The 101,942-nt window shown below is 42.9% G+C and overlaps 7 protein-coding genes across 12 annotated transcripts; 6 read left to right on the plus strand and 1 right to left on the minus strand.

Annotated features, from left to right (window-relative positions):
* Window positions 1-1,488: 1,488 nt before the first annotated feature.
* Window positions 1,489-6,759, minus strand: crabp2b (cellular retinoic acid binding protein 2, b). The gene is made up of 4 exons (XM_030121204.1): window positions 6,571-6,759; window positions 3,394-3,572; window positions 2,970-3,086; window positions 1,489-1,780 (listed from the first exon to the last, which is right to left on the minus strand). The coding sequence occupies exons 1-4, from the start codon at window positions 6,650-6,652 to the stop codon at window positions 1,730-1,732; spliced, it is 429 nt and encodes a 142-aa protein (XP_029977064.1). The 5' UTR covers window positions 6,653-6,759; the 3' UTR covers window positions 1,489-1,729.
* A 3,110-nt stretch (window positions 6,760-9,869) lies between these two features.
* mrps21 (mitochondrial ribosomal protein S21) lies at window positions 9,870-12,198 on the plus strand. The gene is made up of 2 exons (XM_030121205.1): window positions 9,870-9,977; window positions 11,733-12,198. The coding sequence occupies exons 1-2, from the start codon at window positions 9,895-9,897 to the stop codon at window positions 11,911-11,913; spliced, it is 264 nt and encodes an 87-aa protein (XP_029977065.1). The 5' UTR covers window positions 9,870-9,894; the 3' UTR covers window positions 11,914-12,198.
* Window positions 12,199-16,141: 3,943 nt separating this feature from the next.
* On the plus strand, window positions 16,142-21,690 carry ciarta (circadian associated repressor of transcription a). Its single transcript, XM_030082203.1, has 6 exons — window positions 16,142-16,313; window positions 18,026-18,361; window positions 18,474-18,549; window positions 18,642-18,720; window positions 18,841-18,994; window positions 19,333-21,690. The coding sequence occupies exons 2-6, from the start codon at window positions 18,026-18,028 to the stop codon at window positions 19,693-19,695; spliced, it is 1,008 nt and encodes a 335-aa protein (XP_029938063.1). The 5' UTR covers window positions 16,142-16,313; the 3' UTR covers window positions 19,696-21,690.
* Window positions 21,691-22,316: 626 nt separating this feature from the next.
* On the plus strand, window positions 22,317-37,763 carry rprd2a (regulation of nuclear pre-mRNA domain containing 2a). 3 transcript variants are annotated; one of them, XR_003934020.1, is made up of 12 exons: window positions 22,317-22,762; window positions 27,632-27,761; window positions 28,368-28,519; window positions 28,670-28,722; window positions 28,840-28,966; window positions 29,055-29,230; window positions 29,338-29,680; window positions 30,595-30,795; window positions 32,551-32,736; window positions 33,197-35,153; window positions 37,466-37,558; window positions 37,726-37,763. XR_003934020.1 is itself a non-coding variant. In XM_030121072.1 (10 exons), the coding sequence occupies exons 1-10, from the start codon at window positions 22,588-22,590 to the stop codon at window positions 34,834-34,836; spliced, it is 3,183 nt and encodes a 1,060-aa protein (XP_029976932.1). In that variant the 5' UTR covers window positions 22,317-22,587; the 3' UTR covers window positions 34,837-35,853. The 3 variants fall into 3 exon arrangements, 1 of the variants encoding a protein (XP_029976932.1); XR_003934021.1 differs by having other exon boundaries at window positions 37,723-37,762; XM_030121072.1 differs by lacking the exons at window positions 37,466-37,558; window positions 37,726-37,763 and having other exon boundaries at window positions 33,197-35,853.
* Window positions 37,764-41,386: 3,623 nt separating this feature from the next.
* On the plus strand, window positions 41,387-73,711 carry celf3a (cugbp, Elav-like family member 3a). 4 transcript variants are annotated; one of them, XR_003933880.1, is made up of 15 exons: window positions 41,387-41,997; window positions 42,875-43,027; window positions 45,107-45,189; window positions 57,739-57,787; window positions 60,328-60,456; window positions 63,130-63,209; window positions 64,886-65,029; window positions 66,884-67,028; window positions 67,951-68,100; window positions 68,333-68,392; window positions 68,978-69,082; window positions 69,408-69,551; window positions 69,659-69,791; window positions 70,286-70,370; window positions 72,980-73,711. XR_003933880.1 is itself a non-coding variant. In XM_030119992.1 (15 exons), exons 3-14 carry the CDS (start codon window positions 42,883-42,885, stop codon window positions 69,784-69,786), a joined length of 1,362 nt encoding a protein of 453 aa, XP_029975852.1. In that variant the 5' UTR covers window positions 41,388-41,622; window positions 41,828-41,997; window positions 42,875-42,882; the 3' UTR covers window positions 69,787-69,791; window positions 72,980-73,711. The 4 variants fall into 4 exon arrangements, 3 of the variants coding, with proteins under 3 accessions (XP_029975852.1, XP_029975851.1, XP_029975853.1); XM_030119992.1 differs by lacking the exon at window positions 70,286-70,370 and having other exon boundaries at window positions 41,388-41,622; window positions 41,828-41,997; XM_030119991.1 differs by lacking the exon at window positions 70,286-70,370 and having other exon boundaries at window positions 41,388-41,997.
* Window positions 73,712-75,059: 1,348 nt separating this feature from the next.
* cers2a (ceramide synthase 2a) lies at window positions 75,060-89,444 on the plus strand. Its single transcript, XM_030119994.1, has 11 exons — window positions 75,060-75,466; window positions 80,809-80,982; window positions 81,108-81,225; window positions 81,950-82,068; window positions 82,936-82,993; window positions 83,501-83,551; window positions 84,875-84,967; window positions 85,620-85,748; window positions 85,988-86,094; window positions 87,249-87,402; window positions 87,500-89,444. The coding sequence occupies exons 2-11, from the start codon at window positions 80,810-80,812 to the stop codon at window positions 87,644-87,646; spliced, it is 1,149 nt and encodes a 382-aa protein (XP_029975854.1). The 5' UTR covers window positions 75,060-75,466; window position 80,809; the 3' UTR covers window positions 87,647-89,444.
* A 5,627-nt stretch (window positions 89,445-95,071) lies between these two features.
* Window positions 95,072-99,801, plus strand: LOC115409542 (histone-lysine N-methyltransferase SETDB1-B-like). Its single transcript, XM_030120778.1, has 8 exons — window positions 95,072-95,129; window positions 96,198-96,272; window positions 96,489-96,902; window positions 97,003-97,176; window positions 97,335-97,536; window positions 97,800-97,873; window positions 98,464-98,654; window positions 98,789-99,801. Exons 1-8 carry the CDS (start codon window positions 95,090-95,092, stop codon window positions 98,897-98,899), a joined length of 1,281 nt encoding a protein of 426 aa, XP_029976638.1. The 5' UTR covers window positions 95,072-95,089; the 3' UTR covers window positions 98,900-99,801.
* The last annotated feature ends 2,141 nt before the right edge of the window (window positions 99,802-101,942 follow it).

Raw genomic sequence — 101,942 nt, forward strand, 5'->3', positions numbered from 1 at the left:
AATTCAGTGAGTGGAAAAATAAATAAATACAATATTTAAAAGCCTGAGCTGTAAGTATTTTATAATTACCCTGAACTACTGTTCCTGTTGTTCACTGACACATACCAGCTCAGTAAAGTGAAAACACTTCTCCAAATTTTATATGAATCTTCTTAACAACTTTTTTGTGTTATCAAAAATAGGGAGGCTACTTTGTTTACATGAAATCAGGAATTATTGGTTCAAGTTCATTCAATATTTTTTTTTTTTATTTTGTTTATTTTATTCTATGTGAGACATAATTCCCTGAAGTGCAGGTTTTGCATTTTCAGTTGGTGTCTGAAGGTCAATGGTCCCAGTGGAGTCCCACACTTAATCTGGGCTTAGAGGTCAGAGAAGCGAGCTTATGGTTGGACGTCTGCAGGTTCAAATCCAACTGCCGCCTGGCTACTGCTGTGAGTCTCTGAGTTACACGCGTTAACCCTGCACTGTGGCCTTTTTTGTTCTTCCGCGTAATTGCATTTAAAATGCCATGGATGGTTCCATACTACGCTTTTTACACTTTCTGCTGTAAACACACACTTACTCAATCAGGTTTTGTGAGAACGTTCATGCTGATGGAGGCTTCGTCCTCCCGCTGCCTGCTCAGCATTTATGTATAGAGCCTATAGGAAACACTTCAGAGGGGCGAAAGCCTGGAAAAATCATCACTGCTGCAGCAGAACTGGGCTCAGGAAGTGCCTGAGAGACCCTCAGGGTGCATTTTTCACAGCAAGGTGAGGTTTGAACTCTAGCTGCTGAGTTTTTAGTGGAGTATTGGAAGGAATTTGGAGACTGGATCCTCGTAAAACTATCATGTTCTGCAAATGGTGTTTTCTCTTCGCTTTTGAAGGTTATTTGTATGTTTTTATTTGCATCTGATATGTTGGAAAAAGAGTTTTGAGAGGAAACAGCTGGAAATCTCCCTGCGCAGCCTGACCCGAGGCTATTTAACGCTTTGTATGTGTATGTAAAATGAGAGAGGGGGAGTGCAGGGGACTTTTTCATCCAGCACAAACGAAGTAGGTTCAGCAAGTGAAGGCGAGCATAGGAAGTGTAACCTCTCCTGATGCGATGAAATAATGTTCTCATGGCCGCTCTCCCTTTCCCTGGCTCTTTTTCCTCTCCACTCCCTGTTTCCCCTTGGCCTTTGCCAAGTGTCTCTCCATGCAGGGCTTTTTTTTTTTTCTTTTTTTTTTTAAATGTAAATCGTCTTTGGGAGTTTTCAAACTAATTGAGCCCATTCTGTCATGAGCAGTGACGGCAGGGAGCACGCAGAGGACAAGGAATGTGGAAAGATGGAGGGGAAAAAAAGGGTGGGGGATAATGGAGAGAGTACGAATGGCAGACAGCGATGTAAAGTGATACGCAAGCAAACGACAGGGGAATGGGCGGTTCAGGGAGGACGCAGCATCGGCATCCAGAGCTGGAGGAGAAATAATCAACAAGTCAATTTGTATAAAACAGTTTATTAACATATCGAAAAAAGGGTTTAGATACGGCGTGTTTAAAAAAAAGAAGGATGGTGTGACCTTTCAGAAGTGCATAAAGTGTTGTTTTTTGTCCTCGTACAAAGAGAGCTGCAGCAACGACTACAGTCTTTTTTGACAGTTTGAGAAAGACCTAGCCGGCAGTGAGGAGGAAGTGAAACGAAGCTGGTAAACGTGCATAAAAACAGACGGATTGCATGACGGCAGTGAGAAAGATTTCCTCATTCCCTCTCATACACTCTGGTGCAGACGACCTCCCCAGCAGTCATTGTCTGAAAGACATGAGCAACAGAACAGGAGCAACTTGTGACTTTAAGCTGTGAAACATTCTGTGAAGAGTAAAATATGATGAGCAAGTCATACATCGACTCCCTTGCAGCATCTCTTATCAAGTCCATCTACAACTTTACATTTTCTATGGATAACAAACATCATGTCACAGCTTTTCTCTGATTATCCTCCAACCAAAGGCTAATAAGATACACTGCATTCACACAGCTGAGAACTGGAATAATCACCAGTTGGGAAGGTTTTATTTAACAGTTTACTAAATAACAGCAATAAAAAACAAGCAACATGGCCTCCTCCAGCAGTGCGACTGTGAGTCAAACCCATCATCGCACACATTAAGTCAGAGGGGGGAGAAAGTTAAACTCAGGGGGGGGGGGGTTTATTTAATCAAAAGAAGTGTTGCTGAAAAGTGAAACATTTATTGAAGCAGCGAGAGGGAATGTTGTAATTTATACCCTATCGGTGTGAGTAACAGCAATTATTTGTGGGCAATTAGTAGGTTTGTTAAATGTCAACAGAACTGCCACCATGTAACATCAGACCTGCTTCTGGGATCTCGTCCAAATCGCTCACCGTCCAGATGGAATGCCTCCAGTTTAAATGCATTAGGAGATGTTATTCTCACTGGGAATTGGGACGTTTCCCACCTCTGAGTTCTTATAACTATTGACTGCACAGGTATTATCATTATACTTGAATGGCAAATGCTGTGCAAACACATTCATCAAGAAGCAAATTTGATGCCACTGAACAGAGCAGCAGTAGTGAATTGAAATGGTCGGTGCAGTTAAAGTGAAAGGGACCATTCTGTTTGTACTCAGTGAAAAAAACTCAATCAAAACGCAAGTAAATGACAGAGAATGTGTTGTGTCACATCAACAACACTCATATGTCATGTTTCTGGAGGTTTTCATGGGCCTTTTACTTGCTTTCATGCGAGGTGGGAGTTTTCCCAAGCGGTAACTACTCTCCAAGTTCCCAGAATGCAACATAAATACGAGCTCATAAAGCTGTTCAATCTCCACTCTTGGATTTGTTTTACAACCTGCTTAAAACTGTTTTTATGGATTATAAAAGATGTGTGCTCGTTAAAGTAAAGCAGTCAGACTGGATTATTTGACCGTTTGTAACTGTTCTATGCTGTTGTGGATCGGAACTCGAAATAATCACCAGTATGAGTCTCCCATCATTTGTGAGCTCTCGGGTCCACGCCGTCTTCGGCCCGTCGCCTTTCTGTAAAGTCTGTTCGCAGCTGATCTTTCTGTCCGTTTCCCACTTCGGAAAACTCTGCAGGGATTCACATGAGAGGAGTATTAACAACTGACATCATCCAAAACATTTCGGGTGCCAGACGACTTGCAGCAGGATTTGGGTTTGGTCAGAGGTGCTCGCTGTGCCGACGGCTGAGCGTCGGAACATTTTTACGGGCTGTCAGGATCAATGTCCTTCATCACTCACACAGGACGAAGAAATGAAGAACAGATCTCTGCAGTCTCACTGAAATGACTTCCACATGTTTTCTTTGGTGTGTGTGAGCTCTGCGGCCCTCGACCAAACTCCGGCATGCATGTAGTCGACATGATGGAAGGCGCACCGTGCAGGGGCGCCCGTCCACCGTGGCCTCGTTGAAGGACTGGCCCACGGTGAAGGAGACATGGGTGGTGCGGACGCTGGTGGACGTCTTGATGGACAGGCTCTCCCCCTGCTGAGTGATTTCCACGGCCGGGCTGGAGGCCGCCGTCACCGCGATCTTCCTCAGGAACACATTCACACCTGGACGCACACGAACACAAGGTCAAGCCGGCTGCCGCGCCTTGGCGGTTTCTGTGAGCTAAATGAATATATTCACAGTTGTGCGCACCAGTGGTTTTTGAATGAGAGTTTATTCAGTTTAAAATCCAATTCCCTTCGCTCTGAGCTCAGGCTTGGATGGAAATCAGAGAAGGCGGAAAAGGTTAGGAAAATCTTCTCTTGGTTTCTGTTCAGTGTAACTACGCCATGTGATATTTGAGGCTCAGCAGCAGCATTTATGACACAGTGGCAATGAAATTCGTGTTATTTGTTTTCACCAATGTCCATGCTGGCCTACAATCCGTCTTCTCACTTTGATTCTCGTCACACAGGTCATAAATCAGCCGATGGGTTTTTCACCGCAGCTACGTTGCCACATGACAGCTTTGATCCACAAACAGTTCCAGTTTTAATTTCTTAGCTTCAAGTCTGTGCATGCTGACATTTTCTGCTATGTTACTAAAGCCACAAGAATCTGGGAATTTATGCGATTCGTCTGAAAAAAAAAAAATACCGGTAATGTAGAGCATATGATTTACACCCAACACAAAAATGCAAACAGTGTGGCTCTTTTAATCACTGGTCACTGTCAAGCTGTGGATCGCATGAAGAAAATGTTATTTTCCATTCAACTTAAAACCCTCTTGAAGCTGGGGCGATGGGGAAAAGATTTAAGCGTTGGTGTTTTTAGATTAATGGCCCCAACTTCTGGGTATTTGCTCAGAAAGGATATACTGTGTCTACATCAAATTCCACCACAGACGACATTACAGCCCTGTGAGAGTAACTGTTAGATATTTCTTCACTCTGTTCGTGATGGAATTTTCTTTACATGTGACATGCTCATGTCCAGAACTGACACACTGACGATCAGAAACAGAAGATATCCTCTCAAGGTGGAAATTTAAAGGGGCTGTATCATGCAAAATTCACTTTTTGTATGTTTTAACCTTGTTATATGGCTATGTACTCACCAAAAACACCCCCAAAGCATTTTTTTCCCTTCGTGCCTGTGTGTTTGAGCTTTCCTCGTTTTTGTGCTGCTCAGAGAGGCAGCCCCTCCCGCACCCGTGAAAACGCTCCGTTTCCCACGTTCACGTCACACGGAGAAGATGGTTCCCCTGAGCCCCCCTCCCGCAGGCCCTCGGCAATCAGCGTTGCTGCTTTTTGTAACTCCGATTACGGAAATAAACTTTGACCATCGTCTGAAAGCAACAGTCAAGCAGGAGCAAGAGTCTGAAGAGTCTGAAGGGTCTGCGCTTGGTGAGTTTCTTACAGGAAACAACGTTTTCACGTGTCTTTGTGTGTGGAGAAGCTAGAGCAAAAGAGCTAAAGCTAGCCAGCATATTTGTTTTGAAGCGCTGATTGACTGAAGTACGCTGTCAGTCAAAGTCCACAGGGGGAGAGGCGGGATTTTCAGTGAAACAGTGCGTTTTCTCTTCCGGGTTTCAGAATTAGCCTGAGAAAATCTTTTATTTCACACAAAATGACTTTTCCTTAGCGCCAAAAATAAACTATTACCATCTTAATGCCATTTCTAGGGTTTGGACTAGCTAAAAAAAAGCATGCTGCAGCCCCTTTAACTGTCCCCAGCCATTGCACAATGAAATGTCCCCCCTCGAGTAGAGTCTAGGAAAAGCTTAACATTAGCTCGGAGAAGGTAAAAGTCCCTTCCCAGTATTACAGACTGGATAAATGAGTTGAGCTAATTTAATCCTTGAGGACAGATTATGCTTAATGCAACATTAACCCTCACATTTTTCCTGATAAACTGAGTTATAACTGTGGATTATTTTATTGCAGTGATCAGGTTTCCCCTTCATGTCTTTAGTTTTTTGTTGTTTGGTGCCTCTGACATGATTTTACATATACATGCAATAAATCTTTGGTGAATTCTAAAACCCAATAAGGTGTCTGAGCACCGGTCTAGCTGATTCATATGACTTGCATCTGTCTGTGATCTTACGGGAGTTTTTCTAACCATAATCGCGTCTCTGTGCAGTTGACTGATCGACATATGGACCAGAAATGTGGGCCGTGTCAAACAAAGCCCCAGAGCCTCCTGACCTCTTGGTCCCATAGGCTTGTGTCTGGTAGGCTGATTCAATAATCCATGCATGGATTTGCAAGCAAAACAAAAAAAAAAAAAAAAAAATGCAACTGGAATTCTAACTAAAAAGCACAACCAAGGCTGAGTGAATGGATTCAATAAACATGTAAGTGCCTGTTGCAGACATGTAAAATAAACCCGAAGCGTCTGAAGGCAATTTAACTTTTGCCATTTTGAGGCAAAATGTGAGATGGATTATCTTCAGAGAGTTCAGTACACCCCACATTCAGCCCAGGCCATATTTGCTCATGGAGGCACACACACACTCACACACTCACACACACACACTGGATTGGCCCAGAGAGGCCCCCGGCAGTGGAGGAAAGCCAGTCTCAGAGCTGGCTGGCTGCTGGGGCCCATGTCAAGGCTTAGTTCCGTTTACACTGGCTCTAATTACAACCGCATGAGGAGGGCCGGCTTCAGATGAGTCTAATCTAACATTCCTCCACAGGATATTTGTCTCCAGATTTTTAATGGATGCCACTGGATGGCCCGTGCATGACCTCTCTGGCCCAACGAAAAGCCTAAAAACTGGCATCACACAGCTTAATATTATCCCAGGAACACACCAGCACTGCAGGATGAACTGAATGAACCTCAGAGGGCAACTCAGACCACCAAGGGGCAAATGGGACTTCCACACAGAAAGTGACTGACAGGTCTTCAACTACAGACCTGGGTGGTTGGTGAATACATCAGGAAAACAATACATATCTTGAATTATAACAGGGAAAGTCTGCATTTTTAATGTTTGACATACAAATTCTGCCTGCAAAGACAAGATACACACAGATTGGTCATATTTAAATGGCAGATCAAGCAATGCCACTGCAACATGCATTATGCAGTTAATATTTTTTTTATACTTACCAAGCGCTTTCAAAAGTTCCTCGAAGTTTTCCGAAGACTTCATTGTCCATTTTCCAGAGAAATCTGCGACTTTGCTCTCCATTGCGATGCGAGCGCCTGCAGAGACAGTGCGGACTGGATGGAGGACTGCGCCCGGAGAGGAGAGCTCAGGATCTGCTCGTCTGTCCCTCCTGAAAAAAGTCAACCGGTTCGCGGAGTCTTCTCCTCCTGCCTGCATCTGCGCCTCCTCCATTCATTGGCTGACAGCTCGTCTGGATCCGATGCTGGTCCGGCCCATGATGATGGCAGGGAGGGACTTTCCCTCTGCCGCTGCTGCTTCCACCCTCCACTTCTGGCAGCATGGTGAAAGATTTGGATACGAGCTGGAAAAACGCACTTCCAGTAAATCCTTTGATGCTGATGCATGGCCTGCTGCTCGCATTAGAAAAGTGCTAATTGTGTTTGTGTGTGTGTGTGTTTGTATGATGACACCAAGCTGGTCCTAATAATTTGACTAGATGTGTTAAAAAAAAAAAAAAGCATCCCTGTTGTTAAATTCAGCATTGAAGCTGTTATAAATCACACAAGAAATAACATTTCGACCCGATGCTATTCAGAAACTTGGCATGAGAGGTCAGCTCTCAAGATGAATGTGTCTGGCCTCTGGCTTGGAGGTGGGAAAGCTTCTAATGAAAGAGAGAAAAGTAAAATATGAGACATCCACTTGGAGGTGTCAGTCCAGCAAGAAGCTGGCAGGAAACAATTCTACTCCTTGGGGAAATTTTTTGATTGAGACTGGAGGCTAAGATTCAAAGCTAAACTGTCATTATTGAAAATCAAGTTTAATTTAACAGTATCACATGTGCTTGAACAAAGTGGATGTTTATCTTATGGCAATGATGTAAATGTAAAATAAAGTCATTTCTGTTTTGGTGGAGTCATTCAGCTCTGAGAGAAGGTTCCTAGTTGGGCTTAGCAGTCTCCAGTTGAGTTTGCATGTTCTCCCTATATTCCTACAGTACAATAACATGCATTTGAATCTAACAGGTCTTTTTACATTATTATTATTATTTTTTAAAGTGTCTCTCTGGTGACCTGCCAAGGATGCACCCTGCCTTCAGTCCAAATTTTCCCAGCAAAATGAATGCTGGTAGCTTCAATATGCTGCAGTTTAGTAGTAAAATTATAGTTCGAAGTTTTCAGATGACAGGCATTGCAATGACAACATTAGTAATATAGACACCTTTAGTTAAAGGGAAATTAGAATCAATGTGAAAATTAATGAAAAAAATGCATATGAAGAATTCACTAAGGACCAAATTGCCTGATTATACAACAAGGCAAATTGATATTCTTCAAATTTGGTGCAGAAATGAAAATTTTTAATTTAAAGTAATAATTAACAAAGGGCTGAAAAGGGAGCATGTGGCAAATGAGAAAAAATGAAAGTGAAGAGTTATGAAGGTGTTTCTCTGACAAACCATCGTTTTTTTTCCTTAAAAAAACTAAGTTGAATTGATAAAGAAGGTTAAAGTACAAAAAAAAGCAATATTAAAACCAATATAACAATGTAAAAACTTTTTTTCTTCTTCACTAAGAGTGAAGGGAGAAAGATACTGGTTTAAAGAGTCTCCCATTGCAAACTTTTTTTTGTGTGGTTTTCTCCCTCACAGATACTCCTCCATTCACTGCCAGGATTATTTCATCAGGTCAGGATCAGAAGGGATGCCTGTGGAAACATGATGCACCACATTCACACAACAAAAAGAGTTGTGATGTTATCTACGCAGACTGTCTAAGCATTCCTCCCTGTGGCACCGTGTGGATACACTATCCTATTGAGTTACAGTGACATGGGAATTAACCTGTTCGGCTGTTTTATGGGGAGAGAGGGGGCCCATAAAAGCACTTTTGGATGCAAATTAGGCCTACCTTCCACGGCGACATTCACCGCTGGCTGACCTCAGACTCAGAGGACAACAGCAGCTCAGGGATGAGAGGGAAAATGAGAAAGACCCTGATGAAAGAATAACAATGGACCCTGGTGTCTCTGCTGCTATGGCAACAAATGTAGCTTCATAAACTTGTATTTTCCATGAAAATCATCCTTCTACATGTAGACTACCGGTTCCCTGTTTATATGTGGAGAACAGGCTTGAGATTCACACAATAATAACAACATAATAATAAAAAGCAACATGCAAATCATTTTAAATTCACAACATTAAAGAAATATGTGTATTAAAAAAGACAATTGTAAATGAGTAAACAAACCCTGTTAATTCTTCACACTATTGATAAAGTCTGACTTCAACAGACAATGTGTTCCTATACATTTTGTCCTCTGGGTGGCGCCATTGCTTCAGAATTCAACCATCCTCCTAAACAAAGAAACGGAATAAATGCTAAATTTGACAAGTATTCAAAGCTCCTGGAAGGAGTTTGCTATCCAGAAGCATTAATTCTGTGAATATGTAAACAGTAAATGGCACATTAACAGTTTCAGCTGCAATGACTGGTAACAAAAAACTAAAAACTATGGAACAAATAGGTGGAAGAAACTTGACAGCTGAAAATCTTTTTTGTCATATTATTTTCAAAGGATTAGTAATTATCAAAGTGACATAGTGATTCTATTCTATCTACCTTTCTGTCTGTCTGTCTCTCTGTCTCTCAGTCTGTCTGTGTGTCTACTTATCTATCTATCTATCTATCTATCTATCTATCTATCTATCTATCTATCTATCTATCTATCTATTTATGTTATATTGTTCTGCATTTGTTGGATTGAAGGTGCGTTATAAAAATGATTGATTGATTGATTGATTGATTGATTGATTGATTATGTTTTATTCTATGTTTCAATTGTTTCTTTATGTTTCGTTGACTTTTATTAGCCAATTTCATAACCTAGGTTTGTCATTACTATTTCTTATTTCCCTTGCATTTAAAACCACCACTTGGCTGTTGCGAGTACAAATGCCCCCATTGTGTGGCCCACACCTTATTTTACCATTGAAAGAACAATGTCAGAGGATAAAAAGTTTTAAAAGATAGTTTGTGGAGTTCAGTTGTTCAAATAACTCAAGAAATTGGATTTGTGTGTGGCTGTTATGTTTATTTGGAAACGTGGATGTGGGCAGAATATTTGTTCAAATTTCATATAAAATGGGGTTGGTGATAGTTCTGGAAAACCACAAAAAACGTGTATGAGCTTTGAAATAATGTATTTAGGGGAACTCTCCAGAGAAGAGTCACCCCTGTGTGAGTACGTTCTCCCATGCGGAACCATTAGTAGTTCCATGTTTCCGTCCGGAAGACTTTTGGCCGGACACCCGTTTCAACATGGCGAGGCACCTCCGCTTCATCGCTCGGACGGTGATGGTTCAAGAGGGAAACGTGGATGAGGCGTACAAGACTCTGAACAGGTTTCGTTTATGTTTCCATGCCCTTAAAGTCATATCGGATTCATATTTCTTCTCGGATAATGACAGGATAACGTCAGCTGTGTTGCTGTTAGCCTTCCACTCAATGTCACAGATCTGCGCATGCGCAGTGACGCTGTCGCGTTAAGCTAAATGTAATGTTTTTGTTTTGGTTTCGTAATGTCCTGAGATGTATTAACACGTGTTTGGTGGATCATGTTGTTCTATGTTACAAATCTGAAAATATTGGAACGGCGTGTGAAGTGTTTTCTGATATACATAGACAAATGGACCTTACCTTATTTTGCAAAACAATTTACCTTTCCAACTCAGTTTGGATACATCAGCAACCACACATCTGATGAAGGTAGAGCAGGCTGAAAATGTACCTTCTACTATTGGCGTGTCATTTATGTCCACATGTTAGTTATTCAAAAATTATTGTTAGTACATTTCATAACAACAGCCTGGTGTGGTTATTATATTGCAAACTTTTATTCATGCGTAATTACAATCAATAAGTGTCTTATTTCAGCATTTGTTTTTATAAACAAACAGGATGTTCCACAATTTTTTCATGCACCGTTACCTGCCTTGAATGCCTTGAATTTCATTAAGTGAGAGTGCAATTCATGATATTATCTGTGAAAACGCAACTTCAAGGGCAATAATGATGGATTTGAATCATTATGAATGCTGCACTGTTGTTAATTTAAGATCTGATTACTCAGTGTTGTAACCCTCTGATGCATGTCTTTACACAAGCTGTTATTTCTATCAAAACATATTGACCCCTCACATAAGGAACAGGGTTAATAGAGTGTGACAATCAAATAAAGATTTAGTAGTGTGTATCAGGATGCACACTCAGATTTAATTCTCTGAGAACTACATTTTATGTTGTTTTGATCTTTTTTCGAAATAATTAAAAATGAACATTTGCCTGTTGTGAGTGTTCAATATTTTCTGGTTGCTTTCTGGTCTTTGTAGCCTGAAGCACATTTCCACTCATTTTTCGTATAACCACAAATCCACACGTGGGTCAAAACGTGACTGGAAGGATTAAAGAAGACATTTTAAAAGCATTGGTGTGTGCGTGATTGTGAAAATTACTTGTTTTATCATTCTCCCCCTTTTAACAACATTCCAAAACCTTAATCTTCAAAGTGTCTGTGACTGTGATTCACAAAATTAAATACAGTTGTCATTGTAAAACCCAGTGTTCTGGTAAGTCTGCAAGAGGCATGGACAGCATTATTAAAAGTTAAATTGCAGTTGCAGAGGCCTTGAACCATTACTTCATGCTGCTTTTTAAACTAACACAGTTGTTATCCATCTCACTAGAAATAAATAAAAAGCCTTCCCTTTGACTCCAGTGTTTGTAGATTCCAGCTGTTCAGAATATGTAAATCATACAACACAATAATTGACACAAACTTCTGTCATGGGTCTCATATTTTATTGCACGTTTGCACCTTGGACACAACCATTACGTTTCTTTGGAATGACTTAAAGCTGCATGAAATCAAATACTGCAACAAACAACCACCAGATATCAGTATTTCTGACCAACTCCAGCGCATTTAACTCTTCACTTGGCATATACATGCTTTATTGAAACACAAATACTCAGCTGAGACTGTTTGTTATGTGAAGTTGGGCTTTCTAGTAAGTTTCTGAGAATCGTGTATGTCTTTTGCTCTGTCAGTATTCCTGCGTTTTTAATTGCTGACTTTCACACTTCTCTGCATCCTCCAGGATCCTGACTCAGGATGGAATTATTGAGACAGTGAAGCGGAAACGCTACTACGAGAAGCCCTGCCGGGAGCGCCAGCGCAAGAACTTTGAGGGCTGCCGACGTATTTACCACGCGGAAATGGCCAGAAGAATTGCCTTCATTTCCAGGACCAACCGAGAGGATCCATGGGTCGGCTGCTAGAGCGGTGAAGTGGGTTGACGGAGGACCTTAAAAGTGGACTGGTTTTGGACTGGAAGACAACATAAAAGCATTTACAGAGACTGGAACAAAATGTTGACAGTGATGTTGATATTAATGGGATCACATAAGTAAGAGCAGGAAAATATTCAGTTTCTTTCATCGTTTTTTTCCACTTAATTTGGCCTGAAAATTGCAGAACTTGAAGGGGACAAATGAATTAATTCTGATTATTCATTGTGATGAAAAAATTAATAAACATTTGATTTGGATGATTCATTTTTTTTTTTTTATAAATTCATGACTTTTTGTTTTTCCCCTTATCATTTAAACCCCAAAACAAATCATTATATTCTCCAGACCCAGCTGTGTACAGCACTGAGTCATATTTTTCCAGCGTTAAGGCTGTTGAAGTAATTTAATGCAGTGTCGTTTGCTCAAGGAATCTCAGGGAGCGGGGGACATATTTATTGCAAACAGCCTCTCAGCTCAGCAGCAGCTTGCTGTAAATTAATTCAAGGTCACTGCTGCACAGCGCAGTGTTAATGTCCACCGATCGTGTCGGCTGCCTCCCGCAAGCTCTCACAAGCAGGACGCACCGGCCGGGCGCATCTGTCAGACGCTGAGCTTTTTCACCGCAGGGAGCCGTAATGAGCGCACTTGCTCTCGCCTCCCTCGCTCCACTCAGGGAAGCTGAAACATTTCCGTCTTGTCGCCGAGGTCACCAGGTCAGGTCGCCATCCTGCCGTCTGGCTTCAGGTCGTGGGTGGCTTAATAAGGACTGGAAGAGCAGCATGATGGATGACCTGTGTTTAACAATGAAACAACTTGAACACACTCTCTGATACCTGATTTAGATGGGTATTTATTCCCCAGTGCATCCTGCCAAACACATGAGATTTGTAACATTAAAAAATGTACAGTAATACAGAAGAACCACCAGAGATTGAAAGTTGCAGTTTCAGTCTTTGGGAGTTCTACAGCCATAAATTAGAATAAATCCAGGCACCCAAACATGGCTCTATAATTGAGATAGTTAGTATTCATTACGTTGGTTGCTGAAGTAAATCAAACACTGTCAGAAACTTGCAAAGTCTGTTTTAGGAAGCGTCTGCAGAAAATTGACAATGTGCTGTAATTACCCAGACAAGCAGACTCGCTGGCTTCATGCAGGTCTTTAACCCTTTCTGAGAACCTCTGAGTACATTGCACATAAATTTAACCAAGGTGTCTGCTTGGATAGCTTAGCTGAGTAGCCTGTAGTGATGTGGTGTCAATGTTCAGGGATATTGTAGAGCGTGCAAGTATTTTACTTGGCTGCTTTCCATCATAAACAACAACATCAACTGCTGCCAGGGTGAAAACTTCCAGTCAGTTGCTTTCCGTTTGCTCGGCACGTGCGCAGTTGTAACAAGTTGGCTGCTGCTTGTGATTTCTAATTCAGATGATACCAGCTTCTAATAATAACGGCCACGCCATGCAAACTGTTCCGAGTGTGGCACCACTCTGATTTTGAAATTTTCTTGAATTTTTCTCTGGTATTTACCTTTTCTTTTTCAAAGTACAGAGAAATGGAATGCCATTAACCCAAGAATTCACTCCAGGCATTTCTTCTTTAACAGATCTCTATCTGCAGTAGTTAAAAATAAAACACAAAGCATTTGCACAAATATCTCTAAACCTTTAAGTCAGTAACATGTCAGAAAGCTGAGCACATGTTGAGGAGTTGCATCACATGGATAACCAGCCAGCCGTCTACAAATGCTGCTGCCGGTAACGACGGCCACTATTTGCACAGTGTCTTTATCAGTTGATGTTCCTGAATGATGACGTTTGCATGGTTACCGTTATCTCTGCCACAATCAAAAAAAGTGTGGTGTCCCACCCTAGTCAAACTTAAGGAACATGCATAAGATTGCTTGCATAAGATGGGGGAAAAAAATGACAGAAACTGCACGTCACAAGCTAGAGATTACAGATTGGCTGATTGGCATGAGGACCCTCTGCTTGGAAAGCCCGCTCCCAGTCACTCAGCTTCCATTATGTAATTAAATCACTCTGTTTATGGTAGTGTTTTTTCAAAATGGTCTCAACTGTAATTAAATTTGACATCAGTCTAAATAGATCTTTAGTGAAAATGTCTCCTTGTTTTAGCATGTTATGCATTTCATTTGGAATTTCTATTCCTTTGCTTCTACCAATAGTTACATATCTTCTCCCTTGTCTTAAATTCATGTTAATTCGTGTGGCTGTGATCACCAGCTTTTACGCATAATCTGTTTTTGTAAGCTTATCAAGCAGCTATTACATCCTACTGCAGGTAGCATCTTATTCTGCATGTGACCACAGAGGTGATTCACTCCCCCAGCATATAGCTTATTGTGTAATTATGTAAGACTGCCTTCCAAGCCATCTCCCTCAGTGGCTGGGACTGCACATGCTCCTAATCTGCTCTGTCTTGAGTGATAGGAACGACAACAATGCAGCTAACTCATGTGATCTGTGAAAACACCTTTATTCTCTACATTTCAATCCTTTCCAAATTATTTGCTAACATCAGTTCTGTTAGATGTTTAGTTTGTAAAATGCATGAGAATATACTGTATATGCGATTATGTAATTTATTTTTAATATTCTGGCTCGTGCTTGCTGTCATGGTCTGGATAGACCATGCAAGGACGTTTCTTTTCTTTTTTCTTTCTTTTTTTAACAAGTTCAATACATGATACACCATGCCATGTGGGTTTCATAAACTGTGAGTGTGACTGCACAGAGTTGCTCTCCACTGAAGCAGAGATGACAAGTAAATAGGTTGAGAATGTGGACAGAGTTCAGCTGGTGTTGCTTCCTTTTCCGTACCAGTCCTATTGGTTGTCGCTTGTATGTATTGCTGTAACTTGTAGCAGCAGTCACGCTGTGTGGGGTGGGGAGACAGTAGCCATCAGTGAACCTCGTCACTGTATGACATAAGATCATGGATGTAAAGATACCATCAGGCATTCCTGTGATTGGCTCATTTTCATCTGGAACAGCCAAAATGACAGAATCATTGTATTTTCGTGTCAGACAGAGCCCCTTCACGCCTCCGTAGGTCCACTTTTATGTAAGCATTCACATTAAACCGAACACAAGTTCAAGGCTACATAAAATTCCTTCACAGCAAGGTTATGTTGAACTTCACATGCCACATTCTGAAAGGGATTCAATACTGTGTTTTCACTGAAATACATCCAAGAAACTGTTTTATTACATAACAGTAACATGTTCTGTGCAAAACCCCTTCCAAATTATTCATTCTACAGAAATATCCACAGTATTTAATTCTGTATGAGGCAAGTAACCATACTGGTAACTTAAACATTTATTCTTATCCGGTGGTAAAATGTTGACTTTCCAAGATATTTTTAATGTTACAAGTAAGTCACATTGAGCCGCATTTGTTGCAAATATCAAATATCATGTGGTATGATAACAAGCACTGTCAGCAGGGGAACTCACTGGAAACAATTTTTTGCAGGAATCTAATGCAATTAAAATTGTAATATTGGTTAAAAAAAATGTCATGTTTCGGGTTATGTTCAGTTTAACACTTTACAACTCATCTTTTAAAATATAGAAATGATGTCTATAGTTGCTGTTTCAAGTTAAAGTGAGAGAAATATCTTTAAGAATGCTTAAAATAACTTCCTGGGGTTGACATTCTTGTGTTCTAAGGAGTTCCACATTCAAGGTTTTTTTTTTTTTTTTTAACAATCAAACTTATTTAAAAATCAAATTATCAAATCAAGTGATGTCTGTTTGGAGGACTTGGAAACAATTTAGCATATTGTCAATAAACAACGCTGACACGTGAGAAAGGGGCTTATTAAGTTTAATAACAGTAAAGTGACCCGGGAATCCTGGCATTATATCTGTTCAGTGGGGGCCAAATGTGAAGCAGTTATCAAACCAAAATTTCAAACAGACACCAGCTGCCGCGTGCTGTTCCTCTCGTTCTCCGCTGCCACACCACCCACACGTGCTGCTGGGGAGGAGCGGGGCGGGCTCGTGGCCGGGACCAGCCAATCGGCGCGGCGAACGCTGCCTATTGGTCGAGCCTGAGAGCCAATGAGAAGCGAGAGAACCCCCCGCCGGCCAATGGCGGCGCGGCAGCGCTTCTGCACGTGTAGCGTCCGTTGGGCGGCGTGGGTGCCCTTCGTGCGTGCTGGAGCTCTCCCCATGTCAACGGAACACGAGCGAAGAGAGGAGGAGAGAGACCGGGAAGAGGAGAGTACCGTGGACAGCATGAGCCTCAGCTCCTGAACACAGACTGAGAACAGTTCCGCTACACTCATCACCCTTATCGTCCCGTACCGTCTTTACGGAGCCCCGTCCTGAGCGCGAGACCTCTCCTCTTTACTACGGTAAGAAGATTTCTTATTTGTTGTACGTATCTGACTAAATACTAACTTGTATTTTACCCAATCCGTCTTTTTTTTTAATAGAATTTTTTTTTTTTTTTTTTTTTTTTATATGCAGTTAAACTACATTCTGGTTTACAAACCTTTGCAAGCCCCAAACTAAAGGTAATTTATTTAAAAAAACCTTTCTTTACAGTTTTGCATGAAACTAAATAGTTCAAATCAGAAAAGAATTATAAGACCCTATAAAGATTAAGCAAATAGCTATACAATATGAATCCAATTATGATGATCAAGTACTGTAATTTAAATGCAATATGCAATAATCTTTACACACATCCCCTAACATTTCTCTCGAGAAACGTGCGTTCGACTTGTTATGAAAGAAGTTAGAGCAGTGGCGTCTGCAGTCTGATATTCACAGAGGAACTGCGCTTGCTTTAAGTTTTTGAGAAATGCATTCTGGACCTGGCGAAGTATTTTGGATAAGATGAGGTAACTTTCTCAGTCCAGTTTTCTTCATGGGTATCATTATGCGAATGTCTGACCCTTTATTTGAGCTGTGTTCAGTGTTACTACATCATGAGTAACATGTGTTCTAACACCTGCACACGCTGCACCAGCAGTGGCAACTGCATGCTGAAACCAGTAATGTCCACAACAATACTGTGTTGTTGCTGCTGGGGTTACTGTCTGTGATCACAGTCAACACAGCAGTACAGTCTGTCCTGAGATGACCCAACTTGTTTATGCAGGATATCACACAAACGCTGTTGGCACACTGTTATTGGCAAATACTTGATATAAGCTATTCATAGTCTATTTGCACACCACGATTAAAGTACAGAGCCCCAATCCTAACTTAAACACAACCTTAAACATACATTTAGAGGAGTGAGTCAGCATAATGTTTTCACTGTGATAGTTTCAAACTCGGTCTGCTTCGCAGAAACACATTATTTGCAAAGTGACTCCCATGTCTTGTTCAAAAGAGACTTTTGATTGTTCACAGCTTTGTGTGCCTCCGGCTGTGGAAAACTGACATCTTTTGCATGCATTATGCTGACGTGATTATCCATAGGAGCTGATGCATCGCTCATCGCCACACATAACAGCAAGAAGACAAATTCATCACTCAGTGAAACTGATGAAAGGACAATCACCATCTGCCTCTTCACTTATTTACATCATGAATGAGACTAACATTAGGAACATATTCATTGCATATTATCATTTTTTTTTTTCAAACGATACAGGTCATTTAAAGCCTGGGCTACAAAATAACATTAATACCAATTTTACATTCTCATTAAAAGTGAGGGATCAGTCATTTTCGATAACATGAATACATTATTTTCTCATTTTTAATGCCCATGTTTTTTATTTTACTACATGCAGTGGGTCTAAACAGAGAAATCAACAGACTTTATTGTGGATGATGTATTGGCAATAGATATTTTACAGAGCTGGAATACCATTGGATTGTGAATTTGTCACTTATTTTTACACTCGTTACATTTAGACTGAAAAGTTTCAAGCATTTTTGAAAATTTGTTGTCATTATGGTACATGTTGTAGAAAAAAACAATGATTTTTTTATGTATATGGAAAGTTGTTATATTTGCAGTGCCACTTACTTGTTTCAAGTCTCAGCTGGGGGGTTTGTTTAGTCCTTTATATTCTCCAATCTGATAGCTTCTCTTTTCCTCTCACAGATGAATTCTTTGGGTAGTTCCTCCAAGTGGCCGTCCTACGACTCGTTGCCCTCCACCTCCAGCTTTCTCCTGAGCGAGAGTGAGCAGACTGAGGATGAGGCCGACGTCTTTTCCGAGGGAGAAGGGGACGGCGGAATCAGAAATCCCCTCTCAGCAAAAGAAGCAATCACACTTTCGGGAAATTACCTTCATTTCCCCCCTCGACCAGATCAGCTGCACTCCGAGTCCGAACAGTGCGCTGACAAGAGCAAATGTCATGACTCGGCGTCTTCTGCCAGAGCCGCCAGCTTCAGAGCTTCATCAGCCACACCGGGAGACTTGGCCTTTGCTCAGAAAGTGAGCATACTTAAATTGACTGCTCGAAAATGTTTTTTACTAGTTATTTTTGTTATACAAATAGCAGAGTGGTGGTTATAATAAAACTTGTCTTTTTGGGATTTCTTTTCAGTGTGAAGATTTGCATCGGTTCATTCATCCTTTGCTTGAGCTTCTTCATGGACTTCAGACTGGGCGATTTGACAGAGGTATGTACTGAACAATACCTGCCATGTTTATCCTGCATATAAACTCTTGCATGTCCTTGGTATTCAAATGATGCGTTTTTATATATTCGCAGGTTTAACAAGTTTCCAACAGAGTGTTGCCATGGACAGATTACAGAGGATACTCGGAGTGCTGCAAAAGCCTGAAATGGGGTAAGACCATTAGAAATGCCTCAGCAAATATTGACGGCAGTCAACATGTTTATCGCCGGTGTGCAGTATTTACCAGAGCATTGTCATTAATACATTTTCCTCAACTTTTTCTTTGCACAGTGAGAAGTATCTTCAAAGTCTGCTGCAGATAGAAGTGCTTCTCAAAATGTGGTTTCCTCTGGTGGCTTTTAAGACTTCAGGCATTTCAAGCCAGGCCAACACTCCCGAGCTCTCAACGCACTGGTGCAAAAATCAGCTCCACATGCCAGTTAAGGTGAGCTGGATGTTATTATCGAAAGTTTGTCTGTGTTACAATCAGCCCGAGAGACAAATACCAAAAATGTTGCAACAAAATAGATTTATGTATTGGGTAGAGATGATAAATTGATTTTCACCAAAGTGCGAGCTGAAAGTGGCGCCGTTGTGGCTCCACAGCAACATTATCCTTTGTTTTGAGTTTTGGGCTTGGGGGCCTCTCTGTCTGGGGTTGGTTTTCTCTCATTGTTGCGTGGCTTTCTTATGAAAGGATTTTGAAGGTTTTCAACTTCAGTCTCTTCCTAAAAGCACATGAGTTTGATATTATTCTTATTTTCTGTTTTTCTCCCACCGCAGAAACGGAAACTGAGCTGGTCAAATCCTGACCAGGCTGGCGAAGTCCAAAGCAAAGATAGCCACAACCAGCATGGAAAACGTGGGCGCCCCCACGACGCGCCCTCACTCGACACCGCTTCCGCACGTCGACCAGGATCGCCGAAAAAATTCAAACCTCTGGAGCCAGAGGCCGCAGAACCAGGTGGGGACGCCTGCACAGCCGGAGAAGAGTTTACAGACGGAGCGGGCCGCGTCAGCGGGCCGCCGCGTTTATGCTTCACAAGGGAAAAAGATATTTCCCTGCCCTCCTCATGTGGCAGCCCAGCCACGCAGGACAACGCCGTGTCCTCAAGCGACACCGTCAGTACAACCGACTCACCTTAGCTGACCCCGCGATCACATGGAGGCGTCTCAGCATGCCAGCTAGAGTAAAGGCAGAAGCCACACTTCATTACATAACAATAAAGTTCGGCGGAGAGCCAGTCTTCATGATCGCGGGGCACATTGAAACAAAAACAGGAGGAGGAGGAACACAGAAAGACACTTATTAACCCCTAAATGTCCAGCGTTGCTTAACGACACTTAAGTTATTGCACTATATCATGTTTCTTTGTTTTTTTTATTTGTTGACTTTTTTCTAAATTGAGAAATGTTGGGGAAACTTTTACAGGTGTGTTACAGCCAAGGAGTTGATACTCTCATCTTACTTTATTTTATACATTTCTCTGTGATGACTGAAGAAAACACAGGGGGTCATTGTCGGGACAGTTCAAAACTCAAACAGCACATGAAACACTCTTACACGCAACAGACTCCAGATTACTTCCAGATGCAGACATTGTTTGATTTCGCTTTGTCATATGTCACAGTAGAGCAAGTTGTTTATGATATTTATGAGCATCGTCACATAAAACTCATAATTCTGCGAAGTACACAGATTAAAGTTCAGATTAGGGAACAAAATTGAAAGCCTTATCTGTAGTGACGGTAATACCTGCTGCACTGGGATAGTGACAAATGGTCAAAGATGCTATTTAGAAAACAAAGTATGTTTTTCCAGCTTGTGATGGAAGCATATTGTGAAGACATGTAGCCACAGCCAGAATGTGCCAAGTAATACCAGTTTGCATTATTATTATTTTTTTTACACTGCTTCTACTGCTTTCTTAATTGTGTTATACAGCACTTAACAAACACATAAATTGTCTATTCTTACGTTTCTATTTACTCTAACAATGTAGTCACACGCAAAATTGACAAATCTTCATCAGGCTGGACTGGCAAAGCATATTCTATCAATTGCAACTTCATGTTGCCAGCGACTGAACTCATCAGAAAAAAAAAAAGACTTGAAAATATTGTGTTTTACTATTTTACATTTTGTGTTTGAAGAACGAACAGGCGTTCCATATTTGAGCCTGTGTGAATTTGAACTGATGCAACAGCACTTTGGATGAAAATGAGGAAACGTTACACATCAAAAAGAGTTGCAATATAATTTATAAAAGCAGTACTTGAAAAACTGTGATTCCATCAGCAGACATGTAAGAGACAATTGCTGTGTGTTACTGGAAAAGTGTGTCATTTTCTTGTGTTTTATTTGGCACTGATGTACGGATATGGTTTCGGCGTACAAAGCATATTTATTTCTTTACCCATCTTATCTATTTCACCATCGGTTTCAAAACAGTTTGTCATTACGAGCACAAATTACAGTCTGTGTCCAGTTTGAAATTGATTTGTTTGCTGTTAGGCTGTAAAAAATGTGTAACACTCAAAGTGCTGTTCTATTAAGTAGTAAGAAGTAACACTGAGACGACAGTTTCCATTCCTGAACACTTTTTTTTTTTTTTTTAGTGCATTTGGGCATTGTACCACCACTCTTTATATTGGGTATCATTCATGTTGAATGACATTTGATCTCTGGAGGTTTTCCACCAGTCAGCCTTACTTTTTACACACAAAAGTAACCATAAGCCTGCCTGACATTCAATCTCAGAAAAAAAGAAAGTCATCAATGGTAAAACCATCAGTTTACCACCTCTGTCATTGCAAACCAAATGTGCTGCTGTGTAGATGTCGCTCGGGCTTCTTCATTTGTGATTAATGATTTATTTAAAAAAAAAAGGAAATTAAGCACAAAACACAACGGTAACCTAATGTAGATTTGGTATGTTAAATGTAGCAGCATACAGTACTTTTTGTTGTGCTAGGTTACACTTCATTTTTGAAGTTGGGAGTTTTTAAAAAAAAAATCTCTGAATTGTGTGTCCAAGTTTTGTTTTTACTATTACTTTTCTCTATTTCTTTCTTATTTAAAGAAAATGTTGATTGCTTGTTAATGCACATTTTTCTATAATAAAAAAGGATATGGTTCAACCAAGAACATCATTGTTTTCTTTTTCTAAACTATAGAATCTAGTGAAAGTTTAGATTGCAGTTCTATTACATTACATATGGCAACACAACAGCATGATAAAAAAGTGAAGGTAGCAGTTTGATCTTTGACTCGGATTTATTCCATTTGCCTTTTTTTGGACAATATACAATGTGTTGATATTCAGAGAGGTGAAGTGGTTAGCCACCATAAGGTTGTGGACAGCGGTAGTAGGGTGCTCAGAGGATTCAAACTTGCAAATTGATTATCAGAAGTGTGCTTCTTTAACCTCTAGGCCATCACTGCTCAAAACTGTCGATCGTGTTATTTTCTGGTCTTGTAAATTTACTCAGAATTCTTTATTCATCCCTGAAGAAATTGTTTTTTTTTCAGAAATATATTGGATCCTAATGAACTCCTATCGAGAACTGCCCTATTCAAAGAAACATAACTGATCGTTTTTCCTCAAAACTTGATCTACTGTCTTATTTTTTGAAGTTGGTCGTTTTTTGGCATTGCCCGTACCATCCTGCAGGGGTCGCTACCAGTTATCTCCTTCCGTGACGCTAGGAGGCGCTGTTCGCACGTCGTGTTTGCGGAAGTGCTCTTCATCACCCCGACAGGCAACGCGTAAACACACGGACAGGACGCCGCACGGCGCTACCGCGTTAGCCCCAAATGTCACATGAAGTAGATCATTTTCCGGCAAGGGATATTTTTTATAACTTAGAAAGGAGGTGCGAAAAAGGACAATGGGCATTTATTGACTTTTAACGCCACAGATGAAGCTCAACGACCGCTGACCACGAGCATGTCTGTGCTGCGTTTGGTTAGCAGGCTAAGCTAAGTGCTAACTTAGTTTGATTCGAGCGGCTGGGCGCCGCGGTGCTTGGAAAGACATGGCAGCGGGAACAGGGGCCGCTCTCGGCGGCTCTCTGGAGTCTACCTTGGACAGGAAGTTTCAGAGCGTGACCAACACGATGGACTCTATTCAGGGACTGTCAACGTGGTGCATCGATAACAAGAAGTACCACAGCCTGATCGTGCGACACTGGATGAAGTGTTTAAAGAAATGTGAGTACAACATTACTTCATCTTAAACTCGTTGTAGCTGCTGTCAGCGGTGCTGCAACTTTGTTCCAGTGTTACAGTTTATTCAGAGGTTAAAATACTGATAAGATGTTAGGATTATTACTGCTTGTACCAAGGTTAAGTTTTGTTTTTTTTCTTATCTGTCATGGAAGACCGGGAAACGCCGGACGCTTTTTCCATTCCTACCTGCTGCAGCTTTAGCCCTGTCATGTGCAAACGCAGTCGTTTTTGCGTTTTCGATTTTGAATGGTTACGCGTTTAAACCGCAGAAATACTTCCAACGGTGTCTTTAGCATGCCAGGCCACCAGGTGGCGCTGTTGTTTTTTAATAACGAAATCTCACAGACAGGTGCACAAAATAGTGCTCTATAAACATTAATAATAACAGTGTATGACTATCGTCTGGACAGATAACAAATTGAATGCTACGAGGAGTGACTCTCAATATAGTCGATGTTTATAGTTTTATAGTTTTCTGTGTGATTTCTTTATACAAACAACCAACAGCACCACCTTGTGGCCCGGCATGCTGCCTACATCATGTTCAGTGTTTCTACTGTTTCTGTCTAAATGAACATCGTTTTCAGAATGTTATAGTGTAACGTTAAAGTCACATTTCAAGCAGTTTTCTATGAAAATGAGAGGTGGTGCAATTTCATGTTTACCTACCACACACTTTCTGTAAAGCTGTATGTGTTATACTGGATGTGTTGTGGCTCCATCACTGCTCTGTCGCTGTGTTTCAACGAATAACCCCATTGTAGTTTTAATGGCTGTTTTTCCACTGGATGCAGTACAGCAGTGTTTTACTTGCAGCGTGACCCACCACAGCTGCAAACCACATGCAAGTGACATGCAGAAGGTCTATTTTCTCTGCTTGCCACAGCCCGCATACAAGGAAGTGGAGGAGGGCCGCTAAAAAATATAGTTATACAACTAAAACAGAGCCTCAGGTCCTTGTTCCACATCATTAACACATGGATCACAGTCTAAAAAATCTGTAACATCATTAAGTGTTATGTCTTCACTTCGTCTGCCAAGCACAAAAATGATAGGAAGACTTTAACAGTTCACCAGTATTTGCATTGAAATTACAGAGAATCAGCTGTTTGCTGAATGAGGACTCTGAACATCAGCTACAATACCCACAATGCATAGTGTCCATCTGCATTCTGAAGCTCAAATATAATTTCTCTGCAGTGCAGATGCATCCAATGGGTAATGGCACAAGACTGCTGTGGAGGGTGCAATAGAACAGAGCTGTTATGGGGCTGCAGCACATTTGCTGTAAAATGGGGGGTTTCATTGGCTAATTTAAACCGAAGTACAAATAAAAGTATTGATGCGTTTATCAAAGACGATTACCTCCAGTCTACATGCATGTGTCCATCTTGGCTGAAGTTTTCAGATATAATCGTTTTCTTGTTTATGTAGCTTCTTATGTGTAAACAAAAGTCCAAAATGCACCTGTTTCTGTTCCTTGCAAATATGCCTTGATTAGCTTTGGAGTTCATTACTTACTTTTTAAACAGCATTTGGTAGTTCTGTTAGTAGGAGGCAATTAGTAAATGTGTCTGCATAAAATATTGATGTTAGTTTATTACCCCAGCAAGCAACAGTCAATCAAAAATTAATCACTGTAAACAAGCGTGAATGTTAATACAGTTTGTTAGCTATTGAAAAGCAGATTAAATTGTTCTAATGGACAATCTGAGTAGTAGGGCGTTCTTCAGTGTAAGTACCTGATACAATGCTTCCAAAAAATACTATTTGATTCCAGTAATGCAAGTATTTGTGGATTATTAATAAGAAACAACTACTATAAAGTTAAATTCAGAAATGACATCTGTCCAATACTGGATTTGACTATAAGGGGGTAAAAAAGATGCCTTAAAGGGCCTTGATAATTTGCATACTATACGTTTCTTTACATGAATACGGGTTTGGTTACATTACAGAAAACACAAACCTGTCATGCAAACTAACTTGTTTCTTAATATATTTCTCACATTCCTGTGTAAGTGGCGATCATTATGAAAGCATTGCTCTTTGTGCAACTAACTTTTATGAATTCTGAATGGGAAAAAAACCTCCCAGCAGAGTTTTCTTGTGTGAACGATGCCTCAGTCTGTTGCTGACGGAGCTCCGAGGCGATGGATTGTAACAGGGTTACTTGCTGCTTTGGTTTGAAAATGTTTTTAGTCATAACTTGAAGGTGACAGCGACTGAACAAGTCGCTTTCGATTGTTCTGAACTGAGACTTGACTGACTTTAATGACCCATCTTTTTGAACAGTTTTGATTAAAATCACATTGTGGTGTATTGAGAGAGGAGTGTGTCGCCCGATTCAGACAGACAGTTCTAAAGGAAATGGTGGGAGAAAGTGTGTGTGGCGGTGTACACACACACACGCACGCGCGCGCACGCGCGCGCGCCTCTCTAATATATCTGTTGTCCAAAGTCGCTGGCTGTTAAAAGTCAAACACTGGGCAGCTGAAGAAAGGAAAAAAAACACAGCTGGCAAATAGGATATTGTTTAACGCTGTAACTGTACCTTTGACCTCTGCTCGCGCTCGGGTCTGGCTGCTGTTATTGCCTCCGCTTGGTTGAGTTTCTGGACTTCTGTACATTTTGTGGTGGATGAACAGCGAGTGAGCTATAATGACCAGATTCTGTTTGTCAGTCTTTTAACCAGTCTTCAGTTTGATCTCGTCCTCTGACCCTCTGAGGTGGGGAATGGAGACGTAGCTGTTGCTCAGAATTTATTCTATTTATTGTCTCGGCTGCTGCACAAGCTTTTATTCAACATCCAGCAGTAAGTGGCCTGTAAAGCTGAAAAAATAGATGTACATAAATGCTACTAAAAAACTCTTGTGTGTCTTGTGGCTGAAATCACAGCGGAATCATATGGTCAAACTGAGTCTATAGGAATTTCCCGTCAGCAGTTAATAAATGTATAATACTGCAGGATGTAGCAGCCTTCAATAGGAGCTGAGATTGGCGATGTAATAGAGTAGAAATGGTTTTTTAACCCCAGAGGAACATTCTTGGAAAAAATCAAGCGTCTTGAAAACTCGCAGCAGTTCTTTAAGAATATTTACTCTATTTTGATTGAATTAAATCACCATGTACTTTTGAAGTCCCTGCTGAAACGCAGCATGATGCTGCCACCGCCATGCTTCCACGAAGGCCCGATGTCGGCGGGCTGATGAATATTTATTTTCATACAGCTATTGCTGACTGTTAAGACTTGAGACATAAATCTTACCTTGAACATTCACATTGCACAGGGCCCGACTGTTTTGGGATGGAAGTATTTTGGGGAAAGCAGCGGGCGGTTGCGTGACACGACCTTGCAGATCAATCACACGTCAATTGGTTCAGCTCGCTGGAATTTCTAGGAGTATGAAGGGGTCAGACGTTTAATCATTTCCTGGACTAATGGAGCAGAAAACCGGCTTTCACATCAATCCAGGCTGGATAATAGTAACGCTGTCATGAACTTCTGTATTTAATTGAGTGCTTTGGCTTTACTTGTCATCCTAATAAAGGCGGTGGAGTTTTTCGGAATAATGACTGAGATTTGCCCTCTTTGAGCTCGTTTTGGGTTTGTTGTAACTCACGCGTTGTGTCTCTGTTGACTCAGTCTGAGTGTGTATGAAGTGTTTTTGTTATAGTGACAAGTTTGAATTCAACTCTTTATCGCCACAAAGTGTTTTTTCTCTGTTTTGCACCATCAGAAAGTTACAGCTTTTATGCTGAGAAAAAAAGACTTTGATCTTTTCCCTCGACATTTCTCACAAGTCCTTGAGAACTTGATCCTCCTCGAGTGTGAAATCAGTGAGCGGAAATTGATAAGACTCCGTTTAACCTCAGATCTGAAATACTCGAATAGATCTTTATTAGTGTGTTTAACTTAAAATAAAATATCAGGTCCATCTCTTTGTGTTTTCTCTCCTGTGTTAAACTTGTTTTGTTGTTCGTCACATTTCGGAGTCGTGTGTGTTACGTTGTTTCTAAATGATTAATATTTGAATTCTGGTTTATTTTTATTAATAAAGCAGCTAAAATGCTCAGGTCAGTTTTCCTTTTGGGTGAATGAAAGTCTTCTTGACCTGTGAAGGAGGAATTCAGTGGTTATCTCTTATGATACAAGAAATCTACCCCCGGTGTGTAAATACTGATTTTCAAAGCTCTCCGTTTATATCATGAAATAGAAAAGAGATGTAGAACGATGTCATGTTAATTTTTAGACTATTGTTTAGACTGACTTCATGCTCTCTCGCAGCGTCTTAGTCTCTGTTGTTCTCAAATAAAAGCAATTTGTTGTTTGATCAATGCTTAGGTTATTCTCTGATATTTATTTTTAATTTAGACCTGGTTTGACCTGAAGTTGAGCAAAAGGGGAAAATTTTTACTCCTGTTAAGTTTTACCATTTGCTTCCTGTGGCCTGCCGTGTCTTGTTTGGTTGTTTTATCTCTTCGGAGCTTCCTTTTTTTTTTCCTGTGCACATTGAGATCAAGATAATGATCACATCTGATCTATGGTTTTGAATGACCGCATTCAAAAAGCAGCAGTCGCGTTTATTTTATACAGAAGCTGATGCGACCTTCCTTTTCATGGAGACTTTTAAAATGTTTGATAAAATGTCATTAAAGAATTTCAGGCTCACGTCTTTAAAAAGGAGCCGTACTGATTTGACCTTCCTGCCAAAAAAAAATAAATAAACAAAAACTGAAAAATTCACTGAAGTTGGAGAAGAAAGACGAGGAACGAGCTTTGTCCTGAGCAGCAGACCAGAATTTGTCTGTCTTTCTTGGTCAAGCTGACGCTTCTGTGTTTTCCAACAGCTGATGGCGCGCACAGACTCAACCTGCTGTATCTCGCCAATGACGTCATTCAGAACTGCAAAAGGAAGAATGCCATTGTGTACCGCACGGCGTTCGCCGAGGTGCTGCCGGACGCCTTCCTGCTGGTCAAGTAAGTTGGAGAGATATAGTTGAGATTTGACCATCTTTTCTACTGAAATGCTGAATTTAACACATAAATACCATTCAGAAAGCTGCACGGATTATTTCACACAAGTCATGATTCTCAGTTCCTGCTTGCGGCGGACGGAAACATTACTGCCGCTGCTTTCTGCTTCCGCGGCAGAGGTAAAACAGAAGATATGTGGGTTGATTTCACAACGAACCCTTCTGCTCTCCTGCCCGTAATCATAAACAGCCGGATCGTAAAGGCGGTACAGCAGCGAAAGCGCCGTGATCCACAGCAAACCGTGCTTTGAACGCTGTTTTCCTTTATGTAGGTCTTACCGCTGGCTGCACTGCCCCCCCGGGGGTAACAAAGTTTACCTTTACGTCTTCGGGGTGATCTGGGAGCAGCTGCTTTAGTGTGGCCCAAGGTTCAGTTTGACTTTAACAGCCGCTCTGCACTCAGGCCAGAAAACTCAACTGCCGGCATAAAGAGACCGGGTCCGCCGGCGGTGTTCGTTCAGCAGCATCCATCTTCTGCTCTGAAACATATTTCAGGCGTCGCTCTCTGAGAGAGTAGATCTTAAATGTTCTTTTCTTTTCTTCTGTGCAGCAATGAAGGAGACCTGAAGACCATTAAATCGGTGGAGAGGATACTTTCCATCTGGGACGAGAGGGGCGTTTATTCGAGGACGCTCATCTCTGATCTCAGAAATGCTTTAGTGAAAGAGGAGTCCCCTCCAGAAACACCGGTGGAGCAGAGGAGTAAGTGTGTTAATGAATTTCTCACACAGTGAAGCTGCTCAGATTCTTGTCATGTTGGTTTGTCATCCCGAATCATAAATGCCGGCATGATGAAGACTGGTTTTAAAGTTTTTACAGTGATTTTTGATATTGACTTTCCTCTTTTTGAAGCTCCAGTTGAGTCGAAAGCCGATCTGCGGTCCAAGATAGTTGCTGAGTTTGTGGTAAGAAAGCCGAGCAGACGCAACACAAAGCCATTCCACAAGCGCAATTTTCATATTTTTGTCCTTCCTGTGAAATATTTGATTGATGGTACGGCTGACTGCTCCCCTCTGCTTCAGCCACAGGCGCTAATAGACCAACTGTCCAAGTACAAGAGATCCCTGGAGGAGGTTGACCTCCGAGAAAAGCAGCTGACGGCTATGAGAGTTGACATCTGCAGCACGGACGCCCTGAAGAAACTCAAAGGTGGCGTTTTAACTCGTCTCTCGCCGCTCTTCTCTCCAACCTCAAACAAGAGCGCTGAGCTTCATCCCGGCTTTCTCCTCCCTTTCAGACAAGGCCGGAGGAAAGAAGTTCTCCCGGGACTTTGAGGAGGGGAGCGCGCAGCTCCAGGAGTTCGTCAAGTTCTTCGACAAGCAGAGCAGAATGGGGCCCCCGCTTCAGGAGGCGCTCCGAAACGCCGATATCTTCTACGAGATGCAGTACAAGGAGGTCAAGATTGTTGCTAATGTAAGTGGCTTCAGGCTTTCCAGTCAGGTGAAGCATTGGATGCCAACTGATAGTTGGTGATAAAGTAGTCTTTTCTGAATTAGATTTGAATTCTTTCTCATCTCAAGGCGTACCAAACCTTCGCCAACCGAGTGTCCCACCTCAAACGCAAGCTGGACACCCTGAAGGCCACCCTGCCGGACCTGGACGACTCGCCCATCCCCTCGCCTTCCGCGGACGCCCCGTCCCCCACGGGCTCCGAGTCGCCGTTCCACGACATGGAGTTGGCCTCCCCCCACCCCGACCTGGACGGCTCCGCCATGGACGACGACGCCGAGCCGCCGGCCCCGAGCCCCCTCTCCTCCCCGGGGGGGTCGCCCAGGCCGGCGGAGGTCCTCGGGGAGAACGACAACCGCGAGGTGGAGGACATGGAGCTCTCAGACGAGGAGGAGAGCGCCAGCGGCATCATAGGTAGGAAGTCTGAGATTTGCTTTCATTCCTTCATGTTGTGCACAAACATCAAACCACACGACGACATTTTTCCAGCTTCACGTTCTTCTTTCCAGTAGAACTAGAACCACTCAACCCCGGGCTTACATATAAGCTTACATACACATTGCAGGTGACCTCCACCCACACACTGTCCCTGAGCACATCCATCATCCATGCCGCCGCCGCCGTAATTGCGTTGCTCCGGTAATTGAATGACCTCTCGGCACGGCCGTTCATCGTCTTGGCCGTTGGCATCCAAACCTCCGGCGTATTTACATTTAAACCTTGGCCTTTATTTATCACGTAACGCAGCTGGCGTGACCGCGAAGGCGCACGGCGTTGCTCAGCTGTACAGTTACGCAACGCGCGTTCACCGTGCGCCTGTGTTAGACGCGATCACAACAGAACCTCGACCTCCGCTGTGCTTCCTGAGTGTACGCACAGCGATAAACTGTAAATTTTTTGTTTAAAAAAAAAAAAAAAAGCATATAATATCTGTATTATCACAAAAAAAAACTGATTGAACTGTGATGGATCATGTTTCTGTGCACTGCACATCCATGATCTTTATGTTCAAAATGAATGCATTTTCAAAAAGAACAAGAAGCATTAATTATTAACTTGAATCAATAATGAATGTAGTTGGGGACATTACAACATTACAGGGAATATATAAGAGCAATTCCATCATGTGTGTGTTTTGTGATATGTCTCTAGATATTAAATGTAACTGCACTTGTGGGGGAAATAAAAGCAGTGACAAAATAACAGTATCTTCAAAACTAAAGTTAAAAAAAAAAAAAAAAAGATGAAACCTGCACTTATGTGTATCATTACGGCGACTCCATCGAGACGCCCTCTCACCGCTTCCATTGCTGTGTTTTTCTTCTCAGTCGAGGAGCAGATTGAGCCCTCGCCTCACCCAGAGGTGTCCACTCCAATTTGTGCGAAAAGTGAGCCATCAGTCGCAACGCGGCAGCCCACGGCGCAGGTCGCGCCCCCTGCAGCTGCTCGCGCAGCAGCTGCGGCGAGTGTCGACGTGGGTAAAATTGGCTCCATCCTCAGCAGCCTGAATTCAGTCATGAAGACCGCAGGTGAGAGCCGCCAGCCGTTCTGACACTGCAGCGCTCCAGTGTGACCTGTGTATAACTTCATTGTTATAAAGTGCATTTTCATCAAATTACATACATGAGAATGAACTGACTGTGAATATTGTATGTATTGTATTATAGTGTATAATTAAGGGATTTTTTTGAAAACCGATCAGTGATTTGTGACAGTTTTTCTGTGTTGTGAATGTCTGAAATATCAAGTAAGAACTGCAGTTTGGATTTCAGACCTGGTTGATTCATTGGCCAAAATGCCAAATCACTACGGGCGTGACATTGCAGTCAGCGCACGGGTCAGTCGACCCTTGTTTGTTTCGATGATTGAAACTTCAGTTTTCCACTAAAATAAAAGTATAATTCATATTCTGTGTATTTCGTGGAGGTTTTACAAGTTTTATCAAGGTGAAAGATGGGATGATTTCACATTTCTGAACCTAAAATTAACCAAGACAAGAAAAATAAAGACGTTTAGATCAACCACTTCTCTATAAGGCATGTAGTTTGGATATCTTTTACACCAGTGGTTGGAGTGCAGATATCCCAACTCCCTCTTCTTTCCCACGGATATAAACCAATTTTTGTGCAATGAAATTCACTAGGAAGTCACACAAATCTGTCTGCCATTACGTGAGATTACGTTTGTTTTATCCCCTCCTCAGTTTCTTCAACTCCTCCAAATAAATCATGAATTCATTTATCAGAGGTGTCAATTTCAAAATAATTGGAAGGTGACAAGTGACTGCAGTCGATGTGACAAAAAACAAAACAGACAAAAGCGGTACAAGATGACAAATAAATCAGTTCATTTTGTGTACTGGGATCTGGTTCAGTTGAGTCGTGAGCACGTATCTTGAGTCTTTGATCCTCACAATAGAAGCCTCCGTGTTCATATACTTGTTTATTATCATTTTTAACTGAGTAAGTTTTCCTGACGAGAGCGTAGTCAGTGGACTGGCTCGTTGTCGTGGCATTCCTGGCACCTTGTCTTGTGTTGTCGAAGACCTTTTCTAACCATTCTTGATGTATAGTGAAGTTTAAATTCATTAACCTGGGTGATTCAGGAAGCAGCCAGTCTTATAGCTGAGGTTCCACTGTTGGTACCGGCCTTGGCAGCTCCCACTTCATCTGAGTTTTGAAACCTTTATTAGATGTTTTTTCCTGTCGCTGGTGAGGTAGCTTTAATCACCGTGAGCTGAAGATCGTTCTTTTTTTTTTTTCTTCTTCTTTCCTGCAATAAAGACTAATTCAGCAAACGTGTGTCCTCTGGGCTGAGGCAGAGCAGCGTCTGGGTAATGTGGTTGATTTACCAAGTGTCGCCAGTCCCTCCTACGACAAGTTCCCGCAAAACACAGATAAAAAGCCTCATGTGCGTTTTAATTAATCACTCTCGATGTTCGCCAGAATCCAGGATGTTTTACATGACTGCCGGTAAAGTGGTGAGGATACCTGCAGACTGTTTGGGAAGAAAGAATGAGTCTGGAAATCAAAAATCCTTTCATCCATGGTTTTCCGGTTCATTTTAAAACCGAGAAATCTCGCCTCATTTAAAGATCAGCAGGCTCATCAACTAAGACACATGAGCTGAAGGTAAAAGAGGGAGCTTTAGGGTTTCTGTCCTCAAAGTTACATCTGATATAACATAAAAACAAGAAGGTAATAATGCATGTTGTTTGATTATATCTGCTCTGATACTGTGAGCCGACATACAGACTTAAGTTGGTGTCGCTCTTTGTCGCGCAGCCCCGGTGGTGGAGAATCCTCCTCCTGCAGCTACTCCCGCTAGCTCCTCGGTGAAGAACGCCTCCGCCGCCCCGGCGACGGCGCAGGACCCTGCATCGCTGGTCAGCCTCCTCTCCAAGGTGGACGTCAGTCCTGCAGACCTCCTCAGTGCTCTGTCCAAAGTCCAGGGTCACGGCAGGCTCACAGGTGAGGACGCTGGTCTATTTCGTTATCTGAAATCAAGAAAACTATAAAAAGAAACAAGGTCTCGAGTCGCCTTTACAAACTTCCACGGCAGCAGCTCGTCTCTTGCCTCTTTGACCCTGGCGATCGCGCCCACCGCCAGTCCGAGATAAGAATCAAGTTGGACAATTCAGCAAAGTCAGCCAAAAGACTAAATCAGCAGAGACAGATTTCACCCCAGCTAAATGTTAACTGCTCTCGGTCGTACCCGAGGAGGCTGTTTATGGCCGCCGACTCTCTGCCTCTGGCACCATTGAAACCATCAAAACCATCCCCTCCGCCTTTTGTAGTGGAAATCTGCAACTCGAAGGAAGACGAGGCGTCAGAACTGCATGTCGGACATGGAAAAATAAACTGTGTGTTTTTATTTTATGCTGCACATGTGGCTAAAATGCATCTGTGTGTTGTTTTTCTTGTCACCCAGGCATCTCTTCCCTCCTGGGCAGCTCAGCTGCAAATGCCTCCTCAGAATCGTCCAGTTCAGGCAAGACTTCCCCACCTCCCGCATCCACATCCGTCAAAGCGGTCCCCTCTCAGAATCCGTCTCCGTCGTCCGCGGCGCCTTTGCCTTCGTCATCCAGCTCCACTGTCAGGCACAGCACAAACGCCCCAGAACCCCCCCAGACCTCCGGCCCGGCCTCGGCCCTGGTTCAGGCCGTCCACAGAGACATGGATCTGACGGCAGAATCCCGGCCAACTCTGTCCTCCACGAGTTTAGAGTCTAAAATCCACAGCTTCCTGCAGGGCAACCCTGCTTTCAGTGCGTTTGATTTTGGCTTATCGACAAACCCGGGTCTGGGAGGGGGCCACCTCAGCCCGGCGACGGGGGCAGACACTCAGGATGGGACCCCAGTGCGAGACGAGGGGGGAGGCACGCCGACTCTCGACGAAGCGATGGATAAACCATTCGATTCCAGCATGACTCAGCCATCTGTCGGTGAAACCGCTAAACCCAACCCCAATGCAAACGTGTACCAGAACAGCACCCAGCAGAGCCTCGGCGCCCCCCAGGAGCAGCCGCTGAACGGGCAGCCGTATCAGCCCTACGCGTCCGAGCGCAGGACGGCCGCGCCGGCGGCGCACTACCAGCAGATCTCTGCGCTGACGGGGCCGGGGCCTGGAGAAAGAGCCCCAGGCAGTGCCGGTAACGCGCAGGCGGCGGAGGGCTTTCAGGGGTCCAGCGAGAGGAGCTGGTACGGTGACTCCTACCCCGAGGGGAGCTCCCAGCAACCCGGTGTCTACAACGCAACGGCGCCGGGGGGGCCGCGAGAAAATAAGACGTCAGGAATGTATCCGTACCAAACGCAGGAGCCTCCAGGCTTGGTCTCCCAGCAGGGGGCCGTCACGTCTCCCGCGCTCTTCAGCAGCAACCTCCCTCCCGTTCCACGGTTACCTCCCCCGCCCAGCGGTTTTGAACTCCCCCTCTCCTCGAACAGCTTCGGGATGAGGCCCCCGGAGCAGCAGCCGGGTCTCGGCGAGGCGGCGGGGGCCAGAGGCGGCAGCGTGATCAGCGGGATGGTGGTGCACGACCACCAGCACAAGTCTTCGTTTCGCCCCGGCGACGAGCCGCTCCGCCCGCAGCGCCCAGACGACCTGCCTTACCAGGAGGATGCTAACCGCTACCCCGACGAGCCCCGCCAGCATAACCCCTCCTTCCTCCAGGGCAACCCCTACCACCACCCCGACGATTCCCACTACAGCCCCGTCAGTCCCGCGCAGCACTTCCCCAGAGTTCGAGGGCGCCTGTCGCCCCCGCGCTCCCCCCCAGAGGACCCCTTCTACCCCCACAGCTACCAGCAGCACGGCGCGCCCTCGCCGCACTACGCTCCCAGGCGGCCGCCCCCGCCGCCCCGTCAGGACATGCGCCAGCCCGGCCTGCGGCCTCCGCACCGGCCCCCCCACAACATGCTCCCCCCGCAGCCCAGGGGGCCCCCGCGGCCGCCCTTCGCCCGGTTCCCCGGACCCGAGCCCAGGCTGAGAGGCAAGCGTCCAGGACCGCCGGGTCCCAGAGGAGGCGGGCCAATGTTCCCCCAGAAAAGACCCTTCCTCCCCCCGCGGTACTGACCGCCCAGCTCCCGAAGGAAGGGGCAGACCGCTGGCTAGTGCTGAGCTCCACACCCGGCTCTAAAATAAATTAAAAAAAACCTCCTGAAAGCTGAAAGTACGGGAGGATAAAAGTGCAGATGATGGATTAGGGCGATGAGAGATCAAGGAACTGAAGAAGTATTGACAGCAGCGGGAGAAGCTGCTCGAAGGAAACCCTAAATGTAAAGAAGAGAAAAGGCCGTTGGGAGGAGATGGAGACAAGACGGAGGCTCTGAGCGGGCTGCTGAGCTGAGCTGAGCTGAGGAGTGAAGACTGAAGATTCAAGAAATTAAGAGGTGGATATATATATATATAATTCACTCTTTGGGTTAGTTTTTTTTTATGATTATTAATTTTGGCTCCAACAAGAAGCTTTACATAAAACATGTAGTTGAGTCATTTTGCTAAAGGTCAGAGTGTGTGTGTGCACGGTCTGCGTGTGTGCATGCAGTCAAGTGTAAGTCACCCAGTTACAGGCTATTTTTTTCCCCAACATTGAATCAGATGGTGGTTATTTTTGGCTAAGACAGTAATATAAGATTGTAGTCGGGGGGCATTTTTTCCTGCTGTTATTTTGTATCGGGGCGAGCAGTTTTCACTGCTTCTCCTCAGCTCCGGCTCTCTCCCAGTAGCTCTCAGTAGTTGATGCTCTCACATTTCCGTCTCTGAAACGGCAGAATTTAACATATTCCAGGGAAATCATTATTCACTGTTCCTGCTGCGAATGTTTTATTTGTGAAGCGACGCTTTCTCCACTTTTGCGCCGGATCCCGTCAGCCGTAGTTTTACATCTCGTTAAGCTCCCAGAAGCAGAGCGCCTCTCCAGTCTGGAGGCGCAAGGGTTTTTTGTTTTTTTTTTTTGGTTTTCTTTTTTCTCCCAGCCATCCAACGCCGACGCCGACTTCTGGAGGGGATGAAGATAATCGTCTTCAGTTTTATTTACTTGTTCTGATTAATAAAAATCTGAGTTTGAAAAAAATGTGTTGTTCCTTTTTCCTGTGGTCTCTTCCACCGAAGCACCGCCGGCCTCAAGTTAGTGATCAGCAGAAAGATTAACCCAAAACCGGAAGGTAGCCAGTGGGTAGCTCCAAAAGGCATGCTCGAAAACAGCAGTCAGTAAAAACAGGATTTGGTTTCCGAATCGTTCATGGAGATTTCAGCCAGTAGCTCTAACGTTCAGAAAAGTTAACGACTCCCGGCCAAAAAAAAACAAACAAAAAACATAGGTGACATTGTTGGATTTACTGCGTGTAGATTTTGTGAATTTAACCTGAAATTATCGTAGTTGTCTAATTTTTGATAAAATGTAAAAACTTGATCACCAGTTTCAGCTTTATCCGAGGTTCAAAAGAGATGTGAACACATCTTAAAAACATTTTCAAACTGATGTTCTTCTCAAGTAAGAGGAAATACACTGGAGCATTTCAGTAGGTTTGTTTTCATTTGAACAAATCGCACGCTTTGCCGTCGTCCATTTATTACAACTTCCATTAGACTTTTTTGGAATTGATGCATTTTAAACTTTTAAGATCGTAAATAAATGCATCTCATGGAATCATGTTCGTACGGAGCTCGTGTATTTCAACATTTCATGTTCGATTCACTGATCTTCAACTTCATAGATTTTCTGAAGTCGGTCTATTTAAAAGACCCAACTGGTTCTTGCTCTGTTTACGTTGTAATCAAGTCACCTAAAATTAAATGGATCTATGTCAACAACTGTTGTTTGCTCAATACTGCAGTTTGTTTATTTTTCTGGCAATATTTATTGTTTAATTAAGTCAAGGTGGGATAGTTTAACGTTGCTCATTTTAAATTTTTTCCTCCAAACTTTTAATCTTTTAAATGGTAGTTTCGGAAATCTAGTAATTGGTAAACTAATGTGGTTAAAATGTAAACATGTTTCCAGTGGAGGGATCAAACCACCACTGTCTTTAGTGGAAAAAGGCCAAAGTGATTGAGGTCAAGCAGACTTCATGTCTGCTGATGAGATGAATAGAGGAGACTGAGCGCTAAAGTCAGCTTCAGAAACCATCATTAATGAAGTTACGCTCCGTAAACCTTCTGTTCTCGTGGTTGATTTCAATTTAAATAACTGATTTTCATCTCCACACTTGGTTGTTTCTTTTTCTGTAATGCCACTATCGATGAGGTCTCACTGATCCTCTTGGTTAGAACTTTAACAAACTATATAATATGCTTCTGGGAAACGCGCGTGGACTTTGGCGTGTGTTTAACGTTTAAAACATGTCGTAAAAAAGCGCGAATGTTGTCAGAATAGGCGTTTATGAGGATCGTTTTCGCGCGCTGACGGAAAGCAAACAAAAGCGCGCGCCTTTGGAAAGTAGTTCAGGTGATCCTTTCGTCGCCAGATGTCAGCAAATCTTTCCTCTTTCACTTCATCACTTCATCGGGCTGATGTTTTGTTAGAGGATCGTCAGTTGTAACATCAGAATGTAAAAAATCCCTACATTACTTGCTCAGGTTAACCGGCGCGTTTCTCCCCCCCGCGCGCGCGCGCGCCATCGCGTCCGGCTGAAGTTTCACCTCGATGATCAACCTGCGTCGTGTCTCATCTCCTCCCCTCCTCCTGTGTTTTTCTCGCCAGGGATCCGTGTGTCTGGTGTGATGGAAACCTGGTTCCCGGCTCCCGCTAATGGCCCTTCAGGCTCCTCTGGATGCTGCGCGCCGCAGAATCCCGGTAAGCTGCAGTTTAATACATCAGAAACTAAGTGCCACCAGCAAGAAAGCCAAACAATCAATACGAGGATGGGAAAGAATACTGTTTGAAATAGTTTTTTTTTTCCTTCCCCCCCCCCCCCCCTTCTTCTTCCTCTTCTGTGTGTGTGTGTGTGTGTGTGTGAGGAGGAAGCTCAGGAGAGCAGCAAGGTTGCACAAAGAGGCCCCTGTGAGTAAGTACAGCCAGGATTATTAATAACTTGTTAAACATATTCCCCTCCTCCTCCTCTTCACGCTGCTTTTAACTAACCTGGGTAATGCAAACGTCTCCTTTATGTATTTCCATTTCGAGCACATGGGTGTGAAATAAAATTTGATTGTTCCCATGAAAATAAAATAACAAAAAAAATGCCTTTGCTGTCTGTTTATTTTCAGTGTGTTGCAACTGACCTCATGCAGAACCCGTTTCTTTCTTTTGTTGTGGCCAGTTGTTAGTAGTAAATGATTTCTACAAACATGGTTCCTGGCACATTCACAGTTACAGAAGTTCTTAAAAGAAAAGTGTTTATCGTTGGCATATCTGTAATCTAAAAATATAATTTTCATACATTTAATCATCAGTCATTTAAAATAAGCATTTGTCTTTTTGATGCTTATGGTTTTTGCCTGTGACTTTCTCAAAATGTTTTCGCAGTTGACATGAAAGCTCGCTGTCCTTGTCATTTGGAGTAATTAAAAGTATTACAATCAATTACACATCCGATCTCTAAAATATATTGGCCTTTGTGAGAGTATATGGAATGTTTCAGATGAATATGTCATTCAGAAGGACTTCATTGTTATTTAAAGATCACCACTGCATGTTTTAAAAGGGCTGTTTTAATAGAGTATTTCTCCTTGTCATTCGGTCATGTTTTGACTTGATTATGCAGTTGTTGAAAACGTGAGAGCTCACTCAGTGTCATTTATATTTATTTAGAGCAACAGCAGCGGCTGAAGCGCCTCTACTGGCTCCATACTCCAGTGCAGCCTGTCACTGGATGTTCTCATGGTGGAGGGGGTAAATAAATAATAATAAAAAAAAAGGCATCCATTGTCAAAATGAGTGAAATCACGTTTTCATAAACAGCGTCTCTATATATCATCCATCTGCACCTGATCGACGGCAGCTGAAGCGCGCCTCTGCCACGCCTGCACTGCCGGGCTTATGGAGGGATTGAAGGGCGGAAGGCAGGCGGATAGGATTTAGCGGCTGGTGGCAGATGGTAGTCTTAACGGGCGAGGCGAGCCGGGCAGAGATGTTCTGCTGTTGGGAAATATTGAAACAAAAAAACAAAACAACCCACTAATGACACGGCCACGGAGAGACGTGCGTCCAGAGGTTGTTTTTTTTTTTTTTTTTTCTTCCCTCGGAATAAACTGTACCCAGATCGTGACTGCTTTGAAGTGCGGCCGTGTGCGCATGTCGGGTGTGTGCAGCCCTGCTGTCATGTGGCTCCATTGTTTACATGCTGCCCAGATTTCTCAGAGGGCGTGCGGGCTCCTGCTCTTTACAGCTCCACCGCACCGCTGCTAATACTAATCACGCATTTTATTCTGCACTCGGTCGGGGCGATGCCGTCTCCCTGATAAAGTGTCATGAGCGGATAGATTTCAGGACCGCGGCCAGCTCCACCGAGAGAACAAAAGGCGGATTTGCAGCGCTTGATGTCAGGGACTGACTGCATGTTGCCGTCCTCGTGAAAAAAGAAGAAACAAATAAATAAATAAAAAATCAATTCGAGCACACACCTGCTGCCATCTTCGTTTTCCTGTTTTTGCCTTCATAAATTATGAAGCATGCGCTCTGGCTCTGCCTGCTCCTTCAAAGTGCATGCTTTAGCAGGTCTTTACGTCTTGTGTGTTAGTAATGCAAAGCTCTAAACAGCACAGGTGTATATATGCTACACATTGAGCCCTTAATTAATTTCTTGGTAGGGTTTGGATCAAGGCAAGTCATTTTTTTTAACATCTTTTGGTCACCAGGCACAACCAACAGAAGGATCACAGCAGGGATTTGATGGTTACCTTGGCATTACCTCATGCAAATTTCAAATAATTGTGCAACACTTACATGGGCTTGCAACTCAAATACACATTTTCCTCTTTTAATCACTTTAAAGATAGCATGCAGGAAGTTATTACCCATGCGCTTTCATCTAAAACCACGACAGGCTGTCTTTCAGTATTAAGTTGGGCTTTTGTCTGGCAATACAAATAGCAAAAACAACATTAACTCCACCTGAATTTTTAACACAAAAAATGTGGTTGTCAGTATATACATGTGCAGCAAACTACACCACAATTTATGCAAAAATGTAGTTCTCATTGTTCTCATATGGTTCCTGGAAGGCCAGATTTCATTGCTTTGCCTAGAAACTCTTGGAAATGCATTATGGTCCTTTTTATAGCTCAGCACCACTCATGACATTACATGTAATCCATAACAATTGGTGTGTTTCCTCACTCCAGTTAAAGCTAAATGTCAGTTAAAAGAGGCTGAATCACTATTGAACGAGGAGGAAATGTGATTCTTCGGGCATTATGATGAATAAATACCACTTCTTGCTGATATGCAACTGCTGGTTGCTATGCATGTATTTGTTTTGTTTTTTTGGGGGGGGGCGGGGGGTGCTGATGTGAGTTCAACTATTTGAACGTTTTGTGCGGATTTCCATTTTACACTTTCATATTACTCATTCACTTATTTCAGTAACACCACCTTTTTTTTTCCAGGGAGACAATTTTTGAGATTTTTCCGCCATTTCAAATGTCAAAGTTAGACTTCAAAAAGTGAAATCTCCACCCAAGTGTCTTATTGTCTTTCATTTACCTGACATGTATTAGGATGTGAGTCATATTGCAGTTGATGAAATTTGAAGAACTACAAGATAACAGTGAAAGATCGCCGTGCAACAAGCTGTCGCTGGATAAAGATTTCTCTGTCGACATGTATGCATTATGTGGACTGACTCATTGACGGTTCAGGGAGAAGCTTCAGCATCTCAGGATAAATGGGTATGAATAAAATATGAATAGACCTTCATTCATCACTGACAGACAGCCAAGTCAGAAAAAAATAGCTTATGCAGGCCTTTAAGCATTAATTGCTGAGGTGCTGTAGTTAACCAAAGATAAGAAAAAAAAAACCTTTTTCTTAAGAAATTTTTGCCATATGTATTTAGAGGTGACAGGATATAGGGAAAGACTAACACGGAGATGAGTTGACATACAGCCTGATATTGTAGCTGTCTCTGAATACTTTCTGAATCCAGAGCTTACTCTTTAAAAAATAGTGGATTCTTTGAACTACACCCAGATCGAGCAGTGGATCTGAGCAGCTCACCTGACACGCCTGATACAGACAACTGGAAACGCTTCCGAGTCTGTGCCCCGATCACCTGACATGCATTTTAATGCCAGGTGGAAACGGGGCCATGATATCTCAGCTCGGGTCTCAGTGTTGTGTTTTGTTGTTGTCGTGTCCGCATTTCTTGAGAAATGTATTGAAAAAAAAAGCTATATATTTTTAAAATTTTTACAATTTGCTTGGTAGAGCTCCAACAAGTGGCGGACAGGAGTACTGACAATTCAAAACCATTGGAATAATCTGAATGGGAAGTGTTTGGGACAATGTGGGAATATATATATTTTTTTAATAAATCAATCAATAAACAGTATATCATCGGTGAGTGTGGCTTCCTGCTTTCCTCCTTCCCTTCCTGGTGTTTTTTTTTTTTTTTTTTTTTTTTCTGCGGCTGTCACAGGGATGAGACTTTGGCGACGCTCCCCGGCGGCAGACATCACGGCTCATACAGCCCAGGGGAGGGATGGAGCTGAGATGGACAGGGAGGGAGACACCGGCTTACGACGTCAAAGGAGTACAGACACACACACACACACACTCACACTCACACACGCACACACACGCAGGCAGAGGGAAGGGAAAGGAGAGGAGAGGAGAGGACAGCCAACCAGACTGCCAATTCCCTCCGGTCTACTGAAGGAAGCCTGAATATTCCTCTGTCACAACACTCTATTTAACCAGTAAGAGATTTGTTTATTTTATTTTTTTTTTATAGCAGATTTATTTGAAGAGGAGAGAGCGAGAGAGAGAAAAAAAATCGGAGCATCTGTCAGGGAAAAAAGCACGGAGGAAAAAAAAAAAAAAAACAAGAAGCAGATCTAGAGAAAAAAGCCCGCTCATGCCGAATAAAAGGACCGTCGCTGGATGAGACTTGTGTTGTTTTAGGGGGCGTGCAGGCCTGAACTTGTTACAGGAATCAAAGACAAATGAACTGACTGACTGAGCTTTAATAAGTAGAAGAAGAAGGAGAAGAAGAGAGGAAAAAAAAAAGCGAAGGGGAAGAAGAAAGGCAATCATCTGATCACGCCGATTCTCTGCCACGACCAGCACCACAGGTATTTTTCCTTTTTTCTCTTTTATTTCTGTCTCATTTCCTTCTGAAGAGGTGTGATTGTTTGTAGTTTCGTGCCGTCTTCTCCGTGCTCTCTGATTCGTGTAACATGACGTCCAGGTCGCTGTTTTGCCTTGACAAAGAGCGCAGCTGTCTCCAGCTGTGTTGACAGGCTGGCTGTCATGTTTCTGGAACATTAGGCGGCCTCCACACCGATCCGCTGTGTTTACTATCATTTACTACGGCGTCGCATGCATTTTCGTCCCCGTTTAGACGCCAGGGACGGACAGCATCGCTTATCTTCTTGTGGGCGTGACCAGGTCTACTGACTCCAAATGTCCATGTGACGCCAGAAAATGTAAAAGTTATTAGATTATTACTGCGATTTTTACTCATTATTATACTTAAATTGAATGATTTGCTCAAGAAAATTGAATATTTAGAATATTTAATGGTGTTAAAAAAAATGTGTGACTACATAACATTACATCACAAATGTCACTTGCAGCTTTCTTGTTATGTTTTTCTACAATTCTACACTTTCCAAATGTTTTAATCCATATATGCACCGGTCTATACAGTGATCTATGTTGTGTACCCACTGAGATGTGCTTCGCTGTGATGAATGTGTCACTCACCGCTGAAATTGACTGTAGTGTTTGCACGACTACATCTCTAAGGGAGCAGAAAGAATCATTTTCAGCCTCCCATTCCCACTGAACGCTCCCATCTGCACCTCCATCCCCGGCCTCCTGTTTGCACCTCCTGTGCAGTGTGAATTTAAGCCCCGCAGGCTCCTGTCTGCTCCTCCTGACCGCCTCCACTCTCTCTCTGTATATGTGTGTGTGTGTGTGTGTGTGTGTGTTATTATTCCTCTCCAGACTTCTCAATGAAGGAGCCTGACGCAATCAAGCTCTTCATCGGGCAGATACCCCGAAACCTGGAGGAGAAGGATCTGAAGCCCATCTTTGAGCAGTTTGGCAAGATCTATGAGCTGACAGTGATAAAGGACAAATACACGGGGATGCACAAAGGTAAGGGCCGGGAAATCTCAGAAAGCCCAGCATGTGGTGGGGGAGGGATGATGTTGATTTTTAATGTGTGTGTGTGATGTTGACGGGATAGAAGTGGGGACAGGAAAGCTTGTAATCCCAGCAGTTTCTCCGCCGTCTCCTCCAGCGGTTGATTGAATTTCCAGTAAATATGAGTGAGGTTAAGTAGCTTCTCATTGAGCTGATGTCACTTTGAAACATCCTTAAAGACCCCCACGGGACCAAACACCCAATGTACCCTCGACTTAAAGAGGTAATCTGATGCACGGTTGGTGGTCTGTTGGCTGGTTATAGATGGTGTCTCCCCCCCTAAGAAAATAATCCATAATGAAAGATGTTAAGAAAAGATACTGTCACGGGGCTGATCCCGCTTTACGTTTTCATTAAAGGGCACTCACTTAAAAATGTGGTGAATTAAACATTTCACTCTCGGTTGGGGGGGGGGGGGGGGGGGGGGGGGTTTAATGCACTCTACAGTAATTGGAGTCAGCTTGAACATACACAACTACATCACCTATGCAAGCATATCGATTGCAAAGTGGCATAAAACTGAACAAAACCACACATATTCGACTGTTTTGAGTTAAAATATTCACCAGAAGAGGTTCAGTCCCCTTTCCTATACATATACTGTCCTGTGCAGTGTGTTATTGACAAAGAAATCCACTATAAACAACTTATTGAGTATATCATGTGTATGTTTTTAAAACAGAAACAGCTGCTTCTGCTATCATTTAGATACATGCATCAATAAGATGCACTAATTGTGTTTTGGCTCGGTGACTCTTCGTTTGATAGGACGTTAGATTTAGATTTAGCACCCGGAGTAATTACAAGGTCAAATACGAAGGGTTTTTTTTTTTTTTTTTCCACAAACAAGCATTAGATTAAAAACCAATCAACTTTTATATACCTGAATCAGTCTTCTGTGGAAATTGCTAACTTGTACACCAGCAATGGAGGGTTTAGAAACAGCAGCAATGTTGTCGAGCAAAATGGAGAGCGAACTTAATCCACAATGCTGCGTCGTAGATTTAGAAGTTTTTCCTCAATGTTTGTGCTCGACAGACAAATTTATTCAGACTAATCCAAGTAAGCAATAACATGTTGGTCAGATTATCCAGCCTGGACTGTAATAATATTAGCAGGGATTCAGCGGCACTATTTTTACAGTTGGAATTGTTGCTCGGAGCTCTCCGTGTTTCCAAATGATCATCAACAGGAAGGTGGATGTGTGAGATCAATCTTAGAAAAGAGTATTTTGTCAGTCAATAATTGCTTTCCTGTGGCGATATCAATCAGTTTGAAAGTGTGGGTTACCACCCACCGCCACCAGCCTCCGTCACGTGGCGAAGGCGGGCCTCCCGTATTTTTGGAAGAGGCATCTCAGCAACGCTCCGGATCCCGCTTGACAGATGGACCGGAGCTGGAGAAAGTGATCTCAGCTAAACAATGATCCTTACTGTCATTTCTAATGCAAATCTGAGCGCAGCAAAACAAAGGCCTTTATAAATCCACATAAACCATCAGTCATTTGGGAGACGTATGGGCCAGGTGGTATCAGCCCGCTAACACCTATAACACCTCTTCTGCATATATTTACATATTCATGATTTGTGGTAGCCCTAAAGGTTAATGAAGGCCTTTCTCTATTATGTGGGACTGCATACATTTTGCTAGAACAGCGTGATATTAAATACTCATTCAGACTGCTCGTGTCTGTGGAGTCCGCAGATATTATGTTTTAATAATCCCATACATCATTTGAGCCACTCCACAGAAATGGCAGGTGTTCATTGTTTCCATTTTCATTTGCTTGTGATTTTCAGGCCCTGGGCCGCATTAAGGGGAAATCTAAACACAAGCAGACCCACAATTGTTGTCAGTCTGCATCATTTCGGGAGAACAGGCACACATATATCACATGGCACTTTCATAATAGGGCAGTAATGTTTCTGTCTGCAGGACCTCCGGGGGAGATGCGATAACATGACGCTGTCAAATCTGATGTTATATAAAGCATATGACCGCGGCAATAAAAATCCAAACGTTTGTCTGCAGGATGTGCCTTCCTGACATACTGTGCACGTGAGTCTGCCCTCAAAGCCCAGAACGCGCTGCACGAGCAGAAGACACTACCAGGGGTGAGTGTGTGGTCGTCCTTTTGTTTTTCCTCCTCCTTTGGTGGCTTCCATCTATATAAATATATTTATACGCACAAAAGGAACAGAGTAACTGGCAGGCGAGGCGATCTGAACACACACACACACACACACACACACACACACACACACACACAGTGACACAGGAAAATTAACCAAGTTTGACGTGCAGGGTTGACTTCCCCCTTTAGCTGATATGCACCAATAAAGGTCAGAGGCTGCTCTCCCTCTTATGTTTCATATGTGATGCATCCAGACATATACATCCACTTAAGGCATGAGTCATCTCGCTACATGTCACGGGTCGGAAGAGACAGCTATGAGGCTCGCTGCCGGAGTGACTTTGCCACTTCTTATTCTCTTTGATGTTTCCCTTCCTTTCTGTTTCCGTCTCTCTCTCTCTCTCTCTCTCTCTCTCTCTCTCTCTCTCTCTCTCTCTCTCTCTCTCTCTCTCTCTCTCTCTCTCTCTCTCTCTCTCTTTCTGTCCATCTCTCCCTCTGAATTCTAATCAAAGTTAAACCTAGCTTTATTAGCATAGCCAGGCAGCAGGTGTGCTGCCAAATGACATTTCCAGAGCTAAATATGACATGACAGCCGCGTCTCTATAATAACCAGCTATATGGGAGACAAGGCGACAAGGCAAGGAATTACTAAGACAGAGTGTGCTCCCAGACTTGCCGCTGCTTCCTCTTTTACTAACAAGGCTTTACCCCTGTTTCCTTTTTGTTATTTTTGTTGAAATCTACATCATTCACTTCTTTTTTTCCCCCTTCGCCTGAATGACAGTTCATGACTGTAGTTTTTTTTTTTTTTCTTCATTTTAAGAGACAACAGAAGAAGCAGGGCTGAAACCAAGAATCATTGTTTTAGGCTTGAAGCAAAACAAAAGGGAAAAAAAAGGGCCTCTAAACTCACCGTTTGAAAAATTATGTTGCCGAATGGCTTGTTTCTTTCCAATTGAAAATCCCAAACTAAAAAAAAATAATCCACTTAATCTCACTGGTGAGCTCCAACGTATATTTTTTTTACACCGAGATGATTGATGGTATATCAACTAATCAATAGTTTTCTTTTTACTTCATATTATAGCAAACTCAATATATTTGAGTTTCATATTTTGCCTTCACAGACTTAATATTGGTAGAAAATCGTTGAGAAGTCTTGCTTTGCTTCTGTTCACATTAAAATGCTATTAGAAGATAGAAGAACAACACCTTGATTGGATTGGTGCCCTCTGTTGTTTCCCAGCACCACCTTCTTTTCCTGTTTTATTGTGCAAGCATATGCTTTTTGCTTAAAATCACTCTTTTTGTTGGTCTTTTCGCCCCACGAGCAGCTTGTACAACCTTAGCCTGCATTTTTTTTTTTAACTGACATTCAATAAATAAGAACGCAGCAAAGACAAGAGGAAAAGAATCTATCAAACACATTCTGTTGGCAACGAAGCTCTGTACATGTATGCTCTTTCTCACTGCTTGGAAACAGATGTGTATCATTAAGTTCATGGAAAAAAATGTTTCAACAAAATCAAATGACGATCTGCAGGAGTAAATTAGTGTGGATTGTTCCTTCGGGGACAGAAACTGACTCACTCTCTACTCTTGCTTCTGTAAAGCGCACAGAGACCAGATGTCACATTTTCAAAGCTCAGCCTACGTCGAGCGTTCGCTCGGCACGTGACTCTGTAATTGTTTCCGTCAACAAGACCAACAGTTCAAGCTTTAAAACACCGGCCGGGGGTTACTGACACAGTCTGAGGGAGCACGCTGGCATTAGAAGAAATCCCATTGTTAGCGTGACAGTATCGTGACCCCTCCGACCTCCCGTAGGAGATCAGTACAGGGCCCGGCGTGCTCCCCTCCCCTCCCCTCCCCTCCCCACCCTCCCTCGTGTCCGTACTCCAGCGGCTCTCCACCTCACAACCTCTTACCTCTAAGCCGTATGGAACAAGCTAAACCCTCCCGTGTTCAGCCAGTCCTTCCCTGCCCCCACCAACCCCCCCACCCCCCCCCCCCCCCCACCCCCCCCCCACCCTCCACCCTCACCAAGAGAAAAGGGATAAAAAAAAAAAAAAAAGAACAAAAACCATCTTATTAGCTCCGTGCACGCCCACACGGACAAGATCCGCTTCCCACCCCTGCCACCAGCTGTGGTGTAATTGTCATCTAATTGCACCTGCACTGCCAAAGAATAATTAACTTTGGCATCTCATGGCCAGGGTGATACAAAGGAAATAACATGATAGCAATTACAGGACCGAAGAGAGAGCTTAAATGAAAGCACACCTGAATGTAGAAATAGCTGAAAGATGTCATTAACACTCTTTTTTTTTTGTGTAGCACTTTCTCTTTTCGGGCAAAAAAAAAAAAAAAAAAAGGGCCCAACATACCTTTTCTTTTTTAACCTTGCCATTATACAGATTTTTTTTTTCCTCCATGCTAACAATGAAATGGAAGAAAGAAGGAAAAAGAGGGAAAGAGAAAGAAGTCAGGAAGGGGCGAGCAGATGGTTGTATCAGAGTGGCACCTGGCCCTGTGTTTAATTTCAGGTGAGAGAGTCCGTCTCCGAGTGAGAGGGGGACGGAGAATGTCAAAAGCACATTCAGCTCAAAGCCCGGAAAGAAAGTGAGAGAATGGCCGAGTTGGGAGGGAGACAGTGGGAGAAGGGGGGGGGGGGAGGAAGAGAAAGGCAAGAGCATTAAAGCAGATTCACTGTGAGTGTGGAAATGGAGGTCTGAGAGAGAAAAGATTCTCCTCCTGAGCTGCACTCATTCTGTCCTCCTTGGACATCTTGTACTCTTGTCCCCTCCGTTCTTATCGCTTCATCTCTGCTCTGTCTCGGGCCATTTGTCGGCCCCGGTCAGCTGTTGTGTGGCTCGTACAGACAATAACGTTCCCATTATGCGCCGTTAAATGAAGGCTTTTTTTTTTTTTACAAGGCAGCCTCAAAAACTGAACCTGTCATTCAGCTCCAGCAAATAAACCAGACGGGCAATCAGCTCAAAGTATTATTGAAAAGAAAAGGATCAAAGCTGAATGACAACTATTATGAAAACGCATTTTCATTTTAAAGTAATTTGTTAAGAAGAAAAATAGAAATAGTTTTCTTATTGATTCCAAATGTGCATTTCTCCTGTTCTTTTAGGCCTTTATGATCATAAAGTTTATTTGGATTTCGGAATAGGTTCCAGTGTGGAATGAGTCCATCAGCCATTTGTTTTGGTGTCATTTCCTGTTGCATTTCTATTGGTTGTTAGTTGTTGTTGATCGATCCTATCAGCAGTCACATAGTTCCGTCGTGACGTTTGACAGAAAATAATCTCAGGTTATCTCTGTGTCCACACCTGCTGCTTCTCTCTTTATCTTTGAGCACAGACAGACACATGAGTGACTCTCGACACCACCTTGTGGTAGTCAGTGGTATTGCAACGCTGGAATGTCGGCAGCTGCTCTGGTAGACAAATCTTTGAGGCAGCGTTTCCGACTGTTGTTTCTTCACATCTGGTTGGTGATTGACGTCATTTCTAACCGAAAATTTTGCATAGTCGTAACTTTAAGCTAATCATCTGAGGATAATAGTAAAAGTCTGAAAAATCAAAAAGTATTCTTACCTGAAAGACTGTAGGGAATTGCGTGCGGGGATCAATACCACGAGGCTGCAGACAGCAGCAGGCTGACATAACTGAGTACACTCTGTTTCCAACCTGAAAATGACAAAAGCTGGTCTTAAATCTTCATTTTATATCATGTATAGAGCAGGTTTGGTGAAGGCTCAGGGTTCTGAGCAACACATAAGCTGAGCATTTGTGGCTCAGTAAAACAGCATCACACAGAACAGGACAGCTGAAGGTTCCAATATGTGTTTGGGGGCTGGCGTACAGAAAGATCCAAAGAAAAACTTTTCTGTCTCCTTTTTTTTCAGATAGTTTCAAAACCTGATCCTGTGCTACACGGGGAAAGGAGTATATTAGGGATCGCCTACTGACTGTGGATGATTGTAAAGCACTCAGCAGCTCAAGAACTGAATACAGCCATTCCCTCAGAAGTTATTAAAGACTAAAAAAAGACGAGAAACGCAAGGAAACTGTGTAACTCTGCGCTGAGGTCGCAAATTCTGCCTACCAACACTTTTGCAGCTCACAGATTAACATGTTGTCTCCTGTTTTCAGCGTCTTACGTCAAACTAAGATAACCAGCTGTCAGCTGCACTTCATATATTCTCCACAAAACGATATTGATCTTCGCATCGGATTTGACAGGAAAGTGAATTAGTGCATCTATTTAAAATCGCTTCCCCTTTAATCCAAGAGGAAAACAAATTGTCGACGGCAGTCCTGAAGCTCATATCTGCTTCCGTAGTCACAAAATATATTACAGCTCATCAACACTTAAAATGAAACAATGCCTCACTGTTCATTTAAAATCTAATATCTGAAATTAATAATTATAATAATATGTGACTTTAATAGTGAGACCGTGTCCCCAAGTGGGAAAGTAGCTGTGTTTGTGTGAATATTTGCATGTGCAACGGGGGAAGGGAGGGCAGGTGTTCGCTCTAACACAGTTTAATGAAGGGTGTGTGTGTGTGTGTGTGTGTGTGAGTGAGTGTATGTGTGTGTGTGTGTGTGTCTGTTTGCTTTAGTGTGTGTGTGTTTCCGTGGAGAGTACACATCCAAAGATATGGATGGGTGGAAGTTTGCAGAGTTTATTATGAGCTCCTCTCAGGTTTCTTCATTCACTATCTGCTGTGTGTGTGTGTGTGTGTGTGTGTGTGTGTGTGTGTGTGTGTGTGTGTGTGTGTGTGTGTGCGCGCGAGAGTGAAATCTGTGCTGCGAGGCCTTCTGTGTTTAAGCTGCAGTACCAGAGGAAAGAGCCCGCTTTTGAGAGGAACATCTGACTAAGCCTGACATTTACTCAGACATAAGGACTCAGACGGAGCAGACAGAGGGGTTTTATCAATAGTCTGAAGAAAGAAAAAAAAAAAGGCATATGCTAAATATAGCTGAGGCTTTTTACGCATGCAGGATATGAGATGGGAAGTAGTTGAGCAGAATGTTGTAATTTGTGCCCTTAATGTTTGAGCAAACATCCTGCTGGAGACACACATGGACTGTGAACGATTGCAAGGGGTGGGGGGGAGATGTGAGCGATTTCTCATATACCTGTTAGCACTGCACACTCATGCAGCCTGAAGTAAATGACTGGAGAGAGCGAGAGAAAAAAGAGACCAAAAAAAAAAAAAAAAAAAAATCAGTGCTTGGGTTTGTTCCACGGTGATGTTATGACATGGACACGAGCACGTGACTCTCGACATGTCCCCTCGCTTCCCTGACAGTGAGCAGACAAAGCCTCGCCTCCGTATGTAACCTATATCTTGATGTCAGCCAGTCGCGTGGATGGTGATGATCGCAATTAGCGCGCCTCGGAGCGAATGTGCTCACTTGATGAATCTATCTGGAGTTAAGTGTGCATTCATGCGTCCGTTCATTTACATACGCATGCATATGAATGTGCCGTGGGGATGGTGCAGGACGGGCTGCGGTGACTGACAAAAAGAAGAAGAGAAAAGGGCCCGTCCTCTGTACGTCACTCAGGGACGACTGTAATGATGGATGCAGATTGGATTTACGGAGGTGGTAAATGGGTGTGAACTACAGAGGAATTGGATAAATGGAGAAGGGGGGCAATAATGATTTGGTTTGGGGGAGGGGGGGAGAGAGAGAAATGAATGAAAGTTTGATATAATGAACGGTGGGTGGCAGAGAGGGTGGAGGTGCACTGAGGCAGTGTGTTTATCAGCTTAAACACAGACATCTGTTACTGAGAAATTGCCTGTTTTTTTTTTTATTTTGGTGGGGGTTGGTAGGGATTGAGGGTGTAGAGGAGACGAACTCACTAAAAAAAAAAGAAGGAAACTGTTGTCTGAGAACTCATTAGGCACTTTGAACTTTGGTGCGGCACCGATTACCTAATGAGCAGGCAAATACACAAAACCGTGGTGGTTTTTAATGCGTGTAAACTGTAATGCGAAATGTGGGACACGGCCTCCCCCCCTCTGTACTCACACACACACACACACACACACACACACCGAAATGTGCCCGTGATTCAGTTCTTTCCCCTCTCTGCTCTACTGAATCGAGTCAAACAACACTTGACATGAATATTTAACAGTCAGAAGAGACAAAACAATTGGAAGTCAACCCAAGTGTTGTTAGAAATTTACTCTTTGATATTCAGTTTCTTCACTTTGAAGGATTTTTGTTGGCTGTCTGACAAAACGGCTGAGCGTCAGCCCTGAGAGCTGTCAGCTTCGCCTTAAAGCTGGACGGACTAGTGAACCCTGTAAGAGCAGGAGACAACACAGGGAAGCGGCTCTGACACCGAGAAGCAGCTCTGACACTTAAGACCGGGGCATTGATTAAATATTATTGAACTGTACAGACGTTGTGCTGTCAGTCTCTTTGTGTTTGATTGATTTAGTGACTGGCTGGAATGGAAGGGAGGGGGGGGGGGGTGATGAGTTGAGTTTCTCTCTGCTTTGTGTGCTCGCTCATGTGCGTGTGTGTGTGTGTGTGTGTGTGTGTGTATGCACATCTGTGTGTGCATCCGCGTGTGGAAACATTAGCAGGCCGTACTTGTGTATATCTGCTATTCCGTCTCTGCCTTTGTTCCAACTCTTTGTGTGTGAGCGCACAATCATTTGCCTCTATTAATCTCCTTCTCTTTATTCTTTGCTTCTTTTTCTTCTTCTTCTTTTTTCCCCCCCCCCCCTCGTTGTCGTCTGTGAATATACCAATTTCCACCTGTGTTACTTCCTTTCCCCCCTGGGTGAATTCACAAGTGTGTCTCCGGCGTAAGTGCATTCTGCGATGAGGAGGTGGTGGATGGAGAAGCGAGGGAGCAAAAGCAGCAGAGACGGGATAGGAACAGAGGGGAGGGAGGAGGAAGAGGAGGAGGAAGAGGGGGGAGGTGGCAGGTTGATTACGGTCGCAGGTCTCGTTGCCTGGAGACGGCTGGGACGAGGGATGCCAGGTTGCTAGGCGACCAGCACGATGCAATGACCAGCGCTGTGTGATGGAGCGGAGGGAAGGCGAGGATGGAAAATTGTCTTTGTGCCCCCCCCTCCCACCACCACCACTACCCCCACCCCCCAACCTAACCAAACCCACCCCCCCCCCCCCACCCCCCCCCCCCCCCCGCCCCCCACCCCTCTCTCCGCCCCTCCAGCTCTGCCTCCGCGCTGTAAATGGTCTTGAAAGAGTCGGGGTGATGGTCTCCGCTGATATATTTACCATTCAGAGTGGCTGCTTTTTAGGGCAGACAAGTAGAATGGATTGAAATTGGAGAGAAAACAGGCGGCATAAATGTGTCACCCTCACACACGGCAACAGCGGCGGCGGCAACAGCAGTCTGGAGATTTAAACAGCACTGGCTCCGCCGAGCTGGAAGTATAGAGATAATCATCTGCTTTGCGATTCATAATAGAAAGGCAAGAAAAATGTCATCGTCCATATGCTTTACTCACATGGACGCTCAATGCCCCTCTGTCGGAAAACACATTTATGTTGCCGTGGCGCAAATTTTAAAACGGATAAGCCCACCTCAGAGAACATGAAACGCTTTGCCGCCTCCCCGTCGAACACTCTAATCCCAGGTTTACCTGCCGTCTTGATGCATAAGTCCTCCTTATATGACGCGGCGGCTGGCATTTTCTGTGCTAACGTCTAAATTAATAGTTATCTTGATGTTGCCTCCTTTGGCTTTCACCCATAAATTCATTAGCTCGCACATCTGTGCAAATAACACACTGCAGCATCAGAACCGGCTTATGAAAATCCTAATTTTAAGTAGTCTTATCTCCCTCTCTCTGCTCACTGTAAAGGCTGGAAATAAAAGCATTCTGTGTCAACCACACTTCCTAACCACATGATTACTGTTATGTTTCCTTTTCCAGTTGTTGCACCCCCACCTCGAAGTTCTCTGGTGCCCCCCCGCCCCCCCCCCAAGGGGCGACACACACCACACTTTGAAAACCACTGCTGGAGCGGATACAAATGCATTTGTGTGGTAGCGAGTGCCACTCCTCTGTGGGGTGGTGGGGGGAGGGTCATGCATCAAGGCGAAAGGGTCGAGCTGTGATTTGATTGGATAATCTATGCATTTAATATCTCATAATCCCTGGTGAAATCCCCCGCGGCATCACAGAAAGAAAAGATTAAGTATGTGTGGATGCGTGCTCATGTCGCTGTGACTGTTGGGAGCCGACGGAGTATTGTGCGTTTCACTCTCTGGATGCTTGTCTATAAACTGTAGCGGGTCGCCGCCAACCCCCATACTCATTATTTGGGGCCCACAAGCTCCATTTCTAAGATCCCATGAATTATTGGTTTCATAGGTGAGGGGAGGAGAAAAGGTCCTTTCATCCGAGTCTGAATCAGATATCAATGAGAATACTCTCGGAATATTTGCAGAATTAAAAGCATTGTTTTCTGAAACTGGTAATTCTAATTCCCATATATTGTTCCCACAGAAGTGCTTGACCAGAATTTGGCCAAATGGCAGCGAAAATGACATTTGTGCGCCCCTCACAGTGATGAAAGTTGCCCATCCCTGTTGGATAATATCGGTGTGTTTGAAGATAGAGTGCTCAGGGAGGAGAGGGTGAACAGAACAAAAAAAAAAAAATCAAATAGCAAAAACACACACAGGTAAAATGGGTTGTTGATCAGGCAGGTTTTTTCCTGTGTGTTGTCTGCGCTCAGTATGGGACTGTTTTTGTAAACAAGCCTAAGAGAGAAAAGGGAGGGGAGGGGAGCAACAGGAGGAGGAGGAGGAGGAGGAGGAGGAGGGAAGAGCAAATTACTGTAAAGTGTGCGTTAGTGGTTGAGGCTTAGAGGGAGATATTTTTCTCCCTGCTTCTGCATCTGCTCTCGAGGCAGCGTCAACATTCAACAGGCACGAACGCTCCCTCCATCTTCCCTTCCTTTTCCTTCCTCCTGTTTGTCGTCTTTGATTTTTTTTTTTTTCCTCCTCCTCTCCCCCACCCTTTCTCCACCCCTCCCTCGCTCTTCTAATCCCTCTATCTCTTGACCTAGAAGCACCCTTTGTCCTCCCCGTTTGTTTTTCACCCCGCTCTCTCCGGCAACGCTGTTCCGGGCAACCTTGTTTACCTGATGTGGGGTTCTCATCATCATCATCATCATCTTCATCATCATCATCGTCGTCGTCGTCGTCGTCGGGGTTGTCATGACGATGGCCATGTGAGCACGTCCTTCGTCAGAGCGGCGGGGCTGGTTGCCGAGCCAATCTGAAGTGGCACAGCCTTGATGGCCTCCACTTCTCACTGTTTTCCCCTCTTATATATTCCAGCCCCAATCTCCTGAGCCATCTGCCGTACTTCTCCTTATCTCCACCACGGCCTTCACTGTTTGTCTATACTGCAGCAGCATATGGGTCTAGGGACGGGGATTTTTTTTTTTTTTTTTTTTTAATAACCATCATTCAGGCATTCTCTGAATCAACATGACCACATAAACTGAAGCCACCAGTCTCTTACATCAGCTCCGATTACCTCACTCAAGTGTGGGGTGAATTATCTTTAATGCTTCTTTTAAATGATTCTGTCGGGCTTTATTGCCGGTTTTATGGGAGAATTTGTCAGCGCGTATTGCTTTTTAGATGTACAGCAAGTACAAAATGTGATACCGGCCATAGAGGACACCCCGTTCACCCTGCATTCTGTGCTCTAGATAAAAGAAAACTATTCCCATCACCAGATCTGATCAGTAAACGATGAGCTATTATGTATTCATGATCATCGGCTTTGTGTTTGATTTGCTTACATCTGACATTTTTGTAGTGATAATGCTAAAAATCCACTTAGAAGAGATAGATAGGTCAGGTGCAAGCACTGCTGACCCTCTTTTAAATGATTAATAGAAACCACTACACGAGTAGGATCAAATACACTGCTGATTGTAAATTAAACTATAAAATAAAACCAATCTATGTATTAATATAGACAAGGTGACCAGCCCAGAAAAATCAGATCACAGTCAAATAAAAAGAAGCAAAACTGCTCACCTCATAAAACAAAAGGTCCAGGTTTCTAAACTAAACCTCCTGGAAATATTAGATATCTGCAGCTGAACATGTACAAGATTACAGAAAGCTGAACCCAGTGTGGTTTGTTATTACATACATTCAGTAAATCAGCTGCAAATATGAGCGAGATCTTTGTCTCAGAGCTTGTTGTCCCCGTGCCATTTATTGAATATTCTGTTGTGTATTTTCAATTCCGTGTTGAATCTGCTGTCTTTAATATTGTGGGTTTTTTGTTGTTGTTTTTTTTGGGGTGTCATGTGGAAAAAGTCCACCGACAGACGTTATTAAGGAGCCTTGAATTGTAGGAAGGTTCTTTTGCGTGGACTGCAATCTCACTGTCCTTCAGTTACACATCCGGTATGATAAGAGACAGGTTGTACCTACGGTTCGAGTCCAGGAAACTTCGAGTAACAGTGGTGATGCTGGCTAAAACTTTGGACTTCAGATTCATCCCGCAGTTTCTTTCCATGGTTGTAGTGAATCGTAGAGGAGAGATGAGACGGCGCCAGATGTGCCACATAATGACAGGTGAAGCTGAAAGATGAAGGAGTTCACCTGTAGCGGACATCAGAAGTGAATCTATGTTATACAAGCTTCCCAAAATGGACCTTAAACCTAAGCTCTTATGGTAATTTTTGATATTTCATGGTATTATTTGGTGAAAGGCACCTTTTCCATGCTATGTAAAGTTATCCTTTTAATTGAAATGATGTAAGAAAATGAGCTGACATACTTAAAAACCTTTTAAATACCAGCAAAGTCAAATCTCTCCCGTGTGTAACCTCCGCAAGTATGTGTTGCTCTTTGTGTTGCTAATGTGCAAATATCATGAGAAATAATTAAAAAAAAAAGGTAAACAGCAGGCAGGAGAAAATGAAAGAATCCTGTCATCCTAACATTGGTGGAAATTGTGAGAGCTTCACTCTGAGTACATCTGCCTCAGCATGCAGGCCTCATCAGCATGATGTTATCGCCGCTGCAGCGCCAAACTTTACCTATAATTTAAACTAAAATTACTATTCACCGCCTGCAGGAGCAGGCCTCCATTTGCCTGACTGATTAGATGATGGTTTTGAGTCTTTGCTCCTCAATCTACTCCATCATCCCATTAATTGGCGCAATCAATTGAGCGCGCTCGACGAGAAGGCAGGTGCTTTTCGGTATGTCACCTGGCGGCTCCGGCTCGGCGGTGACGACGACGCGCGGGCCGGAGTGTTTGTTCATGCCGGCCGGTGCGACCGATCGATGGCGTCTCCTGGTGACCGATCAGAGCGGATCAATCAGTGACACGGGATCAGTGACTGGCTGAAATGTCAGCCGCTCCATAATTAAGACCTTCATTAAGCCACAGTTAACAGAGTGTCACTCTGTTGCTCTCACCTCTCCACTCCTCTCCTCCGTCCCCTCCCCCTCCCCTCCATATGCTGCCTTCCTCCCCCCACCTCAGTCCCACCCTTCTCCCCTCTCTGCCCTCGCTCGCTCATTCTTTTCTTCGTTTCATTCAATACCTCTTTTCACCATTTTCATGCTCTATACATTTGAAGGACAAGCTGCCAAGGCACTGATGTGTGCACAGTTGCACATAAGGAGGACAATAGAGAAGTAATACATTTCAGCAGCTTGTCTTTGGCTGAATTTTATATATATATATATATATATATATATATATATAAAAGGTTATTAAAGTGTTCACACGTTGTGAGTTCTTTCCATGTTTTTTTTTTTCCCATCATTCTTTTGTTTTCCACGTCCTCTCTCGCCCCGCACGAGTCCGTCTCCACGTCTCCGTCAGGCCCCTGAATCTCTGACTGTTCTAATGCTGTGTGCGCCTTTAATCCAGATTAGCCGGCGAGTGTTCTTAATCTTATCACTTCCCCAATCCCGCGTGGGTGTGTGCTTTTCCTGGTTTTGTGTGATAGGGAGAGAGAGCGAACGATAGACGGCAGGATTAAGAGCCGATTCCGGCGGGTTCGGGAGAGGAGGTGGCGACGAGAGAGAGAGAGAGAGAGAGAGAGAGGAAGAGAGACTGTATGACAGTGCAAATGTAATATCGCACATATCAGTGTCAGCCGCGGCGCGCTGGAGGGGAGCCGGCCAACAAGAGGAGACGAGAGAAATTAGTGTGCAAATAAAGGCGACTGGAGCACAGGCCGCACTCACAATAAACACTCGTATGTGCACAAATATGCCCCTGTTTTGTTCCAAAATAGCATTTACATGAAGGATTACAGCAACCAGAATACACATGGAGATAATCTGTTCAATTTGAAAAATAGCAGGGAGTAAATTTGATTAAATGCCACACTGAAATTCAAATCATTGCCTGCTTTTTTTTTTTTCTTTTCCTCTTGTGCTTTGTTTTTTTTTCTATGTCGATCACAGCAACCTCTGACCTGTATTTAAAGCGAGCGCGCTCTCTTTCCAGATGAACCGCCCAATCCAGGTGAAGCCGGCAGACAGCGAGAGCAGAGGGGGTAAGAGACAGCCGTCCCCCACCTGGACGCACAGCACCTGTTCAAACAGCAACACCTCCGCACACAACAAAAGCAGACTGAAGAACGATGAATAAAGTTTAAAATGACTGGGGAAAAAAAAAAATCTGAGATTTGCTCAGTAGTTGAAGATGCAGTCTTATTCTGGTAAGAATAATTAAACCAAGGGTGGGTGCCGGAGGAGGAGTACATCCCCTCGTCCTCCCAGTGAATCACACCCTGCCTTTACAGTCTGACTGCCAAAAATATCTGCGTTAACAGCTCCGCTCGTGTTGTGATGACACTCCGATGTGTGATGAGAATTTTTAGTCGTTGAGCCTTCAACGCACAAATAAACCAAACCCGGTGAGGAAAATGGTTTTAAACTTTCTCTGAAGACCAACCGAACGGTTCACTCTGCTCACACAACTCCAACAGGTAAACATGGAATCACAGTTAAAGATAACCTGCAGGATGTGATCCTCCCTCCAGACTAACGAGTGAATATTTTAATTCTAACCCCACTTCTACATTTCACACCGTGTACAGATTCAGAAGCTGTAAGGATGCATGATTAACCCTCATCTTTTAACTCAGTTTTGTTAGTCAAAGCTTTTCAAACACATTTAAACCATTTATCTCCATTTCCGATCCCAATGTTTGTGTTTTGAGCCCAGTTCAGATGAACCAGGCGATTAATTGCAATCAGGTGTGTTGTAGGAGGGAGATATTTATACATCTCTGTTTCCCTCCCTGAAGAGCACCAACTTTAATGACACGGGTTGGCGTCACCGAGCAAAAAGCAATCTAAAAACATGAAAAACTGGCTGGAGCTTCAGTAGCTCCTCCATCTCACATGCTAAGCGGTTATTTTTGTTTAAATGGAGCGCCGCGCTGCATCACTCAGGGTGTCCCGCTGCTGGAAAACGCTCTGATATCCGAGTCGGCATCCAAGAAATAATCCAAATCTTCATTTCTTTTTACAGCATCCTGTTTGGAATAATTTGTTTCACCGCAGCTTCGCGTCCCACAGTGGGAAGCGCAGGTGTAGATAATAAAATTAATGATGGCTGAATTCTATTTAGCTGCTTCACTTTTAGGATCCCGGCATTGTACACACTGACTCATTGTCATGCTGTGACCAAATAATAATATCTGCTGTGAAAAAGGTTCAACTTTTCAACAGTTTGTTTTGAGACTTATTTCCAGGGCCTGAGGGATATGTTTGATATGTTTTACCTCATTAAAATTCATGTATAACATGCTTTGTTGGGCACAGATGGCATTAGAATCCAATACTCCGGTTTCATTTCTGCTGTTAGGGCCACCTTGCAGAGATAAACTTGCACACAATCAACGTAAAATGGAGCCATTATGCTAATTCTTGGGATTTTTCTCACTATTTTTGAACTCATCCGGAGTAGCTTTTCATGATTTTGCAGTATAAAGATATTCCCAAACATATTAAAATGACCTGTAATGCCACCCTTCAAACCGTGCATGGTCTGGAAGATTATCTTAGTGTTTTTTTTTAGTCTAACTCTCTGAACACTTTCCAAGCCGTGCTTGTAATTTGTCATCAGCCTCATCGTCTCGCAGGCTGCTGCTTGGTGCAGATTTCCCTGAAGAAACATCCTTTACAAGCTGAGACTGAAACATGTTTAGCACTGTACTCAGTGTTGGATTTGTGAAAGATAAACCAAAAAAAAACCACATGCTCTCTTAAAAATGGATTCTAAACTAATGCTGTACTGCTTTTAAGGTAAAGATGCTCTGTTTATTTGTTTACTATGATGCTTTTCATCCTTTCACATCCATCCTCCACATTTAATCACCATGCCGATAAATAATTAAACAAAAAAAACTACCATCCAGGCAAGTGTCTCTAATCAAAGCTCCCTCATCTGTCTGCCTCTGACTTTTGAGCCGATACGTGAGTGAGCGATGTAGACATTGTTTGCCACATGCTGTAAGTCTCCGGCGTTTGATTTCCATGACATGCTATAATCACAAAGAAATGGCAGGGCCGGATAGTCGGAGCAGTGAAACAATGGCTCCCTCGGCCTTTTGTGCGCCGCCGGAGGAGAGTCTGCGGGAATGTAAGGCGTGTGTGATTTGTAGTGAATGGGCTCAAACATGCAGAAACACTGGTCTGATCCATCACAGACGGGGACAGACGGAGCAGCTTCCCTGACAGCGCAGAGGGTGACAAACATTTGAGTCACAGCCAGATGCTGTTTGTTTGTTGTGCTGCTCCTGTTACCGCACTCTGGTGGCACTCCGGAGTAACGCAGGCGAGCCACAGTCCTGCCATGTAACAGCTCCTCGCACTGTTGTTGTCCTCTTGTTATTCATGCATGTACAGTGACATGGCACTTCTCCCTCCCCCCCCCCCCCCCCCCTCCCTGCCTGCCCGTATCACCTCCATCATGAAAAAAAAACAAAAAAAAAAACACATCCTCTCCCCTCCTCAACCTCGCTTCACATTATCCACACATGATCCTGTTTTCTCCCTCCCACCTTGGCGTTCTCCTTCCCCTTAGAAGACAGGAAGCTGTTTGTGGGCATGCTGGGGAAGCAGCAGACGGACGCCGATGTGAGGAAAATGTTTGAGCCGTTCGGGAGCATAGAGGAGTGCACGGTCCTCCGTGGGCCCGATGGCACCAGCAAAGGTAACGTCAGATCATCAGTACTCAAATACCGGCACTGCTCGTCAAATAGAACACAAAAGAAAAGTTTGTTTGCCACAAAACGTAATTAAAACTGTAAATTTCCATATATTTTATGTTTATTACACAGTAACTGAAATATTAAAGAAAGAATTAAGTATGTTCTTCCTTATATTTTCAGATTATAATCATGAAAATCAGCTGTACAATCTTAAAGTAGTATAACATTTACTAAGATCTAATGTTTTCCTTATATTTTATTCTATTATCACAATCAAAATGATCAAAATACTTGAAACCTTGTATGTCACCTGAACGTCACTTCACACAAGCACCCATGTGTGGCTTCACCCTATTGTAAAAGTCCAACACTGTCATGGTTTAAAACTCAGTTCATTTAAATTCTGTTGCATTTATACTTTTTGTAAATGATAATCCAACAGAATCATCTGATAAAGTGTAAAAAACATGACATATAAGCAAGCGCAGAGAGGAAAACGTTCATCCGAGTGGAAGGAAAAAAAGACACCAGCAGATCCAGTTAAGAGCAGGACACAGAACGACTCACATTAAACTAATCAACTTAGCCAGATGAGGGCAGGAACCGCAGGTCAGGGGCTCTCAGATCCCCAATCACTGATAACTACAGCAAAATACAAAGAGAGTAAGGATGAAATTGTTAATGAGATACAACGGTGACACGAATGCACAAGAAGTGAGGACGGTACAGGGCTCAGGCTCATTAGAGCAGATCTCCGAGCAGTCTAAACCTTTAGCATGTCGACTTAGAAAACGGTTGAGGGTCACTGAGGCCCGCGCCGACACAGGAAAAGTTAAAGCCTGATCAGGAATGTGGCGTCGGTGTGAGTCTCTCCAACTGAAACTGGCGGCTGATTCTATAATGAAGGAGCCTGATAGTCGCCCTGTCCTTGAATAGATGCAATAAGAGGTAATGTTTGATTTGATTTAAAAGATTCAGAGAGCTTCATCCTCTCTACTTTTACCATACAGACCAAGAACAAGGCAATGAAAGCTCCTTCTGCTTTTTTTTAAATTTCTAAATAGGAGAAAAAGTAAAATACATTTTAATATAATTATTTTGAAAACTCAATCATATTGCTGTTGATAAGTTTAATAAAGGAATGAAGGCCAAGTCTCATCCCATTGACTCAAGAAGTGGCTCAAAACAAGGGTGAAGAAAGGTTTTAGAATTTTCCTAATCGTTACGTTTCGGTCTCCACAGAAGTGAGATTGAATTCCTCAGTAGTCAGTGTTCACATCAAAAAATATTCAAAGCGAAAAAGGAAAATGAAGCAATCAGAATACAAGAAATCTGGGTTTGCTTTTGAAACACCGCTGCCCCCGACAGAAACCCCCACAGTGCAGAAAATACAAACTCCAAGAAAAACCCCTGTAATAAAGAGACAATATCTCCAGAGAGCTCATAGTCCAGAGAAAATGATGAAAAAGCTGCAGCAAGGCCCATCAGAAAGCCATAAACACAGTAGTCCCCCATGACTTCCTGATTGTTCCTCCATAGTCCCCAATAATCCACTTTGCGGTGGAGAGTGTGTACATCGATCAGGAGGACGAATGATATCAGGCGTCCGGCGAGGGCCCGCTTTTAGCTCTCTGGCTTTTAGTTTTCAAACTTTGAGCCGTCATGAATAGCTCCATGTTTAATACTTCTCTGACCTCTTTCACGGTGTTTTTTTCTTTTTTGGAGTTTACTCGCACTAGAAGAAGCTGAAGGTGAAGGACAAAGTATAAAAGCATGTGTAGCAAAGTAAAAGAAAAACTCGTCACACATACAAAAAAAGAAAAAAAAAACAGATGAAGGCTGGAATGAAATAAATTGAAATTGGTTCAGTTTTGAATCAAATATGTTGATAAAAAAAAAAAATAAGAATTTAGAATAAAGAACTAGGTGAAAGGCACACATCAAGCAAAACTGCTAAACAATATCCAAAAAAGAAAATACTCAGTTTATCCAAGAAGAGAAAGAGCACTGTTATTTTGAACAACAAATCTTTAAAGCAAAGCATCAACATCATTTTTTCACCCAGATCTGGATTGTATTCATGTTTAACCAACGTCAAGCCGCTCATATCAAAACAGAATAAAATAGTTTCTGGTCAGACGGTTTGGTTGAAGCTCACCCTTCATAAATTCCAGAAACCCACTGAAACGACTCTCCCGTTTAGCCTCGTCTTCAGAGACAGTTGTTAAGAGGACTCCAGGTATAAAAGTGCTATTGACTTAGTTTAAGTGTTTGTATTTGTATCCTGCGCTGCAGCACGCTCCCCTCACATGATATAAATGACTATTGTCACTAACAACAGCGCTAACGATATTTGCCTTGTAAATCAAAGTCCGGCGACAGTTCAAACACAGATGCTAGATTCTTGTGCGTTTGTTGCATGAGGCATGACTAATAGTGCAATAGGTTTTATGGGTCATGGCTAATGATGCGTTTGGTGGTTCACGGGCTGTGATTGATGAAGCAATGAATGTTCTGTGGACCACGTTTAATGATGCCACGGTAACTGATGAAGCGCTGGATGTGAGACGGCTTCTAATGTATTTTTAAAGGGAGGTGGCTGTGTTGCGCCGTGTGTGCTGCCTGTGTGTCACACACGTGTGCGGCCATGCTTAATGGTGTGTCATTTCACGTAGGGTGTGCATTTGTAAAGTTCCAGAGCAACGCAGAGGCCCAGGCTGCCATTAACACCCTGCACGGGAGCCGTACTTTACCTGTAAGTTTACACACACACACATGCACACACACTGTTTCACGCTGCAAGCACACACATGGTTACACAGAAATTCAAATAAAACACACACACACACACACACACGCACACACACACTCAGATGCTCCATATACAGTAATTCAGACACTCAACGAGGTGACTCAGCTGGTAGTCACCACTTCTCTCTGCTGACCCCGCCCACACACACACACACACACACACACACACACACACACACACACACACACACACACACACACACATGCCCATTCTCTGTAATTTCATGGTTTCATACCTGCCGAAAAAAGATATAATGACTAATTTCTAATTTGATTTTATTAGAGGATTGCAGCGCTCCTGCCTTGTTTGATTATAAACTGATTTGATATTCAGCTAATTTGGAAGTGCAGACGGACACAAATGCAGCAAAGCTGATCATGCTAACAGAGCAAATTATAGGCTGTCATGTCTTCATTGTCCACGCTCATTAAACATTCACAGTGCTGGAGAGAAAAGTAAGTGAATCCATGCATTTAATAATTGATCAACCTTCTTTGGCTGCAATAACCTCAAAAAATGGTAACTGTGGATCAAACCTGCGCAGCGTTCAGGGCTGGATTTTGAATCACTCTGCCTCAGAGAGCTGAGTCACTATGTGCCCTTAAGAGATCATTACACTTTTATTGAGTTAAAGTCTGGGCTGTGACCGGGGTCACTACAAAAAGTGGATTTTCTTTGTTTGAAGTTGATCTGCAGTGGATTTACCTTGAAGTTTAGTGTTGTTACAGCGCTGTATCGCCGGGTTTTTACTGAGCTTCACCTGTCACCCTGACATGATCATGGGAAACTGGCTGCAAAGCAAACCCTCGTCGTCCTTCCCCTTCAAGTTAATGCTTTGCCTTATCGGTTCACACAACATTTGCGACAAAGCGTTGCAGACTTTCACGGCTCTTTAGCTGCACAGTTTTGTGTTCTTCCTGTGTTTTTTGGAGCGCGGCAGCTCGCTCGCTCCCTCCGATGCTCTGTGCCGTCATGCATCCCGATCCGAGTGTTGCAAAGTCATGAGCTGTGGATGTTAAACAGCGCCGACGACCGAGCTCTCTGAGTGCTCTGAGGTTCGTCTTAACCGGACGCCCACCTCTGCACGGAGCAGCCACGGCACTAAATCACCCGCTTCTAACTGCGGACTGATGAATATGGAAGGCTTTTCTTTTCTTTTCTTTTCTTTTTTTTTTTTAGATTACATTGTATTCCGCTCGAGCCCGATGCGAATCAGTAATTCTTGATTGTAAGATTTTTTTTTTTCCCCACAAACTCAAGAAGTCGGCTCAGCTTTAACCTACACCTCCAATCATTTCTCATTGTTTGAACTCCACGTTTGAGGACTCCGAGCTTTTCCTCCAGATTACAAAGTGAACATTCTGTTAGTATATCTTATTTTTGTTTAAGCATTAACATCCTTTTATACTTTATCTCAATCTTTTTTTTTAAAAAACTGAGATGATCCGATATAACCAGACAAGAACACGACGCTGTGATTAGCCGGTCCGCCTCCGAAAGCCCCGTGCGTCATGTCGTGACCTGACTTCATCTCGGATCTTTTTTTGGATGCCGAGACTGGTGTTGATGTGAAAAGCCTCGGACAGACGGAGTCATGAATCTCCGCGTCTCCTCTGCAGGGCGCCTCGTCCAGCCTGGTGGTGAAGTTCGCCGATTCCGAGAAGGAGCGAGGACTGAGGCGGATGCAGCAGGTGGCCTCTCAGCTGGGGGTCATCAGTCCCATGACCCTGCACCTCGGGGCCTACAACGCCTACACGCAGGCCGTGAGGACCAAACACACACACACACACACACACACACCCATAAGGACACACAACCCTGACCCGATCCTCACAGCAGCCTCGGTTCTAAAACCACATGTTTTATGTAGCAGTAGCAGCAGGGAGGTTAGAACAGTGGAAACGTGTGAGGGAGGTGACTGATTTGAATCCCTGAAGTGGAGAGAAATAAACCCTCAGCTTCTCTCCAGATGCCGCACTGCGTAGCTGAGGTTAACTATTAACAGGGAGGAGTCATTACATCAGGATTATTTTCCCAAAGGGGGTCAAAAAAACTTAACCTCAAAACTTGACCTAACTTTCTGTGGCTTACGGGGACAAAACATTAAATTCCGACAGACTTACTGTAATCCCGGCTGTGAGGCGAGGCCGGGCAGACCGGGGCGGCTTTTGTCGGTGCAGCGCATTTCAGCAACAATTCAAAGTGCTTTTTGGAAAACAAACATGTAAAAGAAAAGCAACAGAAAGGTGAATTAAACATGAAAAGATTAAAGCAAACCAAAAAAAAAAAAAAAAAACAGGCAAAGGAGAAAAACATCAAATCAATTAAATAAGAAAAAAAACATTAAAGCGTTAAAAAGACACAGTGCAACATGAAATACATTTTTGACTGAAAGGAGCTGCAAACAGAGAGGTGCTTCTGAGGGCCTCAAACAGTCAGGGCTTCGCTGACAATCTTAATATTTCGAATTTTCTATTTCAACTGTAACCCTAATCTTAAAACGTAGAGATAAGTTAAGTTTGTTTCTGTTTAGTTTGTTTCCCTGCCAGCCCGCAGCCTTGTGTGCCTGTTGGGAGGATAAATAGATTGGGATTGTGCTTGACCCTTACAGATTTTGTCTAATGAGATACATCCTGTGTAACTTTATCCAGCTGAGCGCATACTTATTGGCTGCAAAGTGCATTTACATGACAACTGGCAAATTGGTCCTGTGAGCCATCGGCGGTGCGGGAGAGAATCGACGGCACCGAGACGGCTTGATGTTTCCTTCGAGTAAACATCAGCCCGCTGAGGCAACAAACTGGCGACGACAAAATGTATTTATTTGTTTCTGAGTGTTTACACCCCCAAAAAAAAACAACACAATTAGCTCTCAGTCACTGAGATGTGTCTCATGTGCTTTATAGAAATGCTACATTTTATTCGTAAAAATTGCAAATTAAAGCAAAGCGCCGCTTTCGTCGTGGTTAATTGACCGTTCGCAGCAAACGGCTCCAGATTTGCCTCACTGACAGTTGTTCAATTTGTGATGCTTAAAGGAGTTTGACAGCGTTTTTACCCGACAGATGTGTAGATTTTTTTTTTGCAATGCCGTGTATTCTAGTTGAGATTTATGAAAACTGAACAAAAGAACACGCTCGCAAACCAGACACGGAGCGTACAGCGTGACGTAAAGCCTCGTGGATCGGCCATAATTGCCGATTACGGCCATCGTGAAGCGGCTGCTCTGTTTTGCAAAAAAAAAAAAATGGAGGCGGTCGTTAAGGACAGCTGTGTCATGTTGCAGTGCTCAGACGTCCTCTTTGAATTTAGAACCATCACAGCTGCATTAAATTAGACTTTTATGGCCGTATCTCACCGTTAATAATGAAAATTTGAACCGAGCGTCACCAGAAACCCCCGAACTGAACGTGTGATGCTTGTGAGACTTTTCAGTGTGTTAAAAAAAAAAAAAAAAAAGTTTGTTTTTTCGGGTCTCTGCACTTTTCAAGCATGAGATTATGCTCTGGGGATGCACACTGAGGAGCTGTAGACATCAAACATCTCCCCTCCACCTCATCGTCTGTTTCTCTTCCCCCACCCCCCCCCCCCCCCCCCCCCTCCCACCCCCACCCCAGTTGATGCAGCAGCAGGCCTTGGTGGCGCAGTCGGCCTACCTCTCTCCCGTTGCCACGGTGGCGGCCGTTCAGATGCAGCAGCTCGCCGCCCTCAACCCCAGCAGCATCATTGCCACACCGATTGCATCCATCACCCCGTCCTCAGGTAATGAGAGGCAGAGATGTCTGGCCCGGGCCGGCCTTGATTAGATTTCTGCTTGAAATATGAGGATGGATACACAAAGAGAGGCGCACCCAAGAGGACAAAATTACTAACATCTATTTTATTGTATACTTTTTTTTTTTTGCTTTTTTTCGGGCTTTTATGATGCATGACATGAACTATGTTACCTTCTCAAGTGGAAAAAAAAGCAAGAAGAGGTAGTAGAGTAGCAGCGAAACTTAAAACTCTGATAAATCAATCTCTCTCTTTTTTTCTTTTTTACTAGATATACCTTACATCTGAATCCAAGCTACACCGAAGCACACCACAAACTAAATTTTAAATTATTTTAAATTTGTTTATTGTAATCCTTTATTACCAGAATAACCCAAAAGTGTGCATTCATTTTATTTATGTAGTTTTTTGTGTGTCCTTGTAGCCTTATTATATCAAAGCTGATGGTGCAGAGAGCTGGAGCCGATCCCAGATCACTATGGAGAAAAGTACACAAGGACACATTGCAGGTTTATTACAGGGAAAACACAGAGAGGACAACTGAGGACAATTCACAATTATTCCAACAAGCAATTTTATTTATTTATTTATTTATTTATTTCTAAAACTGTGATCCTGGACCCCACGGCGCTGCAGTGTAAAACAGGCTCACCTCACAGTGAGAATACCCCTGGTTTGAGCCCCTCTGCTTTCTGGGTTTTCTCCATGTTCTCTGCTTTCCTCCCACAGTCCAAAAAAATACATTTCAGGTTCTTTGAGATACTGAAATTGCTTGTAGGTACCTTGATGTACCTCATATATATCTTGGATTAGCTCTAGAATCCTGTTTGATATAAATTATAGTAGAGGAATGGGAACTTAAATCACCAGGAGACTGAAGAGACTTTCTTTTCCTCCAAATTATCCGCAGGTACCAGCACTCCACCCTCCATCGCAGCCACACCTGTTCCTGCTCTGCCTCCGCCCATCGCGGTGAACAGCTACCCCTCCGTGCCAGCTCCACCCAACGGCCAGTCAGCCACAGAGACCCTGTACACCAACGGGGTTCACGCCTATCAAGGTACCGGCATCCTAATGAAATCGCGGCCGTGCGTCGCCGTCATGCAATATCCCTCCACAGAGTCGCAGGCTTCCTGCTTTCATACGCAACAGAGAGGGCCTAATTGAGAGGAAATGAAATGTAACCAAAGCACTAAATGTTATCTGGAGCATGATGATGTGCCCCAAATAGCATTTAGGATTCTTCTCTCATGCTTTAAGCGGCTGGTAACCATGTGTCTGCTGTGTCACAGCTCAGAGTCCCGTCCTGGACCCCCTGCAGCAGGCCTACACAGGCATGCAGCACTATACAGGTGAGCCTTGGAGATCTGGAGTATCAGTGTTCACTGTCTTTGCCCATGCCAGAGATGCGATAAACTGTGAATTTTTATCGACAGTTTAAAAATAAAGTGGATTAAGGTGTGCTATTGCTGTCAGCGTTTTATGGAGAAATGAAAATATCAGAAACTCACATTTATTTCAAATGTGAAGCCAAACAGACCGTGAACCGTTTCACTTTCAGTTCTTAGGAATAAATTCTCTGCTGTGCAGCTGCAATGTAAAACATTTTATTTGACATAATAAAAACCCGGTTACACTACCTTTGCACTCCTCCAACTACTCATTACTGCGTGTGTAAAGTATAAATTTGCATCTGAAGTCGAGATATGCTCACACATTTCAGACCGTAAATAACCTTTAAAACCATAGAGCGAGTCACTCATTACAAATTATATGCAGAACATCTCAGCAGATCTTTGCGTGGGGGTGCAACCCTGTCAGTTATTGTTTCCAGTTCAGAAACAAAATGAGATTAATCAGCAGTCCTCTGCCTGCCCGCCTCACTCTGCTCACCTGTTCCTCCTCCTCCTCCTCCTCCTCCTCCTCCTCTTCATCAGCCACCTACCCTGCTGCCTACGGCCTGGTGGGACAGCCGTTCCCCCACCAGCCCACGCTGGTGGCTCAGCAGCCGCAGCAGCCTCAGCAGCTGCAGCAGCGAGAAGGTAAACTCTCACCGCCGCGCACAAATGTGGAATAATCACTGCCGCGCTGCAGTTTACACATATTTAATATCACAGACTTCAAAAGCACACTTTGACTTGTCTTCTATTTTCAGCCAGTCAGATCATAGTTTCAGCTTCTGCAAACAATTTGTTTGATGTTGTTCCCATCATGTCATTGTTTGCATTTTTTTTTTCTAAAATAAGAAAGTATTAGTATGTATTAGGACAACAGTTCAGTAATACATCTTTTTTTTTTCAAGTGTTTCGTCGTTTCTAAACCCCTCTCTTCTCTTGGTGTTTTGTCGCCGGCCGTCTGTGTGGGCAGGTCCCGAGGGCTGTAACATCTTCATCTACCACCTGCCGCAGGAGTTCACCGACTCCGAGATCCTGCAGATGTTCCTGCCCTTCGGGAACGTCATTTCCGCAAAGGTCTTTGTTGACCGTGCCACCAACCAGAGCAAATGCTTTGGTGAGTCAATAACCATGAAGTCAGGGAATTTCTTTTTCCTCTCTCTTTCATTTTTTTGGCCACATTTTGAATATTGTGCCATATTATTGCCATTTCCCTCCTCTCAGGGTTTGTGAGCTTCGACAACCCATCCAGCGCCCAGACTGCCATCCAGGCCATGAACGGCTTCCAGATCGGCATGAAGAGACTGAAGGTGCAGCTGAAGAGGCCCAAGGACGCCAACCGGCCTTACTGAGGGAGGTGAGTGACGGCTTATCGACGTGTCTGAGGAGATGGGCAGGGCCTGGGAGGGGGATTGACTGACAGCTGGAAATTTGTGCAAGAGTTAAGGAGACAGAGTGAATGTAATTGAGGGCTGAGTATGTAAATTGATACCTCTCATGTGGAACTGAAAAAGTCAATAAGCCTACAGTAGATTAACTTTAATGAGGTGGAACCACTAAAAATGCCATCAATTTTAAATACATTACAAGGATCAGAAGATAGCTTTGTTGTGTAACAGTGGTTCCTCCGCTATTCTGTTCAGGATGCAGGAAGACGTCAGGATGAGAAGTGGCTCTTTGCTCCGTTCAAATGTTCTGTCTTAACGTCTAACCAGTGTTCTGTCGCAGGGTTGAAAGCCCCGGCTACTGTCCGTCATTAATTTTTTGTTTTTATTTTTTTGTTTTATTTATTGTTTTTGTGCTGTGCCATATGCCATTTTTCCTGAAAAAAAACGTCACACCACTCTCAAGACTGTCCCGTCCATACATAAATCGTGGAGACGTGCGTCGCTATGGCGCAACCGCTAAAACCTCCCCCCTTCCTTCTCACAGCGTTGTAAGTTAATTGGCCTGTGTTGGTTGCTGTGGCGATATTGCCTGTGATGGTTGCCATTAGCAGTTTTTATTTTGGGCCGTTGCCTTGATTCACCATGCTCTACTGCATGGCGGGTTACTGTGGCGACCATGAACTGTGTTTGGTGCGTTGTGAGTTTCCTCTTTATCATTTCGTCCTGGTTTAATCCTGCAAACACTGATCAATAATTGTCACTTTACCTCAGCATCTGTAAGTAACTGATTATCATGACATGGTGATTTTTCTTTCTTTCTTTCTTTTTTTAAAGATTCAATACTCAAAAATAAATGACATTTTTGTCCATCAAAATATGGATATATATAAAACTGATTTTTTTTTTCTTTAAAACTTTTTCGGTTTTGATTAGTTTCCCTTTTTTGTTGTCTGTCATGATTATCATTCTTACACATTCCCTCTGTTTAGTTGGTTGGTGTGGTAGTTTTTCGGTGAGTGCGGGGTTTTTGTTTGGTTGTAACTCAATTCCAAGTGACTTTGTGCCTGAAGTTTGTTTGGTTTCTTGTGAGACTGGAGATGTCCTGAACGTCCCCCCCTGCTGTACTGTATATACACCGACCGGCCATAACATCATGTCCACTGGCAGCTGAAGTGAATTTCTTCCATTACGTCTTTATTGGGGGGCCCCTGCGGGTGGGATTTATCAGACGGCGCATGAACATTTTGTCCTCAAATTGTTAGAAGCAGAAAAAAATGGGGACTCTTAAGTGAATTTGACAAAAGGACCAAATTGTGATGAATAGAGGACTGGGTCAGAGCTGCGGCTCTTGTGAGTGTACCTGCAAGAAAAAAGGCGGTGAACTTGTGACGGGATCATGGCGGCCAAGGTTTGTCAATCTGTTGAGAGAGTGACGTCTGGCCCAAACGGTCCGAGAGCTTCAGGCCTGGACCACAGAGCAGTGGAAGGAGGTGACCTGGTCTAATGAGTCACATTGGGGTGGGGGTGGGGAGCTGGGAGAGGCAGTGTGATCCTTTGCACAATATTCTGCTTGGGAAATCTGTCATGAAAATACTATTTCCTGAAAGGAGTCGGAATTAAGGAGGCCTCACTTTTCAACATCCCAGACTTAAAGGATCTACAGCAAACCAGTGGAGAGGCAGATATTCTCGCAGTTTGGGGCTTCGGCAGTACTGGGAAAGCGGTCGTAATGTTATTGCCGATCGGTGTATGGTCGACAACTCTGTATCTGTGTGTGAATGACTGTCCGCGTGTTTGGTGGTGCGGTGTCGCAGAGGTGCGTACATTTGTATTTGTACGATTGTTTGGTGTTGGGTTGATGTGACAACATGTTAGTGTGGTGAGACAGTGTGTCTCTGTGCGTGTGTGTGTGTGTGCGTGGCGTGTGTGTGTGTGTGTGTGTGTGTGTGTGTGTGTGTGTGTGTGTGTGTGTGTGTGTGTGTTGTACGAACTGAGACTCTAACCTGACTCAAGAAGGTTTTGGGTAAAGCTGTTTGGTTCCTGTGACTCGTGCTGCTGGCTGAGGAACTGCATTCCTCTGTAGGAATTCTGGGACTCCAAAGTCATCAGAAATGATGCTCGTAAATATTCATAATGCTTAATAATATAAAGCTTAACCTTTAATTTCCGATAGTAAACAGCGAGGAATCCATCACGCGCCGAACACGCAGGGTATCTGCGGGTTGTTAATACGTGTGAAATAAGCAAGTAATCATGCCTTAAAAGTGTGAAATTATTTCTAATGAAATTAAGTAATTTACTTTTCATATAAATAGATATTTAAATCGGTGTGTTATCCTGAAAACACACATCAGCTAGCTTTCAGTAGGTACAGTTACACTACTGCAAATCACACTTAGCCATGATAAAACATTTCCATTTGCTTTTTGCACCCCTCGACTTACAGTCTTCCTCATTTCTTTCCTTTTGAATAGGTTTAAATTTTCATGTAGTTTGTTTCAACCCTGTAGCAAAATGATGTCTCAACACAGCAGGGTTTTTTTTTTTTTTACTTTTTTAACAGCTGCTTGTTCAATATTGCAAAATATATAAAAGTCAACAGCTTCATGTGATACATAATGTTTCTGAAATGGATAAAACTGGTACAAAAAGAACTTCTCAGAAGCCTCATCCATCCAGTACTAGCAGTATTATACTGTTTGCATCCCAAATTCGCCAAATCTGAAATATAACTTCCCTGTGCGACTGCAGGTCGGTGGATAACACGTTTTTGAAAATCAGCTGAACAGATGTGAATTTACCTCCGACTGCGTTCTAAAATTCGGAGCGTCGATCCCCCACCAGAATTCCTACTGTGCATGTTCTGAATTAATTTGCCTGGAAAAAAAAAAAAAAAGAGAGAGATGACAAACTATTTTCTAAGGACGTGCATACACTTGCAGCAGTATGACTGTCACTTTTACAGTGTGCATGGACACTAGTTGATTACTGAGACTTCCCTCGAGGCATCAGTACAAGCAGTGTGCATTGCAGACACCACTTCACCTCCAAAGTCTTCATTTATGCGCTTAAATGTTTGAAATCTCTCTTAAAATACTGTGTTTTTTCTGTCTCTCTCTCTTTCTCTCTCTTTTTCCATTTCCTTCTTTCCCTCCAGGAAAACCTAAGAGTTGAATCAAGAATACCACTTGGGATGTCCCAGCCTTTTTTGGTTGTTTGACCAACCGTATAGCACAGGAGCAACACTTCACAAAAAGCAGTAACCACATATGTATGCGCTTACAAGAACAACAACGACCGCAGCAATCTCAGCAAACGACAAACGCAAACGACTGAATCAGCCATTCTCAGAAGTGCTCCAGAGTTCCTTATCATTCCACAGCTGGATCCATTTATATTATGTACATACTCTATTGTTGGAAAACAAGATATACATGTTAAGAAAACGCATATCACTGATGTTATTCTACTGAACAGGGTTCTACTGTATAGTGTGATTTGTGGTCTATGGCGTCAACAGAGGGCCTGCCTAAGCAGTCGATGGCAAAAGAAAATACTATTCTGTATGATTACCATTGGTAATATTGTTATGTAGAGTTAGTTTTATTATTTATACAAAATGTAAAAAAAAAAAAAAAAAAAAAACATGGGGTGATTACACTGAAAGAGAAGTCCATTCCCTCTCTCTGTACATACCTTGGTTTGGAAAATGAAGGACTTAAAAACTTTGTGAGTCGAGATTCTCTGCTGCCACTACTTTTGAAAAATAAAGCGGAAGGAAGGGCTGGGAATTTTTCTATCTTGGTTTTTTACGTTTAATTTATTTGGTAATAAATTTGATGGTGGGGAAGATGTGACAATTTCTTTTTTATTTTAAGTGAATAAAAAACAAGAGGATTCCTGTGGTCTTCAAGACAATGGACACACTTATTATAGAGTTTTTAAATTACATAAATGTACCTATGGAAGTAAAAAAAAAACAAAACAAAAACATGTTTCTTTATTTATTCTCTACAATCGCTGTTTTAAAACATATGTCTTTAAAAGAAAATAAAGTACAATTTAGAAAAATTGTCATTGTGTGAATTTTCTGCTGTCCTTCACCGGGTATTATGACCTTTCTAGTACAAACAATAAGAACCTTAACAGAATAAAGAGCAGGATAAAATGACATATTTTGTCATTTACTAGATAACAAAGGTTGATTTAGGATTTGTGGGATGTAGGCTCATGAAGGAGTCATTCTGGGAGGTTTGCTGCTCTCTACAGGCACAAACAAGTATTGAAGGAAGTTGAAAACATCTGGGGTCAAGTTTTAGTTGCTGTTGAAAATAAAGACATATTTCCAAAAAGTATGACAGGTAATTTGAGTACACTCGCCTAATAATAACAGTCATAGTGTTGATCCTTTTTTTTTTTTTTTTTTAGGGGGGGGGGGGTGATTACTCAAGCTGAAACCTTTAACCGAGACTCATAGAAGAAGCAGGAAGAGGCTGAGGAGTGTGTAACCACAGCTAGGGCCTGCACTGAGTGTCTGCCTCTGCCTCTGGGTTTGGTCTGATTCGTCTGAACATGTCAAACCGTCTTTGGCATGCTGGGAAGTATGAGGCGTGATCAATGCCACAGACACAACTCCCAGAATCCTGCGCTGACGTGAGTGTTGATCACAGCAGTAGTGCTCCACACATAAGATGAATTGAAAAGATCAATTAAGTCAGGATAAAAATTAAATGAGTAAATAAAAAAATATCAATACATACAAGATTAAACCATAACTAACATAAGTATGGAATAATGATACTACAAATGCAATAAAATTCTAAAAATAAATCATTAAATAAATGCCCCTACATATCATTAGTTAGAATTTTATTCCACCTTACCAATAATGTAAATGTAAATGTGAATTAATGTAGGAAGGACGTATACAGACACCACTAATAAGGAATTTAATGGGGTTTTTTTTTTAAATTCAGGCTAATGCAACAGTGAAATCCTAATAAAATAAAACAAAAATTCTTTAAAAAATGAAGAAGTGCAAATAATACAAAAAAATATATATATATTTTTTTAAAAAATCAAAACTAAGCAAAATCAGACTTTGTAGAAGAAAGACCCCTCCCCCTCCCCTCCCCCTCCGTGGCACCAACCACTCCTCATACAGTGAGTCGGAACACGTCACTTTAAATAGCCTGCCCCCCTCCCCCTCCCCCTCCCCCTCCCCCCTCCCCCTCTAACACACTGCCATGAAAACCAAACCACTATCCTTCTAACTGCTCCGCTGACTGACTGACTGCTCGCGACGCGGCGCGGTTCGCTTTCATCTGACGGAAAAAGTAACTCAAAGTATTTCTGCTGCCTTTCGCCTCAAATCACGACCACCGGGGAGAGTTTGGCGGAGAAACGAAAGTGCGACATAGTTGTTCTATTTTTTTTTTTTTTTGCCTTTCTTAAAATTTTTCCGGGTGAGAATGAGGCGAAGCTGAGATTGAGGAGAAACCCAGAGGGAGGAGGACTGAAGCTCACTTCAAGCAGCAGCAGCAGCAGCAAGAAAGTTGGAGCGTCTTTAATGGATAGAGCTACATGACGAGCTGCAACAGGGACATTTCCAGAGCACAATACCTGCACAGCGAAGACGGGAGAGGTAGGAGCACCGTTACACGATGCACACTTTCACCGTGAAGAAGATGAGGATGATGGTGCATGCAGCAGATTGCAACGACCGTGCAAATCAAACAAACAAACAAACAAGCAAACTAAAATCAACCAGCATCCCCTCCAGACTCACGCGTTGAGCGGCTATTTTTAGACAAGAGACGGGAGAGCGAAGTTCTGAACGGGCGGGACAGCCGTTAAAGTTTCTCCACGGAGCCTCTCTGACAGGCTGACAGGCCCGAGCGCGTCCCCAGCCCCGAGTCCGACCCGCACAGCCTCCGCAGCCGCCTCTGCTCGAATGCAGAAGTTGGTAGCTGGAGGTGTGAACGGCCATTTCCACCACAGAGGTGAGGAGGTGGAGGTGGGGGGTGGGGGGTGGCAATTACCGTGTGCGTTAAAAAAAAGTTTTCCAGCGTAAACTGGAGGAGATGTCGCCGTAGAGAGTCCTGCTTTATTTACACAGCGGGTTCAAAGGAAGCGGGTCTGTTTGTGTTGGAGCCCGCAGTGAGTGTTGGCTGAATGATTTCAAAGCTCCATCTAACTCGGTGCTGACTGTTCCGCTATGTCCGGGAGACTCCCCGTTTGCGCCATGCGCGCCACAGCGCGAGCTCAGCCACTCCCTGCACGAGCTGTACGCAAACGGCGCAGACCGAGGGTGTCAGGCAGAAACCTCTAAAAGCCTCCATTGTCACTGCGGGGAACAACACTTCTGACCGTCAAGAGATGCTGAAACAGTGTTCAAACCAAAATAAGTCACGCTTAATAATGTAAAGAACTCATTCAGAGAATTTTTAAACTTGAAATTGAGAAGTATGTGTGACTTCAGCCAAGAGATGTTTGGTTGTATGAATGGCATGTAGCTGCTGGTGTGTCTTGACTCACTAGAATATGTTTGAATTAAAATTTCAGCCCAAAAGTTTCGTTGAAGTAGTCTGCAGTTTAACATTTGTGTGTTTATACCTTACATGCAAAAATAGTGCTGTCAGTATTTATAGGAGGTATGTAAAATATACATTTATGATTATTTATCAATTTATTAAAAACATTTGGCAGCCATGATGTAAATTTGTTTGCATGGATACTTCACAGAATTGGATTCTTAACATTGACAAACTAACCAATGAGTTCCAGTCTTTCAAGTCTTAGGAATCCAGCATCTTGTGCCCTCTGTCCTGTCTAAACAATGCAGGATGAATCAACACAGTGGAGGCGGTAACTTTTTGTGATTACTAACCTAAATAAACAGTACCTAATCTCTATTAAAGAGGTGCACTGACGGCACACCGCACCTGCTGCCACTGAAGAATGACCCGCTCTTTCACTTTAAAGCGCATACAGTGGAAAGTAAAGAGTATCATGACAGAAATAATCACAGGTTTTTAGATTGTTTGAAGAAGTCGTCTCTGTAGTTGGTGGGTTGATTTTTTTTTTTCACTCCTCCATAATGACATGGTGACCAGTGTCTCCTCTGGCGTGGTGTGCAGTAGCAGGAAACTGAAATTTTATTTGTGAGGATAATCCCTTAGAGATGTATCATCTTCTTTTCACAAGAGTTCCCAGTGTGTTACAATAAAGGAACTAACAACGGAGGTTCAAATGACAGTTATCAGTATGATGACAGAGATGAAACACCTTGCATAACAACGACAGTTCTGCCAAACAGGCCAAAGCCAAATACAAGACACCAGACGGAGAGTCTTGCCATCTTATATTGTTGGGAATTTTGATAAATATGGAGTCTGAGCAGAATTTCATTGACAACTGTCCACACCAAATTTGATAGATGAATGAGGTGCATCTAATGTGCATGTGGGATTATTTTCTTGAGAAAATGTTATGAAGAGAAGTGCTGGTTTACCAGCTGTTTCCTCATATAAGGCAGAGGTGTGTCGCGTGCTAATGTACAGATGAGCAACAGGTTGCAAGTAAGGAGGATAACTGGAAGTGCAAACATCTGACTGTCTGTCTGACTGGAGAGAACCAATAAACATGCAAACTCCTCAAAGAGAGGCTCCCCAGCAGAAAGCAAATTTCTCTTCTGTAAATACCCTGCCTTCACACACTGCCCACAGGTGGTTTGCAGTTAATGTAGCATATGATCAGCGTCAGCTTCCGACTCCAAAAGCCACTAGAGATCTCCCTGAAAGAGGGAATTCCTTTGTTTTTGGCTGCGAGAGATCAGTGAAGTGGTCATGAGGGGTAGCCCACTTCAGCATGTCCTCACAGGATCCGGAGAGAAATCTGTGAGGGAAAAACCCTGGCTTAGTGTTTCAGTAGAATTTTCTATTCTGACTGAAGATCACTGGAAATTCCCTTCACACACATCTTTCACGATCAGACTGGGGATGTCTGTTTATACTCGTGAAGAAAGAGCAAGCTGTGAGAGAGACTCCTTGTGAGACCGTTTCTAACAATTTCAGCAGGAGTATCAAGGTCAGAACGGTTCAACAGGCTTTGTGTGCTCAGAGTGACAGGGAATAACTGTTAGACAGGTTTTGTTTGCTGTTGTTCTGTGTATATTATATTATAACTGCCCTTTTATTGCAGATCATGTCAGATAGGTGCTCCATGATGAAAATCAAATCTGTAAAACTGCCAATTAAAGTGGATCTTGATTATGTGGCAGTGCCTTTCCAGGCAGCCGTCGTGTACTGATCATGTAAAGAACAAACTTCTGGTGCAATTGAATATGCTGTAAACTGTGAGTGAACATACAGTTTACTCCCAAAACACACAGCGTGTGACCTGAAGGCAAACACACTTCATTCCGTGTTGAACCTGAACTGTGTACTTCCATGTTCGATTGGTGTCTTCTTCCTCCTGCTCTTTCACTGGTGCCTGTCAGCTTTGACCAACGGTAGATCAGTGGAAAAGGAACCAGCAGGACAGATCAAAAGTCACTTTTTTTTTTCTTTATTGCATCCAGTAAAATATATACCGAAATTCAAAATGTTCTCTTTATATTAAAAACTCCTGATAACGATGTCAGTGACAGTTAACCCAAGAAAGCCTTGTTCCTAGAGAACTGCTTTTTGAAGTTCTTTTGAGTTTCTAAAAGTTGAAGTGGAGATAGAGTTTTAGTTATCAGTCTGTGAATCAGCTTCCAGTTTCAATCAGAACGCACATCAGACGAACGTTAAAAAAGGGAAAGTTAGGTTTAAGCTGTAACCAGATGAAGTCTTCTGCCAGCTTTTGATCTCTTCTGGTCAGGAATCCCTTCAGGAAGCAGCAGGGGCAGATACCAGCCATTTCTCCCATAAAACCAGCGGTGCTGCTGTCACTCACCGGCCTCATATAAACCTTCAACACTGGAATTTTTACTGCATCTCATCCGTGCTCACTTTGCCTCCTCACTTTGCCTCCACTTGCTTGTAATCCTGACAGTTACGGAGTGAATCTTCTCCTGCAGTTTAGTCACATGCAGACTGTGGACTCTCCATTTTGAAAAGCGAGGTGTGCAGCCGAGAGTTTGTGCAGCCTCAGGGTTGCTTTCCAGTTCCCCCTGTTAGACAGAAAATCCCTCTGCATGTTCGCCCAAATCCCATAATTCTCTTCAGGACCTAGCGCAAACCTGCGCTCATTAACATATTTTTTTTCCACAATCCAGAAGGAGCCCAGTTTTCTGCTCTCTGTTTGAAGCTTTTAAAAAGCTTATCATGCAGTCCGCTGAGTGATGCTGAAAAACGAGTGGCTTTAAGAAGTTTTTTTTTTTTTTTTTTTTTGTTAATGAGAAGTGACAAACAGGAGGCGGCAGGTTTACTGAAATCCACACACTGATTAACTTTCACAGACAGGACGGTTTATGTTTGACTGCTGTACGTGTGAGTTTAACTACCTTTAAAGTTACAGCACACACTCAGCTGAGGCTGGTCTGGCACAAGCATCCTGCACGAGCTGCTGCGCTTTCATAGTGGACTTACAACGGGTGAAAGTCCACACTCCAAACCCAGCTCTGGCTCTTCAATGATTTGCATTAGAAGTTTGATCTCTAACTTCAGAAACAAAGGCGCAGCGCTGGTTCAATGACGAGTCTCTGATGTGGCGATCAAGTGCAGGTTTTGTCGACACACACAAGCTTTATTTTAAGGGATATAACTTTTCTTATTAATGTTTAGATGATAGATGAGTCAGCATTTAATTACTTTATATCATAAAACTGAAAGAAGACCCTTTATTAAACTGATATGGCTTTAAATGGTTAATTCTAAGTTTTCAAGTACTGAGAGAACATGGGTGTGTTGAAGGTGAACATCCTGGTTGCAGTACACACAAAGGTAATATACAACACACTGTGTTTCACTTATATAGTGTGTGATGAGCTTGTACCTGTGTAGCGTGGAGTGATAAAATAATAAAAATCTGGGTTGTTCAAGAAAAAGGTGAGGAATCTCTGGTATACTACCTGAATAACATCTTTAATCCAGTCACTGTGCCCCTGCCTGAACACCACAGGCCTGAGTTCATCTTCATGGTGAGAATCCATAGAGGGGGCTTGATCAGGGAACGGCTGCTGGACACTGGGATCTCTCAGGTGGAGCGACCTGGTCTTTCTCCAGACTTTACTCCCATAAAAAACATCTGGCATCAGCTGAGTGGCTGTATAGAGGTTCATAACTCTGCACCCCAGAACCTCAGTGACCTGAGGGTGTCCCTTCAATGAGAGTGGGTTCGGAAGAACATGCAAACTCAGTTTGGAAAACCCCCCTTTTTCCTCACCTGAAATAAACGAGGCTTTTGTAGAATCTCACAAGTCCTCTCGATGAAGAGATTACTTGCACATGCTGTATTAATTGGCCAATTCAGCTCCGCAGTGTGTTATGAATCATTGAGGAGTTATTGATTTTTATTCACTCCTAATTGCTACTCAGCTGAAACAGAATAATCGTTTCGCCCTCTTTGAAGTAATATTAATATTCATGTGAGGCCTTGATGTCCGACTTTAAAAGCACTCAACAATGGTAGCCGTATTTTTGAGTCGGTGTTTCCCACTGGTGCAGATGAATTCAGTGGGACTTTCTCGCATTGTGTGCAGCATAACAACACTCCTTTTTTCATTACGTCCCTTTGTGCGGAGCAGGAAGTGAGCAAATGCGGCGCCTATCACAGATGCTTTTGTGTGATAAATAACTTTCAATCAATACTCATTCTCCCCGGCACTCTGGGTTTCCGCTCCTTCCTCTCAGGATATTGTCGCAGCTCTCAGAGATGCCCCGTTTATCGGATGGAAAATCTGAATAAAGATCACAGAGCAGACAAAAGTCTTCCTTTTAATACCTGTTCTAATTTCCTTCCCCGAGATACAAAATCCCTCTGTCCTTGTTGTGTTTCCAGGATGTTGACTTGGCTGAGGGAACAGATATGGGCGGACTGGATTTGGTTTCCTGAAGGCCACGGCTGGGCTGACTTGACCGACCACGATGGCAAAGTCTTCCCTAAAACGCGGGACCTTTGGGCGACTATACCCATCGCGCTCTGCTTCCTGGTCATCAGGCAGATATTTGAGCGGTGAGTCACCGTGTCATGTTATCGTTTTCCTCGCCGCTCAACACCCTTGCTTGTTTGATCTGCTTTATTTAAAACGTTTAGGCCGCCTCGTTTTCCAGCCTGTGTGTTTCTCCTCCTCCTCCCAGGAGAGTAGCGACTCCCCTGGCCTCTCTGCTGGGCGTCAGCGACAAGCAGCGTGTCCATACACCTTCAAATCCCACCCTGGAGTCTTATTTCTGCAGTATATCGAAACATCCCACACAGGTAATCCGTCTGCATGCATCAGTGACTCACAGCCGCCTAAAGTGTATTTCATGACCGCTCTTAATCATGGTGGTTTGAGATCCTCCTCCTCCTGATGCAAGTGTGTTTGGGCGTGTCCCAACCTACTGTTACTGGGAAAACAAATTCTGACCTCAAAGTGTGTCTGTTACAGAGGAATAGTACTTAATCTCTTAGGTAAAGATAGGCAGTGCACAAAACGGTAATAGTATTGTCTTTTAAACTGGTTTTAGGGAGAATGATTTATTTGGCAGTTGAAATAGTCTTTTGTGCAGTGGAAGCTTATCTAGTGACAGAGTTCAGTGCTGAAGGTGACCACTGTGTAACAGAAAGATAAACTATGTGTCAACATGCCTGATTAAAAAAAAAGAAAGAAAAGTAAATAATATCTGTTGTGTCAGGTCATGTCTGTTAGACTTCAGAAATAAATAATTTACAGCAAAAACATTTTGATCCTGCTCCTGTCTGTTGCTGCTGCTGTGTGATCCTTTTACTGCCTGATCGCCTGGATTATTGTGAGTGTCTGTTTTAGGAGTTATTTTAAGAAGTGAAGATGCCAGTCCTCCATTCAGAAGTAATCTTGAGCAGAATGAAAAAATAAATAAATCAAAAACAAACAAACTTTCCTGCATTGTGAACTTTGTTTGATGATTCTCATGTTGACTGGGCCATCGTCGCCGTCCTGCGTGTGTCTTTTCTTTTTCAGAGCTCCGTAGTAAGTTTAAGTAAACAGACGGGCTGCTCCGTGCGACAAGTCCAGAGGTGGTTCAGGCGCCGGAGAAACCAGGACCGGCCGAGCAAGCTGAAGAAGTTCAGAGAAGCGAGGTGGGTTCATGACACGAGACACTCAATTTGTCCTCTCACCTCGTTTTTGAAAGTATATCTTTTATATGAAATATGATTTGAATTGAGTAACCATAACACTGCTTTGATTTTGTTCTGTAGATTATTTATAAATAAGTTGGATTATTGATATGAGATTATTTAATGAATTAAGAGTCTCTAAAACTGTTTTGATAATGACTTTTCTGTTTTATGGCTCTTGGACCAAATTCAACCAGTGAGGCTCTGTGTAGTTTTAACATCAAAAATTACAACATTTTGAAAGCAGCTTAGTGCAGATCTCGTAATAATACAAACCTCCTCTGTGTGTGTGGCTTAAAGCATTAAACATGCTGGATTCCCATCTCTGACGTGAAAGTGGCAGCTTTTCTGGCAGAACAATAACAGAGGCTCCTACAGATCATTAAACCTCTCATTATGTATTTCTTAACTCTTAAGTGGTTCACTTTTGACAGATTTTTTTTTTTATCATCGCTGGCTTGGGTTTCAACCGAGACACGCCCTGAAAACGAGACCTGACGTTTCTGGAAAGCTGCTGCGCAGCGAGCCACAGATATGAGAGGATACACAGTGAAGCTGTCAGCGTTTGATTTATCTGCTTTGTAATAGAGTGTCAGTAGGTTAAACTATAAATAAATATTTAATTTCTTTGTGGAGTTGAAGTCAAAGTATTTTACACCCCGTGCGCAGGTTTATTGTCTCTGATCGCTTCCGTTTGAGCACAGCTTGAACCTGCCATGTTGTCTGTGTGATAATTGAACCAAAACTTAATAACTGACAGTTTTTTTTCCTGCTCTCTATGTCTATGCTAATATTTGTTTGCTAAGGTTGTTGTGCGCTCTCTTACAGTTGGAGATTTACCTTTTACCTTCTTGCTTTCTTTGCTGGCCTGGCCGTCCTCATAGATGTGAGTAACTCCTTTAAGTCTGCTTCGTGTTTTTATTAAAAAAAACCACGAAATAATTTATTGACATCATCAGAGAAAATGAGAAATATATTCTGTTTGTTGTATGTTACAAAAAACTCAGCTCTGTTGGACATCTTAATAACTTTGTTTGCTTTTTAACAATTCATTTGTTGAAGTGCTGTGAAACTTGCAAAATGCATTTTTAAAAATACGTGGATGAAAGATTGTAGTAAACGCTGTTGAAGGGTATTTCTGTACATCTAATGAGAAGTGACCAAAGTCAATAATTTAGATGTTCCAAATGCTTCTGAATGACATTTACCGGTACTTATGTTGTAAATATTAAATGAATGTTCCTGAAATACAAAGTACCATACACGGATTGTGTATAATTCTGTGACTCTCACTACAATGTTATTGTTAAGATGAAATGAGGAGTTTATCCAGTACGGCCGCTTCTCCGGTCAAGTGTTAATTATTTGTGTGTTCTGATCTTTTTCCCTTCAGAAACCATGGTTCTACGAAATGAAGCTGATGTGGGAAGACTTTCCAAAAATGGTAACCACATTAAGTATACACTGTGGCCGTGTGATATCGTATCGCAGCGCCTGTTTAAATATTAAATCGGGAAAAGATTCATGTTGGGAAACCGAGATTATGCTCGGTTTGTTCATGTCGTACCATTTGGGGGCCTAAAGGCAAACAGAGCTGTGTACAGTAGCACCAAGCCTAAAAGCAGCTCATCAGATGAGATAAATCTGCTTAAATGTTGAGGAAATAAAGTTTTTCAATCATTATAAGAATTTTTCCTCCACAACAGACAGAAAAAAAAATTCCTCATCTGAGTCTTTGGTGTCATTCGTCATTGATTGTCGGTGCAGGATCGGCCTGAGAGGCGTTCAAGGACTGTTCAGAATGTCAAGGTTCTGTGATATTTAACCAATTTGGCCTTGTTTACAAGGCCTGCTCTGAACATCAGTCATATGTTTTAGAAAGGCTCAGAAGCCTAATAAATCCAGAAAAGGCCAGTTATACACCACTGTCCAGTTAACTCTGAGGTCCCTGTTCTGTCACCTCTGATGGATTTAGCATGTTTACCTCTCAAAGCTATTCATGACATTAAGAAATCAGCAAACTATCAAAAAGCAGAGATAAAAACCACAGAAAATACTTATTACATTGACTCTACACGACGTCTACATTCACAGATAAGGTTGACCAGCATGTCATTTGTAACACAAGCGTCTTAGTCCCACCAAAAACACACATTCCTATTGAAAACTTGCCAAATATTGAAAATGCTGGAGCGGAAGCTCTCCTACTCCACATTGTTTGACTCATCTGCAGCCATCAAATCAAAATCTAGGCTTCTCAATGATAAGAGGGTTAAGCTGCCAAATATTAAGATGAAAATTCTCCCCTTCTATGGGTTTTAGTATGGTGTTTTTAATCTGTTATATAATTCTACAAATGAGAAATATATTGCTAACAGCAGAAAAATTGGTTAAGTGCTGCTAAAACACAATAATTTAAAATGCAGTCAAATCTCACAATATTCTCTTGAAAATCCCCCTGAATTTTTTTTTGTGCCCAACTGTGATGATTCCTCTTTTTCAAAGATATTTTTAATCCTTGATTGCTGGTAATTTTATTTTCAGCTGGTTTCTCCAGACCTACTTGATTTTTAATGTATTGAACTGTCTGCTGCCGTCATGCCAGGTTCCTCTTGGAAAATAGATTTTCAGTGAGGCTTTTAACCTGGTTAAATAAAAGATACAGATAAATACATTTCACTCTTTGACATGGTGCTGTTTTTACTTGTGTTGATATATTTTCTTTTCTTTTCTCTATTTTGTTTTTGTCTGCCGCTCTCTCTCTCAGCCGCTGGTGCCTTCACAGTACTGGTACTACATGATCGAGCTGGGCTTCTACATCTCGCTGCTTTTCAGTGTCGCATCAGACATCAAACGAAAGGTACGCCACACTGCGCTGTGTCCAAACACAATGAAACCCCCCCCCCCCCCCCCCCCCCCCCCCAGCAGCCTTCCGTCCAGACAGATTGCTCATTGCATAAACTAATGAGAATGATCAAAGCTCCTGGTGATGCATCCTGAGGTTCAGGTATTGATTTTTCCATTAGGTCTCGACTTTATGTATTTCATTTGAGTGGAGCCGTCCGCCATTGAAGACGACGTTGAGCTGCTCCGGTTCCTCTGCCCGCTGCTCTGCGTGGTGAAGTTAAAGTGAGCCTCTTCAGTTGAGGCGTGAGCGGAGCTCTTTGGGGAAATCATGTTGTGCAGAGGCAGATGGATCATTTTATCCGCTGGTCTGACTGTTGTCAAGCAAATTCTCACACCTGACTGGTGCAGGGAAATGATTTCTTAAAGAGATCCCTGTGATTTTTCTTTGTAGAGCTGGATAACTATTGGAACAACACACTGGGATAAAACTAACCGGTCTCATGATGGTCTAATCCCAGCTCATGCTCCTTCATGCATGGTGTTAATCATTTCTAAAACCCTCGACTAGTCTAATGTCGATTAGTGAACGGTCTTTGGACCAATAAGTCACCTAATACTTGGTGGATTTAAGTTTTTTTTTGCCACAACTCTGTTTGCCCCTGCAGGATTTCAAAGAACAAATCGTTCATCATGTGGCAACAATCTGCCTCATCGGTTTCTCCTGGCTGGTCAACTACATCCGCGCCGGGACTTTGATCATGTTGGTGCACGATGCCGCCGACTATCTAATGGAGGTAAATAATAGCCAAACCGTTAGATACATTTTATTGTTTTTACTTTATTGATCGTGGAAGATCATATAAAGAATCTGCAGTTGATTTTATTACAAGTCGTTTATGCCTTTCAAGTGTTTAGATAGTCTCTGCTTCATGTCAAAGTTAAAGCGCTCTGGACGTCACACGGTTCACTTTTCTGCCCTCTGCAGGAGAGTCGTTTAAAAACAAGCTGTGCTCTCTGTGTTTTCAACCCCCAGTCAGCCAAAATGTTCAACTACGCAGGCTGGAGGAGGACCTGCAACTTCATCTTCACCATGTTCGCTGCAGTGTTCATCATCACGCGCCTCATAATCCTCCCTTTCTGGTAAAAATCATCGTGAATCACGCTAACTGAGTTTCTGTTACTGTTGCTTGACACAAACAGTTTCGCAAGCAAAGTTTGTTTGTTTTTTTTCATTTTTGGCAGGAGCCTTTTTTTTCAGCCATTTTTGCGAATCTAGTTTCTCACCATAGTGAGAAGTTAAATTGAATTTAAAAAGTGGGTTTTTCACCTACCATAAACTCACATATAATGTGTGACACAAGTAACACAGTGTGTTAATTGTGAAATATACACACAAAGGGATTGCATTCGCAGTGACGTTTTATTGACGCACTCAATTAAACACATCGAATGAAAGAATTATTTTCATTATGATGGACGTGCTGAATGACCAGCCTCCTGTGGTCATGAAATTCCTGTCAAATATGAGAAGGCAAAAACGTCTTAAGAAGAAGCTTAACAAATAGAAAAGAAGAAACTGATTCATATCAGTGTTTCCTGTAAAATGAAAGGAATCCCTTCTATTTCAAGCTGTCCTGTTATGTAAGTGGGCTGCTGGGTGGTGCAGCGGTTCACGCTTCACCTCCCTGTGCACGGTTTGCATGTTTTCTTGTGCTACTCTGATACTGTGCATTTGAAGATAAAGTTGAAATCCTATTGTTATTTTTACTTCGCAGAAAGTACAAAACTGCAAAGCAACTTTTTTTATTGACAGTGAAGAAAATCTGAAACATCAGGATCCAGTTGTTTACGAATTTCTATTCCTGCCACTCCAGAAAGGAGCGTAGGAATGAAGTGGGAGTGCCGTCCTTTGGTTCGTTTCCCTGCCACACTGACATCTGTGTACATGCTCAAAACAAACCGGCTCATTCATTCAGAACATCCAGATGCCGCAGGAAGTGGGAGGCAGCAACAAAATGTCAAATCTCTATAAGCCAGTGGGGCTCCAGTTAAAATATGCCGTGTGTTCGTGTCTTTGTCTGTTTGCCAGAACGCAGGAATGTGGCGACAGGATCCACTGATGGTTATTTTATTTGACAGAAATGTTTTGGATCTGCTGAAAACTTTGAGAGATCTCACTGTGAAGACAACAGGGCCTTTGTGAGCCCTCCTGGCCTCTCTTGTCGGGGCTGTGGAGGCCGATTGTAGGCGGCTCTGACTGGACGCTCTGTTCTGCCTTTTGTCCTTTTGTCCAGGATCATACACACGACGTGGGTGTACCCGCTGACGATCTACCGCCCCTTCATCGGCTTCTACTTCTTCAATGGGCTGCTGCTGGTGCTGCAGGTCCTGCACATCTTCTGGGCCGTGCTCATTCTGCGCATGGTCGTCAAATTCCTGCCAGGCAATGTAAGAATCATCCATATTTTTTAAGGTTGTTTTCTGATTTAAAATCATGTCGCACAGCAGTTTTGCATTTATGTCGCGTCCTGTCTCTGCCTGACAGGATATTGTGGAAGATGAGCGCAGCGATAAGGAGGAGACCGAGTCGGAGGATGAAGATGAGGATCACGAGCCGAGGGAAAAGTCTAAAAACGGCCACGTGCAGAACGGCCACGCTTTCCTCAATAACAACCACAGTAAGATGGACTGATTGGGGACCGGGCTGCGCGAGGAGTGAGGATGGCTCACCTGAAAGCCAAAGAGCGTGAGCGGACTTGTTGAAAGAGGCAACACACACACACACACACACACACACACACACACACACACACACACACTTGCATATCTACACACTGATGTCATATCCCTCCCCCCTGAATCCCCAGTAGGTAGTCCAGTGTGGATAATTTCCTCTCTCGGTGGATTACACTAAATTAATTAAGAAGAGGAAGGCTTCAGAGGAGTTACCTCCATGATCTGCTTGGTTCCTAAGCAGCAGAGCGGGTTTCTCTTCTCTTTTCTTCCTTCCTCTTCCATCCATTTCTTAGCTATTTGCCAAGATTTCCTTGCAGATGACCAAGTTGCCAAACCTGCCTGCTTGTAACTTTTCTTTTTTTTTTTTTTTTTTAAATGTTACTGAAGTGTTTTCAGGAAGTCCTGCGATGCGGACGGGGTGTTACCCCCTCATTCCTGCACTCGCTCAGACTTACACCTGCCCTTAAACGACTGATTTTTTTTTTTCCTGATCTGACTAACCACCGCTGCAGTCAGTGACGCCTGTGGAAGTGGCAGTGACTTTCTGTGGACCCTCCACCAGATTCAAGTCAGCTCGCTCCGAATAAAGAATATTTCAGGGTATTACAGCTGCCGTTCTTTCACCTGACGCCGGTTGTGGTAACTTCAGTTCCCGTGGAGATTTGAAACTAAATAATTGTTGACAAAAAAAATTTTAACAGGCTGAAAGAAAGTGCTATATCTGCCTTGTATAAATAGTGAAATGTGCCTTTGTGGAAGCATTTTGTTTGTTGGGAAAAGATTGTTTTAAATGTTTGTTTTCTTTATTGGTCTATCTTTTAGTTCTATATGATTTTATTTTTTTTTTCCCACCCCAGCCTGTGGTTTGAATTTGGGAGCAATTTCTTTGAGTGTAACCCAAACCAATCAGTCATTTTGTATCGATTATTCTGGATCTCAAAGTGTCAATAGCATTTCATTCAGTGTTGTTTTCTCCCTCCATCCAAAGATGCACTTTATTGTTTCTTCTATAGTTTAGCATTGAATAGAAATCTAGAAATGGGCTTTGTAATGTTCCAACCTAAATGTGACTTTCTTTTTGAGTATAATTTCAATTTTTCTGTATTTATTTCCATAATTCTATCATTATTCAAGCCCCAAGATCTCCCAGCTTGGCTTCGGTTTTGGTTCAACAAGAAATGTAAAGAGGTACAAACGAAACACCAAAGTATGGTTTACATTTTCTATGTCATTTGCGAAGTGCCTTGAACATTTCAAATGTTTATTATTTTGAACAAAAAAAAAGAAAAGAAAAGAATTCCCTTTATCTCTGTTTGCGTCGTCTTTGTGGCCGAAGGCTTCTCCAGGTCTCTAATAGCTCTCCTGGAAGCCTGTTGACCTGCAGCTCGCTCTGCAGAGCTTTGCTTCTGCCGAAGTGCTTCTGTTCTGCGTTCCTGTGCCGCTGAAATGTAAAAAAGTCGCGATGACGGTTATGATAAACAGAACTGTGGATAACTATCCTGTGTTTTTCTGCTTTTAATTTATATCCAAATTTGCATTTTCCTTTTTTTGATGGGGAAAATGAAATTAAAACCAAGATAAGATGCATAGAAGTGATTAAAAAAGTTTAGATAAGGAGACGTTCAGTAGAAGCTTTTCTCTTTAAATAAGTAACATGTATTATTTTTTCTCTGTTATCAAATGTTCTGTGAATATGGTTATAGGTAGAGTGTATCAACACAATCTTTTAAACATTAAAAAAGAGTGACTTTGAATCAGGGTTTCTAGTTCTTAATAAATCTTGTTTTTCTTGACCAGTCATGGAGTTGTCAAGATTGTAAGAGACTTTTTATTCCTAGTCAGTGGTGATCTTTTTTTTTTGTTTTTTTTTTCCCCTGTCCTGTTCGGCAGCTGGGGCGTGCAATATTGTATGATTGTAGCCTTTTACTATCCGAACAGATTTTAATGTTAGCAGCAGGACGAGACTGAATCTCCTCCTGCTGCTGCCTTTATTTAAAGCTGGCATCCGGCATGGCTGCCGGACAGGACCGGGACGGAAACGCTCAGAGAGCGAGAGACAGAAAGAGAGAGAGATAAAGAGAGGGAGAACGGGGGGCGGGGGGGCACAACCTATGTACAAATTCACAATGCAAAACAGTGTTGTTGACGCACCACACGCAACCAAGAACAATCCCAAACCCCAATCTAGACAACACCAAAACAGAGCCGACAACCAACACAAAAACTGACAGAACCATACATATACATATACATATACATATACATTATATATATATATTTTATTTCCCCCCCTGATGAACCATAGTAGTGAACAGACCAGGCCACAAAAATAAAAGGAGGTGTAGGGGAGGAAGGAAATGCAAGGACACCACAAACCCTTTTTTTTTTTTTTTGAGAATAAAGCTGGTAATAACTAGTAGTAAACTCGGGGCGTGCATCAAGAGAGGTCCACTACAGACCACCATTATTCTAACCACCACAAGAAGACAAGGTAACCGAGTATGTGAAGAGTGATTAAAGATCAGCGTGATCATGCAAATATGATGGTGATAATGATGGTGATAGTGATAATGCATATATTACCTCTGACCCCTGAGAAGGCCAGAAGCAGGCCAGAGAGGCCCTCAGAGCCCAGACAGCCGGCGGTCATCACAGAGCCCGGATCCAAGCCGCTCCCCCTGGCAGACGCCCCCGCTCCGGTTCAGAAATGGGGCAGAGGAAAGCCCCGGCCGGGGACCCCGGCGGTCCCGGGGCCCGGGCCCCGCGGAGCCATGACCGGCAGGAGCCGGTCCACCCCGGGCGCCGGACGCCAGGGGCAGGCAGAGCCGAGAGCCCAAGGCCCAAGAGCCCAAGAGCCGACCCCCCACACAGGCGGAGGGCCATGACCCACCCGGGAGAACCGGCCCACACGGGCGGCTACTCACCCCAGGCCAGTACCCCCCCCCAGTGCTCCGGCCACGCACCCCGAGATCCAGGGCATCACCCCCCACCCCCCGTCCAACCCCCAACCCACCCCTCCCACCCTGTCCTCTCCCACCTCACTCCCCCCCCCGCCCCAACCCAACACTCACACCCACTCACTCACATTGACACACACACACACACACACACACACACACACACACACACACACACAGAGTCAACCCTACCCCAAACACACTCACATTCCCATGTCATCCAACCATCATGTCCTGTGGGAGACCCCCCCCGGAAGGCAAGGGAACACCGAACCCCACATCCAGGCCCCCCCGCCACCCACAACCGCCGCCCCCACCCCCCCACCCCACCGCTACAGACAGGTATGCACCCCCCAGAGCCAGCAGCCCCCCAAACCACAGCCGGTCCAAACCCCAGGCCTGTGGAGAAAACAACAGCCCCCCCGCCCCCCACCACAAGGAATCCGGAAACGGGGGTGCAGAAGACCCCATTGCCCCCCCCCCCCCCCCCCCCCCCCCCCCGGCTCATGAGTGTTGATGGAGTATATGTTGTTTGCGATTGGTGATCTGTTTAAACAGGTTACATAATCTACAGAGAATTATGTATTTGGTTTTTAATATAGAACCCCTCCCCTCACTCTTCATTTTTTTAAAATAGTTTGTCTTTTTCATTTGTTTAATTAATGAGACGGTAGCTCCATCCAGACTAATGTTCTTTGTGGAGATGTTTGGTTAACCCCTCCCTTCCTGTCCCTCCACTTCATTATTTTTTTTTTTACTGTGGGGGCAATTAACTTTATCTTCCCTTCTTAGCAATTAAAGCTGCTTCACCAGCAGGCCACACTAAAACACACAAATAAATAATTAAACTAGAAGGTGAAATGAAAGCATTTTAAAAGCTGTGTGACATTGGGCTGTTTAATCATGACTGGATTTCTTCCGATTCGCTTTAAAATGACACTGAAAATTACCGTAATTTCTTCATGTTAAATTGTTTTAGGGAGTCCCGGACTTCCTGTGTTCTAAACAGGAAGGCCTGAAGGAAGCCTATTCGAGGTTTTTACTGGAAAAATGGTTTGGTACTCAGGTCTGTTTTCTTTAGGAGATTTTTGTCTTAAGAGTTCTGCAATCCCTTTTTCTTTATCATCATTGTCCAAAAAAAAAAAAAAGCCCAAGATCGAGGCATAGTGATGAAACAATCCTCACCCACCGGTTTCATCCGTTCGTTTTCTTTAACGACTTTAACACAGATGACAATAGGTCAGCGGGAGGCTGCGTCATCCGAGTTGATTCCTCCATTTGGAAAATGTTCAGTGCCTTCTTAGGAGAAAACATGATACAGGCTGAGATCGGGAAGCGTTCTGAAATGGAATAAATGAAGCCTGGCGTGCGTGCCGCCCATCTGTCAGCGCTTCCACCGGTGTTGAGTGGAGCTGAAGGCATCATGGTGCCATTACGATATCAGATGGCACAGGGCTGTGGTGACATACAGGCTGCTGGCACAGCTGTGGGGATGATCTTTGTTGCCAAAATGACGGCAGAAGAATTTACAGTCCTCCTGAAGTTCCAGGTGAAATGAAACGAAATCCTTGCAGGCTGAGAGTTTGAGCTGTTTTTTCTCTCTCTCTCTGTTTGAATAAAATCGCTTCTTCATGGTTCTGTCTTCCCCTCCGTGCCCCCCCCCCCATGGCCTTACAGTATTTTGGCTGCAGCTTAAAAGGCCTTCTTGGCTAATTGCATAGGGAGTGGGATCACTTTACCTCCATGCCCTGGACCTCAGCCTCCTCACTCGCCCTGTCACTGGCAACCACACTGTACCAATCTCCATTTTAAAGCGGCAGGGTCAATTTCCACCCTGCTGCAGCATCTGGCTCTGCAGCTTAATTGCTAATGCGTCTCCTGTTTCTCCGGCTCTGGACGTCTGGGCTTTCCTCTCTCTTCGGCCTCTCCCCCAAATCCGCGTAAAGTCCTCCCCCTCAAATCTGCTCTCTCCTTTCCGTGTTACGTTTTCTTTCCTGCTGCATTCACGGCCTTCTGAAACGAATGAGCAGGTAGTGCTGTTGTGAAGTCTAATTGGTGACGGCGGTGAAGGCCCTCCTGACAGCAGAACAAAAGCGGCGGGGTGTTTGATTCACTCGTGAACTGTGTAGACCGTTATTCAATTCCTGCTTAAGTATTAATAAAGGCTTTACACGCCGGGGGGAGGTCGCGAGGTGCAAGTGCATGCTTGTGTACCTGTGCGTGTGTCTTTGAGTGCACGGGCTAATCCTGGACTGCTCATTTTCCTTGTGATGATTGTGTTCAGGAAGGACAGTCAAGACTTTGGAAACTGATGAGCGTCTTATGTAAGGTGAGCGTTGGGGAAGCTCAGGGGGAAATGACACACAGACGCTATGAAAGCTTTTCAAAGGTTCCTGCAGGCTGGAGGAGAAGCTCCTGGGTTTCTGGTCACCGCAGGGGAGGAGTGGTGAGTTTCAATTCATAGCTTTTGAATCAGTAAGTTACAGCTATGATCTGTGTAGATTCATATTCAAAATATAAACATGTTTCAATTGTTTAATCATTAGTTTACTGAGAGCTGAAAGGCTTTTTTTTTTTTTTTTTTTTTTTGCGTTTTTGCGTTTTTGTTTAAATTTCCAATGAAGAAAAGCTAAAACAAAAAAAATAAGCCAGGACATGTTTGATAATAATTACACAGTTAAAAATCATACAATGATTTACTGTGACCACAGTCTACTACTCTGATGTTATCATAATCAGTGTACATTTTAATAGAATAAAGCTTTCTGTTTGACGATATCTCATTTTTCATTTATATGAATATCTTTGAATATTTTTCAAGCAGGATTTGTTCACTGACAAAGTGGACATTTAGTACAGTTGCTTAATCTATTTAACACCTTTTTCTTTTTAGATTTTCACATGTACTGCTTCTCTAAATATGTGGAGGCTGCTAATAAATCCAACAGCAAATTCACATTTTGTATTTAAACACAAATATTAAAAGCCATAGTTATCACATACATTTTGATTTCTGAATGAGTTCTGTGATTAAACTACATTTACATGTATTTATTGGATTATCAATAGATACATGACCTGGGCTCTATAAGCATCAGCAAACAGCATCTTAATTATGTACTTTGAACTGCGTTGTTTCGCATTAATGCTTCATATAGTTCTGTTTTAAATCAGTGATAAGTCATATTATTGTGACATTTGCTTGTATTTACCTTGGATCTTATTGAAAATTTGAGTAGCAGTATTAAAAATGTATCCTACGGAGGAATGTAAATGCATAAAGGTGAAAAAAAACCTTATTAAAAGAATTTTACATTTTTTTCAACTGAGTCCATTGTATATTGTACTCATGATCACCTTGTCTCTGTGTTTAGAATGTTTGTATAATGTTTTATTCGTCTCTCTGTTTTTATAATTGTCACTACTGTCGTCTCAGGCGCACACACCCCTTCCTTAAGTAATGCTCCTGTACTAAAGAAGAGAAGAACCATCCTCAGAAGGATCAGCGGTCACCAGTGCCCACATGGACCAGGCAGCTCAACCTGCGCCGCAGTTCGAGGTGGATGTGGACCTGGGCTTTGCTCTCTTCTTCCTCTTCCTTCTGTGTTTCTTTCTCCTGGTGACGGTGGTGCGCTGCGCCCAGACGGTGGTGGACCCCTATGGCTCCATCTCTACTTCCACTTACCAGGAGGAGCAGATCACCTGAGAAAGGAAAAAAAAAGAGTGGAATCAGCCTACAACAAGACTCTGGTGGACAATTTAAAGCATGTGATCAAGACATTGATACAAAACAACTGACAGCAATTTTATTGAAGTCAAAACACATGCCTATGGTTGTGTTTGAGTGTTTTCTTCTTTATTTCCTTTTGAATAGCTGATCACTTATGTTGGGCATCTATACAGGCATGAGTGGGTCCCACTTGTTGACTTGTACTTGTCATTTGATTTGAGGTCATTAAAAAGTGTCAGGCAATCTTATATAAAGCATTGCACCTACCCACAAGAAGAGCTCTTTACGGATGAATAAATGACCTTTAAATGGGTGAAACCACTTCCAAATGTTTGAGTACACACATTTGCTCTTTCTGTCTCTCAGGAATGATAAATCATTATTAAAAACTTAAATAATAAAAAACTATCACGCAATCGAAGGGATACGTCAGAGCATGGTGTACAATAGAATTACATAGAGGAATATCTTCTCTTAAAACATGATTCAGAGTATTATTTGAAATTATTTAATTGTTTCATTTTGGTATCAATCTTGCTGTATAAGTTAACAGATATTTATTTATTTATTTATTTATTTATTTATTTATTTATTTATTGTTTAATGCCGTAATTCCCATGGTGCAGTTCCCTCTAATACCCGCCAGGTGGCGGTAACACATCCGGTAACTTCCGCTCTTGAAAAGTGTCGCGAAGAAGTGTCCGCTCGTTTAATGGCGCCTTCTCGGAGCAAGAAGGGGAGGAAGAGAACGCGTAAGTTTATAGCAGATGTATAAAGTATTTTACCTCTTTGCGTATCATATCTACACCTAATGTTTGTAAACACGGAAGTGTTTAGCCGTTGGTATAAAACGTACGTGGTTTTCAAGCAGAATCCTAGTGGAATCTCGTGTACTTTCCGACATTTCCTTTGGGAAGTTGTGCAGGTTGGCGTTGCTAGCTCAAGCATGTCTGCGTTCGCCTTCAATTCCCTTAAACGATACAAAACGTTTGATTGGGGTGTGTGTTTTTGTGGAAACCCAGAGATTGGCTCTAGAGAAAGGTTAAATAGAAAAACTCGTGCATCCAGGGATGTAAACAGTTAGCCGTATGTGCATTTACCGTTTCAACCGCTACAACGGATGCTTATAATCGTTATGCGTTTATCCATTTATTGCTTGATACAGTTAATTTTCAGACGGCAAAGGCGAGGTTACCTGAAGTTCAGATTTAAGAGGCTGAAGTATAACTCGGCAGAATGAAGCACAGACATTGTGGTCCAGGCGAATCCTACTAAATTCACCCATCACTGTCACACTTCCCTCAAAATACAAGGAGGGATCCAGCAATCAGTTGGAAACACTGATAAAGAAAACGAAGAAAGCACCTGCATACACTGCATAGGCCTGATAATGGGAGGGAAAGATCTCATCAAACATTCGGTGCAACAATGGAGAGATCATGGACTACAGGAGGGAGAATTTCTGTCTTAGTCAAATGTGATGGTAATTGACGGTGAGAAAGGAGGAGAAGCTCGCAACATTGAAGGAAATGATCCTTAGACAAGTTTTTTTTCACCTTCTTAGCTAGAGTACATGACAATTTTAAGCTATTTGATACTGTTAAAAACCCTCATGTCAGAGCTTGTGACATTCATACATTTCATTATAAAGAACATTCTTTAAAAGATGCATTAAACTGGCTTTTACAAAGTTAAGATTTTGTGATTTTTGTAAAACGGTTGTACTTCACTGTATGTGCACATGAAGTTCACTCATCTACTGCCAGCATGAACTCTAAATCATACAGTCAGTTACTCATTTAATGTGTTGGCTTTTGCAGTGGTTGAGGAAATGGATCCACCTCGAAGTACTCGGCCGAAGCGCCAAGCGGCAATGAAGTCTTACAACAGTCGTGGTAAGTTCAAGACATTGTTTCTTTTTCAGTGCATTCAAGCCATGGCCTGCATATTTATTGTAAATATTGATTATTGGACGTGTAATGTGGTCCAAAATCTTTTATGGTGGTGCATCCACCAGTACTGTGAAAACCCTTAATCTACAGTTATTCTTCTTCAGCTGATTTATTGGATAATTGAATTTTCTGTAAGATTCTTCTTTGTTGTTGTTGCAGCTCCTGTGGTGATGTTGACCAGACTGCCTGATAGTGAGGTTGATCCTCTGCGCCAACCAACACCTCAGCAGTATAATAGTGAAGTCGACTCCCCGAGCAGCTCAGACAATGACATGCCGTGGGAACCAGAAAATAACTCCAGCGATTCAGATTTCTTGCCTGAAAACGATAAACTGAAAGCCGCCAAATGCCCAAAGATTGAAAAAACCATGACGGTAGCGACAAAAAAACCATCGGCTGCTGTTTGCCCAAACGCCAACAAAACGGCTTCGGCAGCAGCAGCAAAAGCGACGGCTGCTGTTTGTCCAAAGATGAGCAAAAAGACAGAGTCGACGACGAAGACCGCTTCGACAACAGCAACAACCACACCGGCGGCCTCATTACCATCAACAACTAACAGCAACAGCAAACCAAGTAAGGCCTTTACGATTGTTACAGGCTTCACTAATCCACATTTTGGTTTGATTATGTTTGCTATTTGTGTCCTACTCATGGAAATATGTTTATCCCACAGCGGCAGCAAATTCCCCCATTATCATATCATCAGTGTTTTCCCATGGTTCTCAAGAAACTACAAATGTCCGGCCAAAGTTGCCAGAGGTGGAGTTGAAATTGGACATGGTGGTGTTGGCCCGGAGGAGACCAATGAAATGGCATCAGGGGAAAATCATAGAAATTGTTGAGAAGGGTGAGAGAAAATACAGCAATGTGTTGTGGAAGAGCAGTGCACAGTTGAAGTTTGGGGGCCAGATGTAGAATCATGTAGTAGTTAAAGAAATATAACAATGATTGATTGACTGAGCTTTTGTTTTTGTTTTTGTTTTTTTGCTCTTTTCTTCTTTGTAGAAGGTGGTCGGTTAAAATACAAAGTGAGTTTTGGTGAAATGGGGAGGAGCCTGGTGTCGGCTCACCACCTGGCGTTGTCCACGACACCAAAGCTGGAGCAGCTGTACGTCGGCGCCCGTGTGGTGATTCAGTCGCAAGATGATAAGACCCAATTCCACCCGGGCGTTTTGGCTGAGCTCCCCGGCAGAAAGAACCGCCTGAGGTTTGTATTCGATCAAGGGCTGTTTAAAAGACAAACACAAAGATCTACCTTCAAACTGCAGGTCTTGATGCTTCAATATTGACAAAAGTTGAATGCCTTCCAAATCATCTAAACTGACAACAGAAAGGACAGAAAGTAGATCAGGCCAGAACAGTGTCACACAAGAACAGAAGAGGGAAAAACTAATGTAATCGGAGATGAAATTTCACATTTTTTGCTAAATATTTTATAAACTTGATGCAAACAAATGTTTCTTTTCCCAGGTTCCTGGTTTTTCTGGATGATCATACTCCAATGTACGTTGGCTTACAACTACTTCACTTGATCTGCAAACCATGTAAGTTTGGCTTGTCTCATATTCTAATAAATGAAGCATAAATCAGTGCCAATTATCTGTAATTTGAAATTATCACAAAAAGTAAGGGAATTTTGTGTTATGGTACTTACATTAATAAATCAGAAAAGGCCATTTATTTTCTTTTTAAATGGTGAGATATCCTTTAGGAACATGTGCCAAAACAGTTTTTTTTCTGCTACTGGCTTTTATTTGTGCTGGTTTGGATGATTGAAGAAACTTGCCATGTCACGTTGGCCTCTCCAGAACAAACGACACACTCAGTCCGATCGCACGAATGCACAGCGGGTTTGAGGTCGGGACAGAATGACAACACCCGCCTCCTCAGTCTGGTTCCAGACTGGGTGGACATTGGGTTACAGAATTTCATCTCAATGTCTGTCTGCACAGAGTTGGCCTTGTAATTCCAGTGAGGGAGGTCGTGTACCTAAAGGCAGCGAAAACTTGTAAAAAGAATCAATAGCGACAGCAGAAAAGATGTAATTGAATATTGAGCTTAACAGTTGACGACTGCAGAAAACCTGTAAAAATGAAAACCATTTTCTTTTCTTTTTTTTTTTTTTTCTTCAAAGTGGAAAATACCCTCGATGACCTTCCAGACGGCCGACACAAAATATTCCTAACACAGTACCTGAAGAACTGGCCGTATCCTCATTTAACCCAGTACAAGATTGGACAATGCATTAATGTAGAACTGGAAGGAACGCTGCAGAAGTGCAAGGTAGAGACGGTCGACTGCAGCTTGATGGAGGTGGTTTTTCAGGTGAGTGTGAATGATGGAGAAATACTGATTCTCTCTCATATAATGTCCGCATTTTAAATGATGAATTTTCCTAACATTTTGTCCTCCTACTTGTGACAGCATAATTTGGTATAATCTCTTGATTTCACCTTTAGGAGAGTCAACAGAAAGATTGGATCTACAGAGGCTCCATGAGGCTTGAACACATGGCCAAGTTTTTAGCACTGAGAGAGAAACAACAAAACAACGAAAAGTCAAGCCAATGATGGACGGACGGAAGGGCAGGAGTAAATTGTTTGATACCTCTGGAGAATGTGGACATCTGCTGTTTTTATTTTTATCGGCAAACTGATGCATCCTTGGGATTACGTGTGGGCTTCCTGAAATGCATGTGTGGCTGATTGATGACATTAAATTGTCCGTGAAACTGAGTGCGTGCTTGTCTGTCTGGGCCGCTGCCTTGCAGCCTGTCCTCGCTCACTCCGTACCTCAGATTGGCTCCAGCGCCCCACCACCCCGAGTTAGATACTAGTAACATAGGAGGTAGATTTTTTTTTTTTTTTTTTTTTTGTTAAGATACAAGTAAGATTGCTTTTTAAAACGATTGCCTCAATGAGTTCTGCCCAGTTTTGCAAACCCCCCACCACCCACCACCACCACCACCACCAGGTTATTTATACATCTGTGCAGATATAGTAATTGGGTCCATCTTTGCATTTTCCGACAGTGTTTTTAAGTACTGAGTAACTAATGACAAATAATTCCCAGAAAAACATTTGTAAATTGTTGGATTTTATCGTGTGATTCTTTTCAACACGGCTGTTTATCATTTTGGTATTTATTGCCTTTTTTCCTCTTCTTTTTTTTTTTTAAAATTGTTGTTGTTCAGGTTAACAGTCAAAGATGTTCTTCCTTCAATTATTTTCATATATTGCTTACGTTTCACCAGTTTGTATTCACTGTCTTTTGCATGTGTAACTTGCATAACTTCCAGACATGTATTTTCAGATTGTTCTTTTTTTTTCTTTTTCTTCTTCTAGGCTTTATGAAGCTTCGAGAGCCAATGTTAGTTTTACAGTTAATGGTAGAATCATTATCTTTTTCAGGACATTTTATGGAGGCCTTATATGAATTTGCTAAAAATAAATGTGGTACTGAGTTTATTTTACATGTTGATGGAATCTTTTTCATTGAACTAGGAGCCTAAATTCCCATAAATCCTTATAGGAGCTTCACATCCATCCTGATTCTAAACTTACAACAGTAATCATTTAGAATCTAAATGATTGCTGTTGTAAGTTCAGAAATTTTAGATCATGCACCCACTCGAATGTTTTAAACTAAGGTGATCCAAATCTGTTTCACTGAACACAAACTCGTTGGATAAAAGTGAAATGATTTCATATACAGTCATTCACCATCTCAAGGGAGGTTTTCAGTTTGTGCTGAATGAATGTTTCTTAAATTGTCTGCTTTCCTGGTTTCCTTTTGATTGATTCATTCCTGGTCAAATTGGTTTAAAAACATTTGTGATAAGTCTGTAAAGGCAGACTTATCAAAGATACGTTCTTTTGCCCTCTGTACATTTCTTTATTTGTATGATTTCTTTTTTCTTTTATATTTTTTTACACGTTTGAAATAAAAATATCAATAGTGTAGAACTCATAATGAACTCTTCAGCAGTTAACGTGCATTTTACACAAGAAGTGTCATTTGCATCAGATCTTTGGCCGATTTAGTTTGTATTTGTTCACAGTAAAATGTGCAGATCGATGGTCTTGAGAAATTTGCAGCCTCACACCAAACGACTCATTTGATCACAGTTGGCTTTAAGGTTTGTCCTTCAGTGTGGTGCTCAGAGTAGCTCTGGTTACTACAGACCACGTGTGGCCCTTTGCCTGCTCCTGACCCACCGGTGAAGGAGTTGCAATGCGAATTAAATCCAAATAAACGGACTTCACACATTCTGTACAACCAGTGTGTGATTCATGATCTTTTCAGTATCGAAGATTGGAATTTGAATGGAGAAATACTAGTCGACGTACAGCTTGAGGGCAGTAACTCAAAATCATCCCACATGCTGCTGCTTTTCAGGAAGATATATTTATATCAAGTATAGTGGTGCAGAGTTTCATGTTTGGCCCTCCACTGGTGTCCCAGTTTTCTTGTGGCCCCCTTGAGGAAAACGAGCATCTTTACTTGTCTGTTTGTCAGCTTTCTGCCACCGTTATGCTCGGATATAAAAAAGTTGATCTTGGAATAGTTTGCCACACTTTATGTGACAATTTAATGAATCTTTTATGTCATGATGTCCAAAGTTCCAATCACACTCTTAACAAGCTTCATGAATGGAAATGAACAATCATTTTGAGTTATAAAGATGAATCACCCTGTTTTTGTGTGTACTTGTAGTTTCTATATTCCCCAGTGACCCCAAAGTGACTCTAAAATTAGAGTCGCATGCTATAAATTTAGAATGCTCCAGGGATTTGGTTACAAGCCCATGATGCACGCCCGTTTTACACGAGGGTCACCAACCGGACCGGCGTTTGCGATATTAATGGAGCGAGTGATAACCCGGGCATTCATTACAGCTGAAGGAAACCGAACAAACTGAAACCACAAGCTGACGCATGCTGGAAGAATGCCACTGACAGGTTTTTGTGAAGGTTCGGGTTCTGCAAGATCTGACAAGACAAACATTATAGGATTTCATGATTTCTCAAACAAAAAAATAAAAAATAATTGAATGAAAAAACACTTCAGAAACATAAACCACATAGATCACATGGGGAAAAAACTAAACACAAAATAGCTTTGACGTATGTCATATTCTGAATGTTTAGTGTAGAGCATTATGAAAATACTTCTCACACTTAATAAGTTTTGATACTGTTATGGTTATGATCTTCTGTCTTCTACAGAGTTCTAGAATCTGGGTTTGGTTCACTTGATGATGTGTGAAAGCCGGATAAACCAGTCTAAACACAAAGACAAACACACATGAGCAAGGCAGTGAGGAATGTTGGATATTATCTAATCATACATATAAACAGACTTCAGGTAATACATGTTTCTTCTAAATTGTGGGGCATGCTGACTTTTTGGTAACATTGGGGAGGGAGTATGTGAGATTAGGTAAAGGAGGAATACATCCTCTCACAGCAAAAGAGTCCTCTGCTTTCTGAGCCACTTAGCTATACTCAATAAAATTTACAAGGGTGCAATTTAGGGACGATGGGTCAGATCATAGGGACAGGAACAAAGGATAAGAGGCAGGCTCCTGACAGTAATAGCCAGATGGATTCA

This window comes from Salarias fasciatus, chromosome 22, assembly GCF_902148845.1.
Source record: "Salarias fasciatus chromosome 22, fSalaFa1.1, whole genome shotgun sequence".
NCBI lineage: Eukaryota > Metazoa > Chordata > Actinopteri > Blenniiformes > Blenniidae > Salarias > Salarias fasciatus.

Coding starts and splice junctions, on each gene's coding strand:
- crabp2b (XM_030121204.1), bottom strand. CDS start 6,652: ATGGAGAGCAAAGTCGCAGATTTCTCTGGAAAATGGACAATGAAGTCT. Junction 3,573..6,570: donor GGAACTTTTGAAAGCGCTTG/GTAAGTATAAAA, acceptor GTGTGCGTCCAG/GTGTGAATGTGTTCCTGAGG. Junction 3,087..3,393: donor TGGACGGGCGCCCCTGCACG/GTGCGCCTTCCA, acceptor GAATCCCTGCAG/AGTTTTCCGAAGTGGGAAAC.
- mrps21 (XM_030121205.1), top strand. CDS start 9,895: ATGGCGAGGCACCTCCGCTTCATCGCTCGGACGGTGATGGTTCAAGAG. Junction 9,978..11,732: donor GCGTACAAGACTCTGAACAG/GTTTCGTTTATG, acceptor TGCATCCTCCAG/GATCCTGACTCAGGATGGAA.
- ciarta (XM_030082203.1), top strand. CDS start 18,026: ATGAATTCTTTGGGTAGTTCCTCCAAGTGGCCGTCCTACGACTCGTTG. Junction 18,550..18,641: donor GACTGGGCGATTTGACAGAG/GTATGTACTGAA, acceptor ATATATTCGCAG/GTTTAACAAGTTTCCAACAG. Junction 18,721..18,840: donor CTGCAAAAGCCTGAAATGGG/GTAAGACCATTA, acceptor TTCTTTGCACAG/TGAGAAGTATCTTCAAAGTC.
- rprd2a (XM_030121072.1), top strand. CDS start 22,588: ATGGCAGCGGGAACAGGGGCCGCTCTCGGCGGCTCTCTGGAGTCTACC. Junction 27,762..28,367: donor GACGCCTTCCTGCTGGTCAA/GTAAGTTGGAGA, acceptor TCTTCTGTGCAG/CAATGAAGGAGACCTGAAGA. Junction 30,796..32,550: donor TTCAGTCATGAAGACCGCAG/GTGAGAGCCGCC, acceptor TTTGTCGCGCAG/CCCCGGTGGTGGAGAATCCT.
- celf3a (XM_030119991.1), top strand. CDS start 42,883: ATGAAGGAGCCTGACGCAATCAAGCTCTTCATCGGGCAGATACCCCGA. Junction 43,028..45,106: donor ATACACGGGGATGCACAAAG/GTAAGGGCCGGG, acceptor GTTTGTCTGCAG/GATGTGCCTTCCTGACATAC. Junction 60,457..63,129: donor GCCCGATGGCACCAGCAAAG/GTAACGTCAGAT, acceptor CATTTCACGTAG/GGTGTGCATTTGTAAAGTTC.
- cers2a (XM_030119994.1), top strand. CDS start 80,810: ATGTTGACTTGGCTGAGGGAACAGATATGGGCGGACTGGATTTGGTTT. Junction 84,968..85,619: donor CATCAGACATCAAACGAAAG/GTACGCCACACT, acceptor TTGCCCCTGCAG/GATTTCAAAGAACAAATCGT. Junction 85,749..85,987: donor CCGCCGACTATCTAATGGAG/GTAAATAATAGC, acceptor TTCAACCCCCAG/TCAGCCAAAATGTTCAACTA.
- LOC115409542 (XM_030120778.1), top strand. CDS start 95,090: ATGGCGCCTTCTCGGAGCAAGAAGGGGAGGAAGAGAACGC. Junction 97,537..97,799: donor GGCAGAAAGAACCGCCTGAG/GTTTGTATTCGA, acceptor TTCTTTTCCCAG/GTTCCTGGTTTTTCTGGATG. Junction 98,655..98,788: donor TGATGGAGGTGGTTTTTCAG/GTGAGTGTGAAT, acceptor TTTCACCTTTAG/GAGAGTCAACAGAAAGATTG.